This window comes from Amphibalanus amphitrite, unplaced genomic scaffold (genome assembly GCF_019059575.1).
Source record: "Amphibalanus amphitrite isolate SeventyFive unplaced genomic scaffold, NRLGWU_Aamphi_draft 000377F_arrow, whole genome shotgun sequence".
Lineage (NCBI taxonomy): Eukaryota > Metazoa > Arthropoda > Thecostraca > Balanomorpha > Balanidae > Amphibalanus > Amphibalanus amphitrite.
The window spans coordinates 8,933-150,724 of NW_024881871.1; the positions used below are offsets into that span (position 1 = coordinate 8,933).

Consider the following 141,792-nt stretch of genomic DNA (forward strand, 5'->3'; position numbering starts at 1 on the left):
CCACTAAAACGGGTCGGAATGGCCCCCATATACCATACATGACTTCATATACGATCAACCTTCACTACCTTGAGGTCTGTTTTGCTGTTGGGCAGCTGTGAGGTCATGTGACGTCATCAAAGGTCACCAAAGGTTTTTGGCCAATAACTCCGTACAGGAACAAGATACAGACGCGTGGATGGTCTCATTGTGTTCAGCTCGTCAAGACGCATCGAATGATATACATGATGACCTCGAGGTCACGTGACCTGAGGTCAACCTTTGACCTTGACCTTTCGAGGTCAACATATATATCATTCGATGCGGATTGACGAGAGGATCACGATGATGCCCTTAGTTTGTTCCTATCTTGACTAATTCGAAAGTTATTCGATAAAAACTCTCTCCATATCTGGCGCCGCCATTTTGACTTTTTCGACCCCTGTGACGTCATCTTTGACCTGACCTGAAAATGACTTTTGTAAAAATTGTAGACCTTGTCCATGCGTATCCGATGCCGTTTACCGCTTGTCGCTATCTTGCTTCGTTCTCGAGATCTCAGGGGGGGGGGGCGAATCGCCCCCCCCCCCCGCCAGTTTCTTGTCCCGGCGGAGCCCGCCAGGAATAGGGTTAACACACCGCCTTGCAGGCCAAAATTCCAACTCCTTCATTGTTCGGCCCGAAACTTTTTGAACGCCCCTCGTAGTTACGAGCTTCAGTTTTCGGGGTCTGATGCGGTAATGACCTGGCGTTGAACCCTGGGGAATCGGGCTGCATCACCCACTCAAATCAATATACTTATGGCCTATTCTGGAGCACCGCGGCACCTTCCGAAGTCGGTGTAGGGCCTCCAGCGGCTGGTGTGGAGACGGATCGGGGTCTATTAGGGGCGGTCGCGTGGTATGCGGGACTCAGAGGCAGTTATGGACCTCTATAACCAATTGCGTTTTCGAGCCTCTTAAAATCCATTAAGGACCGGAGTCCTAGACACGTGAAACCTCATTGTCAGCTACATGCACCTACTGTGGCTAGAACCTTATTTATGTACTTGCATATGTGCTTATTTAATATTTGCTTATCTGTTTATTTTGATTTTTTATCAACTGATAAGTGACAAAAGACTGGTAGGGCTCAGCGAACATTGGTAGGGCCCAAATAAACATTGGTAAGGCTCGGGCCCTACCAGGCCTATACAAAACGACGCCCCTGCTCAGTTGGTAGAGCATTGGACTCCCGGTAGTTAGAGCCCGGGTTCGAGACGCCCCGGCGCTCGATATTTGAGACTCCTGACGGGGATGGTCTGCGGTTGGTGGGAGCAGCCGCAGCCAGTTGAAGTCAGTTGAGTGGGGCAGGCCGTGTCCGGCTTTGAAGGGCACGTTAAACTTTGGCATCTAAATTCTCCCGATACCCGGAATTGCGCGATCGGACGGTAGGGATCGGGGTCTATGCAACAAGCTCTGCTTAGCGTGGGCTCCGGCTCTGTCAATCCGTCCATTCAAACATTCGAGCTAAATTTGTAAGTTATACTTTCGGCCCCGGTAGAGCTTCGCGGAAAAGCGAGGATGCTGCCCGTGATGAGAGAAAGCCGATGATGCCCAATTTCAAGGTCTTGGCCGGGTCATCTTAGGTCAACTCCCAAAAGTAGAAAAAAGCTGGCCTGCTATAGAACTTTGTGAGCCGTAGCTGTTATCGGGGTTCCGGGTACGAGTTCGATGTTAGTTTTGGACAAAGATGATGACTCCATGCATTTGGGGTAGATCGGGTCGGGTCAGGTCAGGTCGACCAGCAGGTTTCCTGCCGGCCATCTACATAGAGTGGGTGACAACCACCAACGATAGCTTCGTAACATGTTACTACATAACCACCATTTATCAAAACTACTTCTTTAAGTTCAAACGGGCGCTAAACTCGAAATCAGTTCCAAAAACTTCACTTGTAAGTGGAAGCAAATAAAACTCAAAAAAGTGAACCAAGGTCATCTATATTCGAATCATGGCCAATAAATTTTTAGAGTAGGTGTAAAATTGATTAACTCGAGGTCACAGGAAGTTTCGTTGCAATAGGCTCCCTTTTGCGCGTCTTATTGGGAAAGCCCGAGAAGGGGTCCACAATCTGACCCCATTTCCCGGCTACCTCAGGCAGGTCCGAGGGTAGTCAGGGCTGCTGAGGCTAGTTAGGTACCTCGTAGTTACTGATATGTCATCCGACGAATCGACTGCAACCATTATTTTGACAATCAGACGAACGCTTGGGTCAGTTTTGGCGCGCTCATTCGTTTGAGGGATAAAAAGGGACTAAGATAGTGGCTATAGTGGCATCAACCCCCCTCGCCCGGCGAGGGGGGTTGATGCAACCCCCCCCCCCTAAGGTTTTTCGCAAATAACGTAAAAACGGCGGCGGGTAGCGCCGCCAAATTTGGCATACCTTCTGGGGCAACCTTTTCGCACCTATCCTGAAAATTTGAAGTCCCAGTCTTTTCAGGTCAGGTCACCAGATCACAAAAGCCGGTACAAGGTCAGGGGAAAATTGGACTAGCTTAGCGGCAACTGAATTCCAGAGTTCACTTAAATGGGTAACAAAGTATATCATTCGATGCGCACGGACGTCCTGAGTTTACTGGTGCTTTTATTTTTGCACTATCTTTACTAGGTAAAAAGTTATAACCGAAAAACGTTTGACATGTTTAAGCAAAATTTTTGCACTCATACCCCCCAAAACCCCCCTAAATATTGACCTAGAGTCACCAAACTTTTACAGGGGCGAGATCTCCTATGGACCCACCTACCCTGTACATTTAGTGTTTCTAGTGCCATAGAAGCCAATCGCGAGGGGGGGTCGTACCAACCCCCCCCCCCCCTCGCCGTCCGTGTTATGGAAAAGGCCCTCGCCTGGCGAGGGTTAAAATATTGTTATGCTGATGTTCCACGCCCACCGCTTATTGACCTATAAGCAATAGGGCTACGGAGCTGTTGAAGCGATTCTGAATCTGACGTTGTATTTATTGAGGTTGCTTACGCCAACTTCACTGACATGATAGCTTAAAAAAAGAAAACTCAGCATCGCCAAAAGTGGGGGGTCGACACCCCGGTTCTCGCGAGTGGGGGGGGGGGTCACGACCCCCGCGACCCCCCCCCCGTCGGCGACGCCCCTGGAAGGAGGGGTCAAAAGAACCAACCAGCGATTCGTCCCCTGATTGAGCTACAGGGAAAGCGGGCGTGGCGTGTGGAAGCCGATGGTATCCATTTTCATTGTCCTTGGAAGGACTTAAACAGCCTTGACTTTTCACGTGGCACGCATCACGACGGTCATTTTAGATGCATCAAGAGAAGTGTAAGGTGTGGTACTTATAACATATTTTTACGCTTACTCTGTCACACAAAATTCCAGTTCAACCCTGGAGAAAGAAAAACTGTTTCAGTAGCGCAAATATTACTTCCTTTCACCATGCAAGCCTTATTTTTGGACAAGCTTTGTTTTATATGATGACTTCATCCATCATTGGGTGTGTGCCTATGGATGATTGATTGAATGAACTAAACTAAACTGAGCTGAGCATACCTGGAAAAGTATAACCTCAATCCTCCACCAAGTCACGGTGTGTTACCCCCGACCGTGCGGTAATTAGAACAGTCTACAATCTACATATCTTTGCACGCAATAAAACGATAACCTCGCTATCACTGATGTTGTTTGGTGCCTAAACAAATAGCCACAACAGCTCTAAACATACCTATATTAAAAAATCAAAACAACAAAAATAACCATTGCCGAGTATCAATACATATCTGCTCGTTGCACACCGGTCAGTTGATAGCCAAATTCTAGCATAAATTATAATTTATGCTAGAATTTGGCTTATATGGCTTATTATGGCTAGAATTTGGCTTAACAATCCCGTGTATACACGGGATAGTTTCGTTCTTGTCGATGAGACCACGCCCAGTTACGGTATGTGCGATTTTGTCAAAAACGGTCGGAGGTTGTAACTATTATGACGTCGCAGCTCGGTGGCCTGATATGACCTGATTTTTTTTACCAAAAGTTGCGCGAAGAATGCCCCAGAGGCCATTTAAACTTTAAGCACGATCCGACTAATAGTTCGGTTTGCATCGCAAAAAAAGCTCGGGCGCCCTGCCAGGGCGAGGGTTAATTATAATCTTCGCCATAGCTCATCAAAAATTATGACAAAATGCAAAAACGATATCAATGTTAATACACAAGTCAGTTTGGAGGCCGCATGCAAAATTTTAATAAAATCCGTTCATACATTTTCCAGTCATGGACTGAAAACAAACAGGTAAATCTTTCTGACTCACCCTGTACATAGGTCATTAGTCTGACCTGGAAGCCGAAGGTCAGGTCAATGACCAAATATCGGGAAAATCGAGATCTTGTAGAACTTCTAAAAGTGATGCTTTATGTTTCTGGAGTCCTGATTTCGAACTTAAGAATTATTAGGTACGATCAAAGATGATGTGTTCATCCATTTGAGTAGATCAAACGAGGTCAGGTCAGGTCAATCGGCGTCCCGACGGCTATCCATTAGGTATAAACTATAAACCATCGCTGTCAGTTTTGTAACATATTGCCAGAACTAGTTCCGGAATGTTTATATCTGTGCTTAATTTGTAATCAGCTCATAAAAACTACGCCGAGACGTTTTGAAACGCCAAACGAGGTCATCTAAGGAAAATAACTTTGACCTGAGTCCCAGGGCTGCGGAGTCGGAGTCGGAGTCGGTCGGAGTCGGAAGTTTTGCCCTGAGTCGGAGTTGGAGTCGCTAAAATCTTACCGACTCCGACTCCGAAGTTAACACTGCATTGCTCAAAGTCATGCCCGACACCTGGTTGCTTCATGATATTTTGCTTGTTGACCTTTCAAAATCTGATTTTGTTGAAGCTAAGGACATACCCCCGTTTTGGACCAGCGTTTTCATTGAAAAAAAAAAACTGAAGAAGGCTGCTGCGTCAAAACCTGTTTTTATTTATGCATGCTATTTAAAAAGTAGGCACTTATTTGCAACATTGGCCTTGGAACGCGCAAAAGTTCGCTTCAGGCAAGATAAAAAGATATCCGACAATAAATTTTATTTCATTATATGGACTTGCTGGGCAATGTCCGGAGTCGGAGTTGGAGGCGATTTTTGAAGCCGGATAATTTTTGCCGTAGTCGGAGTCTGAGCCTGAGTCGGAATCACCTTAAAATCCATCGTCTCCGCAGCTTCATGTGACCTTGACACCCACCCTATCAGCAAGTAAACACAGGTAGTTAGTTTATCCCAAAGAAGTGTGTAGATGACAAGATAATACCCATTTTTAGAACGGTTATCTGGAACACATTTTGTGACATTCGGTGCGATCTGGTTAAAATAGGTTTATAGCTGATTTTTAGTAGCTTTCATCTTGGGCTGCACCAGTTGCTCAATTCATGGATGACTGAGTGTCGCCACAGGAGGTCCCCCGGTGGGCCGGGGCAGCGCAAGGGACGGGCCCCGCCACTGAGCCGACCATCGGATGTGCCCATTGTAAGAGCGTACCGGGCAGCGGAGCAAATCTCGGACCCACCTCAAGGGTATCCTCATCAATCAGCTTCCCATCCCTGCTGTCTCATGACAGGGGGAGTATGTGAACGGTAGTGGCAGCGGTGACCGTTAGGCGAGCCGGGCTTGCGCTGTGAATAGGAGGGGTGCGCGCCACCTCCCAGACGGTCTGGCGCTCCTGCACCCCGCCTTCCCGGCTGCGGCCGGGCTCCCGGTGCTGGACCGCAAAATGCTGGCCGTACCTACATGTGTCACTGTTGACATAATCAAGTCGCTTTGCATGACCTTGTTTATAGCGTGTACCTATAGTTTGTGCCCACAAATCCTGAAACCTGATGAACTTTTTTAACACTAAATAAGTAAAAAGTAGACCATCCAACCCATGCATTTGCATTAGTTTACAACCCCCTCACATTGCCCCACCAGACAGTAATAAGCATGTAAAGAATGAAACCGTAGTTTTGGACCCGCTACACCTTTTTTAAGTCGGTCATTCGTAAACGATTTCAGCCTCTCATGGATGCTTTACTGTTCGTCGGAGTTCAAATTTAACGACTTATTTCCGTTTATCTAAGAATGGTACTCCCGTTATGGCTATAAGGGAGCCATCACTTATTTGTATGAGCTTCTGCTCCTCTGGTCGTGCAAGGTAAAGTTTAAACGTTGAAATCAAATATTTTTTTAGAATAATCGAGCCAAATGGACAATGGATGCCCTCGAATGACCTGAACATTGACCTTATCTTAGCAATTTATTACGAACGCATATATTTTATTGCGAACCACATCGGTTCCTACAGGGTGTCCCAGAATTACCCGAACATTTATTTTCTGGCTAAAAGTACGACTGCGCTCGCTTCTAATGATATACAAGCATCATACTTTTACAAGATATCCCTTAGCTATCGAGCTTGGGGACTGTGTGCTTTTGGTGGCCGGTAACGACTCGAATCAATTAGGGGAAGCCGGGGGAAGCCCGGCATAGTAAGCTCTTTTTCATTTTTATTACATACCATACGTGCTGTATAAAATGTTGATATCCTGTTAGCTAGCTAAGTTCATTGGCCGTGTTTTCCCAAAAATTCGGTTTCGTGAAATAAGTATAAGGTTTTCTTTGGAGCGCTCTTGCGACTTGCGAGGAACATTATGAATATTAGAGAGAGAAAATATATGAAAAATTGACCTCTCCTCGACATTTAAAATTATTTGAATTGCCAAATATTACTGTATTGATATTTCGACCAACAGGTCTTCTTCAGAATAAGACAGTGTACACAAGTGTACGAGAATACAATAATTGATGCAGCAGACTTATTCCCGCGGTTTTCAAATTCAAAAATTAGCGCGGTTTATCTCGCGCTCATAAAACAGTGGTACAACCTTTTTAACAACTTCTTGTACCACTGGTTGTAACTTGTACCACTGTTTTATGAGCGCGAGATAAACCGCGCTAATTTTTGAATTTGAAAACCGCGGGAATAAGTCTGCTGCATCAATTATTGTATTCTTGTACACTTGTGTACACTGTCTTATTCTGAAGAAGACCTGTTGGTCGAAATATCAATACAGTAATATTTGACTATTCAAATAATTTTAAATGTCGAGGAGAGGTCAATTTTTCATATATTTTCTCTCTCTAATAAGTACAAGGTTGAGAAAACCGAGTTTTTTTTTAAACGTGTTGATTTTTCTGGGGTAAGCCCGGCATAGGGATAACGCCGGCCACCTCCCCAGCGCTTTACAACGAGTTGATGAAACCATTATGTGTCTTCCAAATATTAACGGAAAGTGAAATACTAAGGTACTGATTAGCTCTGGACATCTTAGAGTTTATGTCACTACTGGTATTTTAGCTAGCGTCTACCACATATACAGTACAGGTCGATGAAAATCGTGATGCAAAATTGACAAAAAATGTGTATTTCAAAATTCCTTAAAATTTATTTTTCTTTTTGCCTTAATGCATCATATTGCATATCATTTGACTCGGCTGATGAAGAAGAACACAACGACACCATTTTTGAAGCTCTAGCTTCATTGTCTGTCGCGTTATCTGCAAAAATGTAGTTTGACCCTAGTTGACCTTAAGTGACATGACTGGCTTTGTCTATGATAACATGTTTATTTTCGAAATTTATCTTTGATCTAGGTGTAAACCAAACCTGCTCAGTACCTATTATCTCATGGAAAACAGTGGTTTAGTGGCATTGCTCTCGGTTGGGGGTAAGCTTGGCCACTCGCCCGGGGTTACCCCAATGTGCTAATTTTTATTTTAGAACTGCGATGTTCGAAAAAAATGTCATACTTAAGCCAGCCTGCCTCGTCACCCCTCACTACAAACACTTAAACGGCCCTTACATAACATTCGTATAAATATTAGTACTGTATGGTATAACATTAACAGTGCAACATATCTCACTTTTTAGCTAAAAACCCTTAAAATATCATTTCTGCTCTATAAATTTAACAATATGCAATTTTTGTTAGCCTTAACTTTTTTACTGGCGTTACCTTAGCTGCCACGCTGAAAGGACAAACAGTTGAGCATTTTATTGTGAATAATTTAGCCGGAAACGGGGTGGCCGGGCTTCCCCCGCGCCCGGGCTTACCCCGGCTTCCCCTATTATCCAGAGTCAAGTAAGAGTAGTCCTTTTCCGTTTTCAGCTTAAGCCACTAACAGGCAACCATGGTGAATCAACTCCCGTTCTCTACTTTGTAAACGGACTTTCGGCATGGTTTTTGCTGGAGAGCTTCAGCAGCTCATCTGCATGCAGTTAGGATTGAGCAAAGCGCAATTATATCAGCTAACGAAGCGAGAGAGAGCAAGAGATAAACCTGATTGACAAGCTTGGGCTCGGCCAAAAAGGGCCATGCACCAGTTGTCAAACAGGTGGTTGCTTGTCATAGACAACAAACGTCACCGATCTAACTAAAAACTAGTTAAGCAATAGATCAGGATTATCTACAAAACATCAGTCTACCTTGCACCACTATCTTCGACAAAATTTTGGAAGTTGGGGTCCTTCGCCAGAACAAAATATGCGAAAACTACGGGAAAAGCAGCGCAAATCACTACAATTCATCCCAAAAACATATCATATACAACAAAACAGTATATTGAAGCACACTTTGTGGTCTAACGAAGGTATTATGTCATTCGAACCGCCCGAAAAAGGCGTGTGTGAACGTCAGATGACTACAACGCCCCAACAGCAGAGACGGCCAGGCACCCGTCGAAAATCATATTGTGAGACATTTTGAGCCACCGTGCAATCATTGGGCTTGATATGATGGCCCAAAGACAACCGTAGAGTACTATTGCGGTAATACTCTACCAGTACAAAAACTGGATGCCGTGAACCAAGTGGCCATGAACGGGTTTGTTTTGGAAACCAAATCTGTTGGAAGCCAAAAGTCGCGCCATGTTCAGACATGGAGCTTCTCCACTCCAGATGTAAAAAACGCAGCAAAAGTGGTGTAGGCAGAAATTTTTGTTTTGGGGATAATACCTTATGGCCTGGGAACACTTTGATGTCAAGTTTATCTTTATATGATCGTAATATCCTCCGGCAAGAGGTCAAAGAAAACAGGCCTACACCCAGTTCCGGGAGACCCGTAAAACAACTGAGACCAGCAATGGCTGGCATTTTCCATCATTGTCGGCTGATCTTGTAACAAGCGTATCTATTGCATGTGCTATTTGACAGCCACCCTAGTTGACTATATAGGACGGTAAAAAGAAAAAAGCGCAATCATGTTTGCCTTATTTTATACGCTAATTAACAATGTTCGGGTAATTCTGGGACACCCTGTATATATGGCCTTGATCGGTTCTAATGGGCCCCGCTGGCTTATTCGCCTCGTGCACTGTCCGCAATTTAGGGGTGGCGCTAGTGAGGAAATAGGATACCGAACTTGGCGCAGATGCGTCGAACGTTAGGATTGATGCGTGGATTGCGTGGATTTGTGTGGGTCGTTGAGGTGTTTGGAGGACTTTGGATGGTGTTTGTTGATTCAAGAATATCGGGAATATTGTAATAGCGGCCTAAGAAGAAGAAAGCATGCCTTTTCATCTTGGACTAGACGTCATTTTAGATTTCTTGGAGGCAGAGTTTCAGGGGTACAAGGAAGGTCGCGTGCGCTGTCTGAAGGAGGGAGAGTCGATCCTGAACAGTAAGCACTTACTTTGTTGTGGTGTTGACTCATCAAACAAAACCGAAGATGTTGTGATTTGCTCTTTGTGCCTGCAAACATCGAATCTGAAGGCACCTCCTCATGAGATACGAGTCACTCTGAGCAGGAGCGGATGCATCAAGGGTTCATTGTGCTCATGCAAGGCTGGCCTGGCTGGTGCCTGCAAGCATGTTGCAGCTACATTAGTCTACATCAACAGGTAATTTTTATTGTTACTTACTGTTCTACTTACTGTTATACTCTGACCTGGCTGGGCTGGCATAGCACCAGTCTGATTCACCAGTCCAAACTAAAAAAGCCATCTGGTTTTAAGGAACTAAATAGAGTGGGAAACCCATAGATGGCCTTGAACCCGCTACTGGTTTACATTTTGGAACAGCTTTCCAGAAATGGAAAGCTTAAAAAATAACCACAATTTCCCTGACTGATATGCCTGTGCAATTACTAACAGAGTTCTACTTTGTTGCAGGCATGATATCAATGACCTGGAGGAGCTTTCAACCACTGACCTAAAGAAAAAATGGAAAACAGGTGGGAAGCATCCATATGAGGGCAAAAGAATTGCAGACTTCTGCCATGTGAATGTAGTACCAGTTCCCTCCAGACAGAGCAGTGCTGGATCTGCTCTGGAAGAACTGGTACGAGCTGCTCCTGGTTCAGCGCTGGCCCTGTTCGAACGCGGTCGTGGTAGTGAGCCAGAGCAAAGTGTGTGTGATGCTCTGGATGGAAAGCGCCAAGATGTCACACTTCTTGTGTCGAGCGGTGCCATCTCCTGTGGTGAGCCAGACCTGGAGGAAGAGGTCAGGAAGTTTTATGATGAGCGTGTCGCAGTGACCACTGAGAAGGCTGTTAACATTGCCCTAGCTCCTCAGGGTTCAGAGATGTGGCGTCGCGAAAGAGAAGTGAGGATCACTGGTTCTGTCTGCCATAGCCTCATGACTTATTCAAAAAGGGGTGGGGACTGGGAAAAAAAATTGAGGAGTCTGGAAAAGGCCCAATGCTGGGCGGGGAACAGTGCAACTGCGCATGGCATCAAAGCAGAGAAGCATGCCCTGGAATTGTATGAGGGTGTTTGTCAGGGAAAGCTTGTGACGTGTGGGCTCCTTGTACAGCCAGGCTGTCCATGGCTTGGATGCTCACCAGATGGCGTTGTGATGCATGACGGTCAGGCGGTGCGACTGGTGGAAGTGAAAAGCCCTGTGTGTGGCAAAACTATGTCGGCAGCAGACATCATCAGTGAGAGAAAGGTGCGCTGGCTAGACGTTGATGGTGAAAATGCTACCCTGAAGAAAAACCACCAGTACTATGGCCAGGTGCAGTTAGGCATGGCTCTCCTGAAGGTGAACTCTTGCGACTTGGTGCTGGCAGGCATGGGTGACATCGCCATAATCCAGGTCGAGCGTGATGATGGATACCTGGGTAGCCTGGTTGGTACCTTGTATTCAGTTTACTTCGACATCCTCCTTCCACATCTTGCTCGCCAGTGAGAAGTAGGGCACCTACCAGGCTACTTGGTTGTGCAGTGCAGCAGTTTATGACTGAATACTTGTCAATACATGTGTATGACTTGTGACATTCGTCTTGTCACCAAGTGTATGACTGAATACTTGTCAATACATGTGTATGACTTGTGACATTTGTCTTGTTACCAACCAACTGAATAGTGATTTTTGCCACTGATCATTGTGACATTTTCTCATACAGCCCACAGAAGAAAAAGTTCAAGTGCCTCATGATTGCAAATGTATTCATAGCACAGCATGTCAGAGTTGCCAGCAGTAGTATTTCTCATGTGAATGAAACACCACTGAGTGCCATAAACAACAAGGTACTCACTGACACATCATGTGATCATGACCAGCATCAAGGCGACACTAGAACTTGTCATCTGCCAAGATTGGCGGTGACAAGTTGGTGAGTCCACAAATGACTGTGAAGATATGGTTAACATATGGCATCATGCTCCAGGGCAGCTTGTTTTTTAAGACACTATACTGCTTCACCCTTTGAATGACTCTCTCTACGTGGACTCTGGCACAGGCTATCTTTTTGGTTAGCTTCGCGTCAGCGGCTGACAGCTGTTTGCTACTCTTCAAAAAAGGAGGACGGACAAGTTCAATGGCATTGAATAAACATTCATCATCAATCATAAAGCCCTTGTCAACCATGACAGCATCTACATAAGGTTCTAATTTCCCCAGAAGGTCACTGCCATTGAATATTTTTTTTGTCAGATGCCTTCCCTCCATATGCATCACTCACAAAAGTGATTGTACCAGCAGGGGAGCAACCAATCATGACTTTGACACTCTCACCACCATGATAGTGAGAGTAGGATGATATGCGACAATCAAGGCAGTTGGGCCTCTCCACAGATACCTCAGTACAGTCAAGGACCACCCGCACTTTGCGAAATTGATGGAAGCACTTTGGCATGTTCCTGGCAACCTGGTCTTTTGTGGGCCATGACAACACATCTTTCATGATACCAGCTAGCACAGGGAGTACTGTGGCAAAGAGTCTACTGCATGTGCTCCTATCAGTGCCAAGGAGCACACCCAGAGCAGTGAATGTAAGACCTGTTTTAAGTCTCATCATTGTCACAATGATTCCCCTTTCCACATCTCGCACAGATGGTAGCTCTACCTGCACCAGTTTCTCTAATGAAGAAAGGATATCAAACGATGGAATGCCAGTCATAACACTCAACTTTTGATCTGAATCAAGAAGTGAAAAAAGGTTCAAGCGACCAGACGGCAGACACCATCTCAGTCAATGACACTTGCACTCCGATGTCCTGTTTTAACACATCATGTAACTCATCCATGATATTGACACTTTGTTCCTCATCATCTTCAGCATGAGGAAGCTGTTCAAAACCTTGTTCTCTCTTCTGTATCCTCTCTGCCCTCCTTGCTGCACTTTCCGATGTTGTCGGCCCGTCACATGATCTCACAGGAAGATTGAGAGATGGAACTGCATCTTCTTTGAGGTACCTTTTCATGCGGGAACTCACTGAAAAAGACAGGGAATATTATCACTACTGAGAAAAAATATTTGTTTACACCTTGGTATCTTATAGGTACCTTGTCTCTTGGTCTCACAACGCTGTTAAATGTTATGCAAAAAACATTGAACGAAAAGTTCCTTTAACCCTCGTCGCTTGCTAAGATAGTAACATTTTCACGACTTCTCCAACTCCACAGTGAATAAAATTGCTTTCTTTCAAAACCACAGTGATTCATGACCAATTCCTAACCTTTCAACAATGCACAAAAATACAAACAAGATCGAGGTACCAACATCCCTGCTCCCTGTCAGATAATCCTAGAAACCTTGGCGAAAACTCCAAGGAAAGTTACATGTATTAAGTGAAAACTAAAATACACACCTGTGGGCTTGAAGTCCTCTTCCTTGAAATGTTGAGAGCATACCTTCATGCTCGGTGTCAACTTCTTCCCAGTTCTGATAGCTATTTCCCATCGCTTCCTGAGCTTTGGTTCCTTCGGCACCATGTGCAAGCTGACCTTCCAACGTCGAGTTCTGGCGCTGCACTGCGGCACTGCACATATCACATTGCTCTTATATCGTGTCATTGCAAATATCAGGAGATTGTCAACTTATCTAACAACACCAGTAAAAAAAATTCAGTCGAGAACTTGAGAGCGAACCGAAAGGACAGCCAACAGCTCCAACCCCAAACTGGTTCTGTAAGCTTTTTACCGTTGCTTTTATAATTTGTCGCAGCTGCGCCAAGTTCGGTATCCTATTTCCTCGCCAAGTAGTTTCCAATGCACGAGGCGAATGAGCGTCAGGTGCCGAGCTCTGATGGCCAATGCCAGCTTCTGGACCCACGTTGACCTCTGGTAGCCCACACTAGTCTTTCCTGTCCCCAGAGACAGACCACCAAGCTGAACTTACGATCACCCAGAATGGGAACCTGCTTCATTACGATTAGGAGCTACTCTTGCCGCACACCGGTGACCGTTCAGCTAGAAGTTCGACGTCGCGTAGTGAGGCCGACGATGGGTAGAAGCAATAGATTGACGCCCCGAGGACAGAAACAACAGGAGAATACGTGAAAGATAATATGCGGGACACGGAGTTAGGTCGCCTGAAAACCCGAAATGTAACGTATTGCTGAGCAGTGAGCCAAGAAAAAAAAACAATGCTATCAGGTAAACAAGATACCTAAACACGTGAAAACAGTGAGAGGTACTAATCGGGTATATCAATATGCTCACATTGCATCCATGTTTCCTTTACGCATTTGTTTTTATGCGCATCGACGCCTTGGAGTAAAAATTCGTTTGCCTTTTCGCTTTTGCCGCCCCCCCCCCCCCCGCCCCCCAGTATAGTGACATTTTTACCCTGACTGGGGGAGGGGGCAGGCCGGTGACTGCGGGGATTTGCCCCCCCCCCCCCACCCCCAGTTAACATGTTAGACGAGGCCCTGCTACGATGTAGGGGTTGACGGTAGGTAGCCGTACCAAGGTCAAACCAATTAAGGTATTGACATGAATAGCATCAGTCTCTATAAATTTATGTTTAAATCAAAGCGTCAACGTGTAGTCATCATCATTGCCTCAATGCTTTAAAGGAAACAGTCCACTTTCCTGAAATCAGTATTTTGCTATTGATTTATGATTTTTTATGCTAAAAATAATCATGAAATAAAATAAAACCTTTTTGTAAAAACAATTATTTTCTATATTTTAATATAGGACGAACTATATTCTATGTAAAATAATGTTTGACGCGGAAGCTTATTACGCATTGACCAATCATATTGCGTAGCTCAAACCTACGCATACTGCATTGGCTGTAAGCAGCACGCTGATTGGCTGACGATGACGTGGCTGCATTCCTGTGCAAGGCACGCATTCCTCTACAAGGCACTCTATTCGGAACGAGAAATGGAATATCTTCGTCTAGGGTGATCGTTGAGCCGTAAAAGCTAGTCTCAAAAGCTAGTCTCAGCTCAAGCTACGAAACTGCTATTCCAGCTCAAAACCCCATGTTAAAAGTGAACTATTTCCTTTAATGTATCACCGACCGACCGATCTCCCTGATGCCATTTTCCCCTCCAAAACTGAATCCATACTGGCGGTTCGAGTTAAGCTGGAAAGTAGAAACTTCTCTTAGATCATAATAATAACATAAGAATAACCAGTAACCTCATAATATAAATCAGAAATAGGAGCCAAAAAGTTATATCTAAAGTTATCGAATATTTCGCTCCTGAAGCTTCGTCAGCGATAATTACAGAAAAACATATGAGCTTTTTAAGAAGCTTCTCTTAGATCCCTAGATCTTCTGGTGAACCAGTCTTCGTAAAAAAACTAGTTTTGGGGTACCTCGTGCAACTTTAGTTAGCATCTGGGCGCCTATAACCCCACAATACCGTGGCCCTGGCCTTTTGAACAGGAACCAAGAGGGGCAAAAAGGAGGCACTGTCTTTCGCGCTTATGAGACCGTTTTGGAATTTAGGCGAGTGTTTCATCTCGATCATGAATTAGTCCACATGACCTTACTGGTGTCCTCAGCGCTCCGTTTTTTTAGCCTCAAGCATAGAGTAGGTAAGTCATAAGCATGTATTCCGTTTTTATATCATACGAGTATGTATTCCGTTTTTATTTTCGAAAAGTCAAAAAGTTTTTGAAAAAGATAAAAATACAAATTTTGAATTTAAATATAAACATTTTTCAAAATGTTCAAAATTTTGAAAATTCGAAATGGCAGTTTGATAGCGCAGTCCATTCGGAGTCCTCTCATGCAAAGAAATTGGATCTACCTCAAAAACTGAGCTCTTGGGACCGATTCCCGTGGTTCAATGTTTTGCGTCGAAATCGGCTGAACATGACGTCACTCTGACGTCATTTCCGGCCGACCTATGATGGATACGAAGTTCAAATTTTGACACAAGATGTCAAATTGATGCAGCCAAAGGTACTGAAAGTGTGGCGGCGATACATCAAGCGGTTTAGATTAGAAGTTATTGCAGTAGAAAAACGGCAGGGGGCTATGAATATTGAATAGCCCCCCCCACACCCCAGTGGGGCGCGGGTTAATTTGCGAGTTACGCTGAACGTGTTGTAAAACAAGAGTACGCCTAAAAGTAAAATTTAGGTGAGAACGATCTTATGGGACACCCTGTACATGCCAACTTTCAGCGCAATCGGCCCGATATTGCAATTGTTACAAAACTGACACCTCTTCGTTTTGCAAGTAGCACGTGCATAAGGGGTCACCCACATTCATCAGGAATAATCCAATACTTGATAGAAGGAATGAAGCTTCTTTACTAATTATCGCATGTAAATCGGTCTAGTGGTTGCTGAGATATAAGCCTCGCAAAAGCGTGACCACCGATCTTTCCAAGTTTAAAAATCAAGCGTTGGCATCGTGAGAAGCGTTAGGGTGGCCGCTTTGCCCCACTCTCCGCTACAACAAATCTTTTAAACGTCGAGCCGATAGGCGAGACGTTTAAAAGATTTTTCTACCTACGAGCGGTTTAATAATTTTATCCCGTGCCGCCGACATATTTCATGTAATGTCTACTAGACGTTTAACAGTTTGTTAATCGTCACAGTAGACGTTTAACAACTGTTACACGTCTAGAACCTGTTAAACAAATCATTTACTCAACATCTGATAATTTTCTCTCTTAGCACGTGAAGCAATTGAAAATACTGACTACGAGGCGGGATAAATGACAGATATAAGATATACCGCTACAAACAATCATTGTAAAATTCACAAAACGCACCGGCATGGTTTCTAATAAGGCTGAAACAGACTCTTTCCGCAGTCAGGAAATCGCATGCGAGAGCCTATTCAAATTGATTAAATCACGCTCGCATCAATCGTACGCACCTCCCGCATGCGTTTGATGCGGGAAGGATTGTAATGTATTTGAATAGGCTCTCGCATGCGATTTCCTGACTGCGGAAAATCTGTTTCAGCCTTGACCATTTTATTTGCTTGCCACAATCCAGAAATGGCTATAGGTATTGTGATGCATTGTTGCTGATTGGGGTAAATAGATGACGAAGACATTGAAAACAGTATTTTTTTTTTTGCAATGGGTGAATTTATTGAGCTAGGTAGCTTTGCTTGCAAATGCTGAAGTATTGTTTTTTTTTTAACGGTTCTCCATCCAATCATATACTCCCAAAGCACGTTACTGACGTTAATACGTTTCTGCTTACCTAAATAATAGAGTAGTACCGCCGAAACTGGAATATTAAATGCATTATCTATACAAACGGAACTCGTACTCATAACCAGGTGACAACCAAAGTTGGGACGTTTTACCATACCTGTAATTTCACGATCACGAATATCGTGTTAGTTTTGATCAGAGATGATGTCTTTAAGCATTTAGACCAGGTCGGATCAAGTCAGGTCAGGTCAACCGGTAGGGGTTGTGACGGGTATTCGTAATACGTGTCAACCGCCTTTGACAGCTTCGTAACATGTTACGAAGGCACCAAAACTACTTCTTAAATGTTAAAATGATTGCTAAATTCGAATTCAGCTCCAAAAACTAGGCTAGAAACATGTAAAACTCGAAAAGGTGAACCGAGGTCACCCGAGGTCACCAAAGGTCAATGACCTGACCTGACCTTCAGGTGACCTTGACACCCACCCTAATATATGGGAGCAACATCAAGCCTGAATAACCGGTCATGCTTGCGTATTTCATGCTTCAGCCCTGCTGTGAGCCATATTTTATGATTGCGGATCTTTCGCCGGCACAGGGGGGGGGGGGGTTGATGAGGTTTTTCGCGAATAACTCGCGTAAAAAGCGGCCGATCGCTACGAAACTTTCAGTACCCTCGCATTGATCAATTTTAAACCTACCCTGAAAATTTCATGACCCTGACCCAAATGACCTTTGACCTGTGACCTCTTTTCCGAGACCATGTTTGGCCGGAATCGCGATTCGGCGTATGTCGGCTCGCATTAGCCGCGCGTTCGCAAGCTTTTCGTGGTTTCAAACGTTCAAACATATGTTTGAACGTTTGAAACCACGAAAAGCTTGCGAACGCGCGGCTAATGCGAGCCGACATACGCCGAATCGCGATTCCGGCCAAACATGGTCTCGGAAAAGAGGTCACAGGTCAAAGGTCATTTGGGTCAGGGTCATGAAATTTTCAGGGTAGGTTTAAAATTGATCAATGCGAGGGTACTGAAAGTTTCGTAGCGATCGGCCGCTTTTTACGCGAGTTATTCGCGAAAAACCTCATCAACCCCCCCCCCCTGTGCCGGCGAAAGATCCGCAATCATAAAATATGGCTCACAGCAGGGCTGAAGCATGAAATACGCAAGCATGACCGGTTATTCAGGCTTGCTCAGCGCCACGACTCAGAAAGACATTCAGTTCAGTTCGCCGCCGATGATGACAGCATGGTCGGGTAGTTCGTTCCGCGACAGGGTCCGGCTGCTTTGTGCGGCTCGGCGGGGCGGGAGGGGGAGGCAGGCGACGCGTCTGACAGGCGACACTTGAGCGTCCCGGGAATCAGCTGTCACCGTGCGGCGCGGCGGGCCGTCCCTCCGACCCTTCCCATTGTTACCTGACTGGGCGCCGGCCGCCGGTCCTCCGGAAGGGTCACTTTGGTATGCGAACTCTTCACCGCACTTGCCCACTGTCAGAGAGTGTACTGAGGTACAGTAGTTTCTAACAGCTCGTTCGATTGGTCTGCCTGCTCAGCCAATCATATTCTGGCAACCTTGGACCTTGGGACCCAACGTCGCTATGGTACTTTCGTATAGCCTGAGGCACCTGGGTACTTATGAATCTTGGGTCCCGTTGGATTCTGGGTCCGACTGTACTTGGGTACATTTGATACACACCCTACCAAACAGCCTGCTCGGCTACGATCGTCAGCTGTCCTTTGGAGCTGGACTTCAACGCTGTAAAAAAATATGTGCTGAATTAATTTTTAGTTTCACCAAAATATAAGCAATTTATCATTTCTTTTTCACTTTTGTAATTATTGTTGAGTGAAGAGACATGTTGCTAGTTCTGACAATATAAATTATTAATTAAAAAAAAAAACGAAATGCGACGGTGAGTATCTGCTTCTAAATTATCACTTTAACCAAATACATGGAGAATCTTGCTACCATTGCTTATAAAACGTGCTTATCAATACACAAATGTTTTATTTCAGACAAGAAGGATTTATTTGCCTGAAGTCTTGCGTCATGTGCTACTGCTTTGATTCCAAAGACGCTCTCCGGGTCGGGGTAATTTAGTTCTTCATCGATCGATAAGAGATTTTGATTCCATTGATATCCAAATTGATAAGCTCGGCACCATGGAGTAAGGGCGTCCCCACAGGGGTGACGCAGGAAATATGAATGGCGTTTACACCGACAGTAGTTTTCCACAGCCGGCAATGGGAATCTCCTGTCGGTGGAAACGCCACTATAGTCCCATCCAACTCAAACACTGGGGAATATCCCCGCACTTTTGAGGACGGAAATCTATGGACAGCTCGAAAAATAGTGGATAAAATACGGCGAGCTTTCAGTTTTATGGTTGGGTCTCCCTTCCGAGGCACATATTTACGGGGGATATTGGGTCATATTCCCCCGGCGTCCTGATGATCGTGTAGGGGTGGAGACTCGAGCCCCGGGTCCTGTGGGTCTGTCGCTATCTCCCCCTTTATCAGCTATCTGCTACTTTACTCTACGTGACTAGTGTTAGGCAGGGACGTCTCCCTTTGTGCCGTTAACCCGTCTGCCACCCGGGCCACTGTCATTCTATATATGCAACTACTGTGGGGCCGTTTTACTCGGGTGGTTCAGTGGTGAATGCTCGCCATTTGGTAGCCACGCGGTTGGTAGCGTGCCGATGGGTATACTAATCTAATATGCACCAAACACTTAGCCACTCAAAGTCAAACTGGCAGGACTATAGTGCCGACTGAAAATGCTCCCGCTCTTTCATTCCTCCTTCTCGTGAAAACCTCCATGAAAGATGCTATCGATTTAGCCCCAATGTATTTACCCCAAAATAGTAATGGACTGCCATGAGAAAATAAACACATCAATAAGGCCGCCAAAATAACGCGCAAAACGACCCTATCATACCCTAACGCATTCGCCATAAAAGGTTAACCGCCTCCCCTTGCTCCAAACCTATCTATAGGAAGACCTTTGAGCCCGCATCTTCCCAGTGCCCAGGGACCGTACCTTGAGACCAAGCCAGCAGCGGTGATTCGTCGGAGGGGCCTCGGAGCAGCGCACTCAGCAGCGAACTGGCACCGAAGACCCCGCTTCACTCTCATTCACCGCTTTTGTACTCGGCCCGAGGCGGTAGTGCGTTCTAAAAACAGGCATGAGGCAAAGGCCATGTCCTTCGAACGCACCTGGCACCCAGGCACTAACGCACCGCCAGTCACCGTCCCCCCGACACACGCATGAACGGCCAGTCTATTCTGACCGTCTACAATTTGGTGACCTGACGGTTTTCAAACTACGGGCGCAAAACAATGCCGCAAATTTAGACGACGAAGACCTTACATAAATACCCCCTTCTCCGCCGATCGGAGAAAAATCCCCTTACTTTGGGGAAGAGGCCATTTATGTAAGTACCTACAGACACCAACAACTTTGTTTATTAAAGACACACCACATCTAGAGAAAATACATAGCGATACATGGGGCAAATACATGGTTATACATTTACAATCACATCGGCATATAATACATTATTATACGTGTATATTTGGTCACACATTGGGCGGGCAAATATATTTTCCAACATTATAAATGCATAGTCATATCCATGGGTAAATACAGCGATTGTCCATATACGGCTTCGGTGGGTGCGCGCGCCTCCACGGCGACGATGTGCGCGGCGCACCAGCCTCCACGGCATGTCGGGTGCGCGCGCCTCCACGGCGACGACGTTCACGGCGCACCAGCCTCCACGGCTTTGGCGAGTGCGCGCGCCTCCACGGCGACGATGTGCGCGGCGCACCAGCCTCCACGGCATGGCGGGTGCGCGCGCCTCTACGGCGACGACGTGCGCGGCGCACCAGCCTCCACGGTTTTGGCGAGTGCGCGCGCCTCCAGGGCGACGATATACGCGGCGCACCAGCCTCCACGGCATGTCGGGTGCGCGCGCCTCCACGGCGACGACGTGCGCGGCGCACCAGCCTCCACGGCTTTGGCGAGTGCGCGCGCCTCCACGGTGACGACGTGCGCGGCGCACCAGCCTCCACGGCTTTGGCGAGTGCGCGCGCCTCCGCGGCGACGATATGCGCGGCGCACCAGCCTCCACGGCGTGTCGGGTGCGCGCGCCTCCACGGCGACGACGTTCGCGGCGCACCAGCCTCCACGGCTTTGGTGGGTGCGCGCGCCTCCACGGCGACGATGTGCGCGGCGCACCAGCCTCCACGGCATGTCGGGTGCGCGCGCCTCCACGGCGACGACGTTCGCGGCGCACCAGCCTCCACGGCTTTGGTGGGTGCGCGCGCCTCCACGGCGACGATGTGCGCGGCGCACCAGCCTCCACGGCATGTCGGGTGCGCGCGCCTCCACAGCGACGACGTTCGCGGCGCACCAGCCTCCACGGCTTTGGTGGGTGCGCGCGCCTCCACGGCGACGATGTGCGCGGCGCACCAGCCTCCACGGAAGTCGGGTGCGCGCGCCTCCACGGCGACGACGTTCGCGGCGCACCAGCCTCCACGGCTTTGGTGGGTGCGCGCGCCTCCACGGCGACGATGTGCGCGGCGCACCAGCCTCCACGGCATGTCGGGTGCGCGCGCCTCCACGGCGACGACGTGCGCGGCGCACCAGCCTCCACGGCATGTCGGGTGCGCGCGCCTCCACGGCGACGACGTTCGCGGCGCACCAGCCTCCACGGCTTTGATGGGTGCGCGCGCCTCCACGGCGACGACGTTCGCGGCGCACCAGCCTCCACGGCTTTGGCGAGTGCGCGCGCCTCCGCGGCGACGATATCCGCGGCGCACCAGCCTCCACGGCTTCGGTGGGTGCGCGCCTCCACGGCGACGATGTGCGCGGCGCACCAGGGCGCACCAGCCTCCACGGCATGTCGGGTGCGCGCGCCTCCACGGCGACGACGTTCGCGACGCACCAGCCTCCACGGCATGGACGGGTGCGCGCGCCTCCACGGCGACGATATGCGCGGCGCAGCACCAGCCTCCACGGCATTGGTGAGTGCGCGCGCGTGTTCGCGATGACGACCCCTCCTTCGTGTAGCCCCTCTTGTAGACTGTAACTGCTGCGGCGTGGTTCATCTGACTCGGTGGCCTTCTCTGCCAGCAGACTAATCACATGTCTAAACAAAAGCACACACTATGATTCATGCACAAACATTTTTATACATTCACCGATGCTCGAAAATAGACCATAAGGGTATGCGCCCGCTGTTAAAGAGATAAGGATTGAGGGTGATAGGTTCCCAGATCGTCACAAGTCGCGATGGTGTGGGGTTAAGCCTCGGGAATCTACTGCGGCAAAATTCGCCAGGGAGCATAAAACGCGCTTGCAAGAAACATCCATCCCGACAGGTGCGATCGATCTTGTCTCCCAAAAAGCCTCCCAATTTTGTCTACTTTGGACCGTATATTAAAATTAATTACTCTATCCGAAGAAATGGCCAAAGCATCTTAGGGCCTTTACCTACCGTTCTAATCGCGAACAAACTAAAATGACGACTACAATTTTTCCCCTACTCACCAGGTCTGGTTACCTACCCATGTTATTTTGATGAAGAGAATAGGACGAAAGGTATCATTGGGAAAGTTGGAATGCCGGGGCGGTGTTTCACTGGACGCTGCTACCACGCTGCTATCGCATTTCGCGAGCTTACGTCCCACTTAAGGCAGTGTTGGAGCAATGGGCTTGTCCCCAATGTGACACGTATCATAGCAGCGTGCTGTCATCATCGTTGAAACACCTCCCAGGAGTAAGGCAGCCGGTAGCCTGCAATGCTCGTAGGTCGGTATCACGTGATACCATCAGTTACCAGCGACCTTTGCGGCAGCGACACGCGCTGGACGCTTCGGAGTTGACAACGTCTTACGACGGTGAATATTTTTGCGTTGGTCTCCGTTGTCGCAAAGGGTAACGGCGTGGTGGTTCCGATTCGGACTCGGACGTATCCACCTCCTCATTTTGTAAGGTGACATCATCTTCATCAGTAGTTGAGGCGTTCTCGGGAATTTCATCGGAAAGGAACAACCCGTCCGTTGATGACAGTGACGGTGTGTCCCTGCCCGAGCCATCGGGTGGTGGAGTGCTGGCCGGCGCGGACGGTGGGGACGAACGGTTGTCCCGTTCCTCGTCCATAGGCGGCGCTGGCGGCTGTGGGTCTGAACCCGACTGGGACGCTCTCTGGCCGATGCGCTCTGGACTAGAGGGCGCTGGGACCGGCTCCCAATCCCAGTCGATAGCCGCTTTCTCCTGTTCATCGGTGGCGTACGTTTCCCCGCCTCCGGTCCCGTGGACCGTGTCCTGAGTCGGGTCGGGATTGGTCTTTACCGCCGCTTGCCTGGGATCCGGTCTGCTTTCGGCCTTGCCCTTGTCAGCTATAGCCGATTGCTGTACTTTCAATCGATCCACGTGCACCAGTTGGCGCTGACCCCCATCGACCTTTTCTATCAAATAGGTAACGTTTCCAAATTTATCTATCACCGTGTACCCAGGCTGCCAGAACACTGCAAGTTTCCTTTTGTCCCCAGCAGTCACCTTGGGCGTGTACAGTAACACCTTTTGTCCAACGGCGATATTTCTTACACGAGCCTTTGCATTTGTCCTTTCTCGGTTTTGTGCTACAGATATTCCGATTTTGTGGTTTGCTTCGGCAAACGCGAGATAAGTATTCTGGAGGAGCTCGGTCACAAACTGAGAATAGCCATGCCAGCTCGGTGGAGGCTCATTGCATAGCAAGGCATCTGGCGGTAGAGTTGGATGCCTGCCATGCACGAGATAATACGGCGAATAGCCGGTAGAAGAGTGCACGGCTGAATTGATGGCCATCATGCAGGCTGGCACAAACAAATCCCAATCGGCTTGCCCCTTTGAAACGTACTTGGCCAGAATGTCTGATATAACCCTATGTGTACGTTCAACTTTGCCCTGGCTTGCCGGGTGGTAAAAGGTATTCGTCCGTGCATCAATCCCTAATATGTTGTAGACCTGCTTCATCACTTCACTGACGAATTCTTTGCCAGAATCAGACACGATCTGACAGCAGCCATGTCGGAAGAAGATGGAACGGGTCAAAGCTTCTGCCACGCCCGTAGCTGTTCGATCAGGCAAAGGGATCAGTTCTACCCATCGGGTGAAACAGCAGACAGCCGTTAGCAGGACCGTGTTTCCACGATCAGTCAAAGGCAGGCCAGTCATGAAATCAATGCTCACTTTTTGGAATGGCCGCGTAGATTGATAGTTTTCTTGCAGAGGAGCCTTTCCCATGAACCCTGCGTTCCTTTGCTCGCACTGCTGACAGGATTTGACATGTTGTATTATGTCTTGATTCATAGTTGGCCAAAAGTAATATGTTCGAATGCTTGACAGCATAGACTTTGCCCCTCTGTGTCCACCCATGGATCCCTCATGATATCCCTCCAGAATGATGTCGCGCCAAATCCGAGGGACCACCCGTACGGTCCGTCCATGATTGTGATAAGCAAGTAGGCCTTTCGAGCTTAACCGATACCGAGGGTACCGTATCGGCCCTTTTGCCTTGTGATCTGACACCATCTCGTTCCGGATCTTGTTGAGCTCCTCGTCCTTTTGCTGCTCATGCCGCCATTCCTCAGCGGAATGGGGCAAGAGACCCATTTCTAGCACCGCGCAGACGGACTCCTTTGGGGCATCCAAATCTATGTCGGCCGCCAATCCCGCCTCCTGTTTCAACGTGTTCCAGGAGACGCGGGTGAGACCGTCTGCATGGGGGAGCTTATGGCCCGGCACATGACAAATAGTAAAGTCGAAGTCTAAAAGACTGATGGCGTCCCGAACAAGGCGAGCAGATGAACCTTTTGGTTCTTTGACAGATTTCAGCAGATGCGTAACGGCCGAATTATCGCAGTATAGCACAAAGGGGCGCCCGTGCAAATATTTTCGGAATTTGTCAGTGATGGCATATACCGCAGCCATAGACTCCCGTGCATATATGGGTTGGCACATTTCTGTCGTTGTAAGTACCCGGCTTGCGTAAGCAATGGGATGGGTTCCGTCGGGGAACACCTGCTGTAGCACAGCCCCTATTGCTTTATCGCTGGCGTCGGTGTAGACCTCAAACGGATATTTGCCCGAGAAATCGGGGTAACGTAAAACTGGTGCGGTTGTCAAAATAGTTTTCAGTGACTTGAACGCCTCCTCACACTGCTGGTCGAATAAGAATGGGACATTCTTTTTCAGAAGATTCATCAGAGGTTGGGCTATTTTCGCGTAATTGGAGACAAAGCGGCGGTAAAATGCCGTGATGCCCAAAAAGGCTCGGACTTCAGTCCTGTTGGTTGGTTCGGCAATTTTGGTGATGGCAGCTATCTTACTGTCATCTACCCGGATTCCGTCGGCCGAAATAACGTGACCCAGCAATTTAAGAGAGCGGTGGAAAAGTTGCGTTTTGTTTGGTTTGTATTTGATACCGTGTTGTTTAGCCAGCTGGAATACCTGTTTCAGTACTTGGAGGTGCTCAGACTCGCTTTTCGTTGCGCAAATCAAATCGTCGAGGTAACATCTCACTCTTCCCGTGGCCAACACGGGCGCGTAAATTTGGTCGACCACCCTCTGCAAGGTTTCGCTGGCCCCCTTGAGGCCCATCAGCACCACTCGCGGCGTGAAGTCACCCAATTCGGTTGTGAACGAGGCAAATTTAGCGCATTCTGGACGAATCCTCAACTGCCAGAAGGATTTAGTCATATCCATGGACGAGAAATACCCTCTGTGACGTCCTAAATCTTCTAACACTTGTTGCATATTTGGTAACGGATACCGTATTGGCTCCGTCACGTCGTTTAACTTCACAAAAGACTGTACCAACCGATATTGATCGGTGGCTGTTTTGGCACCCGGCTTTTTAACAAGTAAAACTGGGGATCGATATCCATCATATGCAGGTTCGATAATTCCGTGCTTTAGCATCAGCTCTAGCTGACGGTGGAGCTCGTCACGCTCCGTCTCTGAGCACCGAAAAGGACGACAATATACTGGCGCCGTGTTTGGGCGGATGGTTATTGTGTGAGCAGCTATTTGTACCTGACCTAAATCAAAATCATGTGAAGCGAAGATGCCCTCATGTTCACAAAGTAAGTCTTCTACTTTCGCTTTGAACTCGGGTTTAAGATGTTTCAAGTCAAATTGTCCTAAGAACGACTCTCGACTGGTCCAGCGGCCTTGCCACTGCTTGGAGGACTCATCGTCACGTTGAGGGGACATTTTTGAGTTTTCAAACGACACCGTAGCCACGGTCCCCTCGTACTGGACGGTTGTCCCAAGTACAGCACCGTTTGGTACGTGGACCGACTGGTCGGTAGGATTTTCTAGAGTTATTTGGAAAAGTCCGGTTTCATTGGTTTCGCTGAACATGGCATGCGTTTTCAGCTGTGGTAGATCTCCGTCCCCTTCGCCAAGAGGAGTGAATTCCACCACGTGATTTCCTTTTTGTAACACGTCAGATTTGACTGTCACAACGGCCCCTTGCCTGGGCTCGAGCGTCAGTGAATGGATGGACGTAACTGCCCGGGGCCCATTATAATTCCGGCTCTGGGCCGTGAATGGCACTCGCTGGTTGCCCAGCTGTACGCAATTCTCGGCCGCTCGGAGAATCATGTTTGTCTTCCGAATGAAATCGATTCCCAAAATGCAGTGAAACGGCATGCCTGATATAATTTGGACTCTCATGGTCGTTGTCTGGTTTCCGATGGTTATGTCCAATTCTGTCTCCCCGCGATGGGGCAGAACGTTTCCTGTTACCGAGCGGAGCTGCACGGCGCCACCTGGCAGCAGACCCGGCTTGTTAGCCATCTGTTCCCAAGCGAATTCTGACACGATTGTCACCGCCGAACCTGAGTCAATCAGCGCCGTTAGCTTGGAGCCGTTTACCGTCACCGGGATGTGTGGTAGTCCGGACTCCCGTTGCATGATGCTGTTCACAGCTATATTGCATGCTGATTGTGCAGCCTTTCCCGCCCGGTCGGCGTTCTGCACCGTCTTTGCAGGCGGCTTCAAAGACGGTGTTGTCCGTTTAAAGTCGGCCTATTCAGCTGCGGCGGGAACATGGGCTGCGACTGTCGGAATGGGCCCATGCCGCGCCACATGGCTCGAGGCGGAAAGGCTCCGGTCGGCCGTGGCGGTCGTGCCGGATACCCCATTGGAGGGGAGCCGGGCCATGGCAGCCGGTTTGGGTACGGTACTCCACTATCAAAAGTAGGGCCGTATCCCAGACGAGGACAGTGTTTCCACATGTGTGGACCTCCGCAATAATGACATCCCCCGCGCGGTCCAAACTGACCTTGGCCTGGTGGCATAGGCGGTCTCACGATGGGAAATTGCGGCAGTCTCGGTCGGTAATCTATGGCGTTTACGACACACACATCTGTCTCATTCATGGGCATTTCCTCATACTGTGGCACACCGGGCCCAGTGTCGTAATCATATTCCCCCTGCTGAGGAGGTGATAGATAGTATCCCTCAGCAGAGTAGGCCGACCAAGGTCCCTGCTCTGCCCCGGACTGCTGGGCGGCCATCAGCTGGTCACGCATCATTTGCGTGGTTTCTGCCATATAGGCAGACACTGTAGTCTGTAACTCGGTCATCTGTTCCTGCAGGCGTGATACGGTCGGATTTGAAGTTTCCGTATTCCCAGTGATAGCATTTACCTGGGCACCGTACCGCTCCCGTTGGGTTTGGTCGAAAGTTTCCTTTCTCGTCAATTCATCAACAGCCTGGTCCATGGTTCTCAAATCCTTGAGATTCAGATACTCCAGCAGGTTTGGCCGGAGTCCCTTTTGGAAGTGTTGAAATACCAGAGTGTTGGTCAAAGTCTGGTTTTCGGGACTCTGGGACTGGAGCACGGCGGGCCACAGCTGAATCGCCAGTGATTTCACCCGCTGGGCGTATGCCCGCACGCTCTCTTTGTCCCCTTGGCGGCAGTTGGCTAGATTCATTATCGTTGACAGTGAATCTGTGGGTCGATTGAATCGAGCTTCCAACGCCTGGCTGAAGCTTTCCCAATGGTCCCCCAGGGTGTCGGATTGTTGAGTCAAACCCCGACTGTCCATGTATGTTCTGTAGAACACTTTGGCATCACCCTGTAGTCGCATTGGTAAGATCTGCATCAGATCTTTAAATTCAAGATTGCCGAGCGTCAGGGCTCCTTCTGCGGACTCGAGAAAATCTCGCACAGATGGTCCCCCGCGCTCCTCACGACCTGGATCATACGCCAGCACCTCCCTGAGCGCCCCGAGGTTCTTGTGACCCCGGACCGGACTCTGATCGAGGTTCAGCCGACCTTGCTCTGACAACCTTGGAAGCGGCGGCGGCTGACGTGCCCGCCCGCCGGCGCCGGCGGTCCCGATGTGCGTAGGCGGTGTGTACATGCCTGCGCTGGGAAACCGTGACGGTATCGACGGTAGAGGCCCCAGGCGGTGCGGTGGCGGCTGTGCACCACGGGAGGCCAAGTTACTGGTGTATTGATAATATGGATCGTATTCATACGCCGAATCCCCCGGATCGGCGGGAGGGGCTACGGAAGTTTCCGGCTGCGCTGGCTTGTCCCGTTTATCTGTTTTCTGCGGCGAGGACTGTGGATTGTCATCGGGCAGCGGCATCGCTCTACCCGGATGATAACCGCCCTCCGAAACGCACTCTGTTTCCCAGCAACCCTCGGTACTCACTCAGCGAGATGCACCGTTTCCGCTGTAGTGAATACGGCGGGCGCAGATGAAATCAGAGCCCGTGGCGGATGACAGTCTCCGGTGGCGAGATAATTGCCCTGCGAGGAAAGACCAAGTATCAAGTTGCATCCAGACTTCTTTTCTCTATGTGGGATCTGTTTAATCAAATTCATGCGTGAGTTTCTTTCGTCTTTTATGCATAAACAACTTATTTCCTTTAAATGTTAAGAACTAATCTAGAAGAGCTTTACTTCAAGTTGTGAAGTTTATTATGCTAATGTCAACATAGGCGTGATTACGAAGTGTGTCTAATTCAAATCTGACCGACTCCCTCATGAATAGATTCCATCATTTAAACGGTGATTCAGGCCGATTACTCCATTATGGTTACGACAGATTTCGGAACGCATCGCACGCACTCGACCTTGGCCCACTGTCGGCCCGCCCGTCAGCTGTGGCGAGCGAAAGTGCGTAGAGAGCCGATGACCTTCATGAGCGGGGCTGCGTGAAATGGTAACGGTCCTCCTTGGACCATGAACGACACGACAAAGAAAAACACGGCTGACTTCAACAAAGGGAGAAATAAATGCGGTGCAATGTCGCACGTAAGGATAGTTATAGCAAAAGACGTTGGGCAATATTGCAAGTTACTTTAATTACCCATAGCCGAACATAGGCTTCATTTAACTGTTTTTGAAACAACTTATATATTATAAAGCATACCATAAGTTAATTTAAATCGACGTACCAATTGTAATGCTCGTGATATCTCTTCAGAAAAACACTAAATAAATTGAGGAACAGCCCATCAGATTGCAAAACATGACCTAACAAACGAGTAAAACGTTAACCAGTCCTTGAAGATAATGCCAAACGTCACAAGCAAATACCGCATCTTTTCTAAAATCGCAAAGATGGAATTTACACACTTCTTAGGATCGTCCTGAATAAAATTTATAACTAATTTATTCAAAGCTGATACTGTTTACAAGTTATAGAGACGGAATAAATTTTACGTTAATAATTACGTATTGAAAATAAGTTCTACAGAATTGAGAGACAAGCAAAACTTGAACAACTGCCAAACAAGACGTACTCATCCTGAATATTAAAAACCACTCCCGGGATAATATTTAATATTTATCATTACAGGCAGGAAAAAGTTAATCATGCATCTATCATCTTTGTCAAATGAAACAATCGACAGGAAGGCTTGTTAAACGATATAATGTTGAAAACAGTTGACCATTGGGGCTTTGTCCCGTAATAATCAATTATTTTAACTTATAAACGGGAAATGTAGGTATGTTTGTAAGTAAAACAACGGTGAGCTGTTCAAAGGAGTGTGAATGTTATTGGCATTTTCACACCTTCATTCAAAAAAACACATACACGTATGTGCGTAATTTCACTGTAAATTTACTTGATTTACCGTTACTTTAATTTTCTTATCAAAAGAAATATATTACGACTTATCGTTGCATTCCAAGCGTAATTTACCTTCTGATAAAGATTATTTATTAATTAAATAAGCCTTTTCTTTCCATTCACACTCCATACTTAATCTCACCACAATCATATTCATCACGTTCATTCTTTTATGCAGTCATTGCAAACTTTTGCCTAATGAATTTAGACCACTGGCTTGGTTCATTTGTCCCTTGAAGTACGAATGATAGAGCGGAGCGTTTGGTATGGAATAATTTAGAATGGCACATCAACCGTTCTTTTAAGATCAATCAGTCGTTGCGTCTTACTAAAGCCGACTAATTTACACAGTTTAAGATTTACAAAATCAGCGTACTTACATGCGCACAAAGAAACGTCGCAGGGCGTTTCACTTAAGCAGTTTAAGACTTACAAAATGGCGTACCTGCCCGCAAAGGGTCCGCAAAGGGTGACGTTTCCCCGGTCGAAGACTTAAAAGAACGTTCCGCGGCCGATGCCACCATTATGTAGGGGTGGAGACTCGAGCCCCGGGTCCTGTGGGTCTGTCGCTATCTCCCCCTTTATCAGCTATCTGCTACTTTACTCTACGTGACTAGTGTTAGGCAGGGACGTCTCCCTTTGTGCCGTTAACCCGTCTGCCACCCGGGCCACTGTCATTCTATATATGCAACTACTGTGGGGCCGTTTTACTCGGGTGGTTCAGTGGTGAATGCTCGCCATTTGGTAGCCACGCGGTTGGTAGCGTGCCGATGGGTATACTAATCTAATATGCACCAAACACTTAGCCACTCAAAGTCAAACTGGCAGGACTATAGTGCCGACTGAAAATGCTCCCGCTCTTTCATTCCTCCTTCTCGTGAAAACCTCCATGAAAGATGCTATCGATTTAGCCCCAATGTATTTACCCCAAAATAGTAATGGACTGCCATGAGAAAATAAACACATCAATAAGGCCGCCAAAATAACGCGCAAAACTACCCTATCATACCCTAACGCATTCGCCATAAAAGGTTAACCGCCTCCCCTTGCTCCAAACCTATCTATAGGAAGACCTTTGAGCCCGCATCTTCCCAGTGCCCAGGGACCGTACCTTGAGACCAAGCCAGCAGCGGTGATTCGTCGGAGGGGCCTCGGAGCAGCGCACTCAGCAGCGAACTGGCACCGAAGACCCCGCTTCACTCTCATTCACCGCTTTTGTACTCGGCCCGAGGCGGTAGTGCGTTCTAAAAACAGGCATGAGGCAAAGGCCATGTCCTTCGAACGCACCTGGCACCCAGGCACTAACGCACCGCCAGTCACCGTCCCCCCGACACACGCATGAACGGCCAGTCTATTCTGACCGTCTACAATTTGGTGACCTGACGGTTTTCAAACTACGGGCGCAAAACAATGCCGCAAATTTAGACGACGAAGACCTTACAATCGACGCCCAGCTCAACGTCGAAGGCGCCCTGATACGCGGCACTGCTATCTGTGAAGGTGCCCAGGTTGCTGCCGCTCGAATTTTGGTCGCCTACTTAACAAAACCTCCGTTGGTGCCATCTCAGTTTCCTCGAGGTCAGGCAACCTTCACACACCGTTGGCTACCTTGGCTGGCCGGCGACTCGTTCCCCTCGTGGCGACGCTCTTAACATCCAGTCAAAAGTTGGAGTGGCTGGCGCCCCCAGTGGGGGCCGAGGAAGGGGCAGTGGGCCTCCACGTTGCTCTCTCCCCGAGCCTATGGTGACTTGGCTCAACTCTCCTCAATAGAATATGGATTCTGCACGCTGTATTAACATGGGCGTAGACACCACTACGGACAATACGGACAGTGGGTGTGACAATCAGTAGTGCCATTCATATAGAGGGTGTCATATATGCGCGGAGAGGCAACAGTACAGCTGAGCGGAGAGACAACATTAAAACAACAGTACAGCTGGCGTTGCATGGAGCTGCAGGCAACCGGACAGCGGAGGCTTGCGAAAAATAAACAATTCGTCACTTCAACGTATAAACAATAGTATAAAAAGCAACATAAACACATATTCTCATGGTCGAACCCATGCACTAGCGGCTCACGGCGGGCACAGGCAGCAGTGCGGTAGCGGTACCGGATCACACGTCATGGGCGTTGTCTCAGCATAGGTTGTTATGAGCGGAGAGGCAACGGTACAGCTGAGCGGAGAGACAACATTAAAACAACAGTACAGCTGGCGTTGCATGGAGCTGCAGGCAACCGGACAGCGGAGGCTTGCGAAAAATAAACAATTCGTCACTTCAACGTATAAACAATAGTATAAAAAGCAACATAAACACATATTCTCATGGTCGAACCCATGCACTAGCGGCTCACGGCGGGCACAGGCAGCAGTGCGGTAGCGGTACCGGATCACACGTCATGGGCGTTGTCTCAGCATAGGTTGTTATGAGCGGAGAGGCAACGGTACAGCTGAGCGGAGAGACAACATTAAAACAACAGTACAGCTGGCGTTGCATGGAGCTGCAGGCAACTGGACAGCGGAGGCTTGCGAAAAATAAACAATTCGTCACTTCAACGTATAAACAATAGTAAAAGCAACATAAACACATATTCCCATGGTCGAACCCATGCACTAGCGGCTCACGGCGGGCACAGGCACGCAGTGCGGTAGCGGTATCGGATCACACGTCATGGGCGTTGTCTCAGCATAGGTTGTTCGCAATCTAGTTGAAGCCTAAGAAGACGGCCAGTGGGGTCTCACTGCTGCTGAGGCGACCTCGGAGAAGATGCGTCGCCCCTCCTGTCGGCGACCTGCGGTGAGCAGGACTCCAGATAGCTGTCTGGCACGTTGCCGACACTGCCAGACGCTGTCAGCAGGCCTCACTGCTGCAAGTGATGTGCAGAGGGACGCCAGGTGACTTCGTCTGCAGGCGATTCCGGAGACCGCGGCCTCACCAGGCAGCACCACCTGCATCGCCATGTCGGTGTTTCTAGAAATGGAAAAATAACAATATCGGTGAAGGACAAGCAATACAATGAATTCTGTTTTCCTCTCTTGCAGGTATACATAATCTACAATTATCATTGTTCCTATTTCATTCAACTGAACCTGAAAATTCCATATTGGCACATTGTTTGACTAAATTTGTGTAGTTGGGAACAGGGGCGACGCCACGGTGCGACGACTGGAGGGGACATTGACCATTTTGGAGGGGACAAGGACCATTTCAAGTCGATTCTTTCCATGCAACGCCATAGGCGTAATGTTAAAATTTTAAAAAGTGGAGGGGACGAGATCCCCTCCGTCCCCACCCCCTGTGGCGACACCCTCGGTTGGGAAGCAGATTGTTTGAAATACATGTTTGGCTGAACAGTGCGGAAAATATTTCATTGATCACTATAGCTGCAACAAAAATACTGACAGAAAACATTTGCGCTTACCTGGCTCCTTAGTCAGTCCCGCACAACGGAAGTGGTACCATTTATCGCAGCCGTCGCATCCGACCATCGGTGCTGCACTGATGCTGCTGCACTCCCCACATTCCCAGTACCTTAGGAGCGTCTTGGCTGTGAAAAGATTACATGAGTCATGGCGCATACATGAATAGTAAGATGTTTTATATGTTTGACATCGCATAGCAAAGACACAACAGCTGGGAGTCAAGTGTAAGCCAAAGTGTAAGCCCTGCCATGTTTTGCAGACTGGATTTTAAGCAAGAAAAGCGTTGCTAAAAATGACGCTTGACGAAGCCTCATCCTACTAGGCTGTATGACATGTCTCCCTGTAAAAAGCATGTGGCCCTTATATTGTATATGATGAATATGTTAATAATGCAGAGAAAACACAGTATAAATTATACCCAACGTTTCATCTTAATCGACTTTGTCAAGGGTGTTTGAACAGCTTGAGATGAGTGAAGTGTAAGGGTGTAAGGGTACCTAGGTACATCTGAAAATAAACTGAATCTGCGTTCAATAAACATTGATTTTGATAATACATTTCACAAAACAACTGCTAATAACAATCATACTAAAATAGCACGACAGATAACTAACAATCTCAAGAAGAACTTCTTGATTCGCCTTTCGACATTGTCGTCCGAACGAATGTTGTGAAGTTACACATTTGTCTTTTCTGCGCAGCATTTGTGTTTGCCATTTACCGCACCAATGTTCGCCAGCGGTGGTGACTTTTCCTTACCTGCTCACGAAACGTCACACACGACATGACGTCACCCGAAGACGTCATCAAAAAGTCCAGCTCTTAGGCGTGCCCACATTTTTCTACCTTTTAAAAGAAAAATCTCACCGTCATGGGCCTTTTTACAACCGTAACGATTCATTTGAAGTCAAAAGTGTACCCAAATGAATCAAAAAATTGATTCCATGCCCATATTTGGTCATGGCTCCTCCCATCAGAATCAAATTATTGATGCCTCCATATTTTGATTCCAAAAGTCTAGTTTGCCCAACTGAAGTGGCACTAGCTCACGACTGAAGTGTGTGACCCTTATACAGTCCACTACAATATCTACACATAACGGTAAGCAGATGCATACAATCGAAAGAGGCAAACAGGTATAAATAATGGTGCCAAGCTTCCCTCATATAGCTGCAAAATTAAAAATATGAATTATACCTACCACCCAGCACCCGCCGACGTCCTTGCACTCATCAATAAAAACAAATCAGCGTGGCGGATGAAGGTGTACGTCTCATTAGGCATTTGTGGCGCGCATAGAAAATAATCACGTGATCCGTCACTATGACAAATGATAATTGGTAATTGAACGCCCAGTTGAGGCAATTGAGTAAAAGTGTTTTTTGTTTCTAGAATGTGTTCATATTTTTTAGTCAAATTAAACATTCACCCCCACCTTTTACTCCCAAAATAGAAGTAATCTTTCGTTTATGTCACGTGATTAATCGGTAGCTAAAACAGAACGTCCAACGGATCAACCACGTGCATCAATTTTGGTGTGAAATGTGCATGGCTGGATCCACTTCAACTTGTGTAAACTGTGTGTGGTTCAATCCACAACCCATTTTTACAGCTAAAAAATCAAGGCCAACTTTTGATTAAACGGTCAGCGACTTCATTCAAACTCGGTGTACGATTAGGATACTAATACTACAAAGTGAATTGATGGTAGTGTGCTAACTGCTTCATGGTGTGTGTGGCTATTCACGTGTGCATATGCACATCCCATTGTTACATCTCAAATGAGCACCCTGATTGCAATGAAATTCGATTTCTGATTCTGGAATTACAAAGAGTATGGATGGTGAGCTTCAGATTTCACATGTGCACGTGCCTGCACTCGGCTTGCCCCTGCCTTGCTGAGGTGCGAGAGCAGAGTGTGCACATCTGCATGTGAGCATGTGCAGGGCTACAATTTTCTCAGTTCATAGATCACCCTTTAGTAGGTTTTGGGAGCGCACTTTACAGCGATCATCCAACTCGGTCCTTTATCCCAAGATGCAACCTTGAGCCTTACTCCAAAAAGTGGCCTATTTTTCGAATCAAATCCAAGTTTCCAATGCATGTAGTTCATGTTATCTATATAGGTACCTACCTATATATTTATCTTACTGATGCCCATCAGTCATCAGTGGCATCAGTTGTGTTCCAGTGTGTGATCATGATGAGTCTGTGGGGTGGGATTGTTCATGTTTTTGAGTGAATCTTAACTTTATTAACCTTTTATTTTGTTTTACTTTGGGCCCTAGAGAAGACATATCAGTCTTGATCTAGGTATCAAATAACTATCAGCAAGGCGGCCTTGTGATTGGCATATTGACATATGTACCTATTGTGGTTCACAGGACCAAGATCACCAACTTCAGCCTTGCAATACCTGTTCAGGCTGTGTTCATTGTGGCCATTGGTGGTTTTTTTTTTGTTGATTTTGAGTTGTGTTAGGTATACATTTCGATTAAAAGATGTATGGTAATCAAGAGAAGGAATTGCTGTGGATTCGACATGCTGACTCTTCAGGGGCTGGTTGTGATCCAGGTAAGCTCTTACCTACATTCCTGCCCAATCGGTCAACTCAGAACTGATTGTAGAACAGATCTGTATGGAAGAAATTTTTATGGGTTTTCAGCATAAATTTTGATTGATATAGGTAGGCATAACAAATCTTATCAAAGCTTGTCAAGGCTGGTGAATGGTGATCTTTAACCAAGCCAAGCCAGTTGTTGATCAGCCTGAACCTGAAATGATAAATGTTAAGTTCTTGTGGAAGCTATTCAACAATTTGTTTAAAATTTAGTGGACAGACCTTGTCTGGATGAGAATAAGTAGTGATGAATTGAAAGTTGATGTACTTACTCCAGTACCTACTTATCCTGATGAGGAATCTTATCTAGTTTCTTTATATTATCTACTTGATTAATGATTTAGCACTGCCAAGTTTTCAGCAGATTGGGTATCTCACTTTGATGTGCCTGTGTCTTTTTTCCAGGATCCAGTGCATTTAATCAAGTCCTGAATGGCAACTTCATTGAAGCACTGAAGTCTGGGGACATCTGGAGGGTGCTGAGTCTGGATTCAGAAGAGCTGTGGACCTCCTGGGATTTAGAGGCTATTGCTGCTCATATATCAGCTTCGCTTGATGGCAACAGCAACAATGCCAGGTAAGTTGCATTGGAACCTCCCCCTAGCTGTTTGCTGTTTTGCCCCTAATTGAGCTAGTAACTCGCGGGAAAAAATGAGCACGTGCGCCGATATGAGACGCAGCGAATGGTACCCGATTTTGATATTTCAGGTCAACCAGTGACCGCTGAGGTCAGTTCAAGTGTTCTAAGGTAGGGTTTTTTTTTTTGCTGAGTAAGTTCTTCCGAAAAGATCGCCGAGCCGCGATTTTTGTACCACCGTGTTCGTTATGCTCAGGCGTGTCGAATGACTTGTATTTTTTATTTGGATGAGGTCATCTATGGGTGTTGACATCAGGTCAAGATCAGGTCAGAGCTCCTAGTTAGGTCACGAATTTGGTCGAGGGTTGTGATATTGGATATCATTCGATTCGACAGGTCTCCTGAAGTACAGTCTATTGACAGTAGCGCGCATCGGTGCGTCGGATCCATCAAGCTCAACCGAAGGAAGGCTGCTAAAATTGAGAGACTGTATCATTTGACTCCCAAGTGAGTCCCCTGCAGGTCATTTGGTTCAGTGCTCTCAATTTTAGCAGCCTACCTTCGGTTGGGCTTGATGGATCCGACACACTGATGCTCACTACTTTCAAGAGAGACTGTACATCGGTAGCTTTTCCGACTCGCTAGCTCAATTCAATCGGAAGTTATTGACAAAAACTCCGATGACCTTTGTGACGTCATAAATAACGTCGCGGAGTAGGAGTCGATTTTGGAAACCGGAGTCGGAGTCAGAGTCGCCGAAAATCCATTGACGTTTTATGGGCGCCAATGACCACTGTAGTCCGGGCGCCCAAAAACCCCAATTCATCATCATCATCATCTGCAGCCCAGGGAATGATGACACCAATCACAATATGTTCTCCAGTTTGCTTTGCAATATTTTATCGACGTTGCCCTTCTCACTCACAAGTCACAATCGTGTTTTTTTCAGTGACAGTCTGCTGCTATCCGGCGTGGCTGCCTTGTGTCTGTTTGCCCAGGCCAACTGGACCGGACCCCCTTTGGAGGAGGAAGGTGTGTCTGTCCTCGGGAGCGCCAAGGATGAGCACAGAACAAGGTAGGTGCCGTGGCTGAAAGTCTTAGAGTTGCAGCACGAGCCCTACAGCTGTTTTTCTGCCTGGATTTCTTAGCACACGTCTAGCTGAAACTTTCGGTACATTTTTTTATTGAATTTATTTGATTATTTGAACACGAAGCTGAGTATGCGCAAAGCGAATTAACGTTCATTGTGCTCGAATAGGCTAATTACGTACGCCGTTTTACTGATCGTGACATACCCCGTCCCAAATGACGTCTCTCCCACCCTCTCTCTCTCTCTCTCTCTCTCTCTCTCTCTCTCTCTCTCTCTCTCTCTCTCTCTCTCTCTCTCTCTCTCTCTCTCTCTCTCTCTCTCTCCACCATTAGATGTATGGCCCATTTAGCCGTGGATGCTTGTGACATCCATCAGATGACTCGGTGGCCGCAAGCTCTGGCCATTGCCAGGGTCGTGTTCGAAGGCTGTCAGCATCTTCTCAGCTCCTTGCCGGTACGTACTCGGCGATATAATGTTATTCTAATGGACGCAGCTGAATCAACATTTAGTTTTGATATTTGAACATCGATATTTTGAGACTGGTCAATTTGTATCGAACGGAATGATTGAATTCGCGACTTATTTGAAGCATTTTCTTTCCTTACTGGAGGGCAGAGATTGACCACCGTCTTATTTGGAGATTTAACGCTACGCTTTGATGCTAAATGTCTGATTGTGTCTGATTGTGCTTGTGTCTGATGACTGATGAGTGTATGTACCTGAATGCTGAAGAGCCTCTGTCGCGATGCGTGTTAACCTTGGCGTTGACGAAGTCCTTGTGCCTGCAGTCGTTCCAGCTGTGGCGGGTCCGGTACTGCTTGCTCTACCAGCAGGTCCTGGAGGAGACTTCGCCGCATCTGTTCAACCTGTTCCTGAAGGATATCGAACTGTCTTCAGAAACACAGGCTCTGCTAAAAACATCCACTCAGGTAACTTGGCACTGCCGACACTTATTTGTGGTTTCATTCAAATTCACGAGTACTGCTTTTGGTTTTGGTTTATCCAGTTAAACAAGAGGGTAAATAAATACCTGTTATCATTTATCCCAATCATCTATAAATGACAACAGATTGACTTTTTGTTGAATATTTCAGTTGACGGTGGAGCACTACCTCACGGTAGCGAACATGTACAACTACTACCACTACGTCACAGAGGCCGACAAGTACATCACCAAGGCACAGCACGCGCTCAACATCAAGCTGGAGATGGTCGGTAAGTGACAACACGTTTCAGAGGCTTCTGAAAAAATCTTTGAACGTGAATTAAATTAGTGGGTTTGTCTGTTACGAAAGCTCTTCTAGGGACTGGTTAAATCCTGGGTTAAATGACTACAATGGGGCTAGTTTGTTTGTCAACGTTACCCTCGCTTGCTTCTTATTCGCTTATTAGACTTTCCTGTAAGTCACGAGCGTCATTTCTCTTCTACTATTTGCATCACGCTCCTTGCAAGCTGTCTGCTGCTCAGTGACACTGTGTTTCGTTTCCGCGTCTCCAGGCATGCTCGGCCGGCGGACCCACTTCCAGGAATCACGCGCTCAACTAGCGCTGCGAGTGAGTGACGTGGACTCGCCGAGCCCGACAGCCGCCTCCCCTGGGGAGCAGGGAGAGGACGAACGCCCGGGGGACGGTGAGAAGACCTCAGGCCGGCCGGCGGAGCGGGAGCGGCCGGCGGAGGACCCCTCCGGGCCGCCCGCGTGTCCCCGGCTGCCCACCGATGTGAAACTGAACGACGACACGCGACTGGAGCGAGTGCAGTATGACGAGCCGTCAGCCGAGACGGAGGCGTCGCCACTCCGGCAGGCAGTCATACTGGCCACCTAGTGAGTACAGGAGGAATGGTACTGGTCGTGCTGACATTTGATGCGAGGATGAACACTGGACAGACTGTAATACAATTCTTAACAGGTTTCAGGTATTCAGGCTGGTTTGTAAGTTCTCGCACTAAAATGCTACTTTTCAGGGTGAATTGACGATAAAGCAATTGAGTACCGTATTGACTGTGTATAACAGGCAAAAGATTAAGAAGTACTCCACTGTTGACTCCACTGATGGCTGACTGACCGTCCAAACGCGTCTGGAAGTGACGCATCGATCCTTTGAACCGTAACGCTCTGACACCGTTGCCTGTGTGCCCCCAGTTTCCAGAATCTGCGGGCGCAGGGTCGCAGTGAGATCCGTGACGAGCAGCTGCTGGTGACAATCAGCGCGCTCACCCACCAGCCGTTGGTCTGGGCCGTGCAGCTGTCCGCGCTGCTGCAGGTAAGCAGCCGCTGCTTGTCGTAGGACGATATATTCAAATCGGACGAATTATGTGACAAGACTTCTCCGGCATAATGCTGGGTAGTATGACATAAAATTGCTTTATCCATTTTCAAACGTTTCGACTTTATTCAAAGTCATCTTCAGTGTTAAGATAGACAAGTACACAACCAGTAAAACGCCTTTTGGGGCGACCAACGGAGCGAGCGAGAGGATGGGCCTTGCACGTGCGAAATTGCGAGGGGGCACCTCCAACTAACTTGTGCACTGCACCCTACTAACCGGTCTTTAGCGATGTGCCAAATTTCAGCGCAATCGGCCTAGCCGTTCTTGAGATCTGGAAGCGGCACACTGCACGTGCGCACGTGCAAGCGGGGTCCAAACTGACTTTTGCACGGCACCCTACTAACTGGTCCCCAACCGTGTACCAAATTTGAGCGCAATCGGCCCAGCCGTTCTCGAGATCTGGGAGCGCCCCCTGCACGTGCGCACGTGCTGTAGCACCCCAACCTTAACACATGCAGATGAATTATCTGATGGAGACCTAACTGTGTCCCGAGTTTCAATTCAATCGGCCCAACCGTTGTGCCGTTATTGAGGTTGCAATTTTGGGGGTTCTTAAAAAATGTCCAACTTTACCACGCGCCACGTGCGGTGGTTGGGAAGAACGCATGGTGGTCATCACACCACAGAACTTTTACGTCCAAGTGACATTCAGTAAAGAAGACCGCTTGTCAATCGGATGTCCCGTTCCTAAGATATTAGCTTTTGAAGAGCGTCCCCACGGCCGGCCGGCCGCTCATACTCAGGATTTTCCCTTAATTCAGTATGAGACTCCGCTCGCTTCGCTCGCTCCGTAATTACATGCTGACATAAATATACAAGCAGTCGATGCAGGGTATCAGTCGATGCACATCACACACTTCACAAAAACAAGACATAAAACATCATTCGTGTTGGTTCGGTCGTCTTCCTACAGAACTGATACCCTGATACCCTGCATCGACTGCTTGTATATTTATGTCAGCATGTAATTGTGTACTTGTCTATCTTAACACTGAAGATGACTTTGAATAAAGTCGAAACGTTTGAAAATGGATAAAGCAATTTTATGTCATATTATCAGATTTCTATTAATGCTGGGTAGTTATCGCGCTTCAAATAAAAAAGTATAGGGCCGCAGTGGAATCAGCCGTCAGAGATAGAAGCCGAAGCGGGAAGCACTTGCATCAAGTTACGCAGTCTATGCTTTTGCTATCTAATTGTGATGGACCGGACATGGCACAGCTAGGTCCGGCATAATATCCCATTCCGTCAAGGAATGAATGCCATCTTTGCAGCTGTTCTCCATCCATGTGTTTACTGTACCATGATCAACTTTACCATCCTCTGCCCGGTGTTTTCGACCCTCAGCGGAGCCGACTGGAGTCGGAGCACCGGCGGACGGTGGAGCGCGCCATGCTCCAGGTGGAGGCCCTGGGGGAGGATGTCTCCAGGCCGGAGCCGGCGGTGACGCACAGACTGCAGCTCTTCTTCAGCACACGGGTCCCCACGCACTGGGAGCTGATGGTCAGAGCCATATGATGTGTTTAGAGGAATTGAAATGTGTGGTTTCGGTGAAAGGGAAACTTCTCCCACTATGAACATTTCCATTGTCAAATAATGTTTATTAAGAAAGAGAGAATCGTCAAATTTGTTGTATCAGACATATTATAAGTCGTCATTGTATCAGCCATTGTAAATTTTGGTAGAACCATGCATTGCACAAAGTGTAAGCCAGTGTCAGTTCTCTTTACATAGTCATGGTTCAGTAGATTCGGTGCCTTTTTTCCGCGCGAGAATAACTTTATCCTTTAGCCACACCGGAATGATGCTTTCCGAGTAAGTGATCACTTTGATATGGCTTCCGCAAGTCCAGAACAACTAACCAACTAACCCCTCCGTGATGCCCTCCAACCACAGCGTGAGCTGGCCGAGCGCTACATGGCGATGGGCGTCACCAAGTCGGCGCTGGACGTGTTCGAGCGGTACCAGCTGTGGGAGGAGGCCATCCGCTGCTACCACCTGCTCCAGCAGCGACAGCGGGTGAGTGCGGGGCTAGTGGAGCGGCTATTTGAGGATGCCTGAGACTCTGGGTGGGAGCTGGGTGAGAAGATGTAACTGAAAACACTACTCATTGCCTGGTACACGGCTTTACGTGGTTGTCAGTTGGTAGAAGCTCAATGAGATATTGTTTTTGTATATGTAGGCAGCAGCTACCAAAATCGAGTTTGTTTTGACTTGATATAGCTTAGTGACGGGATGGATCAGAGGTGCCAGGACATTGAATGACGAATCATCAGGGCTGCAGGCTTAAGAAGGAGTTCGGTGAGGGGCCTCATATGTTTTTTTTTCTCTTGTATCGTACTTGTACCTCGAACCATAAAGAATCATCAAGCATCTCGACCATCTCAAAATAGTAGGTACTTTTTTAAAGTGTGGTTTTGACAAATGCATAAACGCACTTCTGGGCGATGCTCTGGTTGAGTGCATCACCAGGACGGGGTCACATCGCGTGGATTTGAGTGTCACCATAAACCATTCCGTCCTCCCGCCACCAGGCAGCAGAAGTGGTCCGGGAGCAGATAGCCGCGCACGGTGAGACGCCCAAGCTGCTCTGTCTACTGGGTGACGCCACAGACGACGTCTCGTGCTATCAGAGGGCCTGGCAGATGTCCGGGGAGAAGTACGTGCGCGCCGTCCGCTCCGAGGGATTCTACTACTACCACAGAAAACAGGTGGGAAGCTGTGATGTGATGGCTGGCAAAAGCTGGTGGTGCTTAGCGGGCGCTGACTGCTACACAGCATATACTGGTACTGTCTGGTGTGAGGCTAGTGTCGAAATAGTGCGATGGATAGCTATTGATACTGCATTGTTGCAGGCGGGCTGTTTACTCGGTGCGTTCCTCGCAGTCTACGTTTAAATTTTGGTACACACTTGTTACTTCTTTTCGCGCCGATGCCCCCAGGCTGCTGTTGTTGTCCACGCGCCCTAAAAACCGAATATTCACATTCCATAATCGCTGGTCACTATGTGGAATGTGACCAATGGCGTTATACGAATGTTCACCAACCCTGACTATCATCCCCCCACTGTCTCGTATTCGACAGTACGAGAAGTGCCTGCCGCTGCTCAGTAAGGCGGTGGAGCGCAACTCGCTACAGTTTGACGTGTGGACCCGGCTGGCGTTCGCCGCACTGCAGACGGAGGACTGGAAGACGTGTGCCAACGCCTACCGGCGCTGCTGCTACCTGGAGCCGGACGTGAGTGGGAGTTGCGAACCGAGCCACTTAGCGGCTGACTGGCTGATAGTTGACCCCGTCCTAATGTTGTGACTTGGCTAGAAGGTGTGATGAGGTGACTGTATCGATTCAATTGACAGACATAGTTACAATGACGATGGAAAAGATCATTACTTTCGACCAACCAATATAGCTCGTGTAAACGGTGGAAGGTGAATGCCAGAAATGTTCAAGTTTGTTATTGGTTGAACTTCAGAAAAGTGCAGTTATAGATGTAGGCATTAAAAAGAAAAATGGAAGAAGTTGCGTTGTCAAATTTTCGTTTGGGTCTCTAATTAGGTTTGATTCCATCTCATTTAGAACTACGAGGCGTGGAACAACATCGCGCACGCCTACATCCGCCTGGGCCAGAAGGAGCGCGCGTGGAAGACGCTTCAGGAGGCGCTCCGCTTCAGCTTCGACAACTGGAAGATCTGGGACAACTTCCTGGTCGTGAGCCTCGACATCGGCGAGTTCGAGGAGGTGAGGACGTGCGCCAAGTGTTGAATGCGTCTTTAGAATCATGAACGTTCGGATGCCGATTGTAAAGAGTGGAACATTTGTAGCGTATAGGTACCAAATATAAGCTTTGCTTTTGCGATACACTACTCTTGCTCTTACAGCCGTGATGTTTTTTTATTATTGAATTTTGTATATTTGTATTCATCCAGTAGGTTATCCGGGCTCTAACGTGCCATTTCCGCCAATTAGTTCCTGGTCGTCAATATTCATTAATTGCCATTGTTCTCTCAAAACTGAACGCCTCTTTCCACCTACCTTGGCCTCTCGGTAACCGGACAAAAAGTCAAAAGGAATAAAGTCAAAAGACAAATAGTCAAAAGACAAAAAGTCAAATGCAAAAAGTCAAACGGGATAAAAGTCAAAAAGATAAAAGTCAAAACGGATAAAAGTCAAAAGACAAAAAGTCAAAAGCAAAAAGTCAAAATGTGCAAAAGTCAAAAACGCAAAAAGTCAAATGACAAAAAGTCAAAAATGCAAAAAGTCAAAAATGAAAATTCAAAAAGGATAAAAGTCAAAACGGAAAAAAGTCAAAAGCAAAAAGTCAAAACGTGTAAAAGTCAAAAGACAAAAAGTCAAAAATGCAAAAAGTCAAAAGGATAAAAGTCAAAACGGAAAAAAGTCAAAAGACAAAAAGTCAAAACGAGTAAAAGTCAAAAGACAAAAAAGTCAAAACGGAATAAAGTCAAAAGACAAAAAGTCCAAAGCAAAAAGTCAAAACGGGTAAAAGTCAAAAGATAAAAAGTCAAAAAAATGAAAAAAGTATAAAATAGAAAAGTCGAAGTCAAAGTCTGAAATAAAAAGTCAAAATGATAAAAGTCGAAGCATCGATCTTTTCATCTTTTGAAAAAAATATACAGCGCAACGTACCCTACCCACTGAAGTTGTAAGGAACATGTGAGTACGCGAGGGATTCTGACAGGTACCGGGGTCCGCAGCAGCGGGGCAGGGACGCTGGCTGCGGTGGTGGGGCCCACGCTCACATAATACGCGTTGAGCGCTTCCGGCGTGCACGCTGGCGCAGCAGCAGTGGCACTCTTCCCCGCCCCGATCACCGGCCGCAGCACTGTCCACATCCTCGCCGGTCCTGCCTCACGCAGCTGGTCAGCATAGTATGCCGCGTGGTCACGTCTGATGGCCGCTCGACACTGCCGGTTCACCACCGTATACTCGGCGCGCGGGCCGAGCAGTGCGCGCCTCCGCGCCAGCAGCGCTCGCGTGGCGTCCGTGGTGCGCGGAGCACCGGGCGGCGGCAGCCCCTCCCCCATGGGAGAGGGTGAAAAGCAGTGCCTCCTCTAAGCAGTTTTGACTGGGGGGCCCGATCACGGGCAATGACAAAGGTAACCCCTACCAAAAACGTCTAAGACTAAAAAATGACTAAGGTACACTCGGGGGCAGATTGATGTTCCACCACTCCCTACCCATCGGGCTCCTATGGCTCAGCACTGGCTGCTGTCAGTGTTGCCTGCCGTCAGCACTGCTCAGCACTGACTGCCAGTGCCAGTGCTGCCAGTGCTGCCACTGGCAGCAGCCAGTGCTGAGCCATGGGAGCCCGATAGGTAGGGAGTGGTGGAACATCAATCTGCCCCCGAGTGTACCCCTCAGTGACCAGTTTGGAGGATGACTGCGGGGCTGCAGCTCCCGCAGTTAACATGTTAGAGGAGGCATGGGTGTCGTTTTGTATAGGCATGGTAGGGCCCGAGCCTTACCAATAATTTTGGAAATTTAACATTATGCCTATGGCGTTGCGTGGAAAGAATCGCTTTGAATTGGCAAAAATTTACATTAGAGCCCTACCAATAATTTTCGGAAAGTGTCGCCCCTGAGAGGTTTTTGACTTTAAGGAATTTTGACATTGATCATTTGACTTTTTGTTACGGAGCGAGCGAAGCGAGCGGAGTCTCATAGTGGCGCGTGGTAAAGTTGGACATTTTTTTAAGAACCCCCAAAACTGCAACCTCAATAACGGCACAACGGCTGGGCCGATTGAATTGAAACTCGGTACACAGTTAGGTCTCCATCAGATAATTCATCTGCATGTGTTAAGGTTGGGGTGCTGCTGCACGTGCGCACGTGCAGGGGTCGTTTCCAGATCTCGAGAACGGCTGGACCGATGGCGCTCAAATTTGGTACACGGTTAGGGACCAGTTAGTAGGGTGCCGTGCACAAGTCAGTTGGGACCCATTTTGCACGTGCGCACGTGCAGGGTGCCGCTTCCAGATCTCGAGAACGGCTGGGCCGATTGTGCTCAAATTTGGCACATCACTAGAGACCGGTTAGTAGGGTGCCGTGCACTAGTCAGTTGGAGGTACCCCCTCGAAATTTCGCACGTGCAAGGCCCACCCTCTCGCTCGCTCCGTTAGTCGCCCCATAAGGCGTTATACTGGTCTTATGGTTTTTTTGGATATATGACTTTTTACTTTTGACTTTTTCTTATTTGACTTTTTCCATTTGATTTTTATCATTTTTACGTTTTGCCGTTTCTTCACTTTTTGTCTTTTGACTTTCGCATTTTTTGACTTTTTGCCATTTGACTTTTTGCTTTTGACTTTTTGCGTTTTTGACTTTTCGCCATTTTGACTTTTTGCCATTTGACTTTTTTGCTTTTGACTTTTTGCGTTTTTGACTTTTCGCCATTTTGACTTTTTGCCATTTGACTTTTTGCTTTTGACTTTTTGCGTTTTTGACCTTTTGCCATTTTGACTTTTCGCCATTTGACTTTTTGCTTTTGACTTTTTGCGTTTTTGACTTTTCGCCATTTTGACTTTTTGCCTTTTGACTTTTTGCATTTTTGACTTTTGGACGTTTTGACTTTTTGCCATTTGACTTTTTGTCTTTTGACTTTGATCCGTTTTGACTTTTATCCATTTGACTTTTTTCCATTTGACTTTTATCCATTTTGACTTTTTGCATTTGACTTTTTGTCTTTTGACATTTTGTCTTTTGACTTTTTGTCCTGGAATCTGGCCTCTCTTCCCTCTCCAATCGCCCTCACACTCCCCCTCACTCCACCTCTCGGCCAGGCGATCAGCGCGTACGGCCGCCTGGCGGAGATCCAGGAGCGGCACGTGGACTGCGAGGTGCTCCGGCTGCTGGTGCGGGCTGTACTGAGCGACACGGCTGACCGAAACGGCGTGGGAGCCGGCCGGCTGCTCACCAAACTGACCAAACTGTTTGGACGGCTCACCGCCAAGGTAACAGCAGGGAAGGACTTAGAGCGAATGGAGGTGGTCCGCTATAATTACGTTAACGGTATACATAAATGCCCAAAGGATGTAGGGATGGAAACGCTCAAATCTTGGTTAACTGGTTACTCAGCTAAAGCATGCCACTGACCACCCATTTCAGCTAAGATCTCACCAATCTATTTCCTCCCTATCGTCATATTGACAGATCTTTGTGTGCATTGCTCACCAATAAAATGTTTCAGCTGCGCCATATGTTGTAGTAATCTTATGCGCCATTACCGTCAGGTGACCAACAACTCGGAAGTGTGGTCGCTCTACGGTGACCTGACCGGCGCCGCGGCAGCCTCCGAGGAGGCCCGCTTCCGGAGGATCCAGCACTATCAGAAGGCACACAGCTGCCTGGCGCAAAAGCCGGGCGCAGAAAAACAGCTCAACCTGGCTAAGCAGATGCTGGAAATCGCAGTCAAGGTTGGTGACAGCATTGATAGTTGGTTCAGTTGCAATATTCTCTTATGTGGAAGTCAGATATTTATTATTTCTTCTCGAGTAAGCGATATCAAGATATCCAGTGGTATAAAGTGGTATATGATAAGAAATGACAAAGGAGGCATATTTTGGATAAACTCTGTATTTCATTAATAACGTCGGTATCTTATTCAAGATGGCTTTTGTCATGTTTCACGTTGGTCATTTCGCCACACGGTAGCACCTGGCTTTCATTTCCTCTGCGTATCGCTGACCTCTGTGTTCCGTTGGACAGCTGTCGGAGGCCGCTCTGACCTGGGTGGAGGCCGCCGCGCCGGGATCCGACGTGGCCCGCAGTCTGGCCTCGGTGAAACTGTCAATCCGTGGGACAATCACCAAGGTTAAGGTACGGCGACGTCGGGTCGGCTTAGTGAAGGATACCTACTTATTCTGTTAGAAAACTTTTAAGTGCTTGGGCTCATGAGCATTATATTTGGTGTGCTGTAATAACTATCATAATACTACCTACGCAGAATATAGCCAAATATTATACAATCCGGTTGCATACAGCTCTCCATAACTCTGGTTCAATAACGCCTGTGCCACGTCCCATGAGTTCAGTAACAGCTACATCTGTCCTTAGTCCAGTAGTAACCGTATGTTTCTGTCTGTCCCTGGTTCATCAATCATCATGAAACGACCCCCCCCCCCCCCCTAATGGTTTTGAGTGACGGTGCGTCTCCCCTCCTGCAGACGGCGCAGACTGACAGCTCCGGTCAGGTGCGGGAGGAGCTGCGGCAGCTGTACGCAGACGCCGAGACGGGTCTCCAGCGCGTGCTGGATGCCATCCAGGCCCGCCAGGCCAGCTAGCACCGCGTGAACCATAGGCGTGGGCTGTGGTGTCGGCGTGGGCGTGCCAGTTCAGGAGGCGTGTGGTGTTGTTGGATTGTACGCCGTTGTTTGTTGTATGAAACAAGTGGCATCGTATTTTGATGTTTTTTTATGAACCGTATGTTTTCTCATCATTGTATTACATAAATGGTGATCTATATTTTGTGCTAAATGTGATATATGGGTTGTTATTGGAGGGAAGTGCCGATCACAGAAGCCAGAAATTGAGCTCGCACTATACTGAATTTAAAATTGTTATCAAAGTTATGCTGCCCTAGGTTAACCCGCGACCGCCTGGGGGGGGGGGGTCGGATCCGACCCCCCCTCCGTTTTTCTTGAATAACTCATGAACCACTTTCGCTATCTACTTGAAACTTGGCATACCTTCTCCCCCATCAATTTAACGTCTCCTGTGCAATTTTTAAGAAAAAAAAATTCCAAAATTTTTTGAAATATATCGATTTTAGTGATGTAACTACATGGCGTTTTTAGTCAAAAAGTGGTAAATGTTTAAAAAATCGCCAAAAATCAGGGTTAAAAGCAAATTGCAAATTAAGGACATGAAAAGACGCAGCTCAACGAGTTCTTTAAAATGGCTATCTCGGATTTTCCATAAAATGCGTTTTTCACCCCTAAAAATTCAAAAAACTACATTTTTTGGAAAACAGCTAATAAAATCCAAAATTTTGGGAATTTCCAAAAAAAAACTGAATATATGTTGTAGAGCTCTATTAGAACATTAGATGCCCCAAATTTCAACTTTCTATCTTGATTTTTGACCCCCAAATTGTAAAAAAATAGCTCCAACATGCATAGGGCATGGTGACGTCATAAGCATTTTCGTGAATTAGAGGCACTTCTGAACATCGCATGTGAAAACATATGGCACCACTAGATTTCTGGGACAAAGCTCGTCTAGAAAAGTGTATTTTTATGTCAAAAATAAAAAGTTGAAAAATTGACTTTTTCTTAGCCCTCCTTTAGTTATGTAGGGTATAAACGATTTTTTATGCTTTCAATGCACACTTATCACCAGCACAGTGACTTGGGGTCACATATAACCATTACCATCGGATTCGGCGTGAAAAATAAGCCATAAAACATGTGTCGCACGCCCATGTAGCAGAAATTGAAAACCGTGACCTTTCGTGACCTGACCTGACCTTGACCCGTATTTAGTATGACCCCTATACGCACATGGTACCTTCACTAGGCCTTTGAGGTCATTTTTGGTGAGTTTCGAGCAGCAGCTATCGATTCCGCTGTCCGTAAGCCTAATCATGCAAAACCCCTGAATTTGACCTTTGACCTGACCTTGACCCGAAAGTTGACCTCAATCTTAAAATCTTAAGAGTGCTTTGGGAAGGTCTCGTAGAGACCTTTCGAACGCCGCCTCGCGGAGCTCGATACGACCATTGGTTCTCGAGATAACAGGGGGGGGGGGGGTCGGATCCGACCCCCCCCCCCCCAGGCTGTCGTGGGTACGGAAATAGCCCAGGCGGTGCCGGGTTAATCTCAGACGAGTATAATCTCAGTCTAGTACGAATATCAGGTGTCAGATGTCCCACATAAAGACGCTAACTCAGGGGAGCATATATTTCATTTCATATCAGAATCAGTCGAACCGTATGTGTACCCTGGGCTTCTGTTCCGGCGCAGCGGCCGGCAGTGACCGCCGCTTCTTCTCTGCCGATTGCACCACCACAGCCTCGTCAACATCGTGCGTCATGCCTCTCCAGCTCTGCCCGCCTCCCTTCGCCACGCCCGAGCGCTGCCCCGCCTTGCTGGTTTTCTGCACCGCGTCGCCGCTCTCCGCCTGAGGACACTCGCGAGACATGTGGCCCTGCTTCTTGCAGAGGAAGCACGTCGCGAACGGCAGTCCGACGATCTCCCCCTTCTTGGGACAGTCGGAGAGGCGGTGTCCGGCCTCGCCGCAACGGAAGCAGGCCGTGCCCGCGGCCGGCTCCACTGCCGTCGCGGTGCAGTCGGTCAGTAGGTGGCCGCGTCCCCCGCACTTGGTGCACAGCAGACGCCCAGAAGACTTCACCTTGCGCTCCTCGGCACGGCGGGCCTTCCGTAGCAAGCGGCGCGCCTCGTTTTCAGTTTTGCCGCTGTCGATGAGCTTCTGCCGGAGCGCCTCAAGGCGAGGCACCGCTTCTGCAGAGACCCAGAAGCCGTCGAAGCGTGCCAGCTGTTCGCCTTCCTGCAGAGTGAGACCGCACGCCCGGCCAGGCACGCGCCGGCGCACGCGCGGCGTCTGCTGCGCCTCCAGGAACAGTCTCCGCTCGCGCGCGGCCCGCTCAGTCTTGGTCTGGGCGGCGATCATGCTGAGTTTCAGCTTGCGATGCTCCTTCCGCACTAGCTGCTTCATGCGTCGGTTGACCTTTTCAGCTGGCAGGCCGCGCTTCTCCAGCTCCTCGCGCGCCGACATCAGCCGACCGGTCTCCTCCCGCGGCACCCACATCCCCTCGAACTGAGCCATCGACTCATCGTCCTCCGAGTATTTCAGCTCCACGTTCTCCAGTCGCACGGGCAGCTTGGGTCGACGACGCTTGGGCTCCGGTTTGGACGGCGTGGCCGGGGAGCTTTGACGCATCAGCTTTTCTTTCTTTGCCAGTTGGCGTGCCTTCATTTTCTCAATAGCATCCTTGTTGTATGTCTTCTTTTTCCTCTTTTTCATGGCCCTTTTCTTCTCATCTAGTGAAGGGGCACTTTTCACCAAGTCGTTTGATCCATCTGTTGGCTTATGCTTAGATGTCTTCTGTTTCTTACTGGGGTCTTTAGAAGCTTTTCCAGACATTGCATTGTTTGCCCTCACTTTTTCTTTTTCATGATCTTCACTGCCAACAATCCCTGGATGTTTTGCTACTTTGATTTTCTTGGTGTTTTTAAGCATTATAAATTATAATTCTACCACTGTTTAGGGCTTCTTTGCTTGTCCTTGATTTATTCACCTTAATTCTTACAAACAAAGCAATATATTTCAATTTGGTTGCTCTTGTCTACTGAAAAGGAGATAAAATTGGCTTGTATGAATACAATCACAGCTTTTGAACATAAGACACACTTTAAACACACTAAATATTCAGACAGCCATCAGGATGAAACTACGATCACCAGCACCAGCTAAATTGCCGCATCACCTCAATCGACTTATGACATTCCATAGTAAGACCAGTCCAAGGCTATATAAACCGTCCAAGCCAAGGGTGAATATTTGTACCCATCTCAGTCAAAACTTTATAAAAAAAACAATAATCATCTTGAGCACTCAGGAATTCTAGTCATGATATCATGACAGTCAAGACTTAGAATCAAGAAACTAAGTATGTATGTATTATGTAACTTGTAAGCTGGTGTGGGCCCAGTATCATTATTTAATTCAATGTTGGGGATTGGGACTGCATTTTGGTACATAATTAAAAAACACCAACTCTGAACCCTTTTAGGCAGCTGAATGTCTGGAAAAAATAGATCAATTTGACACTTTCCACTGCAAGGCACCAATTTTTCCAAGACTCCTAAGTCCCATGACAATGAAAATTATCTTATTGTCAGAGCATATCAATATCATATGATATTGATATGATATTGTCATGTGAGGAATCAGGACCATAAATACCGGCCGAGCTAACAAAATTTTAACGGGTAATCTCCATTCACTTCTCTGTTCGCCGATACCAATAGACCTCTCGATGTCCGGCCTCAAAATACCCTTCCAACTTCGAACCCTGAATAATCCCAATGCGTACCTACTACCTACATGTCAACGGAGACCGGAGACCAAGAAAGACGTCTGGTCAAGGCCTTGATATAACCCTGGTGACGTGACGTTATAGCAACTAGCAACAGCAAATCAAATAACAGCTAAATACATCGAAATTGAAATAGGACGCAAATCTCCCCCGCCCTTGCCCACACGTGTTGTTTGCTTGTAGTTTTTTTTTTTTGCAGTGCGCAATTGTAGCGAGCAATTTGTAACTTTCTTTTGCAGACAGGAGATAGCAAATTATAGGGGCTAGAGAAAAAAGGTCTTATTACGAAATTTACGTTCTAGAATCAATATTCAAACATGATCTTGTTATGCCATAGAAATAACTAAAGTATATTTGGATTGTAATATTTATTTTATTGCCAGTTATTACACCATACGGTTCATTTCCCATTGCTTCTTTTTATTAACATAACTACGAAAGATAGCTACGAAATCCCGCAAATTACGCGTAAGTGCAGCGTAAATGTCTCTAGAAATTCACTGGCAATTATGACGCACTTTTGCGCAGTTGATTGCCGTCTGCGCGTCTGCGCCACGTGCTCGTTGTTTGTGGTGTTAGGTGTGTTTTTTGGACAGGCAGCAATATATCCAAGGCGCTATATCAATATAATATATCTATTTAGTATTTATTCGGGCATATTTTGAGTCTGACTCTTCGAGGTAAGTTTGTTGGATGGGTCGTTACTGTATTGACTATTGATAGGCTTTTCTTGGCGGGCGTTGCGTTGGGGGTGTCCCGTGTCGAGGCAAGTTCTGAGTGAGAAATCGGAGAGTGTCGAGTGGAGGTTGACACCCTGACTCGGCAGGGCTTGTGAATCAAATACAATAAATGAGTTATGCATCTTATTAAATGATAATGCTATTAACAAAAATGTCACCCCTGCAGAATGGCTGATACATCGGAAGATAAAATAGAGGTGACCGAGAATGAAGAATGGAAAACAGCAGCCAAAGGTAAAAAGAGGAAGCGGGCCAATACAGAGAAAATGGACGATGAGGCTGCTGAGCAAGGATCAGCCATGGATGTATCTCAACGTCCCTACTTTCCACCAGTAAAGAAGGAGAAGCTGCAGAAAGGCACAGAAGTTCGCAAAATACCAGTACCTGCACACAGGTAAGTCTGCATGACATCATTTGTCATTTTTCGGTATTGAGAGTAGCAGCAGATTGGTGAGCTGAGTGTGTGATGCATCATAATGTTTTTTACCTAGGTATTGAACCTATCAACTCACCTTGTCGGGTTCCATCCACTACCACCAGTCTGCAAGGAAAAGGCTCGATGGCGAATGGATGGAAGGACGGGAGGAACCCTGCTTCATATGGCGCTCCAGTTGCCCATCTCAGAACACATTGTCATGACATACACACACTTAACTGGAGTGTTGTGCCACCATTGAGACTAACATTGACTTCATTGTGCTTTCACAATAGAATAGCAAAGCACAATTAGAGTGTTCATACAACTTACACATACTCAACAAGTCTATCTGGAATAGCTCCTGCTAAGCTAATCTGTGCTTAAATGACTGAAGGTCTGGGGCATTTACAACATCCGCTGGTGGGCTGTTCCAGAGATGCACACAACTGTTTGAAAACGAGCGCTGTCTTATGTCTGTGCTGGCGCGAGCGACGGTGGTTTTAAAGGCGTGGCCTCGAATGCCGGTCTGGGGCTGAGTGAACATGGACTGTGGCATTATGTGACTCTTTCCATGGAAAATCTTCCAGTATTGGATAAGGTCCGCTCTTATCAAGCGTCCCTGAATCGAGTAGTCCTAGTTCACTCAACCTCTCGGCGTAAGTAAGCTCGCGGAGACCTCGTACACGCTTCGTCCATCGCCTCTGAATGCGCTGTAGCTTGCGCATGTCGCCAACATATCCCGTATGCCATAGACACGAGCCTTTTTCAAGAACGGGCCGGATATGGGCTGTGAAGAGAAATATCATTCACATCGTGGATCGGGAGGCAAGACCCTCGCAGGAAGCTGTGGCAAATCCCAGAGGCCATCTGTGATAAGAAATCGACTGTTCGTGAAATTTAAGTGAAGTGTCTACGATCACCCCCAGTCACCGTGTGAAGTGGGTGTGGGTAGACGGCGTCCGTTGAGGGTGTAGTGTGCTCGCGGAGCGTCCCGTCCCCTGGAAAATCGTAGGACGGCACACTTGTCAGTATTGATTCGTAAGCCCCAAGAGAGACGTGTTGTAAAGAGTGGCTATGTCTTATGGTGTCTATGTATCAATATTAGAGTTGTGTGTCGGGGGAGGGGGTTGTGGTGACTGCCAAATTTGGTGTGGAGTTCTCATACACTGGCATGCGGCATATTTGTAATGCAATGTTGAACTGAAGCATAAGCCTGCCCGTACAATATCAATAGACATATATGCGTATACAATAGACGATATAGACTATACAATAGACGCAACATTGTGACATATATGTGTGGTGTACGCAGCACGATTGTAACGCTTCTTTCCAGGATGTCATCTATGTGATGTTACTTCTTCACGAGCGACACACGACAATAATGCAGCTTTGTCAAGTTATGAGTTATCATTGTGCTGACCTGACCTGCCCGCCCCGTTTACCTCAGATACACACCGTTGAAGGAGAACTGGATGAAGATATTCACACCAGTTGTGGAGCAACTGAACCTCCAGATAAGATTCAACCTCAAAATCAGGAACGTGGAAATTCGGGTTAGTGATAAAGTGTAGCTGGATGTGTGTTCCATTTTCCAAGTGTAGTTTATAAAGGCAAAATTAACTATGATAGCATACAAGTTTAGCGACAAATCCTACCTACCACAGGCTGTTTGCTTGTGTTTTGCTCCTACCTATGTTATTTATCAATGTTTTTTCACGAGGCGTCTTTTTGGAGGCTGTGTAACTGGTTAATTTCCTGGAAAATAAATACCAGTGCTGTGAATTTGGTATTTCCCTTTGGGAATCTTTTTGTTTGGCTATGCGTTCAGCAAAAGTGAATACAAGTTTTAGTAGTGTTGCTGTGCTAAAGAACCGGTGCTGATGCCAAAATGCCAGAAGCTTGATATCATGCTTGAGTATTATCTCATCCGACATTAACGATGAAAGTTCTGGCAGGTTGCCTCCAGCCCGGTGACGTTGCAACGACAACAAATATCGTTCGATTACGTTTTTTCATGTAGTAGTATTCAGTTATCGGTCATTTTAACCAATAAGTGTCGCTAGAGGGATATATATTGACCTCATTGTTCCAGACATGTAAGGAGACCACCGACGTATCGAACCTTCAGAAGGCAGCTGACTTTGTGCGCGCCTTCATCCTCGGCTTTGAGGTGGACGACGCCCTGGCGCTTCTCCGTCTCGATGACATCTTCATCGACTCATTCGACATTCAGGACGGTAAGTCAGACATCGATATATTTCCTGTGAGCGACAACATGGGTCATTGTTTTCATCACTTACCTGTTCCCTCTGCCCCACAATTTTAATTCACATGCTAGGTACCTGTGCAATGTGCATCGACTATTCCGTGGTAAGTCGTGAAAGTTTTCGCACTTGTCTCGTGGAAGAAAAGTTGTTCCTGAGGGGCACTGATACATTCCGTGTCCACAGTAAAACAGCTGAAAGGAGATCACCTGTCTCGCGCCATCGGTCGGCTGGCTGGCAAGAACGGCAAGACCAAGTTCACGATCGAGAACCAGACACGGACGCGGATCGTGGTGGCCGATCACCGGGTGCATATTCTGGGCGCCTTCTCCAACACGGCTGCCGCCCGGCGCGCCCTCTGCGAGCTGATCCTCGGTGAGTGGAGAGTGCCCAATGGCTCAGGGTAACGTGCCGTGAATTTGCTTTTTTTTTGGAGTGTGGGCTTATTAACCCTGCAGGTTTGTGTGATGTGGTGCCTCAGTTTTATTGAACAAGGGAAGAAAAGAGAATTACTGTCATATAAGCCTTGTGAAATACTGTTGCTGTGCAGCTGCTCGGATTATTCATTCATGTCACTTACTTTCGTTTCTCTCGTAAAATGCTGTAAATATTGTTACCTGAATATTGTTGAATATTGGTAATGCACCTACAGTCTGCTGGATATGTTTTATTTTCTGTTCCAGGGAGCCCGCCTTCCAAGGTATTCGGTCACATCAGAAATGTGGTTGTGACGTAACATCTCAGCTTCTTCTATCGATGGACATTTTTTTTCTTGTTTCGCCCGATACCGAAAGGAATATTCAACACGAAATGTCGGGCAGCCGGACTGCGCGTCGAGCCGTGCTGGTGTGGTGGCACAATAGAGGAGCTCCAGAATGTGGCCTTCGCCTGGACACGTCAGCATGAGGATCTTTTACTGCCGTGTCGGTGTTACTGGGAATGTGAACGTTATGTCGAAAACGCCGACATTATCCGTTGGGACATCGGGCATATGTTCGTGTGTATGTGCTCATGAGATGATTATGAACATGATTCGAACGTTGAATGTAATACATTAACCATCGGGTCATCTCTCGTGACTGTTGCTGGCGATGCTGTGCTCTGTCAAACACCAAGGCCGTATATTAGGCAAACACCAAGGCCGTATATTAGGCAAACACCATGCGACCCATGCAACTGCTCGCTTGCCTTTTCAAGATATTTTTTATTCCATTTATTTTACATACCCTTAGACGATGTCTTTGCCTATTTGTATCCACAAATAAACACACAAACAACCATAGACATACACACAAACAAACTTCGGTTTGTTTTCAACATCTCCGCAAGCGCCTATTCTTGTCAGAGACTTTCTATGATGTCCCGAAAAAGTCCCGAAAACAAAAATTATCTAGGAAGGTATCTTCGCGTGCGAAATTGTGCTGCCATTTGCAAATGCGCATTTTTACCTTCCTTCTTCCTTGAAAGGCAATCTCGACAATTCGGGCGCCAGGTGGATTTTGTTTGGATTTTGTGGTCGATTGCTCCATTTCAATGTATAGATTGAGCTTCTAAGCTATTTTAATCATTTTATTCAGAATGGAGACAATTAACCGGTTTGTTCCACTAGGTCTTGCACTAGGTGTTCAGCATTCAAGCCGGTCAGATTGCTGATACAGCCTTGGGATTGTGGATAGGTAAGCTGGATAGCATAATAATAAATAATGTAACATGAACATAGGTGAATTTGACAAGCTCAATTTGGATTATGGTGCATAAACCACTATAAAAGTAATCTATTTATTTACTTTTTTAGAAACTCACCTGTTAAACTCACCTGTTAGGTTTCCACAACCTCGGCTCGTAAAGGAAGGAGTGGAAACCTATTGCGTGCAGAGACGCGCCAATTCCTTGGGTGGGCAGATGGCTGGACCTCAGGCAAGGAATTGGAATGGTGCGTCTGCATTTGGTAAAACACTGAAAAAAGAAAACTGGTGCGTGTTTTAAGTGCCAGAATCCTAGACAAGATGATCAATTATGTAAGTGAGAAAAGAGGGTACCGAAATGTGATACGTTCTCGGAAGGAAAGGTCAGGATAGGTAGCCTAGGTTAGTCCACCCGGTCCAGCTCGAGAAGGGCGGGCAGCAGCTACCTAGGGGGTAAGGGCGGAATATGATAGGTAGCCCAGGCGCGTATAACCCCGCCCCAACTTGGGAAGGGTGGGGCGCTTACCTGGGGGGGGGATGAAGGATGAGATGTGAATCGTTTGCCTTCTCTTATCCTGTGTGTTCGAACAATCTACTTCCCAGTGCGGCTTTCAGTCCCTTTTTAAACTGCACCAGGGACTCCTCGTTCACCAGCCAATCTGGGAGGGCATTCCAATCGCGCACGACTCTGTGGGTGAAAAACCGTGACCTTGCATCTATGAGACTCTGACACGTTTTTATCTTTCTACTATGCCCGCGCGTTCTGTTGTCGGCCTCCAGATCCCAGAGGATCTCCGGGGATATCTGACTGTGGCCGTGAAAAATCTTCCAGCATTTGATAATATCGGCTCGAAGGAGGCGTCCCTTCACAGAGAATAGGTCAAGTTCCTTCAGGCGATCACCATATTCCATATTGCGGAGCCCAATCACATTGCGAGTCCAGAGCCTTTGAACAGACTCTAATCTTTTGAGATCCTGTACATAGCCACTGTTCCAGATCGGTGACGCGTACTCGAGAATGGGGCGAATGTGAGATTTCAGTATATGAGTCATAAAGTCAGGCGAGCGACACCTGGTCGATTTCAAGAAATTGTGAGCAACTCCTCCAGCCTTCGCTGCTATGCTGGCACAGTGTTCATGGAATTTCATCTCGTTGTCGATGATAACACCCAGGTCACTACATGACGTAACGCAGGGAATTGTGTCACCAGCCAGTGTGTATGCCCCGGGCTCGAAGTCATGGAATCGTCGCCTAAATCGTATGACAGCACACTTCCTGAGGTTCATGCTGAGACCCCAAGACTCTGCCGTAGAGTGGAGCAAGTCTATATCCTTTTGTAGTGCCTCTTCACTAGTGTTGTGTTTATCGTTGTCTAATTTGATAAATACTTTAAGATCGTCAGCAAAGATCTTATAACTGCACGACAAACTGGACGCAACGTGGTTGATGTAAACCAGAAAGAGAATGGGTCCTAAAACCGATCCTTGAGGAACGCCACTCCGAACCTCCGCAGCTGAGCTCGTGGTGCCCTTAACAAGAACCTGCATCGTACGCCCCACCAAGAAATCTGTCAGCCATGTGATAAGTCGCCCTTGGACACCGACTAACCGGAGTTTTTCTAGCAGAATGGTATGGCGCACCACATCAAAAGCCTTTGAAAAGTCGAACAGGACTAGATCAACGGGATGACCCAGATCCAAGGCTACAGTTACCTCATCGTAGGTCAGGAGTAGCTGGTCTTCCGTGGATCGTCCTGGACGAAAGCCGAACTGTTCGTCACTGAGGATCTGATTTGCAATGAAGAATGCGTAGAGCTCTTTGGAAATTATCCTTTCAAGACTTTTGCAAGATACAGACGTGAGCGATACAGTCGTTACGAGAACCCTTCTTAAATATCGGTACGACGAGCGAAGATTTCCACGCCGAGGGCAGCGCTCCCTCCAGAAGAGACTGCCTGTAAATCATGAGAAGTGGTGTGCATAAAGTTGCAGCACATGCCTTAAGAAGTCAGTGTTCCAGTCAGAATAGGAAGAATAATGCTGGTTTTGTTGTCACCTTCAAGATCTGTTGCCGCAGAAACGGAGCCCAGTTTTACCAACAGAAAAATAGTTGCCTGCCGGAATTTTTGCCTTAAGACCGCTTCACATATGAAGGGTAAACGGAAAAGCCCTATCTGCTTACATGCCCATCACGTTTACACTCCGTATGTGAAGCAGTCTTAAGGCAAAAAATTCAGGCAGGTAGCTATTTTTCTGTTAGTAAAACTGGCCTCAGGAATACTAGGCTAGGTAATTGTGTGGATCAAGGTCTAAGGAGCTTGGGAAGCTGTGTGGATAGTGGATATTGGGTATGTATTTTTGTGATTGTTAACCATTTATACAAGATTGCCCGCTTGCTGTCTTTCATTTACTCATTGGTTGATTTTGCTGCAGTTCACCATTAAAAGGAAGAATCTGAAAACAGGGTGCCTGGGGCAATTTGATCAAGGATCTTGAAATTTGCTTAACCTTATCATGTGCCAATTAGCCTGTTAGGCACAAAGAGGGGGAGAGTATCCCAATGATCATGTGACTAATAACAATAATGTCCTCCATCACCCTGTTTTCAGATTCCACCCAACTAAAGGCCACAAATTGCCAGCAAGGAACTTCTTAGTTCCATGGATCATAGATGGGATAACCAGCATCATGTTGATAAGAAATGGATTACAAAAAGCAATTAAATACACTGGTGCTGGTGCAACATTAATAATAAAATTGTTTAGGTACCTTACTTTACCTACCTTTCAATAGACAAGACAAGACAAGACAAGACAAGACAAAACTTCATTCCAGACCATCTACTGGTCCATGAAAACCCTTCACATCGCAAACACACACACACACACAAACACACATGCTAAAAAGACACATACTGCAGCCATACTAGTAACAGGAATTTTAAAGGCCACTTTGGCCTGTAGGGTCCTGCCACTGATCTCATCAAGCTCCTGAACTAAATGGTAGTTAAGGATGGGGTATTTGACTCTGATTTGGTTCCAGTGATCATCCAACCTGGCCTTGAACTGGTTGAGAGAGGATGCTAGGATCACAGGAGGAAGCACTTTCCAGTCATTCACATCTCTTGTTGCAAATGTGTTGTGCCTACCTTGTATAGGTGCTATTTCTGTATTTCTGTATTTGCGCAAATCACCAACAGGCTTGGCCCAATGACAGGTGAAGTCATATAAGTATATCACACCAAACACACTATAAAAATAATGATCTGTTCTGAGTACAGAAGACTATAGAAGTAAAAGTAAAAGTACCTATAATGTAAAAAAAAGACTATAAAGGCAGAGTGTAAATGACTACGAAGGCATAACAGATAAATAGTACCTACTATAGAACTACATACGATATACATAAACATTAAAACACTGTATAAGATACTGAAAGTACTGAATATCTACCTACCTAAAAATAAAGCATTAGTGATGTATGATGTGCACAAGATAAAAAGCTTAAAACATCACAAACTAATTTTTACACGACAGGAGGAAGGGTTAACACATACAGCACGCTCTGCCTCTTCAACTGACCAAGTGAATCGAAAAATAAGTCTGCTGTTTCAACAGACCCTAGAAAGTGGTTGACAGGCCTTGGTTGACAGTGCGTGGGATGCGCGAGAACAAGCCGGATGATACAGTGTTCACTCGAGCAAACGGCAGACTAAACAATGCTCTGTTCATGGTTCTGGCTTGTCTGATCGGTACCTGTAACCCAAAACACTGTAATGAAAACGACGAAGAGATGAAACCTTTAAACACTTTGGATAAAAACATGACATCATGCTGTGCTCGCCGAGCACCCAAGTGGAGCACACCGTACGATGCCAGTAGATCACAGTAGGCCAGAGAGGCTCCGACATAGCCCGTACGACGCGCAAGCCACATTAAAAACTTATGTTGCACTCTCTCCACATGAACTAGATGGCATCTGGCTGCACCGCCCCATATGATTGAACAGTATTCAAGAATCGATCGGACGTTTGCATTGTAAGCCGCCAGAGCCGCCTGCTTGTCTATCTTGCACCGGGGGGAGGCTGACTGGAAAGTGCGAATGATAAGTCCTAAAGCCCTATTGGCTTTCGAGACAATTGAACCCACATGTTCAGCAAAGTCCAGCTTTTGGTCAAGAATAACTCCTAAATCCCGAATGGATGTGACGTTTTCTAAGGTAATTCCGTTGATTTTGTAGGAAGAGTTAATAAAGTTTCGTTTCAACGTGATTTTGAAAGATTTACATTTTGAAGCATTAAGTACCAGTTTCCAGTCAGCCGCCCATCGTGCTACTGCATCTAAGTCCCTCTGAAGTGCTAGCACATCAGCTGCTGACCTGATCTCGTTGAAAAGTTTGAGGTCGTCAGCAAAAAGCAAACAATTTGTAGATATCACAGTGGGCAGGTTGTTAATAAAAAGAGAATATTTTTGCTGGTATCTATACTCTTGTATAGGTAGTTATCTGTATCATATGACACACAATATGGTCATGGTGTCTACTGTCTACACCAGGAAAGAGTTGCACTTTTACTGGGGTTTATCACAGATACAGATGTTTTGAATTCTGTAAGGTAAACATTGCATGTTATTTATTGCGATCTTGTGTGCATTCCTGAAACCATTCATTAGTGTGGGATGGTGGGGCCTGTCGCCATGGCTGGTGTGACTGTTCAGAGCACTGTGCAGTGTTTTTTGTTGGTCTTGTCATCATGCTGCCAGTTTTTCATGTATGGAAGTTCATTGTAGGTGTGCTTGACCTCTCACAGACCATGTGAATTTGACTATTGAGAGGCCTAGCTATGAATTTGAAAGCCAGCAGGCTGGCAGCCTGCTGCCAGCCTGCTGCCTAAAACAGTGACTGAACCACATCCATTTGGGTCTTGTTCTCCATTTCAGACCTCCTTCAGTTGTGACTCTTAGTAATGTTCCATCCTAAGCTGTGCACTGTGGTGTCATTGTATTTTAGGTAGAAAATGAGACGAGGGAGGCAGTCTGGCAGAGCCAGTACGAGCGCTGCTGCTGCATCCACGGGAAACAGCAGCGATTCTGGAGAGCAATGGGAGCCTCAACCCAGCACTTCACGGGTGAGCTTACTACCTACCTAAATATCTCTGGTCTATAAGTCAAGCTATGTAGTTGAACATCCTACATTTCATCCAATGTGGTGCTTCAATAGATTCAAGGCAGGTAAAACACATGATTTGCCTCCAGTTCAAATACTTAAGCTGTATTTCAGACTGGAATAAGTTCCAAACAATGGATGATTTACTTTTATGCAAGTAAGCATATTCTCTCAGATGACGATGCAATTTTGATAGAAATAACATACTGCAGTCACTCCACATATCCCCTGACATGCCATGCCCGCTCAATATCCCATCGACTCCCGTGCCAGGCGGGCGTCATCGCCCCCGATGACGAGGCCAGCTCTGACGGCGTCGGCGCCGACTACCAGCTCATGTCCCCGCGGCCCTCCTCGGCTGTGTACTCGCCGTCCGGAGGATACGGCTCTCCCTCGGCCGGCGCCGGGTCTGAGGCCGAGCCGCACAGGTGAGCCGCGCTGCACCTCGGCCCAGGTATAGCGGGATATTCTGGCGGAAGCTGGGTTATAGGCCGGCTTAGGTGGAGTAAAACTCACTAATGATCCGCCTTCAGCTGGCGAGCTCGTACCCTATAATTACAGTGTGTTCAAAAAGTTGTCTTCAAATAACTTGTGTAAGAATATACACTTCAAGGAAACATTTCTAGAATGAAATGTTACTTTATGAGTTATGAATTGGAAACTGGAAGCTGTGACGCATTATGTCGTCCCATTAGTATTTGCAGTATATTGCAAAAATGGAATCTGATGTTTTTTTTTTTTACCTGCCGACGATCTCTTAGCGTAGATAAAGACTTACGTGGACGTATGCGGGTGTCTTTCTATTGTTCCCATTTGCATCCCATGACCTCGACCTGTCCCTCTCACAACAGGACCTGGCCGATGCTGAGCGGGCGTCGGTCGGGCGTCGGCGGCAGCGGCCCCGTCTCCCCGTCCGGCAGCGACCTGCTGTGTCCGCCGGACCTGCAGCCGATGGCACTGAGCCCTCTGCCGGGACCGTCCGGCGCGCAGGACCCCATGGCGCAGCCCGTCTATCAGGTGGGCGCCGCGAGACAGAGGGTCACGGCAAAACGTATGTTATACTAAAATAGTGGTGTCTATATATCAATTACTATAAACTAATGAATATCGACGCATCATTTATCGAATTATCGAGGAGTGGTGTTTTCTTTGCGTGTATATACCTAAGATGCCATGAAACAACGTGAAAATAAAGGAAGCGTTATCTGCAGCAACCTTGGTTCAATTTGAACGCTCCAATTTAAGCGAATGCGCTTATGCGTCGGTCTGCGACAAGTTTACTTGCATGTGTGCAATGTGTGATTAATAAACTGGTTGATGATGATGATGATGAATGATGATAAATGATGATGATGATGATTCACCAAACCTAACATGAGCGAGGCCTTTAGTCTCTGTAGTGTAAACTGACCTGCGCCCTCCGGCTGCGTCAGGCCGACACGGGCGGCGTGCTGCTGCGGTCGCCGCCGGCCGACAGCTACCTGGTGTCCTCGTCTACCGGCGCACTGGACGGGCACGGCGCCGACAGCTCAGACGCGCCGCCACCAACCCCGGGCATGTCGGCTATGATCGACTCTACCGTGGACGACCCCGAGTCGGTGGCTGCTGCGCCCATGGAGGAGTCGGAGGTGAGAGAGGGGGAGAGAGGGGAGAGGGAGAGGGAAAGAGATAGAGAGAGAGAGGGAGAGAGAGAGAGAGAGGGAGAGAGAGAGAGAGAGAGAGAGGGAGGGAGGGAGGGACAGAAAGAGGAAAATGGATGGAGAGTGGGAGAGAGGGGGCGGCACCACGAGGCTGGCCGCGAAACGACATGGACCAACATCGACCAAGAACGCGTTCATTCAGGCGTGGCGGTGGGGAGGGTTGCGGTGTCACTCCACTTACCGGCGACCAGCGGGTGAACGACGCGATAAAGGGAGCTGCTACCCTCAGCGTGCAGTCTCGCCTCGTTGTCCACCGGGTAGTCGCGCCGGATCGCCGCCCTCACCGTCCTGTCAAGTGCGCGGAAGGCCGGCGATCTCCCCTCACGGCCCAACACACCTCTTCTCTCCGCCATTAGACACAGGGTCGCCGAAGTGACAGCCGGCGCACTTCTGGATATACGTTAATCTGAGCGGGGTATGCTGGTGGATGACATAAATCATTTAAACGGCGATTGAGAAAAGACAATCATCAACTGTCGTGAAACAAACCGAGAAAATAAATGTTTCTAAAAAGACGAGTGCTTACACGGTGAGGTACACGGCGGCATTTAGAAATACTTAAAAGGGCACGAGGATAAGAACTGGTCCAGAGTGCCACAGTAAAACTTTGAAACCGCACCTTTAGTTCGTTGAACTCGGGCTGGACGGCCCCCCACCGTACACAATACACATGGCATGGATGGCACACTGCGGCGATGGAGAACTGTCGGCCGGTCGCTGGCTTTACTCGCAGCCACAGCGACTCCAGCCGACAGGTCGCGCAGTCTGACGCGGGCTGGAGGATGACAGATGCCGTGTAGCTGCTGTCATCGACCAGAACGGCCACCCCACCGTAGCCCGCGTCACCCGGCCGGTCGGCTCTGTGCAACGTGTAGCCGGGGAAGTTCACCAGCCGGGACGCAGTGGCGGACCAAAGTCACTTCTCGGTACTAACGCAGACGACATTACCAAGTCGGCCCAGATGCTTGTGCTGGAGAGACACGATATTGGGAAGCAGGAACTGGGTGTAAATCAGTCCCGATTCTACCAATTACCGTCGGGACAGATTGCCGCCGTGCCCGGCCGCCCCTGCACCCCCGGCGCCTGGCGCTGGCACCGCGCCTGCCACGGCGGGTCACGTGACCGCCTGGGGCCCGCCTTAGCGGCATGGCCGCTCCGGTCCGGTCCGGGAAATAGTATGGGTGGAAGCCAGGGCACCGACGCCGCCAGGAACGGCGACCTGGCGGCACGTCGGCACGTCCGACGTTCGTCCTTGTGGTGGTGGAACAGCGCTGGTGACATTGTTGTGTGCTGGTTGATAGTGGCGCAGGCCGAGCGGTGGACATCAGTAGGGAGGTAAGCGCCAATAAAACCAAGTGACGGGCGATGTCACGAATACGAGCATCGTAGAGACGCGAGTCGTAGTGAAGATGGCCAAAACTGTTCGACGTAGCAGCACGGCGTATACCTAAACTTCAGACTCACATACGCACTCGGTCTCTCACACACACTGGAAGAGGCACACGGCGCTGTGGGCAGTGATGGGCAGTGATGGTGTGTTGTCTAATTCAACTGGTGCCTCTACTTGGCTTTGAATCTGGCTGGTCGGTATGGTGTGAACGCTGGATGAATGTCTGTCCTCTCCCACCTTTCATCTGGTCCTCTTACTATCTAACCCTCTTCCTAATCTAACCATTTAACCGACCTCTTATCACCCCACAGACGGAGGACGAGCCTGATGACGGTATCAGCGGCGGACCGGCTGGGAACCAGCAGCTACACCTGGCCGATAACTCGGCCCCGGGGCCGTCTGGAGCGAGCACCGAGCCGGGTCCATCAGACGACAGAGGTCTGCATTCGCCGCCGAGCGACCAGCACCTAGTGACAGAGGCCGTGGTCGTCGAGCCGATGGACGAGACTTATGAGGTGGGTACTGGGCGTAGATGAGACATATAACTGGTTTAGCGGTACCGGTACAGGGCAGACATGGTTTGACGACCATTGCTTCGCTAGTCTGCCAAAGGAATATACGTAAGACTGGCCTATTGTTACGTCTTCGTATGACTGATGTGACTTTTCCAATCGTGTGATCGATTTTTATCAACTTAATATTCTGGTAACATTCACCTTGACCTATGTTGTCTTGATTCGAGCTTGTTACAGTCCTAACGTAGGTGGCTAACTGACTAATCATGAGTTATCATTGCTCTGCCTTTACCCACTCTTGCCCGCTGTCTGCCAGACGGACGCGGGCGGCTCTGCGCTGGTGGTGTACGAATACCTGGACGACCTCCCCGCGGACGACCAGCACCCGGCTGATCCGGCCGGAGAGCCCGGACCGGCGTCAGCCCCGGCCGAGACGCGGCACAGACGACCGTCAGAAGCCGACCAGGACTCGCTGAGACTGGAGCCTGACGAACGGGAGGCACTGCGGCGTGAGAGAGCGGAAAGCAGGCTAGGATCGCGGCGCCGACCGGAGCCGCCGCTGCTGAGACTGGCTCGGCCAAATCACCACCAGCAGCAGCAACCCCAGCACCAGGAACAACAACAGGAACAAGCTGAGCTCAGTGACAGCCCACACCGCCAGCTCAAGGTGCCACCCGATGATGACCTGGACGAGGACCCACTGCTGACCGACCAGCGAGCCGCACTGGTACCTCTCCCTCCCGACTCCGACTCTGACCAGGAGGCGGCTGATGGCGGCTCTCAGTCTCCACCTCTCCGCCTCCACATGGAGTGTGACAGCGACGAGCCACTCCTAGAGCTCCACAGCGGCCAGCAGGACCTGTTTGAGCGCGAGGCAGACCTCTCAGAGATGGGCTCCGAGGACGGTGTGGATGGGCACGCGGTGATTCTGGCCGGAGAGGCGCAGTACCGGCTCTCGGAAACGGAGGAGGAAGGGGATTCGGGCGACCAGCCGCTGACGGAGGAAAGGCAGACAGGTAGGTGGGACTTGGGGTGACGACGGCGGTGCATTACATATTTGTCGAGTCAATAGCTGTGTCAAAGATAGCTTGTATGTTACCTACTCATCATGCATGTCATCAGCGCTCCTGTTTTTTCATTATAATGCAACTCCATCGGCCTGCCGCTTGGGCATGAGCCGTAGGACATGAAACAGCCGTTCATTCTTTTGTTTTGTGTCGCTCAAGTCGCACCGTTTTCACGGGCGCTCTATACGTTCCCCAGAGCCGGAGGCGGCGGGCTCCAGCGGTGCGGCCGGTATCCGCCCGGCCGACCTAGCCCAGCTGCCGTTCATCTACCTGACTGACGGCCTGGACATCGGGCTCGGCTCCGAGGGCGGCAGCGCCGACCCGGCCGGCTCCCACCTGCTGGTCCAAGTGCCGCCCGCCTACGAGCGGCCGCAGAACGCCCACCAAAACGACTTCTGTGAGTCGACAGTGGTTTTGGACCTAGTGAAGATCAGTACCTAATACGAGTAATGGTCAAGGCTTTCATCCCCAGGTTTCGGGGTTCGCAATTTGTATGGCATGTGGTTAAAACCAGGCCAGTTTTATTAGCGATACATTTTTTGACGTCTTAGCAGTCATATATCTTATTAGAATTATCAATTACAAATCTCTCCTACTGTTCAGCTGGCCTTACCATCCCTGCTTGAAATGCCCAGCCCACCGTATCGCTGACTCACGCCCCCATCTGGCAGGGTGCGAGGAGTGCTGCGCCTACTACCGGGGCCGCTGTCCCGACCACCAGGTTCGCCTCATCAGTGACCGACCGATGCAGAGCCGCGCCTGGGCCTCCCTGCCCACCAGCCACCTGGCCATACGGGCCGTGGGCAACGCCGACGAGCAGCAGGGCGAAACCGGTGAGTGTCACGTGGCAGGTGGAAGGGCTGCAGTGTACTCCAGGTGGGCTAGTGGTGTGCAGGACGTGGGGACCAATGGCGTATGTAGTCAATTATTAGGTCATGTAGTCAATTGTTAGGTCAACGGGTCCATTCTTCTGGACTTTTCTGAGAGATGAGCCGTGTATGCGTGCGACGCTTTCCGGTCATGTGCCTGGTCAGCTTTACTCTTGGATGTGTCCAGCTTTATGAGAGTGGGCATCCCTTAGACGAAGGAGCGTCATGTGGAAGGCGTATTTGCACAGTGTATCTTGTCACCATTTCGGCGGATTATTTTGCTCATCATTCGCTAATCCCGCTGGCAGGTTCACAGCATTACCGTTTTTTGTTTTGTCCGTGTTCTCAATTACCTGCTGAGACTGAGCTATCGCTGTTACTGGACTATTGCCGATTAACCAATTGCTACCGTCCCTCCCGTCAGTGTACGGCGTCATTGCCAAGAAGACGATCCCAAAGCGAACCCAGTTCGGCCCCATGGAGGGGATATTGGTTCGCCGGGACCGTGGCTCTCTGCCGCCCAACCCCACTGGCCTGGTGCTCAGCGTGGACCACAGTGGACAGCTCCACACGGTGGACGTCTCAAACCCAGGTCAGTGTGGACTGTGTAGCGTAGATGTCTCAAACGTGTGGACGTGTGAAATGTGGACCACGGACAGCTACGCGCCCCGAGCGTTTCATTTCGTAAAACACCGACTCGTCTAAGACTAAAACGCTTGCCAGCTCAACTGTTGATACACATAGCTTCGCTGATACATGATCTGCGAAGATTAAACGCGCTGGGTTTTTGAATGAAATAGCGATGCTAGCCATTGCATGAGCATTGAGCAATATGAGCAGTGAGTTAAAAAACTGTCTGTATTTCACCGGTCAAGCTGTGACCATACCCACCTGTCCCGCCCGCAGACTGCAGCAACTGGATGCGTTTCGTGCGCCGCGCTGAGACGGCCGAGCAGCAGAACCTGGTGTTGAACCAGCAGGGCTCGCATCTGTTCCTCACCAGCAGCCGCGTGATCGCACCGCGCGAGGAACTGCGCGCCGGCTACAGCCTGCCGTACGCCGCCAGACGAGGACTCGCCATGCTAGTCGCTAAACGTACGTCATGACTGGCAGACAGAATTGTGTTGGGTATTATACAGCTTAGAGGTAGTGGCGGGCAAAGGGAAGCCAAGAGACTGTAATCGGTTTGTGCGATGGTTGATCCAGTAACGCAACGTTTGGTTTTGTTTGCAGACTTGATTGTCACTGTTTAGCAGAAGCTTAGCTTTTGACTGACCAATACCGTTTTCCCTCAGCGGAAGTGACTGTAGAGGCGGGGACCTCCAGTGGCGACGGAACGCCCGAGGATGGCAGCTCCTCGAATGATGCCGGCGGCGCTGGGAAGGAGGAGCCCGATGAAGTCAGCGCCCAGGCGGAGCAGCACCAAGTGGACGCGGATGATCATGATGATCCGGTCAGTGGATAGAGCCAGGTAGCGGCTCTGTGTGTGAAGGAGGTGTGCATGTTTTTTAGGCTTCTTCAGTTGATGGTGGAAGATCTGTCTGAAAGGTACTGGCGTGTTTTGTTTTGACTGCAGTTAGCTAGTAACAGTATCTGTTTTTTCTTCATTAACCTTCGCCCTGGTGGGGGGGGGGCCATTTTGGCCCCCCCCCCCCCTGTGGTTTTTCAGCGATAACTCAGAAACCACTTGAGTTAGCGCCCTGAAACTTTGTATAGCTGTTTATTCAACATTTTTACATCATGTCCTTTTTTTGGGGGTTCGGGTCAGGTCAGGTCAGGTCACAAGGTCACCAAAACTGACACCACCTCTAAAAAAGTTCAAAGCTCTCTCAAAGGCACAGCTTTTATCCGATCGATGTAAAATTTACAGTACTTGAAGATGTCACCCAGCTCTACAAAATGGCTATCTCGGATTTTTTATAAATGTGACCTAAGGTCAGGTCAGGTCATCGCTGCTCCCCATTATAAGTCAATGGGAGAATCGAAAAGTAGTTGTTTTTCAGCTAAATCGGGCGTGATTGTTCCTATATTTCGTTATTGAAGTGTCTTGGGTCAGCAAATCACAGCCCATGTGAAACCATTTGCTTGTGACCTCGCTGAGGTCACGCTAGGTCATCTCCCTGGTCACCAGAGGTCACCAGCGGTTTTTCTGCACTTACTTGTTATTGAATAGAGATAGAGACTCCGTTCGACGTTTATCGTGTTTGTCTCGTCAATGCGGATCGAATGATATGCAGCATGACCTATTTCGGTAAGGTCATGACCTTGACCTGAGGTCAAATTTTCAAAATGACCTTTCGAGGTCAAACTATATATCATTCGACGCGTCTCGACGAGCCAAGCACGATGGTGCATGAATCGTTTCTCTATTTTCTCGTGAATGCATGCTATAGTTAAAAACATTTTCAACGAAATTTGCCAAGTTGACCTTGCATGACCTCTGTAGGCCAAACCGTTGAGCTGAGGTCAAATCTGACGAACTTCGGCGAAAGAGCTTGAAAAGAGCTATCGATTGCTTTTTTCCGCGGCTCTCTAGCTCTTCTAGTTTCCGAGCTACAGCGGAATATGTCCGGCAACACCGAAAACACTGAAATTTGACCTATGATGACCTCTAGCGACCTCAATATTGACCTTAGCGAAAAAATGACCGAAATACTTTCGAACGTACTTGTTATGGGCTTTCGTTTGCTTTTTTCCGCGTCTTCCTAGCCCTCTTCGTTTTCGAGTTAGACGGGGGGGGGGTCATTTTGGCCCCCCCCCCCCCCACCAGGGCGAAGGTGGCTCAGACCCACACCAGGGCGCGGGTTAAGATAAGATTGTTCCCACTCGTTATAAACATGTAATGTTACGTGCTATTTTAGTGCTCCAAGGTGGGTGCTATTCGACCTACCTAATAGTCTGGCTGGTGGTTTGCTATCCATTATGTGACGAACACGCTATGGTTTGTGACCAGCTGAAGTCTGACCTGCGCCGTTGGCCCTGACCCACAGGACTGGCCGCTGACGTGCGAGGGCTGCGGCCGCTGCTTTGTCAATCTGTCCGCCCTGGAGGAGCACGACTGCGAACACCCACAGGACGAGGATGAGGAGGGGCCCGAGCCCGAGGACTCGTCCCCGCAGCGGCGGCCGCCACCGCCTCCTCAGACCCCGCAGCCGCAGAGTCGCATCCCGGCGCGGGGCCGGCCGCCCAAGAACCCGCGCCAGCCGCCCAAACGGGCCGAGGCCAGTCGACAGAACGCCGATAGGTGAGTTTAGTGCAGTGTCGCTCGAGCAGGGAGTCTGATAAAACAGCACATCAAGGGAGAGGGTGTTCACCTGTTCAATTCGAATGAGTGTCTAAAATAGTCCTGGCAGTCTTTTAGCCCAAATTGTCATGGTCACTTCGGTTTACAGCTAAACACTGGGACGAATCAAACTAATTCGGCCATCATGGCTAGTTACCCTACATGATCATTGTATATGCGTCTTCCTTAATTCCACACTTCGTCACTTGTTTCTGTGTATCGGCTGGACTTGAGGTCGCTTATCGCGCGCCAGTCGTTTTAAAGGGACCCTCCCACCTTAAAGGTAGTGTGCCACCTTTGAAAGATTTCCCATTTTATTTTTCCCAGGATAAGAAGCTTCTGTTTTTACCTAATATCGCAAAAAAAAATCAAAAATAGGCCTAGAATAGTGCCTTTTTCGCCTAAAAGTTTATCGGTTTTTCGATATGTATAACAACTGTAGTGGGCTGGCCTGCAAACAGGCGTCGGCAACAATCGCGAATGCGGCGCACATGTGACAATAAGCAAAGGTCATTATAGAGTTACGACGTACGGGAATGAGTTATCAGCTGTCTAATCGTAGACAACACAATGTCGAGCCTTAAACTGTAAGCCTGTATTGGTATTGTTTCTTTTATTTGGCTGTCGAACATTATTTATGGTTTGAAATATGATTTTATGTAAAATAATTGATATGAAACAGCCGTCTCTTAAGTTATGACCCCATTTCACCACACGCAAGTGGCAGAAATGAGAATGATCAGCTGACGCATTTTTCTTGGCCGAAGTCAGAGCGCGCGGCCCGACGCACCACCACCGCACCACAAAGTATGAGCAGAAGCCGCGCCCAAAGCCAGGGCCCCGGTAACGTGAGGTAGCCGAGTTGTTGTTGTTGTTGATTCCCCTCGGCGGCAGGATCACTGCCGCGAAGCCTCTCGGCTTTGAAGTCGTCTGGTCGCGGCCGCCAGGGCCGCGACGACGTCCGCGCTCCGAATCTCCTCGTGTGACGGGTGAATGGTGCCCAACAGGCGGAACCTCAGGTTCATCAGGGCAGGGCATCGCAGCAGAACATGTCCGGGCGTGTCCGCCTCCTCCCGACACACCGGACACCGTCCCGCCCGGCATCCATGGTCATTACAGCCAGGGCACTCCACCGTTGGGTTACGGCCGATCCTGTGCATATACTGGGCGGAGCCCGACCAGTGGCCCGCCCGCAGCTGGTGCACCTCTACAGCCGCGTGGCGGTCCAGATCAGCCGCAGGTGGAGGCAGGCGTTCGCCCCACAGATCCCGGTACCACCCGCTGGGGCGTTGTCTGCCGATTTTTGCCCTCGCTGCTCTGGCGGACGCCCTCAGCACGGTCCTCACATCGAGAGGGACCTCTTCCTGCGGGAGCGCCGACGCCTCCTTGGCCAGGACGTCGGCCCGCTCGTTCCCTTCTAAACCGCAGTGGGAAGGGACCCATTGAAGGTGGAGCCGACGAGCACCCTCTCTTGTCAGGAGGGTGAGGGCATCCCAGACTTCGCTGTTGAGCTGGGTCCGTTGCTCAGAAGGGCCGCTTCTGAGGGCCGCCAGGGCAGCTTGGGAGTCTGTGCATATGACGATGGGGACATCTTCGTGAGCCGGGTGTTCTAAGAGGTGTCTCAGGGCCGTGCGGAGGGCTACCATCTCGGCCCGGTAGCTGCTACACAAACTACCGGCCGGGGCACGGAGCTCTTCTGTTGAGTCGTCCGGCCACACGATGAGTGCTCCAGCGCCGCCGTCCCTGAAGCCCTCCTCCGCTGAACCGTCCGTCCACACCCAGGTGGCACACTGGGGGAGGGAGGCCAGACAGAGGGCAGCCTCTTGTCTTCGGCGATCAGCGGGCGATCCAGGTGGTGGGCGCGTCCCGGCCTCCAGGTCAAAGGTGACCGGCGCGGGTCGCAGCCACGGTGGGGTACGGGGCTGAAGGATGGGCTCCATCCTCGCCTCCACTCCAGCCTCCGTCCACGCCACCTGTCCCACTTCTCTCCAGCCTGTCACCGTCGTCAGCCGCTTCGCTGCCGTGCTGTCCGCGACACGCCGGAGGGGGTCCTCTTCTGGGAGGGCTCGCGCCTTCGCCAGCAGTCGAGCAGCTAGCGTGGTCCTTCTTGAGGCCACCGGGGCGAGGCCCGCTTCCGCCATCAGCGCATGTGTCGGGGTCGACGCGACGCAGCCCGTGATGATCCGGGCTGCAGCCCTCATCTCGCGTTCTAACACCTCGACGTGGGACGGTGGGGTTGAAGGGAGCCAAGCTTCCGCCGCGTGCTCCAACGCTCCTCGTACGTAGCCATTGGCTACCGTGCGGAGCTGCTTCTCCTCCAGACCCCAGTCCCGTCCAGTCAGGCGCCGCAGGTGGGCGAGCCTCGGCCGGGTTCGTTGTTTCAGTTTCTTGCAGTGCTGACCGAAGTGTAGGAGGCGATCCAGCGTCACACCGAGCAGGTTGAGTGTGTCTCGCGCCTTCACTGTCACTCCGGCCACCTTGATGGAGAGGTCCACTGCGTCCCTGGCCCACTGCGAGAGGACCATCACCTGCGTCTTTGGTCCGGCGACCACCATCTTCGACGACCTTGCCCACTCGACGAGGGAGTCGGCTGCCAGCTGGGCGCGCCGCTTGGCCGTCTGGATGTCCGCGCCTCCGCACAGTGCTGCCGTGTCGTCCGCGTACATAAATGGCGAACAACCCGGGATGTTCTTGAGAGAGCGGATGAGTGGTGCTGCCCATAACAAAAACAAGGGCGGGGCCAGGACGCTGCCCTGAGGCAAACCTGCCCGGAACACACGCTCTCCGCTCCTCACTCCATTCACCTCCACCCGGACTCTTCTGTCACGCAGCCACTGCCATAGCCATCGCACCATGCAGTGGGGGAGGCCCAGTTCGAGGAGCCGAACGCGAAGCAGGCGGTGGTCCACCACGTCGTAGGCCCTGGCGAAGTCATAGGCCGTTAGGACGTACTTCTGTGCCGTCGTTCCCTCGGGTGGGTCCTTCTTCCTCGCCTTGGGGAGCTGCCAGCCATCGTGAACTTCCTGGATGAGTCTCCCGATGCTGTCCCCTACTGACCGGCCCCTTCTGAAGCCAACTTGCTCCGGGGGGATCATGCCGCGGGACTCTGCCAGGAACGCGAGGCGTGCCTTGATGAGGCGCTCCACCAGTTTGCCAACGTGGGAAGTGAGGGCGATAGGTCTGAAGCTGGCGACGAGCCTTCTGTCTTTTCCGGACTTCGGGATGGGCACGACGGTGGCGGCTCGCCACTGTCGTGGAACCTGACCGGTTGTCCAGGACTCGTTGGTGATGGTCAGCAGCTCACCGCGGGCGACCGGGCCGAGGTGACGAATCATCTCGTTGGACAGTTGGTCGGGGCCGGGCGACTTTTTCAGCTGTAGTCTGCTGATCTCCCTCACCAGGTCTTCCATGTAGAAGGGGAGCAGGCTCCGCTGCGATGGCCCCCACACTCCTGGCAGGAGCGCTTCGATTGTTGGGCCATCTTGTGGCGGGCGATCCGGTCCAGCTTCGGGACGCGGACTTGGCGAGACACGCGCGCGTACTCGCGAGCAAACGCCTCTGCTTTGTCCTTGTCCGTGCTGATGGTCTTCCCGCGATCTTCCATAGCCTGTCCATCTCGGGGCTCATCGTCCAGGTCACGTTCCCACTTCTTGAGTGTCTTGTGAACCCTCCCGAGGTTAGCAGGTTTAGCCAGGGTAGATGACACAAACTCTCGGAAGTGTTCCTGTGCAGCGCGCCTCTCTAACTCCGCCGCTCGCCGCTTCGCCGTGATCCAGCGTACCCTCGAGTCCGGGTCGTCTGGGCTCATCGCTGCGCGAGCCGCGCGGCGCTCCAGCACCGCCTCCACCAGCGCGGGGTCGAGGGCCCACGGCCGCGGGTCCGCCCTCGCACCGCGCGGGATGTGGCGAGCCGCTGCTGTCCGGAGGGCCTCCTCGAACCGGTCGGTCCTCTGTTGAACTGTGAGAGGTCCGTCCACCGGTGCTCCAAGCGCCTTCTCGCAGTCGGCTTGAAAGGCCAACCAGTCGGCCTTGTGGAATGCCCACCTGGTCTTCCGGATACGCTGCGGGTTCGCCGTAGGGGACCGAACTTCGACCACCATAGGGAGGTGGTCACTTCCGAGGTCTTGGCCAATAGACCACCGGGCCCGCCGTGCGAGGCTCCCACTGCAGGCGGCGAGGTCCGGTGCGGACAGTCCACCAGATCTGTAGCTGGCGAAGGTGGGTTCGCCGCTGTTGAGTGGCGTCCAGCCCACCTCTTCCAACCAGTCCGCCACTCGGACCCCCACTGGGTCTGGCTCGAGGCAGGAGCCATCCCACCACGGGTGGTGGCCGTTGAAGTCACCGACGATGATGGTCTCGTCGTCGCTTGGGAGGAGCCTGGGGTCGAACCGATCTACACGGTCGTCATCCGTCGCCCTGATGGGAGGGCGGTAGAGGTTGATGATGTTTAGGGGATGGGGGCCCAGAAGCCGGACCCCACAGAGCTCTGTTGAGTCGTCCGTCGCCGCCAGGAAGCCGCCGCTCAGGACATCGAAGTGTAGCCCCGCACGGATGTAGAGCGCCACATCTCCACCCTTCACGACGGACGCACCGGTCGATCTGCCACGCGCCCTGCGCACCACCACAGGAGGTTGGAATCCGGGAATGTTCGGCACGGTCTTGGAGAGTTGAGCCTCCTGCACCGCCACTACGTCTGCTTTTACCGCGGGTAGCCAGCTTCCGAGCTCTCGCACCTTGGTACGTAGCCCCTCCGCGTTCCATGACACGACTGTCACGTGGCTTCTCCTGGCCCGCCTGCGTCTGTAGCGGCGATTCTTGACGCTGCGCCGTCCTCCAGATCCTCCGCCGTGGTTGCTCCCTCCGCCGGTCTCGGAGGGGGGCGTGGCTGGCGCGTTAATCATTCAGCGGGCCGGGGGCCGTGCGACGCACGGCTCCCGGGCCCGTAGGGCATTGCTCGCTGCCCTGGCGACGGTCGCTCCCCAGTGACGAGTAGGTAGACGGGGAGACTCGGAGCGGGTCCGGAAGCGGCGAAGACCGCGACCAGACGAGGAAGGGGCGAGTTGAGGTCCGTTTCGTTTTCCCGGCGGCGGTGTCCAGCCGTCGCCGGTGGCCCGAGGGCCACACCCCCCACCGCGTGAAGGCGAACCTCTCCGGGGGGCAGGTAGCCGAGTCGGGGCAGCGTGCGCTGACCCAAGCCGGGGCCGCAGCTTTGGGCGCGGTCTACCGCATCCCCGCGGGCAGCCCCGGGCTATCACATGACACCGGGAGGACGCGCGGCCCCGGCTTGGGTCAACGCACGCTGCCCCGACTCGGCTACCTCACGTAACCGGGGCCCTGGCTTTGGGCGCGGTCTACCGCACCACCTAACAGGCGTGTTCGAAACCGCAGGAGATGATGATGAACGGGTTTATCGAAACTTGATTGGATGAGCATATCGGTAATAGCGATTTCAGTGTGTGCATTTATTGTTCATAGTGGTGTGAAATGTGGTTGGGGTACGACCGACAACCCGTCGGGGCGAATTTCGCACTGGGGTACTCAAAATTTGAAGAATTTAAGACGTTTCCATGAGTTTTGAAGGTATGGATAAGTTCTAAAAATCCGGTTCTCCTTATCTGGGCCATTAACTCCATACGGTCCAGGAAAGCTGGCACACTACCTTTAACCCGCGCCCCAGTGGCGGTCTCGGCCAACTTCGCCCTAGTGAGGGGGGGCATATGTTACCACCCGCCTCTAACTCAAAAACTAAGAGGGCTAGAAAGACGCGGTAAAAAGCAGTCGATAGCTCTCAATACGTACGTTTGAAAGTATTTCGGTCACTTTTCACCTTAGAGCAATATTGGGGTCACCAGAGGTCATCAAAGGTCAAAATTTGCCAATTGTCATTATATTTTTCAGAAAACATGCCGCTATCTCAGGAACTATGATAGCTAGAAAAACGCATGGAAAAGCAATCGATAGCTTTTGAACTCTTCTTTTGAAAAGGTCATTATCAATATTGTCCTCAGGTCAACGGTTTAGCCTCCAGAGGGCAAAAACTCCAAAAATAGCTGTTTTTGCGAAAAGTGTTTTTCGACAATAACTTTCGACTACAAAAAGCCACGACATTTCTATTGCCAGAATCGTGTTCCCCTCACCGAGACGCGTCGAATGAACTATATTTTGACCTTGAAAGGTCAACTTAAAAATTTGACCTCAGGTCAAGGTCATGACCTGACCGGAAAAGGTCATGTTGCATATCAGTCGATGCGTCTCAACAAGACAAACACAATGAAACCATCCCCAGCGTTCTATCTCTTCCCAATCGCGAGTTATTGGCAAAAAACTGTTTGTAGCCTCAAATGACCTCGGATGACCTTTCTAGAGGCTATCAGCAAAAATGACACCTTGGTCATCACGAGTGGACTAAATCATTGTGATTCTGAAATATTTGGACTGTTCCTATGCGTACACACGGATCTAGAGGCATTTTCATTTTTCTCCATTGACTTGTAATGGAAAGGTCATGCCACTGACCTGACCTTAGGTCACGGATATAAAAAATCCGAGATATACAAATTGTAGGCTCCCATAACAGCATGCAATCCACCAAGTTTAAAACCTTTCTGACAAACACTGCAGGCTGGACATGATTGCAAACTTTTTTTAAGGCTTGGTCAGTTAACTTGACCTGGTGACCTGACCTGACATGACCTGGGGTCAAAAATTTCACACATTGTCCAAAATTGATGTACCAAAAGCTACCCCAAGCGGCGCGGCGCTACGCGCCGCGGTTTTTTATTCACACGCGAAAAACGCGACAGGGTGGTAACATATGCCCCCCCCCCCCCACTGGGGCGAAGGTTAACATTAGTTTTGAGTTGAGATAGCCAAGTTTGCGGCCAGGCTCAGAAACCACCATTTATCCGGGTCGCAACCCCCGCAGCTTTATAGTGTTCAAGAAATTTCTTCCTTTTACTTGCAGGGTGGGACCAGCGTGGTCCCTATCTCTTAACCATTACGGGAATCTGATGACGTCATCAGGCTTTCGAACGTCCGTTAAATGTTTGACTAAAACGTTTTGTAGCACGCGGTGGTATATGCTGCTTTGCGCGCAACAAATGCCGCACTTTCAAATAAAGTCGCTATGAACAGCGGAGATCCCAAAAAGTAAACAAAAGTAAAAGTCTAATATCTTGAAAACCGGTGAATATTTTTCGATGAAATTTGGTAGATATTCGTTTTTGCTCTTTCTGAACCGAGCGACATCACTTTCATGCCAATTCATTAACTTTTTTGAAGGTGGGAGGGTCCCTTTAACTGACCGTCTGTGCCCGGCCACCGTGTGATCGCCTGCGCCCCGCTGCTCACTGTCCGCCGGTGCCCGACTCTTGACTGACCGCCTGTGTCCCGTCGCCGTCGCAGGTGGATTTGCCAGTATTGCCCGCTGAGTTTCGAGTCAGCCTCCACCCTCAACCTGCACACGCTGGCCCACGCCGCCGAGGACCTGGAGGATTCGGCGCCGACCGCCGACGAGCCCCTCCACTGCCCGGAGTGTAACAAGGTGCGTCAAACACCGGGAACGATTCAGCGGCTAATCGATTTAATGAGCATACGCCCACGAAGCGTTCTCATGCATTTATATACAAATTACGTTTTAAATATTGAACAAGATGAAGGAACTCGCCCATTTTACATGAACTGCACCTGAGTATGCTGTCATGAACCCCACAGCCCGTCCATTGCAAGTCTTCATTAACAGTATCGTTAATTTTCCCTCACAGGAGTTTGTGTCTCGGGACGAATTAATCACCCACGTGGCCTCTCACGGCACTGAGCCTGAGAGAGCCGCCGAGGAGGACGTCTACATTGACCCGATAGACGAGAACCGACCCTACCGGTGCCACCCCTGCGGACGGAGCTTCACTCATGAGGAGTGGCTCAAGGTGAGATGGGAGGGTGGGGCTATCCAGGCTCGGGAAGCCTCGAGCTGCTTTCGTCTTGGGAGATTGGCGATAATAATGGTTATTGTAACTTTACTGGTAAACTTCAGAAAGAATGGATTTGAAGTGTTGCGGCTGTTTATGCATGTGCATTTATATTGTGAGAGCATATTTTCTGTCGCAACTTTTCACGCACATTCTCCGAACCATGCATTTCAAGTGATCAAAACACGTGCAAAGTGATTCAGGTGCTTTAACTCCGTTCTTTCTTGGGTTTGCCAGACTATAGGTCTCTATCCGAAATATTAGGTGCTTAGCCGTTTGTGATCATGTGCCCCTGAAGGCGTGTGACATCCTCACGTTTGCACAGCCTTGCTCTTTACCGGGCACTAGGCATCTTCTGACCTCTTCATTGGGATAAACGTTTCTAGCGGCGCTCTATTTACGATTTATCAGACGTTGGTATTCTATTCTGACACCGATTCCCGTTCTCTGCCCCCAGCGCCACCTGCAGTCCCACATTCCTGACGAGGAGAAGCCACTGGCGTGTGGAACCTGTGACCGGCGCTTCGCCAGCGTCACGGCGCTACAGTGCCACCGGCGCGTACACTCGGCAGCGGCGCGGCGCTTCCAGTGTCCCCTCTGCCGGGCCATGTTCGAGCAGGTCACCGCGCTTCGGCAGCACGTCAGGGTGAGGAGGACGGGACTGGATGGGGTGCGGTGTCGGTGTGGCGGGAGGAACGGGGGGAAAATGGAGCATGGACTGGCAGGGAGGATGTCGGAATGTTTGGGTGGGATAGGCGTGAACTGAGAAGTATGGGAAAAATGATTGGATCAGAGACTAACGTGTACTGATGTTGATATTGGGTTCAAAGATTACCAGATGTCTATGATGTATACTATTACAGGTTTTGACAGCATCGACATATTTTCCAGACGCATGCGACCAACGGCAAGTACATCTGCCCACACTGTGAGAAGACGTTCGACGGGTATATGACCATCCGAAAACACATCCGGTCGTTCCACAACGAACGGGTGTTCGTCTGCTCGCTCTGCTACAAACTCTGCCAGTCCACCGATAAACTCAAACAGCACATGCTCAAGTGAGTTGGGAATGCAAGCTGAGGTGGTTGCGGGCGGGAGCGAATCGTGCTTAGATGACACTTCTTTCGGTTTCGAGTGGTTCGTCTCTGGCCTGTGCGGTCGCCCAGAATGGTTGAGAACTTCAACAAGAGATCGCACAGTGCTGTTGTTAGAGTGCAGCAGAGCAAAGAAGCGAGCGGTCCATTGGATATTGTAATTAACCAACTGGTTTTCGGGTATGTGATTGGTTGTTTTTGTTATTGTTTTCCATTCACCCAGCTAGTTTATAAATTGTTACACTCCCAACTCCATATCGACAGGCACTCAGACCACCGCGAGTTCCTGTGCTCCGAGTGTGGGAAGCAGTTCAAGCGGAAGGACAAGCTGAAGGAGCACATCAAGCGGCTACACTCGGTAGATCGGAAACCGCCTCCCGAGCGGAAACCGCGAAAAAAGAAAAAGGCCCCGAAGGAAACACAATTACAGCCAAAGGTACGAAAGTGTTCTGTATATTATGTTCAACAGTGACATCCAAGAACAGAATGTCCGCGATCGAAAACTGTGGGGGGGGGGGGGGATTGGTGAGTAGATGAATGAATGAATGAGTGAATGAAATAGTCTCAAGGCGACTTACGATGAGAGCTCTGTGGTGCTAGTAAAGAACGTGCATATGTCTTACCAGATGGGCTGCGTACCCTGCCCACCTGACTCACTAAGCGCCTGTGTATGGTTATCGGCAGGTGCCTCCCACCGACTACCACCGCTTCATCTACAAGTGTCACAAGTGCAAACTGGGCTTCAAGCGGCGCGGCATGCTGGTTAACCACCTGGCAAAGCGACACCCAGGCATGGGACCCGAACAGGTGGGTTCAGCGCTGGGCGGTGGTACTTACAGCGATTCTGCGCTAACGTGTCTGGTCAATGCTGGTTAGGCATAATCTGCGAGCATCTACACGAAATACTCTAGTTTTTCTTGTCACTAGGTATAGTGACGGTCTTTAGCTTGGCGAGGGGGCTAAAAAGCTCGCTTTTGCTTTCCCCACACTCACACACCTAGTTCTGAGTCAATGAAGCAATATATGACAGTGTAACGGCCTCCGGGCCTCAGGTGATTTTTAACCCCCAACCCCCGACTTTGAGGAGGAATGGTTGGTTATGGGCGCCATATAGCCTCGTTGCTGGTGCGCCCTAAAACACCAAATCATCATCTTATGACGGTGTAAGACCATAATGTAATAATTTTGTGACCATTTTGACGTCCTGATCTTTCCAGGTACCGGAGCTCATGCTTCCAATCCTCAAAACGACCAAAGACTTTTACTGCCAGTACTGCTACAAGACCTACAAGAGCAGCTCGAAGCGGAAGGCGCACATCCTGAAGATCCACCCCGGCGCAGAGCTGCCTGTCAGCTGCCGAGGTGCGGCCAGGCTTCCACTGGTAAGTGGGAAATACTCTGGAAGCTGCGGCTGGTGAAGGGTGTAATGGGGTCCTTCCTTGATTTGCTGAGTGGTTTCGAACTTCCTCCGTTCGTATTTGTGTTTGTGACGTGCGTGGCCCACGCACCCACACAGCTTTGGTGGTGTCGGAATTATTAATTGTGAATGTTAAAATTCGAATTCATATTTGCTTTCATCGTGACGTGACGTGACTCAGTCCGCATCTCAATCGGTTCGCATATTTACTTTGATCAGGCTGTGAGCTGGCGGTGAGCTGCTGATGCGAGCTGGCAATTAGTGCATCTGCTGATAATTTCTCTCTTCTTGACTTAACCCTCCTTTGCGTGACCTACACAGGGTGACAGCGCGGACCAGACCAGCTACTCTCAGACGGTCGGCAGCGTCACGATGTCGCCACACGCTTGCAGCTGGTGTCACAAACAGTACGCGTCGCGCGCCAAGCTGCTGCAGCACCAGCGCAGCAAACATCCCGACCTGATGCCCACCGATAGCCAGAAACCGCGCCAGACGTCCCGCACCAGCAGTCGGAGGGCAGCGGCCAGAGCCGAGCTTGCCGGTTAGTCGATGTTTGATATTGCGACTCCCGCGGTATTTGATGGTTGGTAATACCACTCATGTGAGCAACTTCATGAGAGCGTTGCCTTGGTCTCAATTTTGTTGAGCGTTGAGAAGTATCTTGAAGCGTGACTGTTGACTGCACGTAGGCGTGTGGTTTGTAGAGTTTGACCGACGCGTCGATATTTAGGCTAATTCCACATCATTACCGGATCTTTTCACAGACAACTCCGTCGCGGATGGACGCGAAATGGCAAAATCAACTAATTGTGGTCGGCGCGCATAGACAAGACTCCGTTGCTGCACTCACAATTCGTTTGCCAGTACATGTGTAATGTGTATCTTAACCCGCGCGGGGCTGGGGGGGGGGGGGTAAATTTTACCCCCCCTCGCGAATTTTTGCGATATCTCAAAAACGGCGGCGCGCAGCGCCGCCAAATTTTCAGTACCTTTTCTTACATCAATTTGACACGTTCCCTGAAAATTTGAGCGAAATCTGTCGGACAATTTTTGAGAAATTGACGTTTTAGTGACGTCATGTTCGCCATTTTCGCCTCAAAAACGGCAAAAGTTCAAACGCCGCTAACATCTTCATTTTTAAAGGAATCAAGACGTAACAAAAAAGGTTATACGTAATTTTACTTTGTCTTTCAAATGGCTATCTCGGTTTTTTGAAAATTTTGGATTTTGGCCTAAATTTTTTCAAAAAACTGACTTTTTTGGGAAAACCATTATAAAATCCAAAATTTTGAGTCTATCGAAAAAACCGGAATATATGTCAGAGAAGTGGTCTATGTGCACCTACATACCAAATTTTAGAAGAATCGGTTCAAAAAGGTGGGAGTTATTCAAAATTTTATGACGTCACGACACACAAAATTTTTGAAAAATGACTTTTTTGGAAGTTCTAGACCTCGTACGGAAACAAAAATAGCACCATTCGATTTGCCGTGAAAAACTGCATCAGATAGACACCTTTTTAGGCCTTAACAACCAACTTCAAAATTTGACCTCACTTGACCTGACCTTGACCTGACCTCGACCTGAAATTCATCCAGAGGTGGTCCATATCACTTATTGAGTATGCCTATTGAATTCTATGAGTAAAATGACCCATAAAACATGTGTCGCACATGCCCTTTTCTATATTTTGTTTTTTGGTGACCTGACCTGACCTGACCTGACCTTCACCTTGACCTCTGAATGATATTGTATGCAACGAATATTGTCTTGGTAGCCTAAGAACACGTTTTGGGCGATCAGTCTCAGTCCATGACTCCATTCTTCGGCAACTACGGTGCAAGGCCGATACTGTAGAAACTTGCAATTTGTACCCTTGACCTGACCTTGACCTTGACCTCAAACTTTAAATTAAGTACATGTTTTTAGTAGTTCGTGATGAGAGCTTTCGATTGGCGTTTGAATTTTTCAAATCGGACCATTAGTTCGGGAGATAACAGGGGGGGTAAAATTTACCCCCCCCAGCCCCGCGCGTTCGGCTGGAGACCCCAGCCCCGCGCGGGTTAAGGTACAGAGCTTGCCTTTGAACTGACCGACCTTTTTCCGTCTTCCACAGCCGAGATGGAGTCATCAGAGAGTGAGGACGCCATCCTGTCTGTGGCCGCCGAGGAGCCTCCCGCCCCCACCCCGGCCTCCGCCGCGCCTGTGTCTCTGGCAGCCGCTGTCCCTGTGCCGGTACCGGTGCCTCTGGCGGGACCGGTATCGGTGGTGGCCCCGGCCGAGCTGCACGCCGCCCAGCCACTGCTGGTGCAGGCCGCCCACCCGGCGCTCATTCAGGAAGCCGGACAGGTTAGTGACACAGGGAATCGCCACCCACCGGACTGTGATATGGGTAGTAGGTTTCTAGAATGGTGATCAACTGTAGATCTCCATACTGGTTACGTTGTTTGTTGTTCGGCGTTATGGACAATGCGATAACTACTGCTAATCTCAGATGACTTAAGTGTCCCGTGTTAAGTTTAAAGGTAGTGTGCCACCTTCCAATGATTTCCCATTTTATTTTTCCTAGGATAAGAAGCTTCTGTTTTTACCTAATATCGCAAAAAAAATCAAAAATGGGCCTAAAATAGTGCTTTTTTCGCCTAAAAGTTTATCGGTTTTTCGATATGTATAACAACTGTAGTGGACTGACCTGCAAACAGGCGTCGGCAACAATCGCGAATGCGGCGCACATGTGACAATAAGCAAAGGTCATTATAGAGTTACGACGTACGGGAATGAGTTATCAGCTGTCTAATCGTAGACAACACAATGTCGAATTTAAACTGTAAGCCTGTATTGGTATTGTTTCTTTAATTTGGCTGTCGAACATTAATTTATGGTTTGAAATATTATTTTATGTAAAATAACTGATATGAAACAGCCGTCTCTAAAGTTATGACCCCATCTCACCACATGAAAGTGGCAGAAATGACAATGATCAGCTGACGCATTTTTCTTGGCCGAAGTCAGAGCGCGCGGCCCGACGCAGGCCCGACGCACCACCACCGCACCACAAAGTATGAGCAGAAGCCGCGCCCAAAGCCAGGGCCCCAGTAACGTGAGGTAGCCGAGTCGGGGCAGCGTGCGCTGACCCAAGCCGGGGCCGCGGCTTTGGGCGCGGTCTACCGCATCCCCGCGGGCAGCCCCGGGCTATCACATGATACCGGGAGGACGCGCGGCCCCGGCTTGGGTCAGCGCACGCTGCCCCGACTCGGCTACCTCACGTTACCGGGGCCCTGGCTTTGGGCGCGGTCTACCGCACCACCTATCAGGCGTGTTCGAAACCGCAGGAGATGATGATGAACGGGTTTATCGAAACTTGATTGGATGAGCCTATCGGTAATAGCGATTTCAGTGTGTGCATTTATTGTTCATAGTGGTGTGAAATGTGGTTGGGGTACGACCGACAACCCGTCGGGGCGAATTTCGCACTGGGGTACTCAAAATTTGAAGAATTTAAGACGTTTCCATGAGTTTTGAAGGTATGGATAAGTTCTAAAAATCCGGTTCTCCTTATCTGGGCCATTAACTCCATACGGTCCAGGAAAGCTGGCACACTACCTTTAAAGGTAGTGTGCCACCTTTGAAAGATTTCCCATTTTATTTTTCCTAGGATAAGAAGCTTCTGTTTTTACCTAATATCGCAAAAAAAAATCAAAAATGGGCCTGAAATAGTGCCTTTTTCGCCTAAAAGTTTTTCGGTTTTTAGATATGTATAACAACTGTAGTGGGCTCACCTGCAAACAGGCGTCGGGCAACAATCGCGAATGCGGCGCACTTGTGACAATAAGCAAAGGTCATTATAGTGTTACGACCATACGACGTACGGGAATGAGTTATCAGCTGTCTAATCGTAGACAACACAATGTCGAGCCTTAAACTGTAAGCCCGTATTGGTATTGTTTCTTTTATTTGGCTGTCGAACATTATTTATGGTTTGAAATATGATTTTATGTAAAATAATTGATATGAAAAAGCCGTCTTATAAGTTATGACCCCATTTCACCACACGCAAGTGGCAGAAATGACAATGATCAGCTGACGCATTTTTCTTGGCCGAAGTCAGAGCGCGCGGCCCGACGCACCACGCGTATTTGGAAATTCCGACCTCGACGAGCATCAGAAGCCACCTAACAGGCGTGTTCGAAACCGCAGGAGATGATGATGAACGGGTTTATCGAAACTTGATTGGATGAGCATATCGGTAATAGCGATTTCAGTGTGTGCATTTATTGTTCATAGTGGTGTGAAATGTGGTTGGGGTACGACCGACAACCCGTCGGGGCGAATTTCGCACTGGGGTACTCAAAATTTGAAGAATTTAAGACGTTTCCATGAGTTTTGAAGGTATGGATAAGTTCTAAAAATTCGGTTCTCCTTATCTGGGCCATTAACTCCATACGGTCCAGGAAAGCTGGCACACTACCTTTAAGTGTCTCCGTCCCGTCTCTCAGACCACGAGCTCCGTTCCATCTCCCCTCTCTGTCCGTGTCTATCTGTGCATGACTACCCCTCATCCTCTACCTACTTCCGTCTGACACCCAGTAGCGGCGGAACACCTTCAATTAAGGGGGGGGGGGCACTGCTGACTTTTGGTCCCATTCTTTCCATGCAACGCCCATAGGGCTAATGTTAAAATGCCAAAATCAAATGGGCACGGTGCCCCGGTGCCCTCCCCGTTCCGCCGCCTATGCTGACACCATCTCTGACCGTCTCCCTCCCGTCCTTCGCAGCTGGAACAGGCCGATCTCCTCGGTGCCGGTATGGAACTCCACTCGCTCGACTACCGACTCTGCCAGCCGGCAGGCGCCGCGACCTCCGGTGAGCTGTGTCGGGTGTGGACGGTCCACAGCACCAGGTAATGCAGGCCTGTCCGGCTAGTGGCTGCAGCTTAACGATGAGCAGTGAGGCTGGTGGGATTTGTGTTAGCTGGCTAGACGCTACAGATCTGGCACACACTGGCGGAGAAATGTGCGGAGATCTTCAAGTGTCGCTGGTCCGTCTGCCGTCTCAATTTTCTGAGAATCACAGCTAGATTGGGGACCCTACAACGGGGCTGTTCGGTGCAATCCTCAAACAAAGGATGAAGACGAAGGTGAAGTGGAGCGCTCTGCGTCTGCGAGGGGGTCTCACTCAGCAGGCGTTGCCTCTTACTGAAGGTCCAGCCCGATTCGAAGTGGGAAATGGAAACAGTCAGTTACTGGACTCACTCGATCGTAACCACTGCCGATGGGTTTCGATTGTTGGTGCCTATCGGGACACCGAGGCACACAGACGGACACTCAGTCACACACCTCGCCCTGTGCTCAGTTCTCGATGCTCGGTTAGGCCGAGTAACTTTTTTTGGCGGTTAGGGAGAGTGGGCCCCATATTATCAGGTCTCAGTGAGATTATTCGACACGACTAAAGGCATTTTTGACAGTTTCGATTGAGAGTGGCTGCTCCAAATTTTGTTCTTTGTCGGCTTCTTTTTATCATTTTTCTCATCCGTGCATTGGTGATACAATTTACTATCATTTGTCCAGAGCAATGATAGAGGAGCGGTGATGGGGGCCGCAACGTGACCAATGACCATGACTGTAGTTAGGCGATAATGATATGGCGATCAGTGATATGTGTGAACAGAGGTGGTTTCGGATCTCCTTTCTGGCCGTACAAACGTACCAACTCGGTCTCGGTCACTCAAATATACATACTGCATGCATGACGTGTTAGCTGATTTTGAGTCAATGTGTTTATGTGACTGTCTTGTCTGATTTGACTTAATGTGTTTGGCCAAGTGTAGTGGCCAGTGCTCCCTGTGTACGACGTGAATCAACTTACGCGTCACGATGGGAAGCTATGGTGTCCTGTGTCTTATTTTGTTGTGTCCGACATGGCAGTCACGTTATGGTAACTGCCCTGCGATATATTGTGTGGGAAGATAGAAAGGTATCTGTCTGTGTCTATGCGAGGTCATTTGTTTTCTACTGCCAGCTTATTTGGTGTGTTGTTTGTCCCAAATGCAACTGTGAAAATATACCGGATGACTACGAGCATCCCTGTGCCGGACAACGTTTGTCAAATTATCAATACTGACGACTTAGAGGCTCACATTTTTTCCGTGACTCCCCTCCTTGGGACAAGCTTGGATGGGGGGGGGGGGGGGCTCACAGTCCCCGTTGGTAGACAGGATGAATGGCAATCCTGTTCAGCACAATTTAAACTTGTTGGTGGATGTGTGATGTTTTGACGTGCGTATAATCACGAAAACCTGTCCTTCTCGTGCGATTCTCGTTTTTCGGATTTGATGGGCATTCGGCATCTTTGCTCTGCGTCATCTATCGAATAGTGTGAGCTGTTAATGATTTTATCGCGACCGTTCGACGTGCTTGCACATCCAGACTGGAGTGGACTCGGTTTAAACTGTATTAACCATTCATATGAGGTGTATTCTATCAGCTAGCACATCCATTGTCTTACGCAACATGTCTTAGGTGATGTCGCCTCGCGCTCCATCATATAGGGGCAAACGTGTTTGTCCGACTAAGCAGCGGACCACGTGTACAACTGCGGGGCGTCCACCCAGCCCCCGAATAATCACACTCTCATTCACTCAATGTACGAACGTCTCTAACGCTGCCTCGCGTACCACAACCGACAACGCATCCATCTATGTCATCTGAACTGCGCCGGCAGCACGTTCGGTCAGAAATAACGCCTACCTCGGAATGAATGATATGGAGTATGCGACTGGGAGCCCTACAGGGGCCCGGCTCTGCCAGCTCTCTCAACAACACGGCAACAACACGCGCTGACGGCGCCAGTAACAACCAGGGGGCGGCCGCGGGCGCGACGCTCATCGTGACTAGAAGGGCCGGGCGGGCGGCGCGGCCCGCTAGGGGGCCACTACGTGCGCGGTGACTAGGGTACTCATTCGGTGGGCCGTGCTCAGTGGCGGCTCCGCGGAGCCTTCTGTACAGACTATGGCAGCCGATTCACGATCCGCGCCCAGTATCTGACGCTCTGTTTTCCTCTGTGCTCTCTCCTCGTCCGCTGGGTTTCTGTACGTCTACTCGAGCTGCTCTAGGAAGCTGGGTAGTCGGAAGTACTCGGGGACGTTCTCGTCGAGCCGCGCAATCACCTTGTAGATGGCCTTCTTCCAGCTGGGCTCGGCGTCTTTGCCGGCCTGCAGGGCGCGGAAGAACTCGCGCAGCGCCGCCTCGGCCACGAACGGAAAGTTTGTCGGAATCTGAAATGAAGCCATGGAGAACGTTATACTTCACTGTGCTCACATGGACAAAGTGCTAAAATTTGCCGCCTGGCGGGGACTTTTTGAAACATCAATCTCCGGTCAGTGAAAGGTTCAGTAAGTTCGATTGCTCAGTAACGAACTACTCGATGCGTGCAAATCGTTTCGAGGAAACCAAAAATATCCAACAGCCAACCCAAATCAGTCAGTCCTTTACTCCGTGATTAGATCTGTCACGGTATATACAATTGGTCACGCATTCGCGGCATCCCATCCAGCACGTTTACCTCGATGTGGTTGTTCCGGTTGTAGTGCAGGTTGAGCACTCGGAGCAGCTCACAGTCGGCCGTCACAGTGAGCTCCTCCGCCTGTTTCACTCCCTCGCTCAGCGCCTGGCGAGCGTACTTCTCCATCTGAATGTAGAAAAACTCCCTGTAGAGGGAAGGAGAAAAGTCGAGGTCAGTTGATCGGTCGGTTCGCTCGAACTGCATGGGACGAATATATGCGGTAACTGTTGCAGGTATAGAAATGTCTGCTGATCTGATACGGGGCGTGACATGATGTGTGCGTCGCTGAACTGACCTGGGTCACGTCTGATTAGTTCGGCTGTCCTGAACGAGTCGTGTTTAACTTCTGGTCGCCGCTGATCCGACTGAGTCATGCCTAGCGTCAGAACCACGGGGCCCCATCTGTCGCCTACCGTCGCCGACTCGGCCGACTCGAGCGGGGGGGGGGGGGGGCGGGCACCGAGCGACAGCGGATCATTCCGGGCCGCTGCGCTCCACGGCGTGCCGTAAAAAGACGCAACGAAAGTGAAATGAAATGTCATGCCCAAAGTATGGTAATTGGCGTCGCTCCGGCGGTGGGCCGGGTGCCGCCAAGGCGCTGTACTTTCGCCGTCGGAGTTGTCCAATTGGTGTGGTGCTAGCGTCACGCGGCTCACGGCCGTGACACCCTGTGACGCCACTACGTGACTATGTGACGGCAGAAAGGTGGCTGAGAGGGGAGCGCACGTGCTCGAGGGTAACACTGCTAAGAGCGAGCAAAGCCAGACAGTCTTGGCGTCCGGTTAGGAATTTAAGCTGGCCGGTATTTAGTCCTTCATGACTGTCGGGTAAATGTATTTTGCTCTTGTCTGTATTATGTATGACCATGTCTTTTGCTGTCTGTATGAGAATTCAATTATCTAGAGATCACACAATCATTATGCGGTGTTTGACCACTACAGGGAACACTGACTGTTGGCCGTTAGGTACAGAGCTGTGACCCACGTGTGATCTCAAACGATAAGACAGCCGGCACCTGAACCTTTCACCAAGGGAAGACGCTTACCCTACCGAGCTCGGACACTTGTGGTAACAAAGTAACGACACACATGTGCCTCTGGTAGTCAGCCCTGACAGAACACTTGACTACCGCTATTTCGTCTAGTCATCTAGTCAATTTGTCTAGTCAGACAAGTGCCTGTGGTAGTCAGCGGCCTGTCTCTGTACACTTGACAACTGTGATCCCGTCCAGTCATCGTCTGCCTATCTGAGATTGGTGCGACCCGACCCTTGGCTGAGTGGTGTGGCGAATAGGCACATTTCTGCAGATGTATGATTCTCGAAACTATCGAGCCCGCATGGCTCAAAAGACCTGAAACGAAGCCCCGCCAAGTTACATGATAATCGTTAATAAGTATGACATCTAAAACTAACGTACAAGCGACTCGGTCGGGAATTCGGCGACAAATAAAAGGTAGCTTGCAACAAGGTATTTTGGGAGCGTAGGGATATGCAGAGGTGCTCGATATTTGTTGACAGGAACGGGGGGGGGCGGAGAGGGGTGAGGGGACGGGTGACCTAGTTGTGACGAGGGCGATGAAAGTGGGACATTTGGTCTTTAAATCAGGAGAACCGTGCAGAGTTGACATTCGAGCCTCGTTTGAGTTAGGCACGGGGCGGGGGTGCCTAACCTGCGGAGTTTGAGATCTCACCGGAAGTTGCTGAACCACTTGACGAGCTGGGCCGTGTTGTTCTTGTTGAAGTTGATGTCGGGGAAGTACGATTTGAGGATGGACGAGCTCGGGTAGCGTGACCAGAAGAACATCAGCTTGGCCTTCCGCAGGTGCATCGGCGTCAGCGTCGACGAGTGCTCCGAGGCGAGCGACAGGCCCGAGCGAGCTGTGGAAGGAAGGGCAGGGGTTGACGTCAAACGACAAATCATTGACAGAGACACGGTGTGGCTGGAGGGGAGGGGGTATTAATGAATCAGCGTCTATCGCTGGCAACACCTCACATTTGGTAATTCATTGTAAAGTTTCTTTTCTTAATTATCTAATAAAACAATAAGATAAAAACAAGCATGGCAGTGCGAAAAACGTGCGTTGTTTCGAGGTCATACGCCGCCCCACATGCTAGGATGACTCGGTCAAACAAATCAAACGCGATCGATCGCCGGCCGCCAGCCGTAACTGGGCCACCGGACGCTGTGCTTACCGTCAATGCGGCTGGAGAATGCCGCCAGCGACGACCGCTGTCCGTCGTAGCCGCTCTCGAGCGAGTTGCAGTCGGAGCGGTCTGGCGTATCACGTCTGTAGCCGAGACTGTCTGAGGGTGAGCGGCGGCCTCCGGCCAGCAGCGCCGGATGCAGCAGGCCCGGGCTGGGCGAGCCGCGCCGCTCACCGCTCGTGGGCCGCTGGTAGTGCGGATAGCCGGCAAAGAAGTGCGACTCCTGCAGGCTCGGGTTGGGGATGGCCACCGAGGTGGGCAGCGAGCTGGGTAGTAGGTGCGGCGGCGGCGGCGGCACAGACCCGAACGGGTGACCGGGCGGAGACTCGGGGCGGCCGTCGTCCAGCCGGCCTCCCGGACGGCCCGCCGCCCGCGTGTCCGTCACCTTATGACGCTTCTTCTTGGGTGTCATCACCAGGCTGAGAGGACCCTCGTCAGCCTCCTGCTGCTGCTGCTCCTGTTGCTGTTGCTGTTGCTGTTGCTGTTGCTGTTGTTGCATCGACTCCCTGAGCGCCTGGAGGCTGTAGGGCAGCGCGCCAGCCCCGCTGTACACTGGACTCCCCAGACCCCCTCCCAGTCCAGCAGGTCTGGAGCTCGGGAACAGGGGAGGCATGGTCGCTGGCGGCCGCAGACCACCTAGACCCGACAGACCAAACGGAGACAGACCATCGGGCGCACCGAACGGCGGTGACAGGCCGGGGAAGCGACCGCCGTGCATGCGCCGGAGGATCTCAGCGCGAGGCGAGCGTCGCTCCACGGGCGGCTCAGCCTCCTTCTTCCTCTGCTGAGCCCACTTGGAGACGATGGAGTCGATCAGGCCGGCTAGAGACTGGGTGAGCTCCACCTTGAGCGCGTCAGCGAGTCCCTCGACGTCGGGCGCCGCGGCGGCGCGCAGCAGACGACCCGGCAGCGGCTCGGAGCGGCGCTCGTTCTCCTTATTCCGTGGGTCGGCAGCCAGCACGCGGCGCGCATAGTCAAGGAAGCTACCGGCGGCCGCCTGTTCTGCCTCGATCTTATGCAGGGCCGGAACGGGACGCGTGGCGGCGTCATCGCGTGCCTTCTCGGGCGAGGGCTGCGGCGGCCGGCGTGACAAGTCCAGCTCTGCGCCAGGTTCCGGACGACGCTCCCCGTCACCACCCCCGCGGTACAGCTGGGCGTATCTCTCCTGCATCATCTCCAGCTGGCTCTGCACCGACTTCAGCTGGCTCTGGATCACGTCCTCCGACTCGGGCCGGTGACGTTTATCGGTAGGTGCCTCAGTGTCGGCGTCATCCTCGCTGCCATCGGCGCCGTCGGTGCCACCGTCACCCCGCGGACCCGTCTCATGCTGCACCGGCTGGTAGAGCTTCCTCTTCTTGCAGCCGTTGATGGGGGTGGGTGAACCCGCGCCGGGACGCATCCCTGAGACGATGCTCTCCAGACGGGACTTTTTCTCAGACTCGGCCGGCGAGGCGGGCGGCGAGTCGAGCAGCTCGTCGTGCTCTGTCTCTTCGTCTCCCTCCTCGTGTTCGTCGGGATCGTCGTCGGGCGGCTGCTGGCTGCTGTCGGCCTGCACCTCCGCCGACGGCTCGGCCGGAGAGCGCCGGCGCGGCTCGAGCTCGGGCGGCGGCGCGCCGACTGCGCCGCGCGCCAGGATGTCGCGCAGCAGCACGTTGTTGACGCCGGGCGCTCCGGCGAGTCGCTCCACCTGACTGACGCCCATCCCGGCGGCACAGTGAGCGCCCGCGGCCGCCAGCACTCCCGGAGACATCCAGCACACGGGACTGAAGGGCGCCACCGCACTGCCGCAGCCCGGGAACCACGGGCGCAGAGGAGAGAATGCAGCCACAGGCACCGGCAGGGGACCCCTCACCTCACCGGCGTCCACGCGCTGTCTGACGCGGCCGCGGCCCGACGGACACTTTTCTCCGAGCGCCGCGGCCGTCTCCTCCTCGGACGGTGACATCATCGCAGCGCGGCCCGTGATTGGCCAAGGCCGCCGCCCGCTCCTTCAGGCAGCCAGTGAGCGCGCTCGGGGGCGGGGCTAGTCTGCCGGCTGGAAGAAACAAAGAGTGAACGTGCGCTCGGCTGCGGCTGCCACCTGCCGCCCCGGCCGTCTGGTCACCTGGACTGGCGGCGCGTGCCACAAATCGATACACACACATACCCCTCCCCTCCCCGCCCCTCGCCGGCGGGACCAGCGGTAATTTATGCTAATGAGCGGTGCGGTCAAAGATCTCTGCGCTGACTGCGGGCAAGGAGGCGATAGTCGTTGACAGCTCGACACCATTTCACTGGAGTGAGTGAGTGACATAACTGTATATGACCCAGTTGCCCCCCTATCCCTCATGGGACCGGCACGGGGAGTCGACTGCGTTGGAGGCTGGGCGATGCCGCTGGGACCCGTTCCCATTTCGCAGCGTGGCATTTGTGGGTAGCCGCTGAGGTGGGGCAGTTATTAGCGGCTGAGCGCAATGATGGGTTGTTGGCCCAGCCAGGACGGCGTCAGTGTGTGCCGTTCGCCCAATTTCATACCACACCAAATGGGATCTGAGAAGATCATTTCGTCGATGAGAAACTGGATTGAATTGCCTTCGGCATAGACTTCGAAATTCATAGGGACGGCCGACAGGTACCTACCGATGGAACAGCCAAAACTCCTGAACTTACGCTTTTCGGTTCGGTGGTGTCACGTGGGTTACGAGTAACTTCCGTGACGTTACATGATTGCTTTACTCTGCTGAGGTCGGGCTAATTCATCTCTTTGACTGACTGGTGTGCTTCAGGTGAACTATGATGCAATCGTAATGTATTTGTCTTTAGAAATGGTAAAACATTCGGTAGGATAATCTCTCTGGCCCAGTTCGATCTCTGTTGGCTGATTTTTCGGCCCAGCACTCGCATCTCTCGTTTTCTCTTCCTGCCCGCGGCGGGTTCACGGGGCGCCGCCCCCGCCCCCGCCCTGGCCGCCGCCGCCGCCCTGGCCGCCGCCCTGCCGCAGGCGTGTCGCCGTGGGCGGACAGGGACACTCCCAGGTCACAGTTTCCGGCCGCCCGGGGAAAGGGGAGGGGCGGGGGAGCGGCGGACGTCCGGCCGCCACGCGCCGCCACCCAGGCCGGGCTTCTGCGCCGCCGGGGTCGCGCGGTTACGGCGGACGGCGGACACCCAAGACCGAGCGAGCCGTGGCGACGCGGCGGTCGTGTATTTACAACATTATCACAGGTCGGAAGTCGCAACTTGAGTTGAGAGGTCACGACAAAGCTCAGCAAAAGCATGGATCTAAAGTAATGATAATAATAATAATTATTATTATTATATAATGATAAATAGTTTATAAAAAAGTCGTAACCGGCCACCGGGTAGGAAGTGTTCAGGGGGTTCTGCTATTTTGCCGACCATGCTATTGGTTCTGTTGAGATATTATGCAATATCCTGCCTCTGGTGACATTTAGAACGAGAATCCCATCCCACCAGCTCATAAATGAGTTGCCTTGCGACAACCAGCCGACGCGATGGCTCGGCCGCCGTACCCCAGTTGCCGGGGAAGGCTCGACAGTTTAGGCTTGGGGAGGGGAGAGGCTGACGGTGATCGGACGGGCACTGCGCCGTGGCTGTCACTCGATCGGGGCTGATCTGATCTGATCTATGGCGTCACTCCACCCCAGGCCTCACTAGTGGTGTCAATCGGTTACCGAAAATTTCGGTTACCGAAAAGATATGCTGACCGATTTGGTAATCGGTCGGTCAGGCCCCCCAAAAATCGGACACTTTCGGTCACCCTGCCAGTGAAACCATTTTCAAAAAGAGAAAGTATTCCATTTTTGCCTAGTTAAAATGAAATTTATTGGGATGTTAATGATAGAGTTGCAAAATTTCCCCCAAATGCCAAATGCCACATTTTGGCAACCTCATTAGCCAACCCACCCAGCAGGCAGCAGCCACCCATTGTCCAACCACAACGACAAGCAGGCTGATTTTGACTCAGTTGGCCCCACAAGTACACACAATTTTGAAACTCTATTCCAGTCTAACTGTTAAAATTTCACCTGTAATCAAAGAAGTATTGCCTACAAAAATCATTATACAGTCATCAAAAATGCAAGGACAAAAATACCTTGAATTGGAATTACTGAAATGTGTTTCTGAAGACTGGACAGTTAGCACTTAGCACTTAGCAGTGATCACATTTACATTTCACAGGTGTTCTACTATCCCACATTCTCCTTAAATATTGCAGGTACCAACCAAATGTTTGAAATCTAGATGACCACAACATAAAAACATAGGAATCTTGACAAAAACTACATCGGCCCATGTCCGATTTCTGGAATCTTCCACATTCCAAACACAAGGAAGGATTTCGAAACAGATGCGCCATAACAGAGACTTTAAACCAGCTGATAAAGTTGCTGCAAAAAAAGTTTTGGGATGTTACATGCTGCCTCGTGAATTATTTTATTGATGTAAATGATCCAACACGATATTGAATTCTAATGAAATCAACATTGTAATGTAATTCACTACAAGAAAATTAATTTCCCTTCAATAATTCGACCAAAAGGGCATATAAATAAATATTACGTCATCAACATACATACATCCTTTCGTTACGGAAGAGAGGATCTTAAAAGTCAATCCTTGGTTCTTCTATTACTTTTTGCGCCACTTTGGCGCCACTTTGTAGGTATTAATTTTGTCTGCGTATTTTGTTTTCTTGTAAAGATAAGACAAACAAGAGATAAGACAAAGTGCCTGTGTAATGAATTTTCATTTCATTTTTGGGACAAAATTCAAGCTCAGAGCTACCTAATAGCTGCCTTTTCAGCTGGATTTTCAGTGTCAAATTATTTGTAGAGTATCTCAGACCAAATCTCAAGACTCAAGGCAAGTTTCCAAGCAGTTTTGATGTGTTTTGTGGTGTTTTGATTCCGCCTTTTCTCCTAGGGAATGTTGTCATGAACATACCTATTACCAACCATTTGACTATACTAATTGATCGTGCTTTTGCAACATGAATGAGCATTCTTCCCTACATAGACCACAGTAGATTCTTGACAATTCTTATCAACTAAATCTGTGAAATGCTGAGGTCCATGTGTTGCTATACCCTCAGCAATGTAACTTCTATCACAATATGTATTTTGCAGTGGCTAAGAATTGACTGAACTTGGACTGAAATGCCATTTCCCATTATTTTCCATCAGAATTTACCAAATATTTTAATTTTGGGGTAGAGTAATAGCAAATAGAAGTTCGGTCAAATTTCGGTCAAATTTTGGCTTGGGATGTAATCGGTCGGTATTCGGTCGGAATTTTTTCCCAAATTTTGGTTTCGGTCGGTATCGGTCAGACATTTTTTGGAAAATGACATCACTAGGCCTCACCCTGACGCGGCTCTCCCCCCACTGTCATGCTCAGGGCCAGACAGACTGGTGCCGTGATGCATCTCGGAGCAAAGGGAAGTCGATCAAAATAACGCCATTTTTCGTATTTTGATACGGATTCGACACGGCTTGTCGAATAATTAAAATTAATATACCGTTTTTACTGAAAATAATTACTCGCCAAGATTGGCATCTACGGTGGTCGCATCTGCGAGGCTTCCAGGCTATGCGAACAGGATCGGTGGGAAGAAAAATTCGCCATTTGAAGACAGACATTCGCTGCATTTTTGACATCAAATCTGTCCAATAGAGGCGCTGCTCGTTTAATTTCTGAGCTGAGGCTCGGTCGTCCTATTGTGCCCCCTGTTACTGCTCTGGCCGAAGGGTCACCTCTGACCCGGCCGTGGCTCCGCTGACGGCCTCTCGCCCGAGGCGCCGCGCCGCGCCGCAGCACGTCACGTGCGCACTGATTGACGCCGGCGTCACCGTGCCGCGTCAAAACCGTCGCCGCGGCGCCGCGCTGCGTGCCTAAGGTGACAGCTGTGATACGTGTCACCGCGGAGCCCAGGGCACGTTCGATTACTCAGAACGACGATCATTTGATAGGTAGGGGCAAATGTAACTAGGCACTGAACTTATAAGTATAGCACAACCATAAGTTTGTAGAGACTAGTAAGTCGTAGTGAAAGTAGTATAAGTCTTAAGTAAGTTACGTTATTTTTAGTGTTTTGCATTTTTTGGCTCTTGCTTTCAGAAAATACACAAAATAAAAAGATTGACCGAGAAAGGGTTGTAGCATGATCACCCTATTCCCTTCAGCTCCTCCCGGTTCCCCGCTAACCTGAGACGCCTAAAGTCGCACCGAAGTCGCTTATTATTCAAGTGCTCCACGACAGACTTGTCTGGGCTATCAGCGCACTTGAAGAAGTAAAAATGCTCCGGTAGCTTCTGCGATCAGAAGCGGAGCACAAAACAGCTGCAATGTGACGCAATGTCAATGTCTATCTGACGAAGTTACCGTTTGCTTTGGCGTATAAACGTATCCAGTTGCGAAATGTCGTTTTGTGGTTGCACCATTTCTATAACCGTCTCGTCAGCTGCCAACTCTATTGCATGCCAGTCGTGGCTACAGACGTAACGTTAAGACGCACATCTCGCGACCTTTGTCGCCCGTGAAATGATGAGGCAGATTACAGAACCCGGGTAATGCTAGCGACGAAGGTTCAGGCGCCTGAGGTCCGTACGTGGAACATGGCGCCGTTGAAACTCAGGGATCGGAGCGGGATGTCGACTGCGTTTCATGCATGGATGGCGTGTCAAATGCCAAAGCATTCTTAGGACTATTGCGATTTGACAGCTATTTTTGGGTAATCTGCTAATTTGTACCTACTGATGTTAGAAGTTATTCCCTTGTTGAATGGCGGATGTTTATTGTCCATTTCCATACTTACTTATTCCCATCCCGTTTAGAAGTTTCCATATGACGTAAAGTATGTTTGTATACCATACATGTTATCTTGTATCTCTAGAAATCTGCTAATGATGAAAATCGTTGAAGAATGCCACTGGAGCGTCTCATATATGCAAAATTGCATATACGAACCGAGCATATCCGCTGTTGAGTCCTCCCTCGTTACTGACTTGTCAACGAAGCTCAGCCGAAGGACATCGGCGGCTGGCTCCAAGCCGGCTGCAGGAAGCGGCCCGTTTAGACAGTTACGGGGACGGCTGTTCAGATTGGGCCAAGAATTAGACCTGATTGAGTTACCCTTTATGCTCTGGAGGAGAGAACAAGGCTCTTGTAGCATTTGCATATCAACTGGGGTTGGAACTAGGGTGGCTGTAACCAGAACCAAAAGTGATCCACGGAGAGAAGAAATAGGGGAGGGTGTATGGCTGCGAGATGGTCGTGATCGGTTGACGGCATGTCAACAGGGGATGTGGAGCGCATGTGATGTTATAAGGAGAATTCCCATGTGTGTCGACCTGTTTTTTTACGAGGAAAATTTGTTCGATATTGTTTCTTTCTGTAGAAGAATCACACGTACCTAACTGTTTCTACAGAACACCGACATAACTAGCTATCAAGGCAAGTTCTTCTCTTTTCCATTCCAAGGCACATCCTGTCGCTTGCTTGCTTGTCGCTTGCTTGCTTGTCGCTTGCTTGCTTGTCGCTTGCTTGAAACATGACTATTTCTACAGAACACTAACATAACTAGCTATCAAGGCAAGTTCTCCTCTTTTCCATTCCAAGGCACATCCTGTCGCCTGCTTTTGTGACAATGTACGAGTTTTCTACTCCGCTTGTCCCTTTTGTGGTTCCGGGGCGGGGGGCCACAAGCCACCGCCTGTGATTCCACACGTGTCAGTCGGCTCTCCTCCACGCTCCTGCCTCGTGTGTGTATCCGTTTCCGGCGGCGGGCGGGGTGGGGTGGGGGGTGGGGGGGGGAACCACGGACCGCTGCCCGCGGCACACCGCCCGGGGCGGAACCATTGGCCCGACCCCGTGCCGGCCACCGACCTGACTGACAGTGAGGATGACAACTAGATACTGGGAGCAGGATTTAGCGGCGGCTTTGGCAGTCGTCCTGGGTGTCCTGCGCGACATTGTGGACAGTCGTTTGATGTTAATAATTTATAACTGTCTATCTTTAACATTTAATTCACGTCGCCGGTCGCAGGCACAGACCGCCAGTTCGGCCATGTAAGACCGCGTGCCTCTAGGCTTTTGAGTGCATATGTGCCTTTGAGTACGTCCGTGAGACAATCCAATCATTTGGGCGTCGTTCGCCATCCGCTCTGTCCCTCCTGCATCTCTCCCCTCCCAAACGGTGGGCTGTGAGCTCCCCCCGCCTCTCTGCAGGCTCGCTGCAACAGCTCGATGACGCCTCTCTGCAGAGTGCAGAGTCCCCAATCCTCTGCATTCCGGGCCGTCTCTCCTCCCAGCCAGCCGCCATTGTGACCCCAAACCGACCTCCCCGAGGTAGCTCCGCCAACTGCCCATTCAGGCCGACTATTGTCTATTGAGGAGAATATAATTTTCATATCAAGACTTAATGCGGATGTGATTTCGTATGGAGATGAGGCATCAATTATTCAAAGTGCAGTTACAGACGGAGCGAGGCGTCCGTGGCTGCAGGATTGTCGGCGGCGCTCTGGGAATGTTGTCGGATGACCAGACACTGCAGTTTCTGCTGCCTCAACCCTATCGTTGTTCAGCGAAACTTCAGAGATGAGTGCACTGCGCATAATCACCACTCTGGCCAAACGCCCGTAAGCGTCAAAAGAAAAGGGCTTAATTTCTCGGCCATTCAGGCCACATAAGATGCTATGTGGCCCCACCACATTAGATAATGATATATGTTCGCTGCGTGTCAATGTGCTAGAAATCCGCAGCCTCTTGAACCTTGAACAATGGAAAGGCTTTTCTCAGTGTTTCGATCTGAGCTTTACCTCGAAATGCTGCTGCTCGTTCAGAGCTCAGGCACAGTCCAGTTCCAGCTCGACAAATCTTGCACGCGGCGGCGGCCGTCGGCTGCGCCAGCCTTGTTTGAGCTGGCCGGCGCTCCTCTCGCCGCGATGAGCAACAGCTGTTTGCTTGGCCGTTAATTAGGAGGCAGAGGGCGTGGGGCCAATCGGTCCGTCCGCGGGCAGATTGCAGTTCCAAGGAGAATTGCGGCCTGTTGCAGAGCCCTCAGTCGACGACTGAGCCTTCTCCGAATTACAGACAAATTTACATTGACATCGTAATCCAGACTAGAGGGGACCAAACTGAAACGCGAAGCATCACGCATTATTTTGAGATATTTGCATTACTGAATACTGATAGCCTTTTCTTTGGAAATGAAAAGGTTATCTGTTCTATCCCAAATCATTTTGTGCCTTCGCTTACGTCTTATATTCATTCCATAATTAATAATTTAGTTCCACGAACCTTCAGAAAGCATAATCGAGATCTGAGGAACGATTAGGATTTTTAGGAAGGAATGCTTGTTGTGCAATTAGACGAAACGCCGCCGAAACGCCGAGATCAAAGACTGGTAAAGTATCCTGTCTTCATCTCGAAACACCGCGTCAGCAGCCGTCATTTATCGACCTCACACTACACGGGTCGCTCCGTCGAGAAAGCCCGTTCGGCCTCAGGCCAGCGCCCGCTCTTATTGCTCTGCACGCTTGGTGAGCGGAGCGCGGCGTCATCAGGAGAGGCCCCCCGGTCCGTGTCGGGGAGGAGATGGGTCAGCAGTGTTACACGGCCAACTGGAGCGGTGAGGGCCATCATCGCTCATCAGCCGGCGCGTCTCAGGTGTGAGCGAACACCACCGGGCCGCGACCGACGCGCCTGGGGCCGGCTCGTGACTGGCCACTTCCGGCCGCCCACAGAGGGGAGAGGGCACCGTTACACGCGCCCCGTAATGGCCGCTGATGTCTTAACGGTTACCAGCAATCGGTCAAAGAAACGCCGACACGCTGTCCGGGTGAGGTGCCACAAAGAAAACAAAACAATGATAATCGAACCGTTTGCTTTGTGCTGTTTGCTGGAGAAACCAGGGCGAGTTCTCGTGCCGTCAGTTCTCCGTTTTTTTATGAAGGCTTCATAAACCAGTCGTCTTATGATGAGAGATCAGTAATGAATGCAATGAAAAATGTCATAGACAAGTGAACAACAAGACCAATACTAATTTGTGTTACATGCCACTTCCTGGAGCATTTTTTTAATGAATAAAAAAACAAACAAATTTAAATGCCTAGCCTCTTCAACACTGCTGGATTCCCCACAGTACCCCGCCGTTTCTCACAAATTCTCCCTGTCGCAGCCTATACCCCATCCTCACCCGTGCCTCCACCATGCCCGTATTCCGTCTGCCCCCTCTCGCTTCCTGCTCGCCGGTCGCTCAGGGGCGGAGTCCGGCCCCGTTTCCGGCTAGCCACCATTTCTGATCCGACCGTCTCTTGTAAGCCGCGCCAGCCTCCAGGGCCGGATTATGGCTAAAGACTCGGATTAGGACAGATCGTATTAACGAAGGCAGAAATCAGCATCCGGTTTGAAGATCAAACAGAGGTTCTGTGAAGGTTCTTGTTCTTATTGACTTCGAACTCCAAGGTAATTAGTAATTCGGACGAAGCAAAATATTTCCACCGCGGCCTGAAAAACCACTTTGAGGTATGCAGATATAAACGTTTTCTTTTACTCGGAAACCACCAACCAGGCAACATAGGATCGGAAAAATATGTGAATGAAGAAAGCATCAAAAATGAATGAGTCGCAATTGCCTTTACATCTAAAACTATGCAGTCATCCATACCTATAATAAGCATGCAATACACAGTTCCAGGCACTAACTGATGCCCGTTTCTATTCCATTTTGTAATTATGACAGCTGATCAGCATCTGACAGCATTGAAAGGATTTATTTATTTATTTATTTATTTATTTATTGAACGTCTCGGGGGGGGGGCTTCCACAGGTACCCGTGGCTATTACGCTCCCGCGTCATTATAGGAGATCGCACATACAAGATATAAATCACAACCATACATGTTTCACTCACACGCCGACCGACATTTTACAGACGTTTGAGCGAAGATTTGAACATTTTTGAACAAGGATGCGTGGAGAAAGTCACTAATTATTGTTACTTTGCTTGAAATTTGTTTCTGTCGCTGGCAGATTGATAAAAGCTGGTAATATTAATTTGGCAGTGAATCTGTCATTCATGCATTTAATAATTTAATTATGCACTTTTGGCGTGCTGCAGAGATATGCAGCATAAAGATGCGAAGTGCGTGCTTCGCGTCATTGGTATTCAGAGGCTGCTCACTGTTAGCTGTTGTTATGGACGGTATTTACGGTATTTACATTTAAAAGTACCCAATACCCATGCTCCATTAGAGAGGCGAGGATGGTTGTGTCCAGCATACAATTAACCCGCGCCCAGATGGGGTCTGCCGAGCAACGCGGTCTGATGGGGGGGCCATTTTGGACCCCCCCTCAGATCTCGAGAACCACGCAACATAGCGACAAGCGGTAAACGGTGTTGGATAGCCCCAGCGGGGAACTACCTTGTGACCCAATTTCATTGACCTCGGTCAAACCGATGACGTCACAGGTCAGGTCAAAGGTCGAATTTTCACCGTTTACAGGCATTTCAAGAAATGCGTTGTAAAATCGAGTAAAATGCATTTCATTGAAAATCATCGATGGAGAAATGTTCTTCAAACACATATTTTGCTATTTGAGGTCACTGATACCAGGTCAGGTCTCAGAGGTCAGGTCACTGGGGGGGTCACAATATGAAAGTGTCGTGTGATACATGTTTTATGGTCCATTTTACATGACAAATGCGATTATGTGGGTCAGACAGACTTTAGGGCCAGCTTAGGTCACGTTCTGGTCAAGGTCAGGTCAAGGTCAGGTCAAATTAGGTCAAATTTCAAAGTTGATATTTTTGCATAAAATGGGTATCGATTCGATGCAGCTCGTCACGGGGAGTTCAATGGTGGTCTCCGTTTTGCGCTACGAGGTCTAGAATTGCTAAAAATTGAGTTCAAAAATTTGACGTCATCAATTTTCAACAGTTTTTTCGCTATAACTTGGCCAAAAAAAGAGGTATCGATCTAAAATTTGGTATGTATATCAAAAAGCGCAGGGACTATCACATATATTCCGGTTTTTTCGAAATTCGAAAAAATTTTGGAAATTTTTTGAGTTTTTCAAAAAAAAATCAATTTTTTGATTTTTGGGGGTCAAAATCCCAAAATTTCGAAAATCCGAGATAGCAGTTTTATAGCGCCGTCTTTTCTCTACACAACCACATAAAGAACTTTAAAATTGCCTGTTAACTGTAGAATTGGTGAGCGTTTCAAGATGTCATGTTTTTTGCTCATTTTTGCTCGAACATGACCTCAGTTTGACCTCAATAACTCCTGACCTGAGGTGACCTGTGACTTGAAATTTTGTGTGAAGGTGTCAAATTGATGCCCGGTAAGGTACCCAAAATTTGGCGGCGCTGCGCGCCGCCGTTTTCTCGCTATTTAAGAAAAACCACAGGGGGACCAAAATGCCCCCCATCAGGGCGCGGGTTAAAGACCCTCCAGTGGTCGACCAAGGGCATTACCCTTGAGGTCAGCAGCCGGCTTCAGCATCTGTTGTTTGCTGGTTTTTGTAAGTACTTAAGTATCCATGGTGTGGGCATAGGGGCCGCTCGGGTTCCGCGCGCCCCTCGAAGACGGAAGCCAAGAAGCCCCGCCGCTGCGAGGGCGGCGGCCGGGGAAGGGCTGTCGCGTGGCGGGGGGACAGGAGGGTGCACCAGGGGCAGGGGAGGCGACCAGACCTGGGCCCAGGAGACAATGACCCCTGCCCACTCCAGCCGTCTCATTAGACGTGGGTTTTGGGTGAGGATGGAGCACTGGCCAAATGTCATGACCTCTGCAGGAATGTTCTCAAGTCCTACAGCTGGCAAACCTAGATTTGAGACGTGGAATACATTTGGAACCGGGGTCTGTCTCAGCGTTTTTCCTGCTCCAACTCACATTTCCTTAATGGCTTCCGCTTATAATCGCCGCAAACCCGGCAGACCTCCCATACGGAAAGAAGAGAGTGAATGCAATGCTGCTTATCCAGGAATCCCATCCAACGACCCGCTCATAAAAAAAAACATTATTGCACGCTTGAAGCCCTTCCTCATGCCGCCCAGTTTCATTCAAATCGTCTCCGTAAAATTGCTGCAGGCAATTTTACTTGACGAGCTCAGCTTTCTCGGATTCGGTTTCGTCACTGTTACGACCCGTGCATTTCGCCATGGTTTGATGCGCGACGGAAGGCATTTCTGACGGAAATTTATCTTTGGATGAGCTAGCCCGTGGCAATCCGGATTCCCAGACACCGCCGCTGAATGCATATTGAACTCAGGAGAAGTATTCCTCCCCTTCACACGACGGGTCTACCGACTTGCTCTGTCGGTGGAGCTATCGTTAAGATAGCTGGCGTCTCACAAGTCTGCTCACTGACCGTTGAGTGACTTCAGCGCGTCCCAGACTGACAGTCTGACACCGACGAGCGGCGACCTCCGCCGTCTGGCGCAACAGTGTGACCACCGAGCACGAAATGGAGCGCCCTTCTGTGCAGAGACGGAAGGTGGGCCAGGCTGGCTCCGCACTCCGACAGCATGGCATTTAAATACCGCATTCCTTCCTGTTATATACAACCAGGGCGGATGCTGGCGGATGGCGCTGCCTACGCGCTGCTCTGTAGCGCTAGCAGGATACCCTTTGACACCAGTTGGCATAACATGACACAATATGACACAATATGACATCACTTGACATCAATGGAACAGATGACTCATGTGCCGTATTTGAAGCCCACTTATGATGCAAGCCTATATGAAGCCGACATCCTATTGCACTGTCTTACACTGTCTGACAGGGGAGAAGGCAGATGGGGACGTCTTTCCAGGTACGATTGAGGAAATAAAATGCAGGATGGCCTTCGGAAAGCCTTTGAGCTGTCTACTCTCTCTCTCTCTCTCTCTCTCTCTCCTCTCTCTCTCTCTCTCTCTCTCTCTCTCTCTCTCTCTCTCTCTCTCTCTCTCTCTCTCTCTCTCTCTCTCTCTCTCTCTCTCTCTCTCTCTCTCTCCTCTCTCTCTCTCTCTCTCTCTCTCTCTCTCTCTCTCTCTCTCTCTCTCTCTCTCTCTCTCTCTCTCTCTCTCTCTCTCTCTCTCTCTCTCTCTCTCTCTCTCTCTCTCTCTCTCTCTCTCTCTCTCTCTCTCTCTTCTCTCTCTCTCTCTCTCTCTCTCTCTCTCTCTCTCTCTCTCTCTCTCTCTCCTCTCTCTCTCTCTCTCTCTCTCTCTCTCTCTCTCTCTCTCTCTCTCTCTCTCTCTCTCTCTCTCTCTCTCTCTCTCTCTCTCTCTCTCTCTCTCTCTCTCTCTCTCTCTCTCTCTCTCCTCTCTCTCTCTCTCCTCTCTCTCTCTCTCTCTCTCTCTCTCTCTCTCTCTCTCTCTCTCTCTCTCTCTCTCTCTCTCTCTCTCTCTCTCTCTCTCTCTCTCTCCTCTCTCTCTCTCTCTCTCTCTCTCTCTCTCCTCTCTCTCTCTCTCTCTCTCTCTCTCTCTCTCTCTCTCTCTCTCTCTCTCTCTCTCTCTCTCTCTCTCTCTCTCTCTCTCTCTCTCTCTCTCTCTCTCTCTCTCTCTCTCTCTCTCTCTCTCTCTCTCTCTCTCTCTCTCTCTCTCTCTCTCTCTCTCTCTCTCTCTCTCTCTCTCTCTCTCTCTCTCTCTCTCTCTCTCTCTCTCTCTCTCTCTCTCTCTCTCTCTCTCTCTCTCTCTCTCTCTCTCTCTCTCTCTCTCTCTCTCTCTCTCTCTCTCTCTCTCTCTCTCTCTCTCTCTCTCTCTCTCTCTCTCTCTCTCTCTCTCTCTCTCTCTCTCTCTCTCTCTCTCTCTCTCTCTCTCTCTCTCTCTCTCTCTCTCTCTCTCTCTCTCTCTTCGAGCTCACACTGACTTCTTGAGTTTACTCCGACCTCTGAGCTCACTCATGCCATCCGTTTCACTCCGTGTCCAGGCTCATGCCCTTCCCCTCCAACGACCGAGATCGCCTCTTGCCTAAGCTCACACTGCTGGCGGTGGTGCCGGCCTCGGCGTCCGGCGGCGGCGCGCTCTTCGGTGACGGGGTTGGCGGCGGTGACGCTGGCGGCGGGCTTCATCTTGGCGGCGGTGGCGGGGTCGACGGTGGCGGCGGCTTCACTACATCATCTAGTGCTATGCGCAAGTTTAAGACCTACGAAATATCTGCGGCAATCGGTCCAGATAGCGTCTTGGGTCATATCCCTTCCCATCCCTCACTATTAACTATTACTGTCTATCAACAATTTGAATTAACACTTACATTCGATAACCACAGTTTATCTCAACTCGCAAGGAATGGAGGAAATTAAAATATTATCTCTGAACTGCCGAGGGTTAGGCAGCAGCAAAAAGAGGCGCGACGTACTACACTATCTCAAGGACATGAATTATGATATATATTTTCTACAGGATACGCACTTGACTGATCGAAAGGAACCTCTATTAACCCGCGCCCCGTTGGGCTCTGCCGAGCAACGCGCCCGGTTGGGGGGGGGGGGGCCATTTTGGCCCCCCCCCCTAAGATCTCGAGAACCACGCAACATAGCGACAAGCGGTAAACGGCGTTGGATAGCCCCAACGGGGAACTACCTTGTGACCCAATTTTATTGACCTAGGTCAAACCGATGACGTCACAGGTCAGGTCAAAGGTCCAATTTTCACCGTTTACAGGCATTTCAACAAATGCGTTGTAAAATCGAGGTAAAATGCATTTCATTGAAAATCATCGATAGGGAAATGTTCTTCAAACACATATTTTGCTATTTGAGGTCACTGATACCAGGTCAGGTCACAGAGGTCAGGTCACGGGGGGTCACAATATGAAAGTGTCGTGTGATACATGTTTTATGGTCCATTTTACATGACAAATGCGATTATGTGGGTCAGGCAGCCTATGGGGCCAGCTTAGGTCACGTTTTGGTGAAGGTCAGGTCAAGGTCAGGTCAAGGTCAGGTCAAATTAGGTCAAATTTCAAAGTTAATATTTTTGCATAAAATGGGTATCGAATCGATGCAGCTCGTCACGGGGAGTTCAATGGTGGTCTTTGTTTTGCCGTACGTGGTCTAGAATCGCTAAAAATGGAGTTCAAAAATTTGACGTCATCATTTTTGAACAGTTTTTTCGCTATAACTTGGCCAAAAAACGAGATATCGATCTGAAATTTGGTATGTATATAGAAGAGTGCTGGCACTATCACATATATTCCGGTTTTTTCGAAATTCGGAAAAATTTTGGATTTTTTTTTAGTTTTTCTAAAAAAATCAATTTTTTGAATTTTTTTTGGGTCAAAAACCAAAAATTTTGAAAATCCGAGATAGCAGTTTTGTAGCGCCGCGTTTTGTCTACTAGACCATATAAAGAACTTTGAAATTGCTTGATAACTGTAGATTTGGTGAGCGTTTCAAGATTGCATGTTTTTTGCTCATTTTTGCTCGAACATGACCTCAGTTTGACCTCAATAACTCCTGACCTAAGGTGACCTAAGACTCGAAATTTGGTGTGAAGGTGTCAAATTGATGCCCGGGAAGGTACTGAAAATTTGGCGGCGCTGCGCGCCGCCGTTTTCTTGCTATTCAGGAAAAACCACAGGGGGGGGCCAAAATGGCCCCCCCCCAACGGGGCGAGGGTTAAACAGTGTTTGGCGAGGGAAGTCTTACCATGCCTTCGGAACGTTTAACAGTCGTGGTACTTCCATTCTCATAAACCCACAGTTACAACACGATATTATTTATGAAGAGAAGTGTCAAAAAGGGGACTATATATTATGTGTAGCTAAGATACACGGCAATACATATACTCTTCTAAATATTTACGGTCCGAATGACGACAGACCGTCCTTTTTTTTTCCACCTAAAAAGAGCAATTAAGTAAACTTTCTTGTGAAAACCTGATCATAGCAGGTGATTTTAATTTCGTTATGGACTTTAAGCTCGACTCAAATTATCACCGTCAAAACAACCCCAGTGCTAGAGATGCATTTGTTCAAATTGTCGAGGAGGAAAATTTGTCAGATATATGGAGACAGATGAACCCTTTGAAACGCGAATTCACATGGACAAAACTAAACCCGTATAAGTTCGGACGACTAGATATGTTCTTCATAGGAGATCATCTTATAGATAGCGTTTTGTCGAGTTCAATTTTGCCTGGGTATCGCTCGGACCACAGTATAGTAACAGTTCATTTGCAAACACCTCAAAAGAAAAGAGGCCCTGGTATTTGGAAATTTAACAACTCTCTGCTGAGGGATGAACAATACGAAAAAGTAATCAAAGAACTGGTGATGGACACGGTCAGGCAATATGCCATTCCGATTTACCAAGCTGATTTTGTAACTGACCAAACGCACTTCGATGAGATTCAATTAACAATTAGTTGTCATTTGTTTTATGAGACTCTGATTATGTTAATCCGTGGTGAAACCGTAAGATTTTCGAAGAGAAAAGCAAGACAGGTGAGGGAAAAAGAAGGGAAGATAAATACCGAAATAGCATGTATCAGAGAAGAACTTGCAAATAATCCCAATCCCGAAAAACTACGCTGTCTAGAGGAAGCACAGCAAAGACTAGAGGATATAAGAAAACCAAAAATAGAAGGCCTTATAACAAGATCTCGAATTAATTGGTATGAGGAAGGGGAAAAATGTACGAAATACTTTCTCTCGCTGGAAAAAAGAAACGCGGTAAGAAATTCCATACAATCACTCAGGATAAACGATAGAGTAATCACCAACAAAGCGGAGATACTGACATACTTTTCTCAAAACCTCAAGGAAAAGTATTTAAAATCAGACACCGCGAGCCCTTCCAGTTACCTCAACAGAAATATCAGGCAAAAGCTTACCGAGGACGAAAAGAGACAATTAGACGAACCCATCACCAAGGGCGAATTGAAGTCAGCCTTAATGAATATGAAAAAAGGCAAAACCCCCGGATCAAATGGTTTCACGGCAGATTTTTTCAAGTATTTTTTGGATTTGCTTGGTGATTTCCTGTTTCGTGCTTGGAAAGAGAGATTTAAGACAAATAAGAACATTGGTTCCCATAACGAAAGCATTGTCACCCTAATCCCTAAAGCGGGCGTGCCACACGACACGACCAAAGGCTGGAGGCCAATTTCGCTGTTAAACGTGGATTTTAAGATAATTTCTGCAACTGTTGCAAATAGATTGAAGAAAGTAATGAGTAACATAATTTCCCCTTCCCAAACCGCCTACATTCAAGGTCGTTTTATAGGCGAAAACAGTAGATTAACATACGATGTCATCGAGCACTTAAACTGTGAAGAGCGCTCAGGTATTGTCACCGGCATTGATTTTGAGGCCGCCTTTGATACCGTGTCTTGGGAATTTTTAGTAGAGGCATTAGAAAAATATAATTTTGGTCAATACTTCCAAAAACTGATTACGGTGCTTTATTTGAATTCCGATGTAAACTCTCGTATCCTAATTGATGGAAATCTTGGTACAAAAATATTCATGGGAAGGGGCATAAGGCAGGGCGACCCAGCTTCCGGCTACCTGTTTAACCTAGTAATGGAACCGCTTGCTAATCAACTGAATAGTTCTAACAATATCGAAGGAATACGAATATCAGACAAAACAGAAGCAAGAGTATCCCAATATGCCGATGACTTGATCGTATTTTCAAGTCCGAAAATAAGTTCAATTGAAGGTATTCTTGAGGAACTAAGTCAATTTTCTAAAGTCAGTGGCCTAAAAGTCAACTTACAGAAAACGAAGTGTCTTCCTATAGGTAATAACGTACCAACGGAACAACTTAAAACATTAGGATTATCCGTTGTCAATGACTTGAAAATATTAGGTATTCACTACCATAAAACAAATGACAACATTGCCTCAATTAATATAAAAACAATTATACCTAAAATAAAGAAAGAGATTTGTCAGTGGCGGAGAAGGCAATTAACACTGGTCGGAAAAATAACTGTAGTTAAATCTCTTTTGGTGTCGAAGCTAGTACACGTCTTAACAGCTCTACCGAATCCGAGTGAGTCAACAATTAAGGATTTAAATAGTATTTTGTTCCGCTTTATATGGAACGAGGGACCAGACAAAGTAAAGAGAACCACATTAGTTAAAGACTACCATGAAGGGGGGCTAAAAATGATTGACATTCACTCCTTTTTAGTGAGCCTAAAAACATCCTGGCTCAAAAGACTGTACTGGGCATCTGCTAATGTCACCTGGGCAAATCTGGCACGAGAAAAACTGCCCGTGCTTGAAGATCTGGTATGTTTTAGCTCTTTAAAACTCGCGCAAATCGCCAAGAATTTGAATAACAACTTTTGGAAAGAAGCTGTTCTAGCGTGGGCGAGCTTCAGTAAAGCGTACAAACCCAACGACAAAGAAATACTCACAGACTATATTTGGTTCTCTGACAGTACTAAATTTAAGAAGTCTATTGTGAGGGAGTGGAATGAAAAAGGGATTCGATTTGTATCAGATTTTTTCAACGCTGGTGATGGGTCATTACGTAGTAAGGATCATCTGACATCAGCATTTAAAATAAAAATGACCTTTCTATGTTATGCTTCTATTGTCAGAAGTTTACCGTCTAGCATCGCGAGTAATTCCATAAATAGGGATAAAGAAATTGCACACCCCATCCTTCCGTACAAAATAGCTTTATTGTCCACCAAAACTCAACTGAACCAAATAGTATACGCTACGTTGGTAAAAGCCATAAAAACAAGACGAAGCTCAGAATTATCCAAGTTAGAGCGCAAGTGGAACAGAGACGTTGGGCAAATGTTTCTCGGCTCACTCTGGGATGTACGGTCTGCCACGCGTAATAGCTATCTGCAGACCCTACACTATAGAATTGTTAATCGCATTATTGCTACAAATTCCTTTTTATGCCGCATTGGTAAGACCGATGACGCTTCATGTGCTCTCTGCGGATGCGATATGGAATCTTTAATGCACGCATTTTACAGTTGCGATATCGTACAAAGCTTCATTAGCGAATTGAAAAGTCACGTGCATGAAAAGTATAGCATAACGTTAGTTACTACGGCAGGCCGCTGGTTTTTCCCGCGACACGACTTAGAATCTAGCATTAACATATTGATAAAAACAGTAGCCAAGCATACAATCTTACGCTCAAAGACCTTAAAGCGCCCCCCAAATATTCACCTTTTCACTTCCTTACTAGCAGCTGAAGCATTAAAAGAAAAAGGAGCAGCCCTGAGGAGTCGATGCTATAACAAATTTGAGAATAAATGGGGGAACGTCATTAACCCGCGCCCAGCTGGGGGGGGTGTTTGAACACCCCCCCTTGTGGTTTTTCGCGAATATCTCAAAAACGGCGGCGCTCCGCGCCGCCGTTTTTGGTACACCTTATCATACATCAATTCTACACATGTTGTGAAAATTTCAGACCAAGGTCATTCAAGGTCAGGTCACCAGGTCACTTGAAGTGACCTCACCTCATAAAAAGTTTCAATGTCTGTCATAGCTACACCGAGTGACCGATCGCTTTGAAACTTTCAGCGATTGCTAAGAGCAATAGCATGTACAAAATGTATATCTCAGAATTTTGATATCGATGACCTAAGGTCAGGTCAATTTTGCGACCTCCCCATTATAAGTCAATGGGAGAAAATTGAAATGCGCCTCTTTTGGACGAAAGACATTATAAACACTCCTTAACACCGAATTACAAGTGGTTTAGACACACTGAACATGAAAATGGCGTCCGTGACCCTTGTTTATGCCCTGAGGTCATCTTAGGTCACGAATGGTATCTAACAGTTTTTCGCAAATAACTTTTGATAGAGGCATGCTAGAGCGATGAAAACGCCTTAGATGTGTTCAGCTCGACGATACGGATCGACTGATATGCAACATGACCCTTTCCGGTCAGGTCATGACCTTGACCTGAGGTCAAATTTTCAAGTTGACCTTTCAAGGTCAAGTTATAGTTCATTCGATGCGTCTTGACGAGAGGAACACGATGACGGTAAAAGTAAGCTCGTACAGGGCTTGGGTCAAAAGTTATTGCAGAAAAACTGTTTCCGAAAAAATCGGCTATTTTTGCAGTTTTTGCCCCCTGCAGGCAAAACCGTTGAAGTTAGGTCAAATCTGAGAAAATTACTCAGAAAGGGCGTTAATAGGGCTATCGAATGCGCGTTTCCGCGGCGCTGTAGCTCTATTGGTTCCCGAGTTATGCGTTGGCTTCTTGGAAATTTTCGACATTCGACCTGGAAATCGGCGAAATTTTGCCTTCCATGACCTCTGGTGACCTGACCTTTGACCTGACCAAAAAATTGACCGAAGTGATTTCGTCATTATTTTTGACGCTCTTTCGAACGCCGCCTTCCGCGTATCGCTACGTGGCCCAGGAGCCGAGTTACAAGGGGGGGGTGTTCAAACACCCCCCCCCCCCCCAGCAGGGCGTGGAAATCCAGGACCCCCAGCCGGGCGCGGGTTAACATATTACAAGACTCAGACACACCATCAACCAACTGAGCCTCTTTCCCATCACTCCGGGTTCAAGCTGACGTGCTGCCGCCGCCGTCGATGCTGCTGCCGCCGCCGGATGGGGCCAGCTGCCGCTCCCGTACCCTCCGTCCCGTCCTGGCCGCCGCTGTCGGGCCGTCGGGCCTGTGCCGCCGCTGCGCCTGTGGTTGTGCTCTGTGCCGCGATGGTGACCGTGTCGGTGTCCGCCGCCATCGCAACCCGTTTTTGTCGTGCCGCCGCCGCTGTTTAGGTTGTGCTCATGTGGGTACTGTATGATTTTTATGCGCGTTTTGTCCTTTCTTTTGTCTTTTTTCATCCTTTGTTTTTCTTTCCCATTTACTTGGCCGCCCTGAGGCAACAATCGCCTATGCGTGTGTACGTACGCGTGTGTGTGTACTGTGTACACTACAGAATCCTCGCCTCAGACGGAAGCACTTGCCGCGCGCCCCACAAATGGCAAATCTGGGCAACTTGCGTGTGCCGTTCTTTGTGACAGATGCCGTTGCCTGCGGTGCAGTTTTGCGAAGTCTGATTGTGAGCGCGCCTATATAATGTAAAATATACATGAAAAAAAAGCTCACACTGACGTCTCTCATCCCGTTTCCGAACTCATCCCTCTCCCCGCGTGCTCACCCCCCAAGATTGAGCTCACCCCCGTGACCAAACTGACACCGACGACCGCGCGCGCAGAGTTAACTGGTTTGACGCTCACGGCTCGCTGCGCTTCCCTGGCGACGTCGCGGCGCCTTCACGGCTCGTGGCGCGCTCGGGACGGCTGACGACTTCACTTGTTGGACACGGGTGCTACTGGAGGAGCTCGCGATTAGCGACAGACAACTTTACTTGTTGGGCGTGGGTGCTGTGATGGGTTTGCATCTCCACTAGGTTGGCACCTCATCGGCCGGTGCCGGCTGCTCCGTTCGCCTGGCCCGGGCCGCGGGGCATGACCACGGATCACGTGATCGCCTGAGGCCCGGCGCCGGCGGCTGGGGCTGCCGGCGGGCCGGCTGGGAGTCTGGCGGGAACCGGGACGGCGCGCGGAGCGGGGAGCTCCGCGCTGAGTTGTGATTGCGACCTCGTCGGCACCGGGTGGTGACGGAGTTGTTACCGACAATATATTCAGAGTTTGTGCACTTTGTCGTTTCGGCCAGACCAGCACATGGCGCGGTCGGTGGTCATTAACGTAAACCTGCAGTAAAATAACGTAACGCTGAAAATGCCTGACGAGCGTCAAGAACTGGAGGTGGCACAGGAGGCGGCGGTGGCTGGAGCCGTTCAGCCTGCGACGACAGCGGCGGCCGGGACGCAACAGAACAACACATCGTGGCTGGGAAGAGCCGCGCAGCCGGACCGTCTGGATCTGTCGACGGATCGGGGCGACGCGTTCCGCTCCTGGAAGGAGAGATGGGACGACTTTTACCTCCTCGCCGGCATCGCCAGCATGCAGCCGAACGCTCAGATGGCCGCCCTCCGATCGTGTCTGACGGACGACACGAACCGCGTCGTTCGGAACTTGCCCCTGACTCCAGAGGAACGACAGGACGTCAACGCTGTGCTGGCACAGCTAGAGACGTACGCCATTGGCCAGGTGAATGAGGTCCTTGAGAGAAAGCGGTTCAACAGCAGAGTTCAGGGTGAGGGGGAGACCTTTGATGATTTTCTTACATGTCTCCGTGACTTGTCTCGATCTTGTAAATTTTGCTCGTCGTGCAATGAATCACTGATACGGGATCGTATTGTTATTGGTCTGAGGTCGGCAGAGACCGTCCAAAAGCTCTGTGCCATCCCCAAACTCTCTCTGTCCGCCGCTATATCTCTCTGCAGGTCGGAGGAGGCAGCGTACCGAGACGCCTCGAGGATCCGAGGGCCCGACGCCACCGTCGCTCGCGTGGACCGCGACGCGACCGTCGACCAGGGCCAGCCAAGAGGTCATCACGATCTCTCCCCACCGGCGGCGTGTCGCGTGTGCGGCCCGCAGCAGGTCCATGACCGGCGGCCCGGTCCCGCAGCTCAGCCCTCGACGGGGCGACCGTCACAGCGGCAGTCTGCCCCGGCGACTCCTGGGGGCGACCGCTGCGCCAGCTGCGGGTACGTCCACCGGCGCGGTAACGACTGTCCCGCCCGGGGCCGGGAGTGCCGCGCATGCGGGAGGGTCGGCCACTTTGCCAGCGTCTGCCGATCGACGCAGGTGAGGCCGTTCCCGGGCTCACAAGTCCAGGGCGGGCCGCCGTGGCCCTCAACCTCTGCGATCATCGCGTCTACCGCTGCCGAGGGAGCCCCGAGGGTGTCCGTCCGGGTGGAGGCAGGGAACCGGAGAGTGACCGTGGACGCCCTCCCTGACACCGGGGCTGACCTGTCGGTGGGCGGCGAGGACCTCTTGGCACAGCTGGGGGCGTCCCGGGAGGATCTCCGCCGACCAGTGCACCACCCGCGCGCGGCCAATGGGAGCGTCATCCCGTCGGTGGGGATTCTGCCGGTCACCATCGCACTGGGGGACATCCAAGCAGAGGAGGAGGTACACATTCTGCCGGGAGTCAGAGGACTTCTACTGTCCTGGGAGGTCACGAGGACCCTGAAGCTCATCCCAGCAGACTACCCCCGGCAGATCGCGGCGGTAGGGAAGCCGGAGTCCACCACTGCCGCCACCGCAGAGCGCCGCCTGAGCTCGGGTCCCGATCCGACCGCTGGAGTCGGCCACTGCACGCCAACGGCCAACCCCAGCACGACGGCCGACCTGGCGGGCCCGCTGACGCCGCCTCCTGCTGGAGGGTTAGAGAACGCCCAGGACCCAACCAGCATTCAGAGACCTGCCGGGAGCGACCACTCACCAGAGTCACGTGAGTACACTGACCGATATCGGCTGATGTCGGAGTTCGAACGAGTGTTTGATGGCCACATTCGCACGATGCCAGGGGAAAAGTTTACCATTCACCTCCAACAGGATGCCCGGCCGTTCTGCGTGACGACCCCTCGGCGCATCCCGCTGTCCCTACGGGAACCACTGAAGGCAGAACTTGATCGACTGGAGGCAGAGGGAGTCATCTGCCGAGTCACTGCTCCCACCGAATGGTGTGCCCCCATCGTAGTAACGCCCAAGAAGGGAGGCGCAGGTGTGCGGCTATGCGTGGACCTATCTCAGCTAAACAAGTTTGTTCGGCGGGAGCGGTACCAGTCGCCCACACCGATCGAAGAAGTCGCCTCCATCCGTTCGTCTGAGGCGCGTTGGTTCACCGTATTCGACGCCCTGAAAGGGTACCATCAGTGCCCTCTGGCTGAGGACAGCAGACTCTTGACCACCTTCATCACCCCCTTCGGACGCTTCGCGTTTCTCAGGGCCCCGTACGGAGTGACCTCTATATCCGAGCACTACAACCGCAGAATGGATGAGGCGTTTGAGGGACTGACCGGCTTCAGAAAAGTGGTGGATGACGTGATCATCTTCAGCCGCACCAGATCGGAGCATCTTCAGCACGTGCGGCAGTTCCTGCAGCGTTGCCAGGATCGGGGAGTCTCTCTCAACGCCAGCAAGCTGCAGCTGGCACAGCAGACTGTCAAGTTTGCTGGATTCATCGTGTCCGGGGACGGCTACCGACCAGACCCGCAGCTCACTGAAGCCCTCTCACAGTTCCCGACACCCAGCAACTTGACTGAGGTCAGGAGCTTCTTCGGGCTCGTCAACCAGGTGGCTTACTTCGTGGACGACGTAGCCGAACTGCTGACGCCCCTCCGCAGCCTCCTCAGCTCACGGCGCGAGTTCATCTGGGACGAGAACCATCAGCTGGCATTCGACAAGGCCAAGGCCGCCCTGACTTCTCTTCCAACTCTCGCCTTCTACGACCCGAAGCTACCAACCCGGCTGGAGACGGACGCCAGCCGAGCGCGGGGGCTAGGGTTCGTCCTTCGTCAGGCTCATCCCGACGGCACCTGGCGCGTGATTCAAGCAGGGTCACGCTTCCTGAGCGATGCCGAGACAAGGTACGCAGTAATAGAGCTGGAGGCCTTGAGTGTGGGATGGGCGGTGCGGAAGTGTCATATCTTCCTCAGCGGGCTGCCGTTGTTCCAGATTCTGACTGACCACCGCCCTCTCGTTCCGATACTCAACAGCAAGATGATGGACGAGATCGAAAACCCACGCCTTCAGAGACTTCGGATGAAGATCGGTGAAGCTGGCGTCTTCACCGCCAGCTGGCGGGCTGGAGCTGAACATGTCGCGCCGGACGCTCTCTCCCGAGCACCGGTCCAGGATCCTGAGCCGGGGGACGAGGTTGGTGAGGACGCCGCATCGCTCCGGGTGTGCGCGGTCGTAGTCGCAGAGCTGCACGCGTCAGGCACCGACGTCAGGCTGGACGAGGTACGCCGCGCTGCCCTGTATGACCCCGAGTATCAGTCATTGAAACGCACTATTGAAGAAGGGTTCCCCCAGACCAAGAATGACACACCAGAATCTATCCGCAGATATTGGACTGTTCGTGACCGACTGTCTGTCGATGACGGACTCGTGGTATGTGGGTGCAGGCTGGTTATCCCACAGGAGCTGCGCAAGGCTGTCCTAGCTGCCCTCCACGACGGACACCTGGGCAAGGAGAGGACGAAGAGCCGAGCTCGTCAGGTCGTCTACTGGCCCGGAATGGACGCCGATGTCGAGAACGTGACACGAAGCTGTCGGAACTGCCAGGCCCAGCTCCCGTCACAGCAGCGAGAGACCGTCCTACACCACCAGCCTACACAGCGACCGTTCCAGTCACTTGATCTTGACTTTGCAGAACACGCTGGGCGTAAGTACCTGATTGCTGTAGACGGATTTTCGGGGTGGCGCTTCATCAAGTTGCTGGGGAACTGTGCACAGGCTAAACAGCTGATGTCAGCAATGCGTGAGATCTTTTGTCAAGTGGGTGTACCTCAATGGATCATGTCAGACGGAGGGCCCCAGTTCGCATCCAAGGCGTTCCAAGACTTTCTGTGTCGGTGGGGTGTGGAGCATAGACGGTCATCTCCCCACTACCCCCAATCTAACGGGAGGGCGGAGGCAGCGGTGAAGGCCGCCAAGAAACTGATCCGGTGCTGTTGGGATGATTGCAGGAATCAACTGGACGAGGAACGGTGGACAAGAGGAATTCTACAGCACCGCAACACCCCCGGGAGAGGAGGAAGGTCGCCAGCACAGATCGTCTTCGGACATCCAGTGAGAGACACGCTGCCTGCTCATCGGCGGAGCTTCGCCCCCGAGTGGCAGATCGCTGCCGATGCGGCCGCTGGCCGCCTGTCGGAGCAACAGCAGCGCGCGGACGACCTCTATAACCGGCAGGCTCGGGACCTGGAGCCACTGGCCGTCGGTAACCAGGTGTCTGTCCAGGACGACCGCACCGGGCGGTGGGACCGTTACGGTGTCGTGTGTGAGGTTGGGCCCCATCGGAGGTATTTTGTGCGGTTGTCCAGCGGGCGTGTGCTGACGCGAAATCGTAGGCATCTGCGGCGTCGTTATGGCCATGCCATCCCTGACGAACTGGCTCAGTGCGTGCCACCGGTGGTGAGCCGGCCGCCGCCGGTGCTCCAGCAGAGGGAGCCTGCGGCCGCGGCGCCGTCGGCACCGCTCGGGTTGAGACGATCCACGCGTGTGAGAAGGCGCGTGAAACGGTTAATCGAGGAAATGTGAGCAGATGTGACTGTGGGGGAGGGGGAGATGTGATGGGTTTGCATCTCCACTAGGTTGGCACCTCATCGGCCGGTGCCGGCTGCTCCGTTCGCCTGGCCCGGGCCGCGGGGCATGACCACGGATCACGTGATCGCCTGAGGCCCGGCGCCGGCGGCTGGGGCTGCCGGCGGGCCGGCTGGGAGTCTGGCGGGAACCGGGACGGCGCGCGGAGCGGGGAGCTCCGCGCTGAGTTGTGATTGCGACCTCGTCGGCACCGGGTGGTGACGGAGTTGTTACCGACAATATATTCAGAGTTTGTGCACTTTGTCGTTTCGGCCAGACCAGCACAGGTGCTACTGAAGGTACGGCCCTCCAGGTATTAAGTGGTTGGTTGCTAATATCACAATAATTGATCTGCATTAATGAATACGTCTAATGGCTGTTGAAAACCACTGCCGAAATGTGTGCACGAACCATCTTCTCATTTCTATTGAGTCATTTTACAGGAGTGTCTCTGTCATTCAAAGTTATTTCACCAAAAGCACATAGGCTAACCAACCACTCTTTTGCTGGACGGCCGTACTTGAGGTGGATGACGACTTAACTGGCAAGGCGGTGCTAACAGAGAGAGAGATCTTCTATAACGTTGCTTGGTAGTTGGTATTACTGCGGATAATATGATCCAATTTTATCGATGGTTTCGCTCTTTCCGGGCGCCTTTTGGTGTCGCACAACATAATGAAGGACTGAGGATGAGTCCGTGGTATGTTTGTGTGCGTATCTGAAGTCTCCAAGGCGTGGTACCTCATTTTTCCCGATTTTTTTTCTGTTGTGGGTACGTATCTTACAACATTCGGTAGAATGCACTGCGTACATTTTGAACACATTTGTCCGCAATGCGCATGAAACTCCGGCCAAAGGCTGTAAGGGCCGTTTAATTATCTTTATGGTCCCGTCATATCTCGCAAAGCCCTCTCTTCGTAGAAGCAAGGAAAGAGTGACGACATCGGACGAATCACGCCAGGTCACCAGACCGTATATAGTGGCCGGGTCACCAGACTCTAGCCTTGGTTCAACGTCGCGTGTTGCCCTCGCTGGGCAGTGGGCTCACTAGCCTGTGTATTGTCTCTGTCCTCACCCACCGCCTATTAGTTCAAGCTCGCGCCTAGCCAACGGGCATGACTCAACACTCGAAAGGAGCGGAAATAAAGGAATGGGTGGGCGACACGCCGGAAAGCGGGATGATTGCCCCCTGCGAGTTACCCCTGACCGCGTGGTCGGTGTATCAATTACACAGGTCCAGTCGCCAGAGAACAGACAATAGACCGAGCGCCACCGACCGCCGGCCACTCACCGCCCAGACAGTTGAAATGACTGGGTCACGGCAGGAGTGGGTGGGTCGAGTCAGGTCAGGTCAGACTGCTATGGTGACTGGGCTAGGTCAGGTCAGACTGCGTTGGTAACTGGATAGGGTCAGAGAGAGGCTTTATCAGACAGTGAGTGAACACACCGAGACGCAAGCCGCCGACGCTACGACCCAACTCACTTTCACACTACGCTATTACGTGCTTAGTCGGAGCATCGCGTTTTTGCTTGAGTCGAGTCGCCCATTACACTCAAGGTGCCAGCCGCCCGTCAGGGTATTAGGTAATAACAGAACCCAGTGGGTGAATAGGTGAAACCGGGGGCTTCAGTGGTGACGATTGCCTTCATGATCTGCTGGAGAAGAAAATTGAGTGGAGAAACCATGATTTCTTGATTGTTTGAGGTGGATGCCGTAACAAGCTTGCATAACTAAACATAAGGATGTCTCGCAAGGGCTGTGTTGCGTTTGACGCTGCAAGGGAATCTTCTGAATTTTATGCTAGCTTAGAAGTATGTGATTTTTAGTAAATTTAGGAAGTGCATTGTTCACTGTCACAATGAAATGAAATGAAGATGCTTGCATGGAAAGTAGGCTCCTAAATAAATGAATTTCTATTCTTGCTGCAATTTTGATGCAGTGTTCAGATTCCTGGTTGCTAAGGATGACTGCTCTGGTACACATATCTACGATGAGTTCATACTTTTCCTTGCAAGTATAATGACGACTGACGAGCATTAGGAGTCACTACGTTACGTGACTGCACTTGGCACATGAATAAATGGAAATAACACAATACTAAAAAATGCTGAAAGATTCACTCTGTATTTCAATGTCCTATATACCTCCGACAGTAGACATCGAGCCTCCGTCGGTGGCCCAGTCCGACGCTACCGCTCTAGCGCAGCCCGGCCCCGCAGACGCCAGCCAAAGTCGGGCCCCGGCCCGGGCGCCTTTGTGAAGCCATGGGGAGCGCGCGGGGAGGGAAGGGCAGATGGCTCGTGCCGGGCCCGCGCCGGCCCGCACCGACTCTAATCTGGGGGCGATTCGGGGCTGCCCGAAGCCGCACCGTCCCGAGACTCGGCCGGGGAGGGAGGGACGGGACGGGAGGGCCAACAATGCCCTGGGACGGGCGCTGAGAACAAACACGACCGGGGAGGACGAGCCGGGAGCACCTGCCGGCGCACGCGCCGCAGTCGCCGGATGGACTGTCCGACATGGGTTCTGTGACTGGCAGTGTGCGCCGCAGTCGCCGGATGGACTGTCCAGTGTCCAACATGGGTTCTCTGACCGGCAGTGTGCGTTGCAGTCGCCGTACGATCTGTCCAAGGGTCCAGTGTCCAGCCTGGGTTTTTAGGTCTTACTTGTGACCGGTAGCTGATTCTGGGATCTAGGACCAGCTGCGGTCAAACACTGTCTCAAGAGGGCGAGCCTCGTGATATCATGACAAGCTCTACCAATATCCCACAAAACATCAACAATAAGGCAATTACGATGTTTATGAGTACAAAGCAGCCAACGCTTGCTAATATCGACATAATGACGTCGTGCCTGACCAGCTTTTCTAGATCCATACAGGCTGACGAAAAGTGTGCCGATAGGCGGCCCATCTGGCATCACAGGCCGGCAATAGGTGTCACGAGTGTCCAAGGCGGCTCTATGGGGCGATAGCGGTGTGTGCACAGCGCTCTCGCCATCCGTGGATAGCCGGCATCGATCGGTGATAGCTCGCTCGAGTGTCGTCACGGCGCTGTCTGGACGAACGAGCATACATAGCCAGCCGACAGATGGTTCGACCAGCGTTACATATCTTGGTGTTGTTATCCTGCGCCAATGCGAAGGCCTTAGCCTTTCGCTTTTATGAATAGGAAAACCGGGAAAATACCCGGCTATTTTTAGCCTAGTCGGTAAACATCTTCAGAAGTGCGCCCTTCGTGGCGAGCCGCCGCTGGCCTTGAATCCAGTGTCTACCACATCCTGCCGTCCTTTCTGGAGCAGTTTTCTGGCATCTCGCGACGGAAAAACACGTCTCTCTCCTTGCGAGGCTGACAAACAGCGCGTGAAATGGCGCCATCGGCACATTTGCGGCGGCCTGTAGGTCCCAGGCGGGTCGGTGGACACCTGCCCTCCCCTCTCACCTGCAGTGGTACGGAGAGGGGTACGTCCCGCCGTCCCCAGCTGGGCGACCGGCCGTCTCAGGCGGGGTGGAATGTCGGGACAGCTGGGGACGACCCTTTCACGGGAACTTTAAACTCGGCCGCAGCGCTGATCGGAAGTGTTGTTTGGGACGGCGACACTGCTGGGGTCGAATTGAATGTCAGAGATCTCTAAGACCTTGTCAGACCCGGGACAGTTTGACTGACATTGTTCCCATCAGGGTATTTTAATAGTTGGGCTTAAAACTTAAAAAGTAAAGTAATTTTGACAAGAAATCTGGTTAATGGGTTCCGGCGCTTAGGCGTAAAAGAGATGAGGAAAAAACTTCTGAATGACTGGCGACCGTATCTATGGCTCAATCGCCTATCGTAGTAGGTATCAAACAGACCGGTCAATGCAATGAAAATGTAAATCATAATACGTGAAGGCTACAATTTCATTGAGAATAACATGAAAATTATATCCAAAGCCGGCAAATATCTGTCTGTGGCAAATTGGGTATATATGAGCGCTGAGCGCACTGAATGTTGATTGCAATTTGTAATATACGAAGAAGTATGTCTCGCCGATTGTAAAGCCTTCGTGAAGGAGACGACCCCGAGCACAATGCTGTAGCATGGACCGTCTGCGCCTTCTTATCGTCTAGCGTGCTATCCTGGCTGGCGCCTCCTTATCCCATCAGTTGCCCGTTTTAACTAGACCAAGTTCTTATCCCCGTCAGTGGGCCAGCCGGTCGGCCGGTCGGTCGGATCTGGGTGTTTTCGTCTCGGCGGACAGGGCGGACAGCCGGTCCTCCGCCAGGTGAAGCCCGCCCGCTCCCTGATCCGCCGACTCAAGATAGCCAGCGCTCGCAAATAAGGAGCCACTACAACTGGCTGGGGTGAATGACTGGTGTCCGCCCTCCCCGCCGCCGCCGCCGCCGTCCGTTTTTACAATGGTCGGGGATCGGAAGGGGTCGGCTCCGGAGAGGGGACGAGGGGAGACTGCGGCAGGACCCGCACAAACAGGGCGCCTGGCCCCGGTCCTCCACACCGTCGCCGGCCAGATCGGGTGGCCTGGCGCAGGACTCGGGTTTCGCCGGCGGTGGCTGACCGGTCGGGACAGACGTCAGAACGACCGGCAGGGCAGTCGGCAATGTAATCCAGTCGGAAATAATGACGCCGTTTTCTGTTACAAGGAGTGGCAGAGCGGTAAGTAATAACTTCGAATTACCTCAAGGTGCTGAGCGAAAGTTGGAACTTCAGGGTGGTTTTACTGTGATTTAATGCTCGATACCGGTCATTAAACTCGAAGTCATGAAAACTGTGATCTTCATGCAACATGAACTATAACTAAAAACAAAGCTGCGTCGTCGAGTGCACTGCACATGACATCGTTTCGTCGTGGTGCGGAAATATGCACTCTCACTTTCCAGTGCGATAAAACATTACTGGGAGCGCCCAGTTGGCGATACATTGGTGCCAGATGGCGGTCGGTTTCCCAACTTGGGCGGGTTTTAACTCGACAGAATGGCACCATTTATCTTCCGCGGCCCCCCAGGACGCCAAAAGCCATCAATTAGCGGAGGTGCTCATTGGCGTGCGGCTGTAAATTTGGCCGCGCCGCCGGCCGCCTCCTCATGGTTACCACTCGGATCAGGCTACCAAATGCAGAATCATACTCGTGGCACGCGACGACCTGACACGAAGAGAAACCCGACACGGCGGCCGGGAGGGGCAAGCCCTCGGTCTGGTGTGTTTGGTGTATGGTGATATACGTGGCATGGTGATACCTGGTACTGATCCAGTTCTAGCGATACCGGTTAATCATTCTTCCATCTTTATAAATTAGGAGTCACGAATGTCTGTTACGATTGATTAATTATTGCTACATGCAAAAACAATTCCATCGCCCTGTTCGGGCTTTCATTACAGTTAACAACTTTACATTCGTGAAAGTCGAATAAGATATGAGCTATTCACGTAAATGATAACAACTTGAACAGTGCTGTACGTACATTAATTGAAGTATTGGCTGAATTGCGTCCTTGGACTACGTAGCTTTTCGTTTAGAGGAGGTGATCAAAACTGGAGAAACATCAAATCATATGCTCTGAGAATCGATTCGGCGTGCCTTTCTAGCCCAGTGTCCATATCACTGACTCCCACTGAGCGTGTAACCACGCTCCTCCGAGAACAAAGCTCTGACCTCTGGTGTCTCCACAGATCACAATCTGCGACTGGGGCGCCTCTCGCAGCGGGTATCCTCCATTGTTTCGCACCGGCGGCAAGTCGAGACCCCGCTGACCCAGAGGTGATTCGGTCCAAACAGCCTGGGGGACCGCGCGCGGCGGTGGATCACCTCCTCCCCCCGGGTGAAACTGGCACGATATTACCGTGCACTCTGAAGTGCCCCGCTGAGACCGCGCTGAGGCGGATGCCGAAAAGGATGTGCCGGGTTTCGACCGTGGAGCGAGTCACGGCTCAGCCGAGCCCCATGCTCATATATCGGTAATATTATGAAAGAAACACCAGGGTCCATTCGCGAGCGGAGCCTTCAAAACATACACATGAAAATAACAGGGTCTGAATCTTCCAGGAGAAAAACATACATCGATTTTAATGCTGATTTTACGGTTCACCCGATATATACTAACAATGTTTCAGAACGGGCTCGTACAGCACTTACACGACTAAGGCTATGCTCACACCGCCTTAGAATAGAGACAGGGAGGTGGGCTAGAATCCCAACAGAAGAGAGGCTATGCTCCTGTCGGCTCGGTGTGCAAACAGAGGCGCATGTACTTTTAGACTGCCCAATCACTGAGCCACTTAGGAGAAATTTTACAATGCTGAGCTTTGATAGTTTGGCAAGCTTGATGAAAAGTAGTCCAAAGGATTTGGCCATATACTCTCAGAGAGTTTTGCTGGCATGTGAGAACGTATGACGCGACGGATTTTAACGTGGTGTTTAGATATAGTTTTAATGGACGCTGGTTCTCTGTATGAAATGTTTGACGGTTTTAATATGTTTTGTATATGATCTGTTTTAATGGACACTTGTCTTCTGGGTTTTATCCATCTAGTACCTAAGACTGTGTCAATAAACTACTACTACTACTACTTCTACCCTAAACAGAGTGTTGTCCCACCGAGCTCCCACGCTGGTATGTGACGCTCGTTCCCCTCGGCCGCCCTCCGTGGTGGTCCGCTCCCTCCGGAAGGAACAAAGCCGATTGGAACGCCGGGCGACCTAGCCGCTCGGCCGACCGGCCCGCACCGCCTACAAGGAATGGCTTTCGAGACACCTAATTAGCTTACGATTGGAGTGTAATTGAAAACGACAATCTGTCTTGATGGCTGGTTCCATCTCCTCGGATTGATAGAAAAGGTTACGGGTATCGGGCCGGCCCGATGGAGCGCGGACTGGTAATGTGCTGCTGGAACTGGTGGCCGGCTACGCTGGCAGCCCCCATTGTCCCGCCGGCAGTTCGGGACTGATTATACACCGCCCTACAATGTCATTCGCATGCTTTCTAATGTGATAATTTGTGGAGTCGCTCTCGCAGCCACCGGAGCGAGTCGGACTCCTGAAACGGGCGCCTGTGAGACTCGTACCTACACCGGCTGAGGGACAGAGACGGGGCTGAGGACGGCGCACTGGTGCGCACGGGCACCAACACCACCTGCCGCAGGAGCACCAACTCTGGTGCTCCGCGCGTCGCTAACGCTCAGACACGCTCACGGTCGGGCGCGCTGAACACGACAGTCTCAGCCTCAACAATCGGGGAACAATTCGGAGTCACCAGCCGTCCCAAAACAGCCGGCACAGCGCCGTCCATCATTTCACTTTCTAGGGCCGCGCCGCGTGGCTCCGCGTTGCGTCCCAGTGATTTCGGGCGCCCGTTCCGCGTCTGCGCCGACAATTGTCGTCAGTGCCGCCGTCACTTTTTGTTTACGGTGTCCGCGCGGAAGAGGCGACGGGTCGCCCCGCGCTAAGAAGCGTGTCGGCTGGGGCGGGAGGGAGGGTGCCGTGGCTCGTGACCTGTCGGGGGCGGCGGATCGGACCTACGGTGGATGCACACCGGTCGGGGACGCGTGCGGCTCTGGCTTGGCCGGAAACCGCGCCCGAGGGGCGTGTTCGAAGTCGGACCGGGCGCGTGGCGCCCGGTTTCCGGCGAGGAAGGATGTGCTTCCAGCTTACCTGGTTAAAGGGGCGGGAGTCAGCCGCGACCACGGGAGGTGAGCCATCCCCGTGAGAAAGGTGGGTACCGGGATTTAAGCATCAATGGCCAATGTGCGACTTAAATTCGTAAGCGCTTCAGTACATGTGAGTATCTCAGACTTCTTATGCCCGCTTGCCTGCTTCGGTTTTAAGGTGAGGAATCGGGAGTTCCTGAGAGAAAAATGAGTGAATTTTTACCCGATTTTAATGTTATTTTTAGAAAAATGTCACGGATCTTATTTGATCAAGGCAAAGCGGCCAGTTGACCATGCTCTCTGCGTGTCGACGAATTATTGTAAAAGACAAGCAGCCTCGAAAAATGACGATTTTTAATGAATCGCGGTGATCTTTGTTACAACATGATGTCACTTTTCCCTATCCTTAGGAGCTTTCAACTACCGGGTGATTTAATGTCATTGCTTTTATCTGGCTGCCCCACACCTGTTATTAGCATCTTAGCTGCCTCATCACAGCTACTTTCCCATTGCTCTATTAATGGTTTTGGTCCAGTGGCTTGCACTGTCAGCAGTTAGGGCTGGCTTGTCAGCCCCCAGCTGTCTGACACGGCAGTTGGCAGGTCCGGCCCCCGTTCTCATGGTCACCATGTCTCACAATGTCGGTTTGTACGTAACCTTTAGCGGCACTGGGACGGACAGCCAGTTTCTACCAGGATCTAACCATATGACAGAAGCACCAAAAGGTCAGCCTTCACGGCAGCACCGGTGACTCGTAGTCATAAAGTGACCATAGCGCCCACTCTGAAGCCATGGCTCTGATAGAATTTCGAGGACACTTGTGCTCAGATATTTTAGCAGAACCGATCAGTTTGAAAGTTGTAGGCTCATTAGGTCTGCTGGTTCCTTTTTCATTTAAAGTAGGGTGGCCTCGACTGGTAAAGAAAGTCATCTGTATTTCAGCTTCTGCAAAGGTACAATGTATAATTATCAAATACCTACGACATTGCCTTTGCATAGCTAGGCATTATATTCGTAACAACTCGGTGGGTCTGCATGCAGCATGGACCTAACAAGTTGGAGCGAGGAATCGTTAGCCAAACGTTATTCAACGCATCTTTTGATTAGTTAGCTGGTATACCTACATTTAAAGCGACAGCTCGGGCCTCGAAGCTACCTCGTGTATCGTTTTAGCTCGGGTTGTATTTTCTTCCATCCCTCTCTCTCACGCTCTCCTCACTACTAGTGGCCGTCGATGCGGAAACTGTTCCTCCCTCGGCCTGGCACGCGCCGTTTGAGGTCGGCGGCTGGAAGAGTTGGCAGCTGTCGCCAACAGAGCGGCCCGCGGCGTGCCACGCTGCTCTGTGGAGTAAACAGTGCCCTCCCCGGCGCCTCCCGTCCCGTCCCCAGGGAGACACGGCCGCAGCCAGCTGTTCCAACACGGCTCCAAATGGCGCCCTCGGCCGACCGCGTTACTCGCAGATAGTCGCAGAGATAGGCCACCCAAACGGAAATTCTGTACCGGGCCGCCAGCTGAAGGGTGGGTGGGGAAATGGATGACAATGCGTTACGCGTATGCGAGCTCTGTGTGTACGAGCGAACAATCTGGGATAATCATTGGTGAAACATTAGACTGCAGATTTGTAATTGTGCCCGAACTAAAACATGCAGAGCGGGTGTTATTTTTATGCCGTGCTGATGAGCATTGATTGGCGGTGGTGATGAGGCAGGATGAACCAGTCCCGATTGCTTTCCACCCTTCCCTTTATCACACCCAGCCTCCTAGCTATTCCACCTTCGCAATACGTTCTACGGTATGGAAGAAGGGCAAACTGCATTGATGAAATAAAATCACTCTTGGTGCGACCCACATGTTTCGATTGCTCTACTGGATGTATTTTAATCCAATCCCTCGCCCCCAGCCGGCTCAGTGACCCCTGCCGTTGAACTGTTACAGTGAAGGCGCAAGATGCGGGCCTGCGGACTCGCACTGAGCTGTGGGCGCACCACCTCTTTAGAGAGAAAGCTGGGTGAAGGCTGATCAGGGTTGGGTGGGCGGGTGATACGGGCTCAAAATGGGAGCGCAGACCGTTGGAGGGGAGGGGAAGAACGGGGCGATGACCTTACGAGTGGATACTTGGCGTTTGACGGCGAGCCCTGAGCCTCACTTTAACATACATTTTATAAATTTATGCTTCTGGAAGATTATGGAGTACGTTGGAGACATCAAAGATCTTCAATCCTCTCGGATCATGGCAAATATGCAGATTTGCAGAATTATATATTTAGAGAAGCCTGTCCCATATTGAATTTGAGACCAAGCTAGGGTAACTTTTTTGACAATATTATCTGTATTATGTTAGTTGCTAGGAAATTGTTAGCAGTATACAGCTATGGACTGAGTTATGACTAATGAGTAATGACTACATCGACCCTTACCTGTAAATGGTGGCGATCCGGCGATGCTCGCTTGGACGGGTGTTTTATGGCCGCCTCAGCTTTGCGACGATGAGTGAAGAGAGCTCAGCTCGTCCTGAAATGAAATGAAAGGTCACCTGTCATATGGCTGCTGCAAAATACCACACCGTGATGACTTACAAAATGGTGTTATTTGATAGTCACTGCAAATAGTTTTACAAGCTTGACCAATGCGAGTATTGCTCGAATGCTCGCATTCGCGTTGATGATTCTTCACTGAAGCGGCTTACAGAAAAATACTTGTATAACTTTCATTGCTATTTAAAGCACTTTTTAGGTTCCTAACAAAAAAAAAGAGTTTCAAATTCAAATGGCCACAATGCCAGTTTCGTATTTGCCGTTAGCGCAGAGACCTCGGTTTGTGTCAGGCGTGAAGCCACCAATCAGAGACCCAGCTGCATCAGAGCAGAAGGGTGACGTAATTGATGGGTGCGATACCGCTCTCCTCACAGCAGGCTCTGTAATCACCTCAGCCACCTCAGACGCCCGGTCTGACCTTCGCCGGCTACCTGCGCCGTTTTTTGCAACACACCACCCCCCGCGCCAGAGCCGCCTCAGACCGTATCCGATTCGAGTGACCTCCGGCGCACGCGGCGTCACTTGGCGCACCGTTTTTGTCTTTGGCGGCCGCAGGTGTGATTATGGTATTGGCTCCAAATCGCCGTGAGGTGTCAGTCACCCGCTGCCTGACCGAGACGCTATTTGACGCAAACCGGCGCCGTCTTGGACGCTGGAGTCGGCAGTTTTTGCTGAGTGACAAGACCGGCTTTCAGAAGGCTTGATTTGGTGTCAGACAGCCGTCAAGTCTGGCATAAACGGCTGGCGAGGAATTTCTGGAGAAGCGTGTAAAGAATCGTTGGCCCAGATTGTATTCGATAAAATGAAACCATGAGGCGATTGACTACTTTTTTGTCTCCTCCTCTATTATTCGATTTCTGGGCAGTGGGCGACGGTAGCAACAAGCAACGACAGTCGTTTGAAAGCAGACCAGATATGACAGGGCGTTAAGCCTTTTGCAATCACAAATTTTAAGGTCGTACTCGTATGATAATATCACTTTCAAAATTTGTTATCTTATTTAGTTCTAAGCTGGTCTTCTTCATTTTTACAACTGTAGTCCATTCCACTTACTGATACGTTTTCGTCTCCATTTATACCAACACCCACACCCATATACCTGTAACAAATGCAAAGGAAACAAAATAATCCCTATGAAGTATAAGGGCAACGGATGAAACGGATATCACTGTTGAAAGAAAATGACAGACGTCAGAGATGGGCTGTTAGTTGTTACCCTATCTTTGTTTGCCACCGCTGTCTAGGAAAGCTAAAAATATGTTGAGAGACGGCACCATGTCTTTCAGCTCAGTGGTTTTAACATCATTGTCACCCAACACCTCACTGATGGCAGACGCAGCTACTTTTGTGCGTGGCCCGAAATAGTGTTGGAACGATAATAAATATAGGTGAAAAAGATGAAAGAAACCCTGTTATGATAATTGACTGAAAGATGTGCATTGTGCAATTGTTTTCGCCGTATAAGTATTTGCGTTTCGCTCGACATAAATAACTAGTTTTCAACACAGCCTGTGCAATTCTTAAACTGCATGCAAAAGCTTGAACGGCGAAGACACTGTGGCTGGAGTGTCGTTATCGCTAATTTGCGACCCCATTTCCGACGACGTACCGACCCGCCACTGGACGGCCGGCACTCCGTGGAGACTGCAACGCTTTCTTGGGGCGCGAGAAGACATCCAGCCTTCCTAGGGGACTGCGTCGCCGCATAGGCCGCTATCCGGGCGGGCGGGGGCGGGCGGGGGTCGGGCGGTGGGGGTGGGGAGCAGCTCCTTCAACCCTAGCTGGACGGTTTGTGTGACTGGGTATGGTGTAGCTGTGCGTTATTTCAATTTTACACTTTTTGAAGCTTCCTTGATAGACGTCGTTTTATTCGAAGGGTGGTATGTACTGAGTGTAATAATAAAGACAAATTGTCAACATACATACTCCTATGCGGCATGTGCAGCAGTTAGATTATTATTTTCTGCCTGCTGTCTTGAAGAGGGTTCTTAGCAACTCATCAACCTGCATAGCTATTTCTCTCGACATATTTCCCTCAATGGTTCAGCTGCTTTACATTCTTTCCAGACTTTCTGAACAATTGACCATTGCGCCGTCCCAGAAGCCTTTTCTGTCGTCAGCTGCAGGTGCTCTACGGGACCTGACGGCACTAAGAAAAGTCCTGATGCAGTTCCGACGTTCGTCGCGGCGGGAGCCGAAGGAGCCTCCGCGGACCGACTGGAGACCTAATGGACGGTCCGGGTGCGGACCACCGGCGACCCACCGGCCGTAAAAGGTGCACCACGGGAGAGGAGTGGGGTAGCCGGCCGAGACGGCGCCGCAGAACTGACGGCAAAACGGGGCGAGGAGCTGACGGCAAAACTGGGAAGGAAGTAAACGGCAATAATCAACACGGAACTGACGGCAATAATCAACATTAGGATGAAACCAAAAGTAAAACTGGACCGAGGCCGACGTCAAAATTGGAAAAGAAGTTGGCGACAGAGCTGGGCAAGGAGTTGATGACAAAACTGGGCAAGGGTTATGACAATACTAAATGGTGCCTATGTAGCCGCAAATAGCTACATGTAGCTTGTACGCAGCCCTGTAGCAAACACCACCGACCGGCAGCGTCGCCCATGAGGTCATTGGACAGCTGGAGATAGCGTCTAATCTGGTTCCTGTCCGTCTGTCACCTGGCTACCCTCCCCTTTTTCCTATCTCCCCCGCTACCTCCTCTCTCCCCTCCACATGCGCTTGGGGCTCTCTGTTAGCCCTCCTGCCATTGTTTTTCCCATTCCCTCATCGATGACTGTAGTTCAAGCTCTGTTGATTCTGCGTCAGACAGGATGCATGAATATCATTGCACGTTCCACGCACAGGCCTGGAGCGGACCTGCCTAAGCATTGCTGACCCTCTGACCTTCGTTTTTATTGTGGATTGCATAACTGTAATATTTCCTCTTTCGCCGCTTATTTATAATACCTATCTCCTCTCTCAGGTTCATCTCCCCGGAATTGTCGCGGCCCAGTTTCCCTCGCGGCAGTGGGACGCGCCACTCCGCTGAGCTCCCAGCAGTGTCGCTCGGTGCCATTTTCAGCGGCGGCGGCGGCGGACGGCCGTATCAGCCGTACGACGCCATATGGCCGGCACTATTGAGCGGCCACGCGGCGGCTTAAGGGTGCTGGTGTCGCCAGTCGCCGGCTCGATAACCGATATCAGCATCCGGGACGCAAATACACAGCCCTATCGCCGGCTGCAACACTTATTGGCTCGCCAATACCATTTCTCAAAACACTTATTTCGATCAGTTATTGCCGCCCAACTAAGATGCGCTGTGCAGTGTGCAGTTCATTGTTATAGTCTGTATTCAATTTATTGATAATTGTAATTTGAACGCCATTGATCACTCAGTAGTGAATACACTGATAGAATGGATTTACCAGATTTATGTGGTCGAATCCATTTTGTTCCCCACGTAGGTATTACGGAATGTTCATGCCCAATGACATATGTATTTTGCTGATAGATGTGCACTATATATCCACATATTGAATACATTTTTATCAGGCCATGCTTGTCTCAACATCCCACTTTTTTTTTAATTCAACGGCGCATTTCGCTTCCTACTAGAGGTGGCAAAAGATGAAAATTTTGGGAACCAGACTCGAACCAGACCCGGCTGGACATTTCTGGAACCAGTCGGACCCGGTCTTGGTTGGAATCGGAACCAGTTGGACCCGTTCCCCAAAAGTCAATTAATACAAACTGCTTGTAGGTATCATTAGTTGCATCATGTAAAACAGCCTATTTCCCACTGGGAGTCATTAGCTACTGTGTGCAAAGAAACATTCACTTCATATTTTGCATTAAATGTGTAGTATGCAAGATGTATAGCTTATGGTAGGACCCGGTTGGACCCGTCAGAAAATTTCCAGGAACCGGTCTGGACCCATATGGGTCCAGACTGGTTCTTTGGACCGGGTCCTCGGGTCCACATTTTGCCACCTCTACTTCCTACCGTAGCGCGCAACGCCGGCCGTCCGTCCTTCCGCTGCTCCTCGGAGCCGTCCGTCGCCGGCCGGCTCCTCGGCGGCGGCTTCACTGACAGGTAGGCTGTGCCGCAGCGCTCCGCTGTTCGCCGGAACACACTCGAGACGGCTGGAGCGCCGGCCGGCTGAATGAACCGCGAATGAGTCGTGGTTTGCTTTTTAGATGTGGACGCTTTGCTGTTGACATATTTTAACCTAGAGCGGCATATTTTTATTTGTAATGGGACGGAGTTTTTCAATTAATCTAAGAAGGTACTGTTTGAGATAGTGTGCTGTAACACTCAAAATCACCTGAAGTCAGCAATCAGCATCTTTCCGCGACCATTTCTAGCAGGCGAGTGCAATGCTGAGTAAATTATCTATTTACGTCAATGGAGTCATTGATTTGATTGGACAAGCCAGGCTGCATAATGCATATGTACATGTATGCATTGCGGATACAGTCTTGGAACTGGAGTGATTGCAGGCGACCTGTCAGCGCAATATCGTCGAGCGGTGCCACGGGTGGTACGCCACTCTAGCGCGCCACTCGGCCTGGTTTGAACGCCCAGCAGGCAGACGCCGGCGGATCGATAAAAGTGGAGTCCGTTGGACATGCCCGCTGGCCGGCGGGAGATGGAGGCTGGAGACAGGCGCCACCGGGGGAGGGCATCGATCGCATGTGGCCTTCACAGGGGCACCGGGTGGCGCCGGTCCCCTGCCTGCCGGCGGGCCAGCCGCCGAACCCTCTCATAGGGAGACGGGGCGGCAGCGAGGCGGCATTGTTTGGAACCGAGGGGCCTCCGGGGGCACGTGTCTGCTCGGGTTATCTTACTGATCTTCATCTGTGCAGGGCTCATGATTTTGAGCACATCGGATTTCCATGTATGGAAATTTGTGATACAGATTGCATCGAATCGATTTGTATGGTTTTTCTTACTTTGCCGCATGGCCAAAACACGTTTATAGCCGAGAGCACCCTACTCGTAAGTAAAGACTATCAGCTGCCGTTCCAACACGGCCATCGTTTGGGCTTATGTGTTAACAAACAACGGCATCAAGTTTCGTAATAGGAGTGCAGAAATCCAGGAAGCTGGTCTCTCTGCTCTGGGGGACCATAGCTTTTTATGATTATTTGCTGAGTTGCGGAGCAATTATTAATTAGGTAATTCAACTTCCATGAGGATGTCCATGACCACAAATATCGATATAAGTCTTTTGCTTTTGATTAGGAGACGGTTTTTAATGATTTTTTCTTTGTTAGGCGCTTCGTTTTCTGAAACTTGTGATTGAGTGGGGTTTGGGTGAGATAAATGACTGATTTTATGGTTGGTCTTGTAATTAAATAAGAAATAACGATTTTAATTTCGGTTGTGGTTTACATACCGCTCTATGGACCATTGAAAACGGATGTGAACGGAAGAGTGCTTTCCCGCTCTCTCCCCTCACTCACTACTTCCCTTTCTCTTCTCCCTGCAACTTCCAGTCTCTCCCCTCCCTTCCATGCGTTGGAGGGGTGTGAAAAAGCGCCCTCAGCGGCCGCTGCCCCCGGCAGCTCCAGGTGGCCCCCGCCGCCACTGACTCGTTATCAAACGCCGTCGACCAAGACGACCCCGCCGTCCCCCGCGCGATCGATTTGAGCACAAAGGTGCCCCCCCCCCCCTCGCGCGGCGGTCCGCTCCGTGTGCAGCCGGCCACGTGCTCCATAAAACAGGGGCACGCCATGGGAGAGGCGCGCGCCGCCGGCCGCCCCTCGCTGCAGCCTTTGTCGCAGGCTGACATCTCAGACAGGCGGCGCACGGCCGGCACACGAGCCGGATTTTTAGCGGCGCCCCCGCCCAAGCTGCTTAGTTCTTTGATGTGTGAGCCTTTTGCTCATGAATGTGCGGAATAGGCAGGGAAGGGGTTGTGACTAGCTGCAGCGCAACGCTCAGAGACCACAGGGAGAGGAACATGAAAATGCGCCGTGTCGTAGGACGGAAGAGCAGTGGTGTAATTTAGCCTTTATAAAATTGCTGTTAAAAGAACACTCATTCTAAGAGGTATATTACACATCAATATATTCTCTTTGTATTAATCGTACTTGCTTCCTGCCGTCATGAATGTTGGCAAGAAACTTGCAAGAAAACAAAGCAATGTTCAAATTAACTACAATAGCTATTTGGCCCAGATATTTCCAAGTGATGACTTCTTCGGCATATCTTTTATCCGCTCATGAAGGGGTTTAACGTGCATTACATGGAAGATATTCGACTGGTGTAACCCAGTTCAACACGGACAAAAAGAACCTCTGATGATTCTTCCCGTTACACACTGCAGCTACCTTGTGGCAGAGGGCTAGGATGGAACGTACTGCGAGGCGTGAGCCTCCCCGTCAGCCGGGACAAGTGAATACTGCTCGGAGTTGCTAGTGACACGTGCCCTCTTGTCAAAGCCCACAGTCGGTTCTGCGATCACAGCGAGGTCACGACCGACCAACCGCCTCTACCCACCAGTCACCAGTCCTTGCAGGGACGTGCCAGGCACCAGATCCCTAGTTGGAACGTGTGTAGAAAAGCTATGCTCAACCTCAATGCCTCAGACAGGCAGTCGATCTCTAGCACGGTTTCGCAAGCATTCTCTCATAACCACGTACTGGGCTTTTGAACGGGCCTGTCAGCGCAGAGGCTCCTCCTACGGGCACGTCTCGCCCTGAGCGGGTCACGTGTCGACAGAGTTTCGCCAGCGCAGTTCGGGCGCCGTGCGAGCATGCTCTGTCGTGACCGCAGCGGCGAGCAGTGGGTTTGTTCGGTTCTGCCAGGTTCAGAATCTGACACGTCGTAACTCATTGTCCGCTCCTCCGCCGACCGGACGAGCGTGCCGCGCTGAGTGATGTCTTGACAGAGTTCGTGCCCCATTTATCACCATTGTCGCTCATAAACGTCACGGCAAACCTCGGCACCCACATTTCACCACGGCCACAGCGCATTCCGCGGAATGGATCTGCCCTTAGTTACCCCGCGCCCTCCATACAATCAGTACTGATTTTTAGCTCTTGAGGGGATGGAACGAACCCTCCAACAGACTCGAGAATAGAGCTGCGGACCACCACCATTTGCTGCCCAGACCGACCTTCTGGCTTGAATAAGCCAAGTGTCGCGGCGCTGCTCGCGTCGCTGACGGCGAACTCGGACCGACGACCGTCGCTGACAGCTCCGGAGACGACGCGTCGCGCCGACGGCGACAGCCTGCCACATTAACGTAATAGCCGGCTGAGGACGGCCGCGGAGTGGCCGACGTCGGACTGGACGGCGCTGGATGGACGGCGCCGGACGCTAGCGTAGTCTTTCAGGAAAAGCAGGCCTTGGGCGAGATGATGGTCTGCTAGGCTAGTGTGTCTCTCTGTTTGTTCACATAGTTTGTATTCTAGCCTTGTCGCGTAGGGTCGGCGTCGGGTCATAAGTGGTCATAAATGGAGGTCCATGTGCCACACATGTGCGCGGCAGCAGGGACACGCCGGCCCGTATATCGGGCGGCCCGGGTGGACAATTGGAGACGGGCGGGCAGTGGAGAGCAGGGCGGGAGAGAGAGAGGACGGGTCAGCGTGCGCGTTGAGATGTCTGAAGGGTGAAGAAATACAGTCTACGATAGACGCAAAGTTTGAATGCCACAGCTAGCCCTAGGCTGGGCAAGCCCGGACGCGAGTATGGTCTGTCAGACTGGGTCAGACTGGAAGTGAGGGCAGTCTGAAAGTCTTAACTCATGTGGGTGCCAGGAAGGCCTGGACGCCGAGGACAGTCTGGAAGGTCGAACGGGGCTGGATGTCGGTCAAAGTCGGTCGGGACGCCAAGACGCTTCGTTCTTCGTAAGGTCAGACGGGACTAGTCCCGACTGGACGAAATGGAGGAGAGTCCACAGCATCCTCTTCAAGTGTTCAGCCTCATATCACATCTGCTTCACCAAACAGGACCATGATGCCACTGGCATAGCGACTGCAACTGCACAAGCGGTCTCTCGCTGTGCTCTTTTTCCCTCCCTCCTCCAGCTTTCTCTCTTATTCCACTGTGGCCATTCCCCAGCTTGGACGCTGCTGTAGAGACTGCTGCACACGGGAAATTCGGGGGTGAGGTGAGGGGGATGGGTGGGGTGAGAGGGGGGGCTGACTCCACCCACAGGCCACTGGCGAACACTGACCCCCGGTGGGCACTCTATCGTCGAGATGCACTGAACCGACAAGGTTGTGCTAAATAATGCACAAAAAAGTGCCCGAAACCCCGCGGCTTACTGTCCGGGCAGGGTGGTGCACAGGACGGTTTTTTTTTTGAATCTGCGAGATGAATCCCGAGGCGTAAGGAAATATTATAAAATAGTGCATTCTTTTTTAGGTTGGTCAACAAATTATTATTATTATTATTATATCGTTTATTCCACTAACCACGATCATCGGGTGGGCGTTACAGTGGAAAATTGCCAATTCCAACACGTCTGTTCATGCAGTAAACAATGATGGTTGGTACGTTTAACGGTACACTGCAGGGCACATACGAGCACATCCGCACACATCGCCAATTCCACTGCAGGGCACATACAAGTACATTCGCACACATTGGGTGAAACGTGGTCATCAGTTGTCAGTGGTTGCTTTTGCTAGGAGCAAATGTTCAAATTGAACATTTGAACTTATTCTTACATTCCGTTTAGCCGGACACGCAATAAGTAGGTAAGAAGATAAGATTGCAACTTACCCCAATGCGACAGGACCTGATTTTAGGAAGCAAACATTATTGGACAGTAAGTTTCAGACTTCAGAGTAATAATATAGTCATTGAGTTCACTGGCGGATTCGAAGTTTGCTTTAAACTGATCAACAGTGCATACTGCATAAGGAGCCAAGATCTGATCAGTTTTGGGAATTTGGAGAATTTTCTTCGCGGGGTTTTCCCCGTGGCGTCCGAGACCGCCTTTCTGGATCGGGTTATAAGACATTCCAGCCTCAGTAGAAATTTCAGAAGACTAACAGATTGTACCCATGTGATATCCGGCTATAACCTGGACGGCCTTATCCAGCCTCCGCACACAGATTCTGTTTTGGCGACCTGTGCAGACCCCTGTCCGGCGCCGCTCCGAGAGAGACCGCCCGCCTGTGACGCGCCAACATCCGCTCACTTCCTCTCTCCACTTCCGGTGGTGACAACGCACGGGTGCGGCCGAGATCGCGGGCCGCCGCCGCAGGTAATAGGAGGGGGAGAGGTGGCCCGCGGTCCTGCCACGCTCCGTAGCGAGCGAGAGGCGGCTGGGCGGACTACCACGCTCCGCAGCGGGCGGCCAGAGGTCACCGGTCGGCCGGGGCGGTGCAGAGAGTGATCACCTGGCTGGGCGGGTCGGAAAGGGCGCACAATAGCGGCGCGCTGAGGCGCAGAGGGCGAGATGGAGCGAGACAGAGGGCAGTGGCATATGGTATCACAGCCAGTCGAAGGACCTGGGAGGTCTGCTTTGTAACATTCAATGTTAGCATATACGCTTGTTGTTCAATTGCATCATCTACGAATAGGAACCGTGTTTCAAACTGCGAACGTCTCTCCAGAACATCAAGGTAAAACCGTTTCTTGTCGGGTCAATTTGATAATGGCCCGTGACAGTTTTTATTCTGATTTACTGGTCGAGCGCTTCACGCAGCGCGCTGCGCTGCGTTTCACCACCGCGCTGCAGCGCGGTGGTGAAATCTCTCCATCAGTCTCATTCTCCATCAGTCTCGGTCTCCGGAACTGTGCCACCAGTCTCAGTCAACCACTACATATGTGTCCGCTCAGACGGTACATTGGTCTCTGTGAAGTTGCTCCATCAGTCTATCTCAGTCAAGCACTCCATCAGTATCCGTTCAGCAGATTCGTCAGTCTCAGTATCCGTCGCTTTGCCCCACCAGTCTCAGTCTCTGTGGCGCCGCTCCATCAGTCTCCACTCTCCATCAGCTATTCGCTACTCCCCTTCATCAGCTTCAGGTCAGCGTCCGTTCAGCAGCTTTATCAGTCTCAGTCCCAGTTAGACGCTCCATCAGTATCCGTTGTTGTTGCTCCATCAGTCTCGGTCTCCGTGGAGTCTCCCCATCAGTCTCAATTAGCCGCTCCATCAGTCTCAGTATCTATTTATTCATTATTGCGGTTTTATCAGTCTCAGTCTCAGTCAGTCGCTCCATCAGTGTCCGTTGCACAGCTCCATCAGTGTCCGTTGCACAGCTCCATCAGTCTCAGTCTCTGTTGAACCATCCTATCTGTCTCAGTCAGCCGCTCCATCAGTCTCAGTCTCAGTCAGCCGCTCCATCAGTGTCCTTTGCGTCGCTCCATCAGTCTCCGCCAGCGGCCGTGCGCCGTTCGCCGCCGGCGGACGGTGTTCTGATTTCAGCGCCACTGTAATCAGAGTCGAGCGACGCTCGTGTAGCGCGGCCGGCGGCGGCGGGGGGCGGATTAACTCCCAGTGTCCCCGGCCGCTGACACCCTGATATACACGGCCGTTATCGCCCAAGACAGTTAGAGGGCCACGCCCCGACACCGTCCGCCGAATAATCAATGGCCTCCCTCAATCTGTGCCTCTGTCACGGCTGACAGTTGAGGTCCGGCCGACCAGGTAGTGCCGGCCCAAATGGCTCCCCCGCCGGTAGCCGCACCGCCGCTCGTCAGTCAGCTCAATCAATGGGAGCAGCATTATTTGATTAACATTAGCATGCATTACATCTAATGCGGGCTCTTCGTCTGAAGCTCCTTTATTACAAGTGAGGCAAGCAGAATGCCAAAGGAAAGGGTTAGGTACAAGTAGAATGTAGGAGCGACTAAGAACAGCAATGGCTTGATGATGTGAGGAAACTGTGTTATATAATTATTTCAGATGAAATTTTGGACACGGGCAATGAATGCGGAAACAAAAAACAATAAAGACTGCACTTTTGCTTCAGTTTATCCGCTACTTGTCTCATTGTAAAACCGTCTTTTCCTATATCTGCTCGTCTTTTGCCAACGAAGTTGGAGATCAACGGCTGCCTACCTTATTAGTTTCCTTTGAATTCCTGTCCTAGGTATCATTCGCTTTGTAAATAAATGCCAATTATCTTATATTGACTGGAAGTGATTCGTCAGAGCCTATAGGTAGCAACTTTCAAACATGTTACACCAGTATAGCGCCTTTTGGGGCGACTAACGGAGCGAGCGAGAGGGTGAGCCTTGCACGTGCGAAATTTCGAGGGGGTACCTCCAACTGACTTGTGCACGGCACCCTACTAACCGGTCTCTAGCGATGTGCCAAATTTGAGCACAATCGGCCCAGCCGTTCTTGAGATCTGGAAGCGGCACCCTGCACGTGCGCACGTGCAGAATGGGTCCCAACTGACTTGTGCACGGCACCCTACTAACTGGTCCCTAACCGTGTACCAAATTTGAGCGCCATCGGTCCAGCCGTTCTCGAGATCTGGAAACGACCCCTGCACGTGCGCACGTGCAGCAGCACCCCAACTCTGGCACATGGATATGCAGTGCCTAGTGGGTGCCTACCTACATGCCAACTTTCAGCGCAATCGGCCAAGTAGTTACCGAGATATTGCAACAATTACAAAACTGACACCTCTTCGTTTTGCGCGTGGCACGTGCATAAGGGGTCACCCACATGCATCGGCAATAGTCCAATACTTGGAAGAAGGAATGAAGCTACCCTACAAAAATTACCCCGTGTAAATCGGTCAAGTGGTTGCTGAGATATAAGCCTCGCAAAAGCGTCCGCACGGCCGGCCGGCCGGCCGGCCGCTCATACTCAGAAATTTCCGTTAATCTAAGGAAAGACTACGCTCGCTTCGCTCGCTCCGTAATCAATTAATTATCGAATCAAACAATCCAGGCGCTTTTTTTCTAATCGCACATCCCTTGCCAAAGCTGCATTTCATTCCATTTCACCTTCTGGCACTGTTCGAAGCCCCGGAAGCTTATCCTATGACGGGATCAATAATCTCTTATTTATCTTTCAGCCGGTGGGCGCCGGTCAATCACCAGTTTACCTTTGTGTGACACGGAGCCGCGGAGCGTGGCGGGGCCGCTGCTGTAAACCCCATTAACACCTGCCCACGTCAACATCGACCAGCCCTCTGATCACAGACATTACCTGTCTTGACTGAGCCTGCCGGCAAGTCGGCGGCGACAAGTTGAAATTGGATGTCCTTCTTTGCCGTGGTCAACCAGTGAATAATTGAGACGTTAACTGAATCTGATGAGGCGCTCGGTGGCACGCGACTGCCGCCCGCCACGCCCCGCCGGCCGGCTGGGGTGGTTACCGGCCCCGCTGGTAACCGCTGGTAACCGTGGCGGGTCGACAGTGGGTGGAACCCAATCACCTGACATCGACGGACGGGCCGACGTGCCACACTGCCGGTGTCGGCTGCACTCGTAAAGCGGCGCCGACACGATACCAGAGCGATCGCGGCCGCATTTTCCCGCACCGTTTTATGAATGCATAAAAGAGCGAGACAAAGAGATGGCCAGTAAAACAGGACGGCTGCCGGCAGCGCGCGCTCCGCGGATTCCTTATCTGCCGGCTGGCTTTGTTTGCGCAGATTATGTTTGCTTTATGCCTGCTTTAGGCGCGCGATATTGTTGTGAGTCCCTGTTGAGCATTGCGTGCTGGGACCCGATCCGACGCTGATGTCTGCCGGCGCGACTCCGTGGCTCTCAACACCGTCTCCACAGCCAGAGTCGACCGTGATGTGCCGCGGAGCGTGCATTAATGATGACGACGGTGTCTTGCGTGTGTCACAGCGCTGCTTGGCCGGGCCAAAGGAATCACTCCGGCGCGCCGGCCATCACTCACTTCTTGCCTGCTCTCAGCCTAATTAAACGAGCGGGCCCTGCAGGCGGCGGAGGCGGATAGCCCCCAGACTCGGCTATCCACACCGCGCCGCCGCCAGCCGCCGCTCCAATTACCAAATACGACTGCCCGAAAACAGCGCCGAGTGGCCAGGCAAGAAG

At 50.3% G+C, this 141,792-nt stretch overlaps 6 protein-coding genes and 1 long non-coding RNA gene across 27 annotated transcripts; 4 read left to right on the forward strand and 3 right to left on the reverse strand.

Moving 5' to 3' along the window:
- Positions 1-9,380: 9,380 nt before the first annotated feature.
- Positions 9,381-11,343, forward strand: LOC122389961. Its single transcript, XM_043382497.1, has 2 exons — positions 9,381-9,910; positions 10,181-11,343. Exons 1-2 carry the CDS (start codon positions 9,579-9,581, stop codon positions 11,196-11,198), a joined length of 1,350 nt encoding a protein of 449 aa, XP_043238432.1. The 5' UTR covers positions 9,381-9,578; the 3' UTR covers positions 11,199-11,343.
- Positions 11,344-11,440: 97 nt separating this feature from the next.
- LOC122389962 lies at positions 11,441-13,439 on the reverse strand. The gene is made up of 2 exons (XR_006258047.1): positions 13,103-13,439; positions 11,441-12,726 (listed from the first exon to the last, which is right to left on the reverse strand). It is a non-coding gene; the product is annotated as an uncharacterized LOC122389962 (long non-coding RNA).
- A 21,057-nt stretch (positions 13,440-34,496) lies between these two features.
- LOC122389955 (tetratricopeptide repeat protein 27-like) lies at positions 34,497-48,544 on the forward strand. Of its 5 annotated transcripts, none has more exons than XM_043382474.1 (18): positions 34,497-34,552; positions 35,836-36,025; positions 36,477-36,648; positions 37,598-37,723; positions 38,071-38,191; positions 38,527-38,667; positions 38,833-38,953; positions 39,237-39,561; positions 39,880-40,000; positions 41,414-41,569; positions 41,963-42,085; positions 42,601-42,777; positions 43,151-43,303; positions 43,643-43,804; positions 46,864-47,034; positions 47,314-47,496; positions 47,789-47,899; positions 48,247-48,544. In XM_043382474.1, exons 2-18 carry the CDS (start codon positions 35,953-35,955, stop codon positions 48,361-48,363), a joined length of 2,553 nt encoding a protein of 850 aa, XP_043238409.1. In that variant the 5' UTR covers positions 34,497-34,552; positions 35,836-35,952; the 3' UTR covers positions 48,364-48,544. The 5 variants fall into 5 exon arrangements, with proteins under 5 accessions (XP_043238409.1, XP_043238408.1, XP_043238407.1 ...); XM_043382473.1 differs by lacking the exon at positions 34,497-34,552 and adding an exon at positions 34,978-35,030; XM_043382472.1 differs by lacking the exon at positions 34,497-34,552 and adding an exon at positions 34,978-35,023.
- Positions 48,545-49,965: 1,421 nt separating this feature from the next.
- Positions 49,966-52,356, reverse strand: LOC122389956. Of its 15 annotated transcripts, none has more exons than XM_043382492.1 (2): positions 52,306-52,356; positions 49,966-51,386 (listed from the first exon to the last, which is right to left on the reverse strand). In XM_043382492.1, the coding sequence occupies exon 2, from the start codon at positions 51,278-51,280 to the stop codon at positions 50,000-50,002; it is 1,281 nt and encodes a 426-aa protein (XP_043238427.1). In that variant the 5' UTR covers positions 51,281-51,386; positions 52,306-52,356; the 3' UTR covers positions 49,966-49,999. The 15 variants fall into 15 exon arrangements, with proteins under 15 accessions (XP_043238427.1, XP_043238417.1, XP_043238414.1 ...); XM_043382482.1 differs by having other exon boundaries at positions 49,966-51,389; positions 52,306-52,341; XM_043382479.1 differs by having other exon boundaries at positions 49,966-51,389; positions 52,148-52,320.
- On the forward strand, positions 52,315-56,635 carry LOC122389958 (RNA-binding protein PNO1-like). Of its 2 annotated transcripts, none has more exons than XM_043382495.1 (6): positions 52,315-52,607; positions 53,046-53,273; positions 54,748-54,853; positions 55,393-55,537; positions 55,751-55,939; positions 56,248-56,635. In XM_043382495.1, the coding sequence occupies exons 2-6, from the start codon at positions 53,047-53,049 to the stop codon at positions 56,298-56,300; spliced, it is 720 nt and encodes a 239-aa protein (XP_043238430.1). In that variant the 5' UTR covers positions 52,315-52,607; position 53,046; the 3' UTR covers positions 56,301-56,635. The 2 variants fall into 2 exon arrangements, with proteins under 2 accessions (XP_043238430.1, XP_043238429.1); XM_043382494.1 differs by lacking the exon at positions 52,315-52,607 and adding an exon at positions 52,663-52,819.
- Positions 56,636-57,020: 385 nt separating this feature from the next.
- On the forward strand, positions 57,021-87,812 carry LOC122389954 (PR domain zinc finger protein 10-like). 2 transcript variants are annotated; one of them, XM_043382469.1, is made up of 23 exons: positions 57,021-57,240; positions 62,257-62,374; positions 62,686-62,840; positions 63,264-63,429; positions 63,846-64,040; positions 65,814-66,017; positions 66,334-67,033; positions 67,281-67,481; positions 67,756-67,917; positions 68,378-68,545; positions 68,860-69,048; positions 69,249-69,406; positions 70,944-71,197; positions 78,640-78,778; positions 78,999-79,160; positions 79,660-79,848; positions 80,094-80,263; positions 80,564-80,735; positions 80,984-81,106; positions 81,517-81,681; positions 82,038-82,257; positions 83,833-84,065; positions 86,492-87,812. In XM_043382469.1, the coding sequence occupies exons 2-23, from the start codon at positions 62,264-62,266 to the stop codon at positions 86,618-86,620; spliced, it is 4,365 nt and encodes a 1,454-aa protein (XP_043238404.1). In that variant the 5' UTR covers positions 57,021-57,240; positions 62,257-62,263; the 3' UTR covers positions 86,621-87,812. The 2 variants fall into 2 exon arrangements, with proteins under 2 accessions (XP_043238404.1, XP_043238406.1); XM_043382471.1 differs by lacking the exons at positions 57,021-57,240; positions 62,257-62,374; positions 62,686-62,840; positions 63,264-63,429; positions 63,846-64,040 and adding an exon at positions 65,229-65,447.
- A 340-nt stretch (positions 87,813-88,152) lies between these two features.
- On the reverse strand, positions 88,153-93,444 carry LOC122389960 (homeobox protein prospero-like). The gene is made up of 4 exons (XM_043382496.1): positions 91,470-93,444; positions 90,968-91,154; positions 89,277-89,421; positions 88,153-88,989 (listed from the first exon to the last, which is right to left on the reverse strand). The coding sequence occupies exons 1-4, from the start codon at positions 93,427-93,429 to the stop codon at positions 88,810-88,812; spliced, it is 2,472 nt and encodes an 823-aa protein (XP_043238431.1). The 5' UTR covers positions 93,430-93,444; the 3' UTR covers positions 88,153-88,809.
- Positions 93,445-141,792: the final 48,348 nt, after the last annotated feature.

Bases quoted from the DNA above. Each gene is read 5' to 3' on its own strand.
- LOC122389961 (XM_043382497.1), top strand. From the start codon at position 9,579: ATGCCTTTTCATCTTGGACTAGACGTCATTTTAGATTTCTTGGAGGCA. The intron at 9,911-10,180 runs GTAATTTTTATT...ACTTTGTTGCAG, and splicing joins ACATTAGTCTACATCAACAG to GCATGATATCAATGACCTGG.
- LOC122389956 (XM_043382492.1), bottom strand. From the start codon at position 51,280: ATGCTTAAAAACACCAAGAAAATCAAAGTAGCAAAACATCCAGGGATT.
- LOC122389958 (XM_043382495.1), top strand. From the start codon at position 53,047: ATGGCTGATACATCGGAAGATAAAATAGAGGTGACCGAGAATGAAGAA. The intron at 53,274-54,747 runs GTAAGTCTGCAT...CGTTTACCTCAG, and splicing joins ATACCAGTACCTGCACACAG to ATACACACCGTTGAAGGAGA. The intron at 54,854-55,392 runs GTTAGTGATAAA...TCATTGTTCCAG, and splicing joins TCAGGAACGTGGAAATTCGG to ACATGTAAGGAGACCACCGA.
- LOC122389955 (XM_043382474.1), top strand. From the start codon at position 35,953: ATGTATGGTAATCAAGAGAAGGAATTGCTGTGGATTCGACATGCTGAC. The intron at 38,192-38,526 runs GTACGTACTCGG...TTGTGCCTGCAG, and splicing joins ATCTTCTCAGCTCCTTGCCG to TCGTTCCAGCTGTGGCGGGT. The intron at 38,668-38,832 runs GTAACTTGGCAC...TGAATATTTCAG, and splicing joins TGCTAAAAACATCCACTCAG to TTGACGGTGGAGCACTACCT.
- LOC122389954 (XM_043382469.1), top strand. From the start codon at position 62,264: ATGAGACGAGGGAGGCAGTCTGGCAGAGCCAGTACGAGCGCTGCTGCT. The intron at 64,041-65,813 runs GTGAGAGAGGGG...ATCACCCCACAG, and splicing joins CGCCCATGGAGGAGTCGGAG to ACGGAGGACGAGCCTGATGA. The intron at 69,049-69,248 runs GTACGTCATGAC...GTTTTCCCTCAG, and splicing joins CGCCATGCTAGTCGCTAAAC to CGGAAGTGACTGTAGAGGCG.
- LOC122389960 (XM_043382496.1), bottom strand. From the start codon at position 93,429: ATGATGTCACCGTCCGAGGAGGAGACGGCCGCGGCGCTCGGAGAAAAG. The intron at 91,155-91,469 runs GTAAGCACAGCG...TTCCTTCCACAG, and splicing joins ATTCTCCAGCCGCATTGACG to CTCGCTCGGGCCTGTCGCTC. The intron at 88,990-89,276 runs GTAAACGTGCTG...GCTTCATTTCAG, and splicing joins ACCGGAACAACCACATCGAG to ATTCCGACAAACTTTCCGTT.